At 43.2% G+C, this 142,106-nt stretch overlaps 4 protein-coding genes across 4 annotated transcripts; 2 read left to right on the plus strand and 2 right to left on the minus strand.

Moving 5' to 3' along the window:
• Positions 1-734: 734 nt before the first annotated feature.
• On the minus strand, positions 735-9,348 carry haus3 (HAUS augmin-like complex, subunit 3). Its single transcript, XM_083993533.1, has 6 exons — positions 9,287-9,348; positions 7,334-8,368; positions 7,019-7,228; positions 4,850-5,082; positions 2,288-2,573; positions 735-1,267 (listed from the first exon to the last, which is right to left on the minus strand). The coding sequence occupies exons 2-6, from the start codon at positions 8,330-8,332 to the stop codon at positions 1,043-1,045; spliced, it is 1,953 nt and encodes a 650-aa protein (XP_083849659.1). The 5' UTR covers positions 8,333-8,368; positions 9,287-9,348; the 3' UTR covers positions 735-1,042.
• A 289-nt stretch (positions 9,349-9,637) lies between these two features.
• LOC311002038 (prostaglandin reductase 1-like) lies at positions 9,638-14,768 on the plus strand. The gene is made up of 9 exons (XM_083993239.1): positions 9,638-9,656; positions 10,273-10,423; positions 10,510-10,555; positions 10,676-10,735; positions 11,178-11,345; positions 13,362-13,635; positions 13,716-13,818; positions 14,338-14,456; positions 14,596-14,768. The coding sequence occupies exons 2-9, from the start codon at positions 10,318-10,320 to the stop codon at positions 14,704-14,706; spliced, it is 987 nt and encodes a 328-aa protein (XP_083849365.1). The 5' UTR covers positions 9,638-9,656; positions 10,273-10,317; the 3' UTR covers positions 14,707-14,768.
• A 3,377-nt stretch (positions 14,769-18,145) lies between these two features.
• Positions 18,146-23,000, plus strand: txnb (thioredoxin b). Its single transcript, XM_083993235.1, has 5 exons — positions 18,146-18,294; positions 19,799-19,903; positions 20,387-20,452; positions 21,722-21,787; positions 22,535-23,000. Exons 1-5 carry the CDS (start codon positions 18,271-18,273, stop codon positions 22,595-22,597), a joined length of 324 nt encoding a protein of 107 aa, XP_083849361.1. The 5' UTR covers positions 18,146-18,270; the 3' UTR covers positions 22,598-23,000.
• An 80-nt stretch (positions 23,001-23,080) lies between these two features.
• On the minus strand, positions 23,081-121,436 carry svep1 (sushi, von Willebrand factor type A, EGF and pentraxin domain containing 1; the record flags this gene model as incomplete). The annotated part of the gene is made up of 49 exons (XM_083993222.1): positions 23,081-23,356; positions 24,799-24,892; positions 25,850-25,945; positions 27,463-27,558; positions 29,511-29,681; positions 31,568-31,738; positions 32,967-33,143; positions 33,228-33,401; positions 33,934-33,997; positions 34,877-35,032; positions 35,295-35,529; positions 37,015-39,716; positions 40,098-40,770; positions 41,346-41,513; positions 42,020-42,211; positions 42,381-42,465; positions 44,190-44,366; positions 44,502-44,621; positions 44,728-44,901; positions 45,539-45,709; positions 46,805-46,934; positions 47,038-47,162; positions 47,295-47,470; positions 47,646-47,844; positions 48,177-48,334; positions 48,671-48,872; positions 49,086-49,199; positions 49,852-49,965; positions 50,649-50,745; positions 51,169-51,257; positions 52,753-52,914; positions 53,352-53,513; positions 54,052-54,213; positions 54,409-54,642; positions 56,393-56,605; positions 56,710-56,815; positions 56,904-57,025; positions 57,101-57,292; positions 57,424-57,555; positions 60,122-60,229; positions 62,276-62,405; positions 62,570-62,688; positions 65,669-65,863; positions 67,856-68,035; positions 71,376-71,555; positions 72,400-72,558; positions 93,118-93,294; positions 95,826-96,081; positions 120,879-121,436. 49 exons carry the CDS (start codon positions 121,434-121,436, stop codon positions 23,326-23,328), a joined length of 10,878 nt encoding a protein of 3,625 aa, XP_083849348.1. The 3' UTR covers positions 23,081-23,325.
• Positions 121,437-142,106: the final 20,670 nt, after the last annotated feature.

Here is a 142,106-nt window from a genome sequence, read left to right on the forward strand (position 1 = left end):
CAGTATCCAGGAGCAACAATTGTTATGCATATTTTATAATCATCCTAAAAGTTACTTAGCCAAAACAATATTTCTAACTACTTTCAAAAATACTAAACTGAATGAAGCTAGAAATATGAATTTAGAAATGTTTGATGACGGGGGATTGCAGAAATACAATAACAAGAATATGACAAATACCATGAACATCAGTTAAAAGATAAACCAGTTTGCTCGAGGCTTTATATAATTTCTTTGGCCATGATACGCTGCTGCTACAAGCTTAAGTAAGAGTTGCTCTGCTTGTTCCCTGACTGACTTTGCCTGCGAGTGTGGGAGTCGTTCCTCTGGGACTGAAGAACAGCCAGGATCTTCTGGGCCGCTTGAGACAGAGGTCCTGAGTACAACCTGCTGCTGCTGGAGCGCTCCATCTCTCCCTAGCAGAGCTGCTCTTACTCTCCCTACCTGTGGAATCTCAATGGACAAAGGGACAAACCGAGAGTCAGGTCAGTAACACAAAGACCTGGTTTAAAATGGTGATTTACTTAGTTATGGCAAGTTTGCCTCTTAGCTTTCAGGAATATCAAATAAATTCACAAATAAACTTACATAACTGTTTACTTTATTTGTTAGGTGACTTTAAGAGGAAACAGGAAATATTAGAACATCATAAGACACTAAGTTCAAAACTTTTTCTGTTATTACTTTGTTAAATTCATAGTTTAAAATAGGTACTCAGATTAATCAGTCACAAAACAGGCAGCACTGTTGTTACACAACAAAATATTCTCCCATGTTGAGTGTTGTCCCAAAGATGAGTCAATGAGGACTCAGGGGGATGATCTCCATCTCCCACACAAACCAAGTGAAGGTTCAAACTCTGAGTAAATTCCACACTTTGTAGCAGAGCAGGGCTTCATCAGTAAACCGTCCTCAGTGCACTTCTGAGATCAGCATCTCTTGGAGCTTTAATCACACAAGTTGTCTCCCTCAGCTCAGAAATTAGACATCGAGTTTGAGCCGGCTGGAAAAAGCTCCCCATCGACTCTGGTAGCTTTGACTGTCATTGCCCTCTCCTCGCTGCCATTTTGCTCTCCAGATCTTCCACGATTTTCTGCAATAGGCGGGCATCCAAGTGAAAATAGATGTATAATTGTCTCTCTCGCCTGAGGAGGGCATTACGCTCCAGCTGAGAACGTTTGGTTTTAACCTCCCCCATGATTTCTTGCATCACATGCTGCAAACTCTGCAGCTGAGTCTCTGCTTCCACAAGCTTTGCTGTCAGCTCCTGGAAAGACAAAGTGAAGAATGAGAAATGAACAAAGAAGTGGAACAAGAAGAGTCTTAGTGAGCAAAAACCAACCTATTAGCCAGCTTTTAACGACAAATAAGGAATATGCAGATACGATTAGGGCTGCAACTAACCATTATTTTCATTATCGATTAACCTGTCAATTATGTAAACGATTAGTTGTTCGGTCAATAAAATGTTAAAAAATGTCAGTGTTTCCCAAACCACAAGATGACGTCCTCAAATGTCTTGTTTTGTCCACAAACCAAAGAGATACTTAGTTTATTGTCATAAAGGAACAAAGAAACCAGAAATATTCACATTTAAGAAGCTGAAATCAGAGAATTTGGACTTTTTTTTCCTTAAAAAACTGTTGTTAAAAACTAATTGTTGCAGCTATAGATATGATCAATTCTGCCATTATGTAAGTAAGTTACTGGTAAATATTTCTATTAAATGAGATGTGATGTTTGATTAAAGAAAATCTCAACTAATCCAGAGGGAATATGATGCAAGTATACAGTTTCTAATGTGTTGTTGTTGTTGTGTAACTTCATTGACACAAACAGATTGATAGACACTGGTGTATGATGTCATGTTGGCTATGAACTGAGGTGGTGGGACAATGAGCAAAATTCAACATACATGTCTATGAGCTGCTTTAGAGAAGTAGGGACAGAACAGATAGAGATGAGAATGTGGCAATAACAAACAACACAATAACATTAAAACAGCATCAAATCAAAATTCCTTGTGTCAGAGAGCAAAGCAAAGCATTTTTTCACACAGTGCTTTTACACTAAAAACACCCGTGTCTCTCTACATTAAGTACTTGACAGTATGATTTGTTATCAGTGTGAAAAGGAAACACATTGTGCCACCAGCTTCCCTCACCATTAGTGATGAGTAATTTAAAACTCGACTGACTCACATCAAGGATTGCCTCTGAAACGCACTCTGAATGGATTGATGGACTGAAGTGACGTGTGCCATGAAATAAAAAGGAAACCAACCCACCTGTGCATTGGGGCAGAGCAGCTCCTGGTCAGTTACGGCCGTTGGACGTACCTGCGGCCCCATGACCAGCTGCTGGAGCTCTGTGTACATGGCCCTGTGGAGCGCCTCGCAGTCGCCATTGAGACGAGCAGCGATGTAGTACTGTTCGCGACCGGCGCCGGCCAGAGCGTCTCGGGTTACCTGGAGATTGCCTCCCAGGTCACACGCAGCCTGGTCCAATGCTTCATATGTCCGGAAAGGTTCAGCTCGACCACGGTCTGAACTGTGGTCGAGGATCTGGAGCAGCCTGAAGAAAACAATGCATTAATACGGAGCTACAGTCCAAAGTGAGACACCTGGCACATAAACAATACAGGCCTTGAAGCGGTGGTGACAAGTACTTCTGAAATGCTGACACTAGAGAAACATAACTACAACAAATATGAACAGGCAATTTTAGACCTCAGCCTGCTTAAAGGGATAGTTCAATGTTTTGGCAAATTGGCCCATTGCCATAATCCCTATAGTTTTAGGAGTAGGTTCGTTACCTTTAATTGTCGGTGCAAGCTGTTTTTAGAACTGCAAGCTGCTCAGAGCTACGCTACTTATTATCATCTTTTTTCTTTTCTATTTTTTCTCTCAAATACCCGTAATTTTTCATTATATCATTTAATAAGACTCCACTATGTGCAGGGCTGTACGCTTAGCTTTTTCACTAGGAGCACAGGTGCTCCTAAATGAAAAAATTTAGGAGCACAGAAAAAATTTAGGAGCACTATCAAATTTCATAAATAACACAATTTTATTATTAACACTACACGTGCACTCATTATACACACACAGTGCCATCATAAGGCCAACTGCTCTGTCATTTAAACACAGAACATCTTTGTCACACAGTGTAGGGATGAAAATTATCGATTAATTAATTAATTGTTAGTTGATAGACTTTATTGATTGATTAACGATTAATTGAGGAATTTAAGCTGAAGAGTCCTTATACATGGCTCTATTTGTTAGTTAGCACAATGAAAAATGTTTAAGTAACACGTTATTTAACCTTTAAATAATGTTGAAGGTCAAATGTGACCCATTTTTACATTTGAGAACAGTAAAAACACCCTAAACATTTTTCCTCTGCCTTTAAGTTGACTTCTAATGTGACCAAGCATGGGGTCATACATGGAAGTATTTCAACTTTTTTTTTTTTTTTTTACTTGTTCTATGACCAACACCATATTTGATACCGGTGAAATGGTCTTTCCTGCCACTACACTTGATATTAACTCTATTTAACTACTTAAATCACAATAGCATAAACTGATTTGTTGAACTCAGCCTGATGTAAACATTAATAAAACTCACACAGGCAGCTCCAATTTGTCCCTGTGTGATGTCCAGGGACAGGTCAGGACAGTCTGAAGACAGAGAGCTCTGAGGTTGAAGTTTATAATAATTAAATTAAACGTGAGACTGTGATCACATGTCAGCTGTTCAGCTGCAGCAGAGGAAACGCCTCCAGGAGCGCTTTTTTTTTTATTTTTTAATGAAGCTCCGGTAGCGACCCGGCTGAAATACGGCGGGATACTGTAAACCAGTGGTCCCCAACCACCGGGCCGCGGACCGGTACCGGTCCGTGGATCATTTGGTACCGGGCCGCAGAAAGATGAAATGAAAATGAAAAAAAAAAAAATCGTTTGTTTCATCTATTTCACACTTCCGGTCGTTTTATTTTGAAAATGTTGCCACTTCCGTTTGTGCATCTTCCCAGTGCTGCGCAATTGACAGGCAAATGACAGGCAATTGACAGGCAGGCACAAACGTAAAAGAGTGAAAAACACACGTCGCCGGGCCGGGAAAAACTCAATAATGAGACGACAGAAGACCCGACGCCTTCCAACAAGAAGAAAGCTGTTCTAAAAGAAAAAGCACGAGTCCTGTTTAAATTACGGGTTCATTGCAACAGGTGATTCACATGCTCCAACGCAATGTGTGTGCGGGACCCGGCCGGCTCTCTGCCGCTTCATCACTTCACAGAAAACTTCTCTCCCTGCGTTCTGGATTTAAGCAGAATATCCTGAGATCGCCACAAAAGCACGGAAAACCTGCTTCCATTACAAACATATTATGTTTGTGAAACGGAGTTTTCTGCAGTTTCAGCAGCAAAACGAAATGACAGAGTAGACAGGACCCGAGATGACAGACGGAGCATCACCCCCGGATGACGGACATTATAATTGTGATACTATATTATGGTGAGTTGTAACAAAGAACGTAAACGTAAGAGAAAACTAGGCTATGTGAACGTGTAGTCCTGTTTATACAGTAGGCCTACATGTAATGTAAACAGGAGAACGTACGCTACCCCCCGCCCCCGCCCCCGAAGAGAACGGCCGCCATGTTATAATTTTATCATAATAAGGCAGCTAACCTATGTTGTATGACATGTTGCAGGAATGTCAAAGACTATTTCTTTTTTGCTGCTTAAAACTCAAATAAAGATATTGTAGGAAAAAAATGCTGACACTGAGGAAAAAGTATAAAGCTTTGGCTCTAACACAGGAGAGTTTGAGTGTTTTTCACCTGCTGAAGGCTGCGTCCTTGCAGCTGATAATGGGGTTGGGCCTGGGGTTAATAGCCAGATCAGGGTGTGACAGGGAGTCAATCCTGAGGGTTGCTGCTTCACCTTCCTTCACCATTCTGCTGTTTACTTCGTCCAGCTGCTTCAGACACGTCTTCCACCGCCTCAGCTCCATCTCCTGAGCCAGAAGGACCAGGTCAAAGGACGCCTTCTGACGGAGCAGGTAGTCTCGAACCTGGGTGGAGAGGTTTACATTTCATTTTCAACTGTGGTTGTTTTTTTGTTTCCATGCTTCTTCTCTTACAATGAGATGTAGTTTCATATCATCAGTTCACATGGTTTTTATGTTGTTTTTATTTTTATTTTTCTCTCTCTCTTTTTTAGTGTTTCCAATTTTTACTATTTTGGGTCTGATTTTAATTTTCTAAAATTTTTATGTTTTTTTCCCCCCGTTTCCAATTCTTACTGTTAAATGTTTTGTTTTTATGTAAAGCACATTGAGTTCCCCCTAGGTATGAAATGCGCTATATCTGCCTTGCCTTGCCTTATGGACACATAGCTTAAAATCATGCCTTTTTTTTTTTAATCTCAGATGAATTCTTGATTATTTATACATTAGTATGATCTAAAAGCAAAGCATAACATCTCCATCACTGTGGTGTTTACAGGATATCTGCAGGTTTCAGCAAGTCAAATTTAAGACTTTTTAAGACCTTTTTAATGCCACCTTGAATGAAATTTAAGACCGAAAAAAAGAATAAAAAAATCCTATAAATATAAGCGATGGTTGGGGATCCCACTGTACTACAACCTCAATGACAATCAGTCAAGTTTACTTATTGTCTGTTATTAATAAACAAACTGATAATCAATACAAAACTAGAAAAAGCACCAAGGAAGAAAGGAAGGATTCTGCGCGCGACTGACACTGAAATCACTCACACAACTTTTACTCAAGGACAATGGTAAAATTAGCTGTTCTAAGTATTGAAATGAGTAGGAGGGCATACAGGTGCATCTCAATGAATTAGAATAAATGTAGACAAAATGTAAGGAAAAAATACCAATTTAAAAAAGCATTTTTAATATGGAAATGTTTGCTTTCTGATAAGTTTGTCCATATATATATATATATATATATATATATATATATATATATATATATATATATATATATATATATATATATATATGTATATTTTATTTATTGAGATGCACCTGTATACCTGTCTGAAGATGCATACTGTATACCTGCAAACTCAGAAGGGGTGAAAAAGTCACCAAAAATGTGTGATTTTAACACATAAATGAAGCATTCTGGTGTACTCTGAGAAGAACATTAAGGGAACATTTGTTTCAGATAAAAAAAAAAGCACATTGACTGAGGTTCCTATCATTGTAAGGCAACCAGGCAAGAGTGGCTGAAGTGAATGAAACTTAAACTGAACTCAGTGGACAGCAAAAACAAATCTCATATTTTAAATCTAGGGGTCTGGACCAGCCATTCAAGGACCCGTTTCTTCTGCTATGGGTGGGGGTGGGGGGGGCATGTCCGTGCAGTGGTGCACCGCGGACATGCACGAAAAAAAAAAAACGAATGCGCGCCGCCATATGCGCTCAGACCGCGCCGCGGCCACTCGGACCAACAGGTCCGCTCGGCCCAACGTCAACAACGGCTAGAGACAGAACGCGACTTGGCGTATCACTGCCTCCATTGAGTGACTGAGTGAGTCCTGTCACCGGGTTCATACGCGCAGGCAGGCCAGGGTTGCCAGATAGAGCGAAAAATATCCCCCACAATATTACTTTTTTTCCTTCACTGATTAGCGGGAGAAATTACTGATCTGGTTGAGAGCAGCATTAGTAAACCACAACAAAAACACGTGTAGCCTTTCCCCCCCCTCATTTTTCCCACTGACGGAAATCCGTCGTGGCAAGGAGAACTTTAATCCATGAATTTAAGACCATTGAGTACTGTATTTAAGACCATCTTAGAAATTTCTGATAGATTTAATACTTTTTAAGGCCTTAATTTTAGATACATGAATTTAAGACTTTTTAAGACTTTTTAAGGATCCGCGGATACCCTGGTTTACTAGCTGGCCCTGAACTGTTTGACTGCACAAAATAGTAATACATTTGAGGTGAGATGTGAGACATCATCTACTAACCTGGTCCTGCCTGGAGGTGTAGTAGTCCTGCCTGGCCACTTGCAGAGCCAGGTCCCCTCTCACTACTGGCACATTTAGCAGCCTGGCCGACTCCCTAAGTGCAGTGGGCACCGGTCCGTGAAGCAGAGCCTCCAGCTCGGCCTCCACTGCTTGCAGCTCCTTCTTGGACACAACTTCACGCACTTGCAGGAGAGAGGAGGTGGAAATGCTCTGACAAAGCAAAGATGATGAGAGAGTGCATGAGTGAGCGGTAATGCCATTTACAAAAGACAAGAATACAGACCACACTGACGAACTAAGATGTGTTTGCCTCACCTTGGTATGAGACGAGCTCTGAGAGAGAAAATCCAGCCCGGCCTTGACGCTCCTCTCCTCTGCCATGGCCTGCATCAGTTGGTGTTGGGTCACAATGTGAGACCACTGCAGTCTGGCCATCTCCGTCCTCCTCCGCTCCACCACTCGACGCTCACTCTCTCTCCCCTTTTGCTCCATCTCTTTCTCCTCTTCGGCCTCACAACAGCTGAGGTCCAGGACCTGGAAGCGCTCGGAGCAAGACGTCTCCACGATGTCTGAGATGCCCTGGAAGAAATGCTTCTGAGTGAAGGTGGTGAGTGTTTTGGTGTTGAGCTCCTCCTGATGCAGGAAGGGATCCAGGGGCATTTGAGAGAGGAGGGCAGCGGAGCCTTTGGAGACTGAGGGGGTTGGTGGCACCACAGGTTCTCCATTTATATTTTGCTTTGGGAAATATGAAGCGAGCTTGCTCACCTCATCTGTGAGGTTTTGCAACAGAGCGTTGGTGTCAGCGTTCTCGGCCCCAATAAAACTACTGGTCTCCTTCAGCTTACACGCAGCAGTTTCCAGCCTCGCATTGAGTCGCAGGTCAACATCTGCACGGGATGTGGCCAGAAGCTGCAGCCTGTTATGGCGTCGCTGCTTCAGCTCTTTCTCTTTACGCAGCGCCTGGAGCTCTGCCTCCAACTCCTCTATGGTCACGTGCCCCTCTGCGGCAAACGCAGAGGATGAAGATGAAGAAGAAGAAGAATGCCCATCTGGTGGGCCAATGGTTTTTAGGACCTCGCCCAAGGCTGCTTCATCCAGAATTGGTTTGCCGGATTTCCGTATCTCCTGAAAAGCGCGTACCTCCTCCGCGGTGAGAACATTGTTCTGGGTGAGCGTCCGACAGACAAAACGCAAGAAGTGGAGGTTCTCCGGAGCGCAGTCGAACAGCCAGTCGAACTCTGACCCCTTCAGAGATGATGCATTGGGATAACCCAGGCGGCCCAGCGCCTCCACAAAGTGGCCACCGTTCAACATGGTGGTTCAGCGACCCTTTTCCCCTTTGTTACTGTGCTAGACAGTCACACAGCAGCACCATGTGGATTACAGAGAATTAGGTGAAAACAAATACAAAACAAGGTAACAGGAAAAAGTTATATTAGCTGTATGAAACGCTATTAATGAATACTACTAACATTATGAACTTAGAATCAACTGAGAGGTGTTTCAAATGGTTGAGACTAAAGATTAACACTTCTCAAAACAATACATAATAAAGTAATATGATCACAAACAAACGGCAATAATCCTGAAAAAAAACCCTCTTTAATACAGCTTTAATCAAATCTGAACATTATAATCAAAGTCCTGTCCAAACCTTTCTACCACAACTGGTCCAGACCATAGAGGTCCAGACAGGCATACCTCCTTCTTTTAGACATGAAACAAAACACCACACGAGACAGTTCATGAAACCATTTAAAAACAAAAGCAAAAAAAAAGCAAACCTATATGGCTCTTAATCACATTATAACTGTATTACTGACACAGTGAAGTGTATGAAAAACAGTATCAAAAAGTTAGTCAAATAATTCATATTTAATCTCAACTGTACGACATGACTGCTAGTTAACTTACACTATGGTGGTTGTGAATGGACCTGTGTCTGAGCTGCGGTCCGACCAACATTATGTTACGATATTACGTTACGAGAAAAAAAAGGAAAACTCAATTGATATATTTTCTCCCTGGTATCAAAGCGTCTTTAGCTCCAACTTTTAAACTCGGGTTGAAGCAACAATGAACTGGAATCAAACAAACAGCCGTTGACTTCTTCAGCTAAAGTTAACCGTTGCTATGAAACGTCAGCTAGAACAAAGCTAGAAGAATGTAAACGTTAGCTAGCACGGTGCTAACTACGACGGTATCGAAAATAATTACTTTAATGTGTTACTGTATCAATATAAGTTAACTTGGTACTGCATTACTTACTTGTTTTTGCTCTGTGTCGTTAACCCTCCTTCCTGGCTGGTTAGCTGCTGTCCGCGCCAAACATCCAAACGGTCTTCTTCTTCTTTGCTCCAAAATGGCGGAGGAGGTGAATCAGCGCCACCAATGGCCGAGGAGGAGCTCTGACCAGAGACGCTGCACGCAGGGACAAACTAGAACGTCCTCCGTCATTACGTCGGAGGTAGCGCTGAACGTCCAGCCAATCAGACGTCCGGCTGAAGCCTGTTTCCCGCCCTCTCTCCTCCCCATGCTTTCAACCAGCAGCAGCCACAGCAGCAGCAGCATTGGGAGCCTATCCGCACTGAGCGCTCTCAACTTCTGCCATTTCATTGTGGGCAGCTGCGACTGGTAAGTCATATGAATGAAGCTGGGAGCTGTTTGTGATACAACCTGTTTAAATGACCTAGATTAACCTGCTATTTTAGGAAAGAGAAGGCATCACAGTGAATGCACGGACTTTCACTGCAGGAGAGCAGAGAGTTCACTTCCCACTTCTACTCTTTGCTCTATCGAATCAACAATCAGAGTTATGTAACTGATAAAAGTCATATTGATATTATAACATAAACGTGTTAACTTGTTATTTTTGATCTACATTGTAAACTGATATTGCAGGACCTGCTGGTTCCTGTTTGTAGGTGTATAGGCGTTGTTGTTGGTGTGTAGGCTTAGTGTGCTTGTGTTAAAGGTGAATACATTCCTTTTGAATTACTGTTTTGTTTTCCAGACTCTGGATTCACAATAAAACTGCATGAACATATAATTATAAACCAGGGAATATGCCACAACCTGAGGCCTGAGGGGATAGGCTACTCATTCATTTATTTATCACCTACTGTATACAGTGCCACTGCTGCTCATGCTGCTTTTAACAGGACACTAATGTACTACTGATGTAGTTTTAATGCACTGGATAACCAAAAGTTGATTTCACAGAGTCTTTTGTGTCACTTTCTTGGATGAAATAGGTTGTTTTTTTTGTGAGGAAGCCATCACACCCCAGATACCCAGTCATGGTCCAGGCAAAGACGTGGATCCTAACCAAGCACTTTGAAGGCTTCCCCAAGGACAGCAACTTTGAGCTCAAGGTGGAGGAGCTCCCCGAGCCCAAAGATGGAGGTAAGGTCATTCTTTTCTTAACTGAGTTACATACAGCTTATTTACACACTTAAACCTTGTTTTTTTTTCACTCTTTCTTGTTGCAGAAGTGCTTTTGGAGGCTGTGTTTCTCAGCGTGGACCCGTACATGAGGTGAGCAGAGTCTGAGAAATGTTCAGGATGATCACTGGGGCTCCTCTAACATTACAAACTAATTTCTTAATGGAAAAAATGTGCATAAAGTGTAACGTAATGCTGCGTTTGTCTCATCAGGCCGTTCAGCAGAGTCCGCATGCAAGAAGGCGAAGTGATGATCGGAACTCAAGTGGCCAAGTAATGAAAACACACACACACAGAGGAAGTAGTCTTTAATCTGCCATGATGCACTGCATGCCTGATGTTTCCTCTAAACAGAGCAGGATCTACACCTGCTGTTCATTACTGCAGCCTTTGATTCCCAGTGACTGGAGAGTGAAATTGGACCATTGAAATGTTCTTGGCAGCGTGATCAGACGCTCCATCTGTGTCAGTGGGAATGTTTTTGTGTTGATAAACATGACGAATGAACGACTCGGTGGCCAAACTTTTTCCAAACCACGTCAAAATAACCAGTTCATTCAACCCAATGTGGTGGGGTTTTTCTTTACTGTGTTGTGCAGAATGAACTTGAACTGAGTTTTATTTGTTGTGTCTATGCCGTACATATGATACAATGGATTTAATTGGCTAAAAAGTGAGACAGGTTGTAACTGTTTGTTTGTTTTTTACTCCGTAGAGTGATCCAGAGTAAAAATCCAGCATTTCCCGTGGGAAGCCATGTCGTCGGTCGTGGCGGCTGGAGAAGCCACACAGTCTGCGATGGGACAGACCTCATTCCCATCATGCCTGACTGGCCTCAAGACGTCTCGTTGTCGCTGGCTCTGGGCACCATCGGCATGCCAGGGTAGGACAGATGCTGAGGCATTAAAGGGATAGTTCACCCTAGAATGATATTTCGCTCATTATCTACTCACCCTCATGTTGACTAAGGGCTGGAAGAATTTTCAGAGTCCACCGTCCCTTCTCTGAGTTACAGGGGGTCTTGGCGTAGCAGTGCATTTCAATGCAACGGTTGCAAAGGGACACCAGAGCTCTTCGTAAAAAAACACACACACAAAAAAACATCCAAATACCTCCATGATGCTCGTATGTAATGTCCGTCTTGTGCTGAAGCCCCAAATTGCGTAATTGTCCCGAAAAAAATTAAATAAGTCTATATTTTAAGCTTGTTTGTAGCGGAAGCTTCTCGAAGCTCCTCTTCCTGGTCCGTCCAAATCTCGCTTGATTTGCACCGGCGTCAGTGCGGTTACTGCGAATCACGCGAGATTTGGACGGACCAGGAAGAGGAGCTTCGAGAAGCTTCCGCTACAAACAAGCTTAAAATATAGACTTATTTAATTTTTTTCGGGACAATTACGCAATTTGGGGCTTCAGCACAAGACGGACATTACATACGAGCATCATGGAGGTATTTGGATGTTTTTTTGTGTGTGTGTTTTTTTACGAAGAGCTCTGGTGTCCCTTTGCAACCGTTGCATTGAAATGCACTGCTACGCCAAGACCCCCTGTAACTCAGAGAAGGGACGGTGGACTCTGAAAATTCTTCCAGCCCTTAGTCAACATGAGGGTGAGTAGATAATGAGCGAAATATCATTCTAGGGTGAACTATCCCTTTAAGCTATGATTTCTACCCAGTGTGTTGCTGCCGAGTCAAAGATACAGTTCAAATAGCACATACACTAACAGCTTTCATAAATAGCCTACAGGAAGCTGCAAGCGCTAAAAAGCAGAAAGCTGCTTTTGTTTGAAACCAGAAATAGATAACTGGTGAGCTTGGGCAGCTCCCATGTGTAAAAGTGTGTATTAAAGGGATACTTCACCCAAAATCGATAGTTCACCAGTTTTCTACTCACCGTCATGCCAAGGAAGGGTTTGGAGAACTTTTGGAGTCATCAAAACGCTTTTGGAGTTCCAGGGGGGTCCGGCTGGCAATGGATTTTCATATAATGGTGGCGGATTGAGTTCACTTTTTAATCGTCCAAAACACACACTATGAAACATCCAGATACCTCCATACTGCTCGTCTGTACTGACCCAAGTGTCCTGAAGCCGCCACATGAAAAAGTTGTTTGGAAAAAATTTATTTGATCTCTGTTTTTATCCTTGTTGTAGTAGTAGCTCCCAGTGGCTGCGAGATATTCTTCTGTGTTTACATCATACATCCAATGGTTTACAACGACGAACGAACATCTCGCAGCAAATCTCGTGCATGCGCACAAACATCAACAGAGCCACTGGGAGCTGCTGCTACAACAAAGCTAAAAACAGAGATCAAATAAATTTTTTCCGAACAACTTTTTCATGTGGCGGCTTCAGGACACTTGGGTCAGTACAGATGAGCAGTATGGAGGTATCTGGATGTTTCATAGTGTGTGTTTTGGACGATTCAAAAGTGAACTCTATCCGCCGCCATTATATGAAAATCCGTTGCCAATCCAAAAGCGTTTTGATGACTCCAAAAGTTCTCCAAACCCTTCCTTGGCGTGACGGCGAGTAGAAAATTGGTGAATTGTCGATTTTTGGGTGAGATTACTCATCTGAAAAATCTGTTTCCTGCTTAACTCTGGAGAAGGGAGAGTGTGGTTCCTCAGCTGTCTTAGACACTCTCATCTCAGGAGAACAGCTGGACTTTGTCTTCCTTCGAGAAAATAAACAGGTCAGGCTCCAGATGTTTTGTTCGCTGGCGAGCTGAAGTCACCTTAAACACACTGATAGCCTCTCGCCATGGAAGTGATTACAGAGAGTTTATTTCTACAAAAGGTCACGGAGGCTCCAGCGGAGAACTTAAAGAAAAACAACACACCCTCTCTTGCTTTTCAGCTATTTAGAGGTTGAGTTTCCCCTCTTTCTCCGTCTCCAGACTCACAGCGCTGTACGGGATCGAGGAGGTCTTGGGACTCCAGAAAGGCGAGACCCTGCTGGTGAACGCCGCGGCGGGGGCGGTGGGCTCCGTGGTGGGACAGATCGCCAAGCTCAAGGGCTGCAAGGTGGTGGGTTCAGCCGGGTCTGACGCCAAGGTGGCCTTCCTGAAGGAGCTGGGCTTCGACGAGGCCTTCAACTACAAGACCGTCGGATCGCTGGAGGAGGCGCTGAAGAAGGCTTCTCCAGACGGATACGACTGCTTATTCGAAAATGTAAGAAACGGAAATGTTCAATTACTTACTTCCTAATTTGTTTTCAGCTCGTTTTGTGCTCACGTCTGTCTTGGTTTCAGGTGGGAGGCGCTTTTTCAACTGTGGCCTTGCAACAAATGAAGAACTTTGGAAGAATAGCTGTGTGCGGGAGCATCTCCGTGTACGACACCACGCCGCAGACAGGTGTGAACTTCACTTCCTTTTTTTAAATATAGTTTTTATTCCACCTGATTTGCTGATTTACTTTAAAGGGGACATATTATGCAAAATTCACTTTTTCATTGAATTTACTTGAATAAACTGTATTCAAGTCCCCCCCCCCCACACACACACACTGTTTTCCTTACAGGCATATAAGTTCAAAGTAAATACATATGAGTGAGGAAAGAAATAATAATTAAAGAAGATAATAATAATAATAATAATAATAATAATAATAATAATAATATTGAAAATTTTCCATGTAGCTGTATGATGATTATTCATACACATTATCACACATCGCACATCCCTGCTTTAATTTTCTGTAAGTTAGTCTTACTTTACCACACTAGATGCCAGATTGATGCCAAACACAGTGAAGTGCAGCCACGGATGTGTAAACTGCCCATGTAGTAACACCTTTGTTCACTAGAGGGCGCTACAGCGATACAGAAAAAGTTTCCTCAACGTCTTTCTTCAACATCTTTCTCTCTTTCTCAGGCCCGTATCCTCATCTGACCATGATTTTCAAGCAGCTGAAGATGGAGGGCTTCATGCAAAGCAGGTGGGAGCACAAGCATCCCGAGTCCCTGAAGAGGCTGATGGGATGGCTGAAGGAGGTTAGTGACTGAAAACGACCCATCACAACGCCTGATATGATACAGGAACGTCATCGTGGTCGATAAATATTAATGATTTGCCCACGTTTCTGATGAATCGTTTGTGAGTTTCTGTTCTAATCTGCTGTGCTTCTTGCAGGGCAAGCTGCAGACCCGGGAGCACGTCACAAAAGGATTTGAAAACATGCCAGCTGCTTTTATGGGCTTGCTGCAGGGAGACAACATCGGCAAGGCGATCGTCGCAGTCTGATGTGAACCGTAGGATCAGTAGAGACGGAGCAGTATTACCTACAATTTACTACAATTTACTATTACAGAAATCATACATGAAGGACTAAGCAATATAGCTTCATACAACCAAACATATATTTTCATACTAACATGTCAATGTATCACATTTAAATGATTTTGTAGCCACAATAATAAAACATTACACATGAGAGCACTCCTGTAATTAAGTCATAAGGAAATTGTGATTTACAATGTTTACTTTTAGTTGATGATTCACTATTAAAGCATTAAAACTGTTTACCTGCTAACATTCAGAAATTGGATTGACTTGATTGAGCTTGATTCATTCTGCTACATTTGGGTTTTCATTCATAAATCCAATACTAGTTGCACTCACTGTTAGTTTTCTTTTTTTTAATTAATGTTTTGACAGCAGCAGCAGCACATGCTAGCTGCTGAAACATTCATTTTCTGTAACGCAATTAACCAAGCGCTTTGTATTAGGTGAGCATTTTTATATAAATAATACAATTTGTTTATCTTTTTTCAAGTCACGTCTTTCATTTATGTTGTTGGGCTTCATTATTATTGTAGACTTTAATTTTACTAACGTCCTCCTACATTTAAATCCAGTGGAGAAGAGGGGAAATAAACTCCATTCAAAATGTGTGATCCTTTCATTTGTTAAAGGGAGCGGAGTCTGGATAAAAGAGCAGGCAGGCGCTGTTTGCCTCCTGCTGCCAAGTGGATCTTTTTGTTTCATCAGGAAACAGATTGTATTTTTAGCAGCTAATCTGAATTTCATAAGGTTGTGGAAGGCCTCAGCTCCATGGTTACATGGGATAGGCCAGTTTTAGTCCAACCAGATCTACCCACTGTGCCATAGAAGGGTTGGTCTTTATTATTATTATGATCAGTATGATATATGATGATTATAATAATGTTATTAACCAGCATTATACTGTTCAAAGTGGAGCTGGTTTTAATGACTTTGAATTATATTGGGTTAAGTTTGAGCTCAAACTGCAGAAACAACGCCGCTTTGAATAATTTAAAAATAGTCAACCCGAGGAGTTAAAACTTCTTAGACATGATGTAATGACCTGAGTCACTTGCGGTACTTTACGTCAGAGGGCGGTACGGTAGCCCAGAGGAATCGAGCTGCGCACGCTGAGGTCGTTTACGGTAAAACCAAGAAAGTGTCATGTCATTGTGACTGGAATCACTGCTCACCGCGTTTCCTGTTTTTACAAATACTTACGAGATGGGAATAAAATAAAATAACGTTCACCATAACAAATCATTATTCAACCTATCATAATAAGATATATTTATGTATAATAGATTGATCCGATTGGTCCAGTTGGTCAGATAATAACTAAGTAATCGTGTGTTTTGCGACTGTTTCACAGATAATTTAGAAACTGGAGGATTTTCACTCGGCTTTTTCCACAACATGCAACATCTTAATCTGCAGGTGGTTTTAAAAAATGGTCCGTCCGACGTGGAAACATTGAGGAGTCAAGCTACGAACAAACAAAACAAAACAAAAGTCTGACGTAGTTGTTACCTTTCAAAATAAACGTCTACGTCTAGTAAACTCACAGGTTCAATAATCCTACAAACAAGTAAAAGTCTTTCATTTAACACCCTGTCTGAGTAAAAATGGAAAAGTCATATCTACAAAGTGATGAAAGTAAACGGAAACTGTCATTTGTGACTGATAATATCTGACATTGCTAAATGTGACTGATAATATCTGACATTGCTTGTTGATGCAACATCACATAGAGAGGTTGCTTTTCAAAATGAGCCCATTTTCAATTGCTTTATTTAAGGTGAACTACTTAAAGCAGAAGTAAGCGATCCGGTCGTTTTGGCTAATGCTGCGTTCCAGGCAGGCTTTTGAAACCGTAAATTACATAGATATATAAAAACGTTTATATATCTATGGTAAATTACAGCTTCAAGTCACAACTTACGACTTTGTAGCGTTCCAGGCAACCCACTCGTGTTTTTCCGACCTGTTTTACCGGTGAAACTGCACTATAACGGCCACTCACGTCTGACCCGTGAACTCGTACCAGATCGAACTGGTATGACTTCACAGGTCGGAAAAACACGAGTTACGAGTTGCCTTGAACGCACCATAACAGTCCTCGTCCCTACGTCACCACATTCACACAGCCCTGCATGCTGTTCTCTCTCCTCATTGGATAAAAACTGTAGGATACGAGAAAAGTTTTCTCCCCGGCTCAGAGCAGAGCAGAGTGACTGAGAGACCCGTGTTTCAGTCCAAACACTCTATGTAAGTGATTGCTGTCGGAAGATATAACTATTTAAGACTTATATTAACACAAATATATCACTTACTTCTGCTTTAAGGAGACCTCTGGGTCTTAGCCAAAAGTCCTGACCTTTAATAGTATGTTCTCTAAAACTCCACCTCTCTAAACAGAAGGAATGATTATTTAATCAATAAGAGTCAGCTGCCACACCGAGTGGTAGCTGATGCCATCAGTTACTTTGGACCTCCTTTTCAGACAATGGTATTTATGTACCTTGAACTGTTTGTTTATCTGCAACTGTCATGCACTCAAGGCTCAGTCATTCTGACAGTAGGTGTCCAGCATGTGTGATAACGTCCGCCCTCACAATTAACCCTCAGGGAGGGTAAATTACTTAACATATTAGGAGGTAGAAAATACACTACAATTGCTTAATGTGACTGATAATATCTGACATTGCTTAATGTTGATGCAACATCACATAGAGAGGATTTTACTGTTGCTTGTCAAAATGAGCCCATTTTCAATTTCTTTATTTAAGGTGAACTACTTTAGTTTAGTTTAGACTGAGAGATAAGTCTCCCCAAAGGATAACAGAATAAACCTGACAGGCCGTGATATGAAAATAAAAACAATATAAAGTTCTAACATGAAAAACTTATTGCCATCAATGTTAATGTTGTCTTTTTAGTAAGAAATTGGATCCCTTTACCTCGTTGTAAATGGAACAATTATTACAATTACATTATCATACTTTATTAGGGTTGTGTGTCTGTAATATATCATAGTTAATAGATTGTACATTGTCAATATTGGGTAAACAAAAGTAAAAGCTGTCTCTTTGATGGAACTATGAGACATGACAATGAATCATTATGTAACAGACTTAAATAGTGATATTATTTTGTATCTACAGCTATCAAATAAATGGAGTAAAACAAAACAAACAAAAAAATAGCGGTACAAAATAGCAGGAAGTGAAGTGAAATACTGAACTTCTGCTTTATAATATTGTTGCGAAATTGTGGATAATGAAGTTAATCAATGTAACCATCTGATTCTGACAGGTTTAGAGCAGAAACCATTCTTCAAAGTGAAACTGCTCACTATGGCCAACAATGTGCTGTCTAACAACGACGGGCTTTTATTTTGGAGGCAGCGCAGAGTGACTTCCGGTAGACCACGCGGCAACAGAATAAAACCCGCGGCGCGTCTTCTTGTATAAGGGCATTGCCAAAACCCACCCGCCTGCTTGTCTGTCGTCCGGCCGCACTCACACTCACCCAACAGCCATCATGGTCCGAGAAGTGGAAAGTCTGGTGAGCTGATATTTGTTTATTTAATTGTTTCTCGGTTTGTTTTAATCGTGTAGGATTGTGAAGAGCTGATGTTTCCCACGGTCGGTGCTGCTGCTCCTCCAGCGCGAGGCGGCGGCCCGCTCCTTTCTCCCGTTTACCCGGTTTCCGCTCACTGTAGGGATGTGTTTGTTTTCTACACTTTTCTGTCTCCTTCGGGCTTATAATCAAATCAACAAAAAATAATCTTCTCTCGGTCCTGTTATCGTGGCGTGACTTCGTGGTTCAGGCGGGTTTTGTCAGTCGACGCTGAAGTTGGTTTCGCATTCATATGTTGTATGTGCTTTAAACGGACAGATTCACATGGTTTGGTTCAGACTCGGTCGTTTCTGGTCTGGTTTAACACGGATAAAACTGATAAATCGCTGCTGTTTTGAGTTTTTCCACATGTGCAAGACAGCAGCTTTGCAATTGTGAAATAATGAAAACATCTGCAGGGGCTTTGTGCTTTTCACACGCAGTTCTGACTTGACAAGTGTAAAAAGTTGTTATAAAACGTTCCTGGTCGATGAATGATGTCTGGATGGATGTGAAGATTTTCTTGCATTAAGTTAAATGAAGATTTACGTTTTTAAACAGCCTGGCTACGTTTGATTAGTCTGCGTTTCATTATGCAACAATAGATTATGTTTTTTAGAAAAAATACGAGGAATCAGCCGCGTGATAAGTTTCTTCTTTTTTTGATGTTGAATCAGAAGCCGACTTCGCCCCATCCATCCTGCACCATGTGTAGCTCAGTGGACTTTGTGATCTTGTCCCAGGGCGGGACAGCAACACACACTTTTATAAAACATGCTGGGGCGTCAGTGTGCACGCTGCTGCTGCTGTTTGTGTCTTTTACTGATTTTTATTATTTTTATTTTATATTGAATAACGTAACGTTGGTCGCGAGGTCTGCTAACAGCTAACCGCCAGGCTAACGTGGGGGCTGCTACGCGGGGCTCGGGGCTCGGGGTTGTGGGCAGAGACCAGGCCGGTCGGTCCGCAGGGTGGGACTGTGGGAGTGAGGACGGGCGTGTCCTCTCCTGTCAAAGAGCATGTTATAATAAACCAAACGTCATTTTCGCATTACCCACAACTTCAAAAAAACAAAGTATTCAGCACCACGTCGAGGCTTTTATTTTGTAAATATTTTACAGTCCAAAATCGTATTCTGAATGAGAGACTGTCTCTCCAAATAAACTTCACTCCTGAGTTTTTAGAAAGAAAAGTAAAACCAACTCAGGAAGCCACCGAAAATTAGTTTAAAAGTTACACACAAGTACCCTTTGTTCAATATCTTTGTATTAGGCATTGTAGGATTTTAAAGCCACTGACTAATTTAAATGCCTGGTCAAATGACAACAACACTACTTTCTCTCTGCATAGTAAGGTACAGGTACAGGTTCAGGTTGGTGCAATCCTGGTGCAGTGTGGTTTTAAAATTAAAAAAAAAAAAATGCTGATGTTGTTGTTTTTTTTCCTACAGGATGACTTCAACTCTATCCTGCAGGAAGCTGGAGGCAAGCTGGTGGTGGTGGACTTCACAGCCACCTGGTGTGGCCCCTGTCAACAAATCGGCCCCAAGTTTGTAGTAAGTGTCTGTTTGACTGCCTTGTAAAAACAATGTTAAATGTGTTTGAAATCGTTTCATAAAAGAAAGCTTGTATTTAAAACCCAAATTAAGATCATACTCATGTTTTGATATCATATTATTTTCATTAAGGCAGTTTTTTTTTAATGTATATATGTGCATGGGAGAATCTACGTATGATTGGTTTAAAGAAAGATGTTAATTGTTGTGTAAATTATGTTTGGGCACAAAGCAGCTGCAGCCTTTGTGATACATTTTGTGTCTGTAGTTGTGAGGGTTGTTTAAATGAACCCTTTCCTGGGGGATACGTGCCGCTTCAAGAGCGTCTCTTTGGAGAGAGGGAGACTGTTGCTCAGGCAACCCCAATTGTCAAGCCATTGCCACTTCAAACAGGAACAGCCTTCACCACACAACACCACCGAGACGTCGGTAAAGGGCTCATCAGGATCTGTGCTCACCACCTCCTTCTTCTTCTTTTCACAGGGGTTCTCAAAACAGCCCGAGTACAAGGACGTCGTCTTCCTGAAGGTCGACGTGGACGAAGCTCAGGTGAGTCTGTTAGGTTTTTGCCGTCACAAGGAGAGTCCATAATAATAACGTGTGTATATGTGTGTGTAACTCAAATTAAAGCTGCTCTTTCTGTACTAATTCATTGTGAACCGTGTGGAAGAGAAGATCAGCTTACTGAAACTCACGTCTGACACCACAAGAAAACATGCTCTATTTCACAAGAAAAGTGTGTCAGTGTGGGTCAGAGGACATAAATGTGGTTTTTGGTTTTGTTTTTGTTTTGTCAACACCACCGAGACTTCAGTACTTTTTCTTTCTTTTTTTATCTCTTTATCTCTGTTGAAGTCCATGCTATATAAAAATTGTTTATGCTATTGATATTGATCAATAACGGCACAAATGTTGGATTAATTAGCATCTTTGCATCTATCTGTACATCTGAAGATGCAAGAAACAGTTTAAGATTTGATTGTCAGTATTTCCCGTGGACTTTTTGAATGAATGCTGACGCACCATTTCCTCACATTGATTCAGGTGCTCTGATTGGATGACAGTGCTAAAATGTCACATGTCCATTATTGCCAACAGGCTCTTAATGATTTCACTTGTGCCATTAATATCTTGGAAACGTTTTCAGTCATTGACTAAAGTGATGAAATCCTCCCATTGGTCCGTCTCTAACTCCAACTCCTCCTCCTGAAAGTGGGAAAAGGGCACAAACTTCTGACAGCTCTGCAAACGGAAACGAGTCCTTGTAGTTTCAGCTTATGCCGTTTTAATACTCGGAGCAATGTGGACTATGCGTGAAATCCCTTTGTAGAAACCCACAGCTGGATCATGTGATCAAGTCTTTTTGTCCGTCATGCAGATGAGCGTGGCGATCAAACCAATGATTGATGATTAGTTTCAATGGGAAATAAACCATAAGCAGAGGGTTGAGGCGTTATTGGCAGATTGACATATCTGTGTTGTGGCTTATTGTGACCACATGTGGCGGTTAACCCACACGGGGGCTTTTTATCTTCCAACCTGTGATGCATTTAACATAAACGTCTACCACAGTGTTGCCAGGGCGGCAGATTGACATGAACTGATTGATTTCATGTCACACGCCTAATCAATATCACACAGAAGCATTTTTGGTTACTCACTGACTTTGGAGACATTAGGCATTTATTGAGTTTAAGAAGGAAAAAAAAGAAAGGAGGAGGGGGGGAAAAATCTAAATACAAATCCCCCGTATTGACAACATGTTACGTAGCAGTGGTTCTGACTTGGTTATGACTTTATTTTTTTTCTGGTTTGCAGGATGTGGCCCAACATTGCGGCATCAACTGCATGCCCACGTTCCATTTTTACAAGAATGGAAAAAAGGTACGTTTAAACTGACTTTAACTCTTTTTTTTAAAAGCGTGTTTTGTTTGTGATTTGTGTTGATGATGATTATTATTATTATTATTATTAGTCTGATCGGCTTGATGCAGCAGCAGCAACTTAGTTGTTCTATTTACTGTAAATGTGGGTTTATGTTAAGATAATGTGACTTTCATTTCATTTCATTTGACCTCAAAAAAAGAAAAAATCTGATCGCACAGGAATCTCCATCCTCATTTTTCAAAATTGATTCACAAATCCTGAAGTAAAAATTTAGAAATCAATTGAATTAATAATCGGAGTTGTTACAAGTTAAATTCATGCAAAACCACCGATGCGCATTCTTGTCGGGGGCAGTTTTTCAGCAAGCAGTCTCTGCATTTACCTCTAAAACAACTCTGTCTCTTAACGTTCTGTTATTATCTCATAGCGTGGTGAATGTGCAGGTCACAACTTGTCCACCAGAGCGTTTTAGAGTTGTTGGATTGTGTATTTGATGAGTTTGATGAGGGAAACCAAGAAATCCCATTAGCCTCCGTAGCGCTGAGCAGCTCGCGGCTTTGCTCCACCGTTCTAAAAATAGCTTGCACCAACAATTAAAGGTAACAAACCTACTGCTAAAACTATAGGGATTATGGCAATACATTTGCTAAAATGTCGAGCTATCCCTTTTAAATTGAGGTTTAGAGCTAGAGAGTGAAAATGTAGCGTTGCATACCGGTACTTAATTTATGTGTGTGTTTTCAGGTGCATGAATTCTCTGGTGCCAACGCCACAACCCTGGAAGACAAACTGAAAGAGCTGAAGTGACCAATCCACAGACACACATGCATACACACCCACCAACCCACACAAACACAAACACACACATCTCATTGTAAAAAATGCAGAAGCTGCTGTTGTCCTTCTCCGTCTCAGATATTCCAGTTAATGTACAAACATCAGGTCTTCTCTTCCACACAGGTACTAATTCCTCCCACTCATCATGTCTTGGTTAAAGTCCCTGTTAGCTCGAGGTGTGTGTGTGTCCACCGTCTCAACAACAACAGGTTGAGGTTTGACTAGACCCTGATGTGTGACCACTTTTTAAAAATTGTTTTATATATATATATACGATGGATTGGCTTTTTTTCCTCCGGACCGGCTCAACTTTTTCTTTGTATCTTGTGTTCAAAGTGGATTTAATAAATAAATAAAAGACGACTTAACGGAACACGTTGTGACGTTTGTGTGATTCACATTTCAGCGCGTCGAGGCTGCTGGATCCAAAGTCGAGCGTCTCATGGTATTTTATGCTTTAATAAAAATGTGAGAATAGTTTACACATATACACTGAACAATTGCATCAATAGTTTTTACACATCGTACAAGTATATAGCAGCATACGTTTAATACTGTTGAGTCTCTATATGAAAAAATACAGCTTTATTTTACAAACTGGTTCTTGCTTTGCCTTTTTGCAGAGAGATGAGAATGAACGGTTTAACTATACAAGAGTTCCCTTCATAAGACGATTCACATGGAGCTGAGTGGAAACTTTAGAAGTGATAATATCCTGATCTTCTTTTCCTGCAGTGAGAAAGAAACGGTTATAAGTTTTAACAAGAGGTGTTGAAAAGAGAGTGACTGTTTTTTCAGTGCTTTCATTTTCCCTTTTTGTGTCATGGACGTTGTTCATCACACCAAAGTGTCCTGCAACCTGCACTTTTCAGTGTCCAGAGCTTTATCCCAGTTTTAAAGGGGACACTAGTGAGAAAGTCTTAACTGGTTTACTTTATTGTTTTATTCTTAAACAGGGAGGGATGGGAAGATCAACGAACTACAGGAGTGTTTCTCAACAGTGATGCTCAAACTCCTTGGAAAATTCTCCTGAACTCTGCCGTCGATGACTCTGGATTCATATGAAACAACGGGACTTTCCTGTGTCTTCATGTAGCTCAGTTTCACTTTCTGTACAGGAGCGCAGTGCACACATGAACCTTTTTCTATTAAATACAGGCGCATCTCTACAGGAGTGTATTGCATTCACTTGGAGAAAAAAAAAAAACTGGTTTTTCTGAGTAATTTATTTTTTGGTTTGTTTTTTTCTGACTTAAAACTCCCACCTGCAAGTAATGTTTAACCGCTGCAGTCAAGCCTCCACTTCCCTTTTTCACTGTGTTCCCAGTAAATTCAGACTTATATTGAAAGGAAACTACCTGTTATTACAGAACGCCACCTCAGAGAGTGTCACTCAGAAAATAGAGCAGTCCGATCAAAGATGGTTTATAGAGTATCTTTGGTCTGATGTAGCACCTTTATTTTGAAATCAGGCCTTACGTTATACTTGCAGGTGGGAGCTTCTCGCAGCATTTTGAAATCTCAATAGCTAAGTCAGAAAAAAATTACCCCGAAAAACAGAAAAAAGATTAGTCAGAAAAACGGAAAAAATTACCCTGAAAAACAAACCAAAAAATAAATTACTCAGAAAAAAAAATGTATTCAAGTGAATGCAATATGCTTCCGTACATCTCATTACAGGAGAACATCATGGAAAAGTCCATTTCAGTAGTTCAAGTCAAACAGCTCCAACCAAGTACTGAGCGCAAAGACTTGAGTGAAATGGATCTATATAATGTATTTGTTTCACTTTGAATTGAATTACTGACATAAATAAACTTTTCCATGATATTCTCTCTAGCTTATTGAGATGCACCTGTACAGAACAGTGTGCTACTGTTTAGCTTTAAGCATCATGTGGGTGCAGCTGCTGTGGAGAGCTTAACGTTGGCATGTCGGCCTGCTGAGGTTTGCATTTACAGTCACGGCCACAGAGAGCAGCGTCTGACTACACAGCTGCAGCTTCGTGTTGCCTTCACTGACCTGTTACCTGCTGCCCCTGGATTCACAGTTGAAGAAAATGTGTGTGTGGTTTTGTTACGGTAATAACAACTATCATATTTATGTTTTAAAAGGTCGAGTCTCTATGTAAATGTTTGAAGAACCATCCGTGTGTGTGTGTGTGTGATCACCTGGAGCAGTCGTGCCCGCTCCACCCTGACGTGCAGTGACATCTGTTCGGCCGGATGCATCGGCCTCCATTCTGACAGGGCGATGAACACACAGCTGTGGACGCACAACACACACACACACACACACAGAGAAACAAACACGTCATCAATACTATAGATGCAAACACATCGTCATGAGGTCACCGCCCCCATGAGACGGCATCGTCAGGGTGATGATAATGATGATGACGTGAGGGGAATCCTCCCCGTCTACACACAAACACGCGCTCCCGTCACAACGTCTCTGTGCTGTGAGTGCACCCAGGGCCGTTGTATAGGGGAGAAAGGTGGTGATAACTCTAGGGGCCCAGCGCCCAGTGGGGCCCATAAAAAACCCAGTAGTCTAATCTTTGTATGACTGATTTATTCTGCGTAAGACCCTGACTAGTACTCATAGTACACTGTAAAAACTCAACATCTTTCCAAGAATATTTGTCTTATTTCTTGTCCAAATGTCTCATTTCTAGCCAAATCTAATCTCTTTCCACTTAAAATAAGACTCATTACCTAAAAATTAACTTGTTTTTAGATAATTTTCACTTAAATTCACAATAAATAGAAAAATCTGCCAGTGAAAGTAAGTTTTTTGTGCTTGTAATAAGGAAGAAAAACTTGCTCCACTATCAGATTTTTTCTACTTATTCCAAGTGAAAATATGCTTGAAAGAAGTCAAAAGTGTCTAAAAACAAGCTACTTTTAATATGATGTGTCTTATTTTAATTATAATGAGATTTGTTTTGACTAGAAATTACATTTTGACTAGAAATAAGATAAATATTCTTGCTAAGATACTTGAGTTTTTGCAGTGTAATGCTGCATTAGCATCAAAACAAAGAAGGCTAAATAAAAAACGATAATACATACGTAGTCTAAGAAAAAAAAAGGAAAAGTTAGGGGGAGGGGCCCACTTTAGTATTCTTTAAGGGGGCCCAGAATTCCTAGCAATGGCCCTGGTGCACACACACACACACACACACAGCAGGTGAACATGGTGAACACATCGGGGACTCACCGCTGTGACAGCGCGTGCCCGTCCACCCGCTGGGACACTCGCACTGGTAGGGCGCCACGCAGCGGCCCCCGTTCAGGCAGGGCAGGATACAGATCGCTGTCGGTGAGCAGAGACAGAGAGAGAGAGACAACGTCACATTACCGTCCCAACGAAGAGCGGGTCTGTTTTCTGTTTTAGATTTACATCGTTAATAGAACAGATGGAATCATGTCATTGTGTTGTTTTTCTACAATACAACGACACTTATTCTGCAACTTCCTCTGAGGATACAGCACACAGACACACACTTCTCCTTGAAAAACATCCTCACATCCTTGAATTGCTCATCTTGCTAACCTTTATTTGTCTCTGATCCAGTAATATCCATTAATCTATTTACATTAATGTCACATTGACCTGTTCATTAATCTATTTAAAGGGCTGTTACGTCCTATCAGGTTCAATAAATTCATCTAAAACTGCTTTTCCTGTGTCGTGTCCATTGTATCGTTTGAATGGTGTTTGAGCCACTCATGGCATCATAATGTGGACTTGTCTGGGTGCATCACCAAGGATGAACAGGTGAAATAACCCAGAGTTAAGTTGTAGTGTAGCTGGTGACAGAGAAGCGTGTGGCTGCTCATGACGACCTGTGTGATGCCTGCTTTGTGTGTGTGTGTGAATGAGGTTTAGTGTGTGGAGCCTTTATTTTTGAAGCCGTCTCATTTGTTTTCACTTGTCTGTGTCGTTGTTGTGTGAGGCCCGGCGGCTTTTGTGCTCAACCTTTGCTTGTGTGAGCTTTAGTTTGTGCAGCTCTGCTTCTGTTGTCTGCGCCCTGTGTGGAGCTGAGGAAACTTCAGCTCAATTTTTGTGTTTGTGCTTGTTTACTCGTGAGCTCTTACAGCTCCTACGCTGACAGTTTGGCCTGTTCTTCCGACCTGGGGAGGCACGACTTTATCTTGTTAGCAGGTTAGAAAGAGTAGCTTCAGTGTGTGTGTGTTTTGTAACGCCCCTGACTCTGACTCTCAGCAACTCTTAGGTCATATAAACACAGACCAGGAAGAAAGTACGGTGGCTGATAGGGGTGTGTCACTAAATATGATGTGGGTAAAAACAAACATTCAGTCCGTCCTTATGAAAAAGATGTTGCACCTTGAGAAAAAGAAAAAGGAGATCCTGCAACACTGCTCTCGCAAACCATCAGTTTTCACTATTAAAAGGTGATGGTTTACAAAGAGCAGTGTTGCGAGATCTTGTTTTTCTTTTTTCTTTTCCTAACTTTTTGGATGTACAAATACTTTTCTGTTGAAAGAAAAAGACGCTGAAAATAATTTGTGACATTTTGAGCGTGTGGCAAGAACCTTTAACTCCTTTTAATCGATGTGAGAGCAGGACAACAGGCTCGTCTTGTCTTGTGATTTTCAGCCATGATTCAATTATTGCTTTTTTAAACTTGTGCTGACTGAGCTTAAAGAAAACAAAAACTCAACGTTGCTTTCTCAGCTGAAAACGACATGTGACACCTTTATCTCTCTCTATCGCTACACCATTGTCTGCTGAAACCAGTCCAGTGAGCTACCTGCACGGCAGCGTTACTGTTGTTCATCAAGGTTATACTTTGACGTTATACTTACGCTCCTCACACAGTCGTCCCATCCAGCCCTCGGGACAGGAGCAGGTGTTGGGCCGCTGACACACACCTCCGTTCTGACACTGCAGCCAACACACAGCTGAGGGAGACGCACACAGACACACACACACAGAAAGAAACAAAAATATCAGATTGTGTTAAGAGGGAATCACACCCACACACCCTCTGATGCGACTCTTGGCCGTTGACCCTCATGCACTGAAACAAAGGAGGCATTCACACACTGCAGATTGAATTCCTGTCATCAACACACCCTGAGTGTTTGTGTGTGTGTGTGTGTGTGTGTGTGTGTGCGCGCGTGCATATTTCTGTATGTAGCTCAGCAGCTGTTAAGGAAAGGCCAATCTGGACCCAGCCCCGATTTTCAAAATGGAAACCATGTAAGCGGCCCTGAGTGGTGTTTTTCTCCGTCTCTATACATTTGTAGTGAGGCCACAGGTGCAGGTTTACGAAGGTCGAACTCTGATTGGTCGATCAGTTCACCTGGGTGATATTTTGTCTATGAGGACGATGCAACCTGATTTGTTTTAGCTGGTAACACGATTGAAAAATTTAATTTTATTTCTGTCATATTGGATAATATCAATCTACTGATGTTCGGTGCTTTACAGATATATTTAATGCATTTCTTCTATGATGAACTCTGACTCTTTTTTTCTCCAATTTCCCTTCAACCGTCCACATATCTCATGACTCATCGTGAACAATTATGTTTTCCAGAGAAGGAGGCAGCTTCATGTTCAAACGTTGAGTCAGGTGGAGAGCCAGACTGTGGATGTTGACACTTGTTTCCTGTGTAATGGCTGGTGATTACACAGCTTCCAGCTCCTCGTTGCGTGTGTGTGTGTGTGTGTGTGTGTTTTGGCTTGTACTGATTGTGAATTTCCTCTTTCGGGAGCAGACGCTGCGTCTCCACCAAAAACCAGCTTCCAGTTGTATTATATCATAGCTGCACTAGAACAATCTTGATATGATGCCAGAAAGTGTTGTTTTTATCCAACTGTTCACAAAAAAAGGAAAACACACCACTCAGCAGCTCAACTGTGCCTGAAATGTAACTATACAGTGTCATGCAAAAGTTTAGGCTCCTCTGGTCAAAATTTCTGTTAATGTGAACACTTAAAGCAAGTGAAAGATGAAATGATCTCTGACACTCTTTAAGTAGTATCAGTGTATTGTTTTTGTTTTCTACAAGTTTAGAGTGAGAAGGGAAACGAAGCAGCAGCCTGTAAAAGAATGGGAAACCCAGGAGACTTGAGCTCTCAGATAACTTTGACCAAGGTATCAGACAAGATATTTACTATTAACACACTGTTTTCCAAAGGGGGGGCGACTAGGTACTAACTAGGCTGTCGGCCCTTTTCCTTTTCTTTCATTTTGAAAATGTAAAAGATGAAAATAAATATGATATTGTTTAAAATGTAAAGTGAATGTGTCATCTGTAACTTTATGCCTTTTGGAGGTCAAAGTTATCTGAGAGGGTTTCCCATTCTTTTGCCGGCTGCTGCTTTGTTTCCCCTTTTCACTCTAAACTTGTACAAAACAAGAATAACACACTGATATTACTTAAAATATTGTAAAAGAGTGTTTCATGTTATACTTTTATGCCTTTTGGAGATCATTTCATTTCATCTTCCACTTGCTTTAACTGTTCACATTAACAGAAATGTTGACCGTGCTTAAACTTTTGTGTGCTCCTGTACACGACTAAATGCTTTTAAATTGTCTGAGGGTCGGGACTGGATCCAGGCTGCAGAACGAACTCATATATGAGTTGTGAGTCACAGTGGTAGTGGTAGGAGCGAGTATCAGCCACAGAGCAGCAGGGAAGAGGGAAGAGCGTCTGTGGTGAAGCTGCCTGGGGAGTTTCTACCCTCCACAGAGCAGCAGCAGCAGCAGCAGCAGTTGTTGTTACAGTAGAGAAGCAGCACAGCGTCACGAGCGACAGGCAGAGTCAGCTGAAGCAAAGTATCCTGGGAAACAAAACAAAAAAAGGGCAGAGAGAGGCGGGGACCTCTGCGATCTCTCTACCTCTGCATGTTGGAGGCGGCGTCCAGGTGCCGTTCTCCAGACACCTGCTCCGTCCGACGCCCTCCATCGTGTATCCGCCAAAACACGAGTACGCCGCCACGTCCCCGAACTGGAACACCGCCCCCCGCACCACCCCATTGGCCACGTGGAGAGGGGGGCCACAGGACACCCCTGCACAACAGCCCAGATGGAACGACCCACGAGTTATTCACTACGCTACTTAGTATACGTATAAGTGCTGCTGCTGCCTGAGCCTTCTTTGTCTTTGTGTGTCGGCTGAAAGACGTTTAAACCTCGTCCTGTAGAAGTAAAGTTGAAAAGTAACTGCGGCTACAGGGAGTGGACAAAATAAAAGACACCTCACAATATTTTACTATAGCAGCTAATGAATTAGAATATCATGGAAAAGTTTATTTATGTCTGTAATTCAATCCAAAAAGTGAAACTAATTCAGTACATTATATAGATCCATTACACACAGAATGAAACATCTGATGTCTTCATTTATTTTATTTCTAATGATTATGACTTACATTTAACGAAGACCTAAAATTCAGTTTCTCAAAAGAAAATTGAATATTACAAAAAAGACCAATTAAAAAAGGCATTTTTAATACAGATATGTTGGCCTTCTGATAAGTGTGTCCATTTATATGCACTTAATACTTGGTTGGGGGCTTTTTGACTTGAACTACTGGAAATAAACTTTTCCATGATATTCTAATTTATTGAGATGCACCTGTGTATCTGTTCCCTTTTGTTCTTTCCTTCTTGTCACATTACAAAAGGCACAATACTAACAACCTCTGTTATATTGTATTGCAGGTTTCTGCTATTTTGTCAGCCTCCTGTATTTCCTTATAAGATAAAACTATGTGACTGTGCCCAGCAGAGAGAGAAATCTGTGTAGATTAAATTAAACCCAGTGTGTTTCCTGTGTCCCTCTTCACCCCGGCAGACAGAGAGTTTCATGCAAAATATCCAGATGTGTCACACAGCTCAGTCACGTGTCTTCTCTTTAACATCGTCTGTGACAAAAAGAGGACGAACAGGATTGTGGTACTCATGCGATATAGGAGGACAGACCATGCAAATACACAAAAAAAACAACAACCATCATTGTGTAGCATATTCAGGACAACTGTGCCTAAGAAAGATCAGAGGATTGTCTGACAAAGGTTGCCATAGAAGCGGCAGAGGTGCCCATAAATTAGCCCTGCGTACAGGACGCCACCGCCACAGTGTTTGATGCTGATGCAGTCCGTGATGAAAGAGTAGCCAGAGAGACGACAAGAGAGGGAGGTGAGACTCGAGCCGACAGGTAAACGTGAGCCAACAGCCGTGTCAGTGTGGAGCAGCTCATGCAAAAGAGGAGGGAGGGAGCATGCAGAGGTGTGAAAGAGCACATTCAGCTGGTTTACGTGATTATTTCATATTTCATATGTACAGGACTGGAATTAGACCGGGTGATATATCTGATTGGGTTTCACACAAACAGTAATCATGGAATATTATTATAGAAATTATATAGAGAGACCATTAACAAGTATCATTACATCAATGAGGAGTGAAGGATAATTGGAATTGAAAAGAATGGAGGTCAACATGAAGATACAATAAAAACAAAAGTACAATCTTTAACATCAGAAATCAGTGATTTTCATTCTACTTGACAGAAATTATATACAATTATTCATATGGCTATAAAATCAATAATTATTGTGAATCTCCCACTTTGATTGGGTGAAACATTTTGATTATTAGCATCAGAGAGGGAAAATCTTACTGATTTTATTTTGAAAATCACACAGAATCCTTCTCCAATTATCTCTCTCTCTCTCTCTCTTTTTTTTTTTTAAAGATGCAGTTCTTCAATTTTATGAAAATATTTGAAATTCTGAGCACAGATTTGATCCACCTAAAAACTTTTGACACATTACTCTGATGTAAGCTGATGGCTCATACGTTGGAGGATTGTCCCCACACTGGATAAACAATAATGAGAAACGAAAGACTTTTGTTTCACAGAACGAGTGACTTGAACAAACTGTACCTACTTTCACACGCAGAGATGAGGGGGCTCCAGGTCTGGTCCGGCCTGCAGGTGATGGTGCCGCTGCCTTTCACCTGCTGACCTTTGGGGCAGTTGGCGCGCACCGACTGACCCACGTGGAACTCCTGTCGGGCTCCGTCGTCCCTCCAGCCAGGAGGAGCCGGGCAGGATTTAGCTGTGAGGGACAGAGACGATGGTAATAAGTATGGTTCTGTGTATGTACCGTATATGTATGTTTTCAGATTTTACTTTTTACTTAAAGAGGAAGTCTGGTCGCTTTTCCTCTGTTTTGCTAACCCTCCTCCTGGCCATGTGCATTTGTTTACAATGAAGCCGGCGAGTAATCAATCAATAGAGCGGTAGATAACGTTATATATCATATATGATGTTACAACGTGTATATTTATGTAGTTTAATCTGCCATAAACAAGAAATTATGGGTTACAGGGCGCGTTTGCGTCACGGTGTGCAGAGACGAGAGCTGGGACACCTGATCTTGCGAAGTTGTTTTTCAGCCAAGAGACGCAATAAGTGAAACGCACGTGAATGGAGAGAGCCTCCATTGTCCCTGTAACAAGATAAGCCGTTTATTCACCCATTACAATTACTCCAAAGCTGTTTAATTAAGGTAAAAATGTAGCATAGTTACACTACAAATACTGCATAGCTCCTCTTTAAGTTTATGTTACTATAATACACAGCAGAGGTAAGTAGATAAATACTGAGAACATGTTTCAGTGTGTAATAATGTAATCCAATATGACACCATCACAGCCAAGACTGGATTCACTGCTGGGATCATTATCACACAGAGTGACAGTAAACAGCGTGTTTCCACTTGCTCTGCATCGCTTACAGAGCCGTTCACCACATGCTGCCAATGCATATTTGCATAGGCTTCCAACTGCTGACTACTGATTAATCTGCAGATTATTTTCTCACATAATTTGTTGGTTGTCGAAGTAATTATCTATATTTGTTTTTAACTTATCTTTGTTTACTTCTTCTTCTTTCTCTACTTGTTAACTTTTCTGCATGTTTTGTCTGATCACGTCCTGATGCTCTGACTCCAAAATATCAAGTAGCAGGAACTCTGACTCACTGACCTCATGCTTTGGATGCCACGCTGTGAAACTCATTGTGAAACTAAAGGATGTTACAAAGAATTTTGAGTGGGTGTTGGCTTCTGTTGTTTTGATCTGTGTGTTGTAAATGCACGGGCCTGAGTTGTATGAGATTGTAACTGTGGTTACGTCATTAGGACAACAGGAATAACAGGAAGAGACACAAAGTGAGATGCACTGGTGTCTTGTAATTGAAGCGTTTCTCTCTGTGTCTTTTCCTGCATGTTTCCGTGTGTGTGTGTGTCTGTGTGTGTGTCTGAGTGAGGCAGCATTTCTCACGTTGGCAGGTGGGGAACGTAGAGCTCCAGGCGTGGCCGCCCATGCACACCACCAGAGACTCTCCCACCAGGGTGAATCCTTTGTCACACTGGAACGCCACAGCGCGCCCAGTGTTCAGGTTGTGCTCCTGCACTTTGCCGTGCAGCATCTGTCTGGGGGCGTCGCAGCCTCTCACCCCTGACATGAAGATCGAGAATTATTTTGTGTGACTACTGACTCATTTCTTTATTTACCCAAAAAAGCTGACTGACCCACCCATACCTTCACAGGTAGGAGCTGGGAGGCTCCAGGTGCCGTTGGCCTGACAGATGAGAGTCTTAGAGCCGACGAGCTGCAGCCCAGTATTACATACATAACTTGCATTGTGTAGATAAGTGTCTCCTGTTGTCTGGACCAGTGCGTTTTTCACAGTGGGAGGAGGCCCACAGGAGTGTGCTGAAGAGGGAACAAAGAAGTGAGATCAAAGTTTCAACGGTTTGGTTGAAAAGGTATCAATACCTGATGGTGACATCGTGAGAATGTCACTTCTACCTGTCTGTCAAGTCTCAGTCCACTGTTTGAGATTATTGACTTGAACTAAGATCAGATGATGTTTTTAACTAAAACTTAACTTACTAACTAACTTCACTAAAATGCTCAAAAAGTGTGAATATTATTATTTTTTTTACAATCCATAGTTACAGCTCCATTTAAGTGCAGCTCTCTCTCTCTCACAGCTGCAGCGTTCACTGGCAGGACAAATAGTTTCTGTCTGCTTTTGTTAATGGACAGGATCACATGATGATTTGATGTATATGTATTGTATTGTATTGTACTGTCCTCTTTATTTACTTTGTCATTCAGTGTGTTGCGTGCTTGTTAGTGGTCATGATTAAACATGTTAATATAATCTTAAGGTGGAGTTTTAAAAACTATTTGATGTTGTTCCAGGCGACTCCTGCTCTGTCTCACGTGAACACAAACCTACCAACACACACTGGCTGGGTGCCGCTCCATGTTCTGTCTCCCTGGCAGGTCTGGATCGAGTCTCCCTGCAACAAAGGGAACAGTGTTAAAGTACACTGAGCCACCAGACAACCAACCGTAACGCAGCAAAGCGTGACTTTATAAACATGAGGCGATCGCAACACAACACACTCTCACTGTGTTTTAAAAAAGGCTCTGTCTCGGCAGCAGGCATTCAAATGAAGGCAGCTAGTATTTCTGTGGGTATCAGTGTATCAGGGGTGGAGTGACTCAGCTCTTTCTGTTTGCTCTGTGACAACACACTATTGATGGCTGAGGGGAAATCATGTGACTTTATGTAATCAGACTCTCAGCCCATTAGCTCAGTGCAGACGGCCCGTTGTTTGAAAGCACAGAGCAGGAGGAGAGAGGAAGCTCTCTCTCTCTGTTACAGAAAACAAAAAGCACTCTCAGATACCAGTTACTTCTTATAAACATCAATAATCATTACCGTATTATCATAATATTAGGTTACACACTAAAACTGGCCTGATGATAACTGAATCAATGATATTTTAAGAGTTGCACATCTGCACTTTGTATGTTACATTGCACAATTGTTCATCTTGCACTGACTGATTTACTGTAAATATGTTATGGCTATAATATATAATTTGCTATGTTTTCTTTCTTTTATTGTTGCTTCATATCTTTTCTTTTCTTATCATGTTTTATTTTTAAATGTTCTTTCTGTATGTTCTTTTAATGTTCCTTCTTTTATTGTGAAGCAATTTGAGCTACAATAACTGTATGAAATGAGCTATACAAATGAATGTATTATTATTTCTTCTAAAGTTATCTCATCTTTTTTTTTTTCTATTCTATTGGAGCTGCTGTGACACCATCATTTCCTGCAAAAGATGGATAAAGAACTATTTTAATCTATCCTATTCTATGAGCCGTACCTTCATGTTAAAGCCGGGGAGGCAGGAGTACATGACAAAGTCCCCGTAGTTGTAGCTGTCCCCCTCGGTGACACCGTGAAGAAGAGGAGGGGGTTTCTCACACACCGCCAGCTTGCAGGAAACTGTCAAGATGCTCGGGGTCCAGCTTCCACCCCGCTTATCACACACCACAAAAGACAGGAGCAGAAAGTACCAACATTATTCATGGTTTCTAACCGACACATTCAAAGGAAAAGAGAGAGATAACGAAAGTGTTGCCACAACCATAAAATATTTGTATTCACTGTGAAATGTCCTTCTTCTTTTCATAAAGTGAGCAAAGGCATCCAGAATGGAGGTTAATCATTAAACCAGACAGTCTCATAAAGATTAAAAATGTAAGACACTTGGACAAATCATTCACCAACACGGTCCCTACCTGACATTCAGACAGCGCTGACCCCTGCAGGTAGAAGCCAGGAGGGCAGGACAGGGTGATGGTGCCACCCACAGGTGTCAGCTCCTTCCCAGTGATCACCAGATGTGGGATGGAGAAGTTGGCGGGCAGCGGGCAGGGGGTGGGCCGGCACCGGACGCTGTGTTTGGACCACGTGCCGTCACTCTGGCAGGAGAGTGAGTCCGTCTGTGTGGCGAGTTCATAACCATCCTCACACCTGGAAGAAAGCAGAATGACAGGACAAGCATGAGAAAAAATGTTTCAAGGTAAAAGTTTATTGTCCACAACAAAATTATTTAGTCTTTTAAAAACAACAAGGAGAGGAAACAAACATGATGGCTTATTAGTGTTGGGAAAGTTCACTTTCTACATTAACTACTTCGAGGTTCAGTTCACAAATTTTAAAATGAACTAGTTCAGTTCATAGGTCATGACTCAAAATTTTGAACTAAGTTCACGGTTCCAAAAAAAAAACTAGTTCATAGTCCTTTTTTTTTCTCCAATACGTTGCTGCGAGCTATTATTTTTCAAAATTATTGCCACAGCTCATATAGAACCATAGACAGCAATTATTTTATCAGTTTTAAAATTGAAACTATGTGTCAGATTTCATCTTAACATCCAATTTTGGATACTTATCCATGCATGCGGCAGTGCGACACTGTGGTGGCTGGTGTTGCCAGATTGGGTGTTTTTTCTCTACATATTAAAGCAGATATCAGCTTCACGGCCGTTTCGGCTAATGCTGCGTTCAAGGCAGGCTTTTGAAACCGTAAGTTACAGCTTCAAGTCACAACTACGACTTGGTAGCGTTCCAGGTAACCCGTAGCTCGTGTTTTTACCATCCTGTTGTCTGTGAAAGTTCCCTATAACGGCCACTCGTAACTTCCGACCCGTGAACTCGTACCAGATCGAACTGGTATGACTTCACAGGAAGGAAAAACACAAAGTACGAGTTTCTTTGAACGCACCATGAGTTAGCAGCCCCCGCCCTTGTCAGGCATCAATTGGTCCTCGTGCTACGTCACCACATTCACGCGCATCCCTTGGCTGCACACACAGCCCTTCATGCCGTTCTCTCTCCTCATTGGATAACACTTGTATCCCACAAGGAAAATTTTCTCCTCGGGTTACAGCAGAGCAGAGTGACGGAGAGACTCGTGTTTAGGCTGAAATACTTCATGTAAGTGATTGCTGACGGAAAATAGGACTATTTAGGACTTATATTAACAAAAACATTCCACTGATATCTGCTTTAAGACCTGTTTACGATGTGTTTCGCCTGGAAGGCTCTATGGAAATCTAGCTCTTTCTTACACTAAGTTATACTGTGAGAGAGCACCGTTCACAAACACCAGAATCAATGTTTACAATAAAGTTCATCAAGCAGTAATTCAGTACGTTCAGTTCACAATCGCCCAAAAATATGACGAGTTCATGTTCATTGAACGTGTTCAGGCACTAAACACTGCTGCTTATGCTATAAATGTTTAAACACAGAAACAATGGCCGACAGACACAGTGGTCTATATACTGTATCAGATTACTAGCAAACAAACATGTCTGTGTAATTAAAGGGGCATTGTGTAGGTCCCTTTAAATCAGCTTGGAGTTGGAGACAAAGTGGCAGCTAAAGACCATCAGAAAAAGACAGAAATATAAAGTTTCAACACAAATCAAAAGGCGTCGTTTCAGTATTTACCTGTATTTGATTTGGTTTGGGAAAGTGAATGCGTCTCCGAGCACCTGAGCGTTGGCGACAGCCGGAGGTTTCCCACAACTCACGGGCTCACAGTTGGTCCTGGGCTCCCCCCATCTGCCGTCTCTTCCGCACGAGAGGTATGGGTACCCCCTGAGCTGGTAGCCAGGGCGACACCTGTATATAACTGCGTCTGGGAAGGTGGCACTGCCGCCCTGCAGAACAGCGTTGGGAACTGTAGGCGGAGCGACACTGCACCTCCCCCGGCCACACACAGGTACCCCGGGGCTCCACACGCGGCCCTTCTCGCACGTGGCCGTGGACGGACCCAGCAGCTTGTAGCCGTCGTCGCACTGGAAGTGCACCCGGTCCCCGCACGCGCGGTCGCGGCCCAGGACCACGCCGTATTTGAGCACGGGCGGCGGGCAGAGGCAGGGCCGGCACTGAGGCACGGCGCCCACCCAGAGGCCGCGGGCCGAGCACCGCAGGACGGGGTCGCCGACGACCTCGTAGCCGTCGAAGCAGACGTACTCCACCACGTCGTCGTAGTTGAAGCTGGAGCCGTTGAGGAAGCCGTGGCTGATGTCCTCCGGCGGATCGCAGCTGATGACGTCACAGTGAGGCGCCGGTTTGTCCCAAAGTCCGTCAGACCGACAAACGCGCGTGGAGTCTCCGTTAAGCGTGAATCCCTCGTCACATTCATACTTTACCTCGCTGTTGAAGCCAAACTCTGATCCCAGCACGCGCCCGTGGGCGATCGGCGAGGGTTTCCCACAGCGGGCGGGGACGCAGGCGGGAGAGTCGTGGCTCCAGGCGCCGTCAGCCTGGCAAACGCTGACGGATTTACCTCGCAGGAGGAACCCGGGCCGACAGCTGAGCTCTATCTCGCTGTTATAGGTGAAGTCGTCTCCTTTAACGGTGACGTCACCGGGGACGATCGGAGAACCGCAGGACAGCGGCTCGCAGCGCGGCGTCTGTCCGTTCCACATCCCGTCTATCCGGCAGGCGATGGTGTCGCTGCCTCTGAGGACGAACCCGGGGCTGCACTCGTAGTGGACGACCTCGGGATACAGGAAAGCGCCTCCGTGAGCGGTGCCGTTGGCGATGGCCCCCGGGTCGCCGCAGGAGACGGGCTGGCAGGTGGGGGCGTCGTTAGTCCACAGTCGACCCGAGACGCACTGCCGCACGGCGTCGCCCTCCAGCTGGAATCCCTCCTCGCAGGTGTATCGGACCATGCTGCCCAGGGCGCTGTCCGTCACGTTCACCCAGCCGTGCTCCGGGTTGGGCGGCGTTTCGCACTCCGCCGGGACGCAGGACGGCGCCGTCCCGTTCCAGCCTCCGTCCTCCTGACACACCAACCTGGTCGGGGTCGTGAGGTCGTAACCTTTGTGGCAGCGGTATTCGATCAGCGTCCCGTGAAGGAAGCTCAAGTCTCTGGTGGAGGTCAACATCCCGCTCTGCTCCGTCAACCTGACGAACTCCCCAAAGTCTATGTGCGGAGGGAGGCCGCAGTCCGACGGCACGCAGACGGGGACGGCGCTCGACCAGCCGAACTCCTCGCAGGTCAGGTGGTCCTGACCCACCAGCTGGTAACCAGGGAAACAACTGTAGAAGATGGTGACGCCGAAACTGTGATCCTGACCCTCCACGAAGCCGCTCTCGATGGGCTGAGGCGGCGTGCAGGAAATCTGCACGCAAGCAGGCGGCTCGGCGTCCCAGTCGCCGCTCGCCTGGCACTTCAGAGTCTCTGGGCCTTGGAGGCGGTAGCCACGGCGACAGGAGTAGGTGACGCTGTGGCCGAACTGGAGTTTCGTATAAATGACTTTTCCGTTGACGATCTGTTTAGGGAGAGAGCATTCGATCGGGCGGCAGGAGGGGACGCCACCGATCCACAGCCCCTTCTCGCCACAGAGGACGGTGGAGTTACCGACTAAGTTGTACCCGGTCCGACAGCTGTACAGCGCCTTGCTGAGGTACATCAGACCCTGGACGTCGACGATGCCGTTGGAGACCTCCACAGGCTGCGGACATTCGACTGGGATGCACTCGGGGTGAGGACGGCTCCACCGTCCGCTGGACAGGCAGGTCACGGAGTCCTCTTTCCTCAAAGTGAAGCCGTCTATACACGTGTACGCCACCTCTGCGCCGAAAGGGAACCGGGGAGAGGGCGAGGAATTAGGGCCGCCGAACGTCACCGAAGGAGGCGGGTCGCAGAACACCTGCTTACACATCGGGAAGGTGTCGTTCCACTCCTGGGACAGCGTGCAGCGGAGGAACCGAGCGCCCTCGAGGGCGTAGCCGTCCTCGCAGGACAACTCCACCGTCCCAGACTCGGAGTCCAGGCCCTTCAGGACCAGGTGGTTCTCCTCCAGCGGCGGCTCCGGACACTGCACCGGCGAACAGCGCGGGCGCCGCGTCTTGTCCCAGCGTCCGTACTTGAGACAGGTCCAGACGGCGTCCCCGACGAGCTCGTAGCCCTCGTCGCAGACGTACTCCACCTTCTGGCCGACCTGGAACTCGGAGCCCCGGTACTGTCCGTGGGCGATGTTGGGAGGGGGGTCGCAGGTCAGGAGGACGCAGGTCGGAGGGTCGACGTTGGACCACTGGCGGTTGGCCTGGCAAAACCGCTCCGCACGGCCGACCAGCCTGTAGCCCGCCTGACAGACGTACGTCACCTTGCTGTTGTAGGTGTAGCGAAGTCTGGCCTGGGAGGGGACAAACAGACGGATTCATCATTTTAACGTATCGAATCATTCTTCGCCACTGGAAGAGTCAGACACCACCAGAAGTTACCTACTGGGTTCAGCTGATGACGGATAATGAATCATATAAGAGGGGAATAGGCACCTGGAATCTAGACGCATGACTCGTGTACATATATATATTATAAAGTGTTGCCGTCTTTTGTATGATGTTTGACATGTAAGAAATTGAAATTACAAAAACATAAAACTTATCAAACTGTTTTTGCAATCATAGTTTGTTGTGGAAATAGAAACTCAGAGTGGTTCTGTGGTAACTTTTAAAGAGCAAGCACATTTTCCCCCTTTTGTTTTATTGATTTTCTGTGAATATTTCTGACTAACCTGGTAGAGTCCATTCTTGAGTAAAGGGGGGGAGGGGCAGGACACAGGTACACATGTAGGCAGGACTCCTCCCCATTCTCCATTGGCCTTGCAGGTCCTCCTCTTCTCCCCTCGGATCATGAAGCCTTTATCGCAGCCGTACGCCACCACCGCTCCGAAACTGTAGTTCGTCGCGCTCACGTATCCCCGATCGATGCTCTCGGGCTTGGAGCACCTCACCGGCACGCAGCCAATGTCGTACGGCGAAGGCTCCCACTCTCCTCCCATCAGACATCTCAGTGTGGCGGTGGTGTTGAGCATGAAGCCCTCTTCACATTTGTAGCTCACTTCAGTGTTGCTGGCGTATTTGGGTTTGTTGACCGAATCCAGAATTGCGTGGGGCACTTCAGGCGGGCGGAGGCAGAAGTTTGCGATGCAGCGAGGGGCCTCTGCGCCGTTGGGAGGGGCCCACAGCCCCTGAGCGTTACACACCATCTTGGAGTTGTTGCCGGCGGTGTATCCATCAGTGCAGTAGTAGTTGGCGGTGTCTCCGAACAGCTGGTGGCTCTCGTAGGGCTCGGCGTGGTCGATGTCGGGCGGAGGGCCGCAGGAGCGAGGGACGCACTGGGCTGAGCTTTCACTCCATTGGCCACTCGGCAGACACTCTCTGGTCTCTGGACCAATCAGAGTGTAGCTGCAGAGGGAGGTCAAACAAAGGTCAAGGGAAGTTCAAACAAAACATAAAGAGGAAATCAGACACTCATCAAATCCACCTGTGTTTTTTAATCTTTATTATTGTCCTCTAACAAACAGCAGTGGCCAGACCGGTAACCCTTTAATTTACAGGCCGCTGATTACGTAGTAATGTCAAGAAATGGCCTAGAAATAACGGTCAATTTCATAGTAATGTCATATTTTTTTTTATAAAGGCACATTATTTTCATGCTTTGAATTTTTTAAGGCCAGAATTTTTCTCCACCAAGTCCTTGCAATTGTCAATTACAATTATTTCTGGGCTATTTCTACGCAATCAATCGTTATTTATTGGCTATATTTCTTGACATTACTATGAAACTGACCAGTATTTCTAGTCTATTTCTAGACATTATGAGGCAATTAGTTGTTATTTCTTCGCTATTTCTTGACATTATCAGGTAATTAGCGGCCTGTAAATTAAAGGGCTGAACCTTTGTCACATCCATGATGGCACAGTGAAGACATCACATCTCCATAGGTGTTAGAAACTGAATATACTTCAACCACATTTACCCTTCTTTGCAGACATAGTGCACCTTGTTTCCCAGTTCAAAGTTCTCTCCTACGGTCACAGCGTCTCTCAGGGCCGGGGGCTCGCTGCACAGAACGCTCACACAGCGGGGAACGGGCCGGCTCCACTCCCCCGTTGCCTCGCAAACCACCTCCATGGAGCCCTGTGGTCTTCACACCAATACACTACTTAGTTTACACACTCACACCAGATCAATTATACAGTCACAGAGATTTATAGAGAATGACTTGTGAAAACAAACAGATGAAGAACTGATGACAGCAGACAAGGTTATATAGAGTTCAGCATGTCACTTCAGGTTCATGCTGCTGAAAGACATTAACTGTGTAGATGAAATGAACATGCATTCATTTAAAGGTCCAGTGTGTAATATTTGTCAAGGTTTACTGGCAAATTCTGAATATACTACTAATGAATATATTTGTATAAGTGTATAATCGCTATAAAATTAAATTTGTTTGGTTTTCATAGCCTTATAATACATATAGCAAATGTCTTGCTTTAGAGAGAGTCACCATCTTGTGCCGCCATGTTTGTACGGCAGTGAGCGAGCAGTGAGCGCTGCAAACTAGATATCATGGTTTTCCCCACATTTTACACACTGGACCTTTAACTTATCGTCTGAACAGTGCAGCTGATGGTAGTTTATCCATACCTGTATCCCTCAGCACAGGTGTATGTGACGGTGGACTGGTAGGTGTTTGCGTTGAGGATGTAGTTGGCGTTCTCAATGCTTGGAGGCCCCCCGCAGGTCACTGGGTGACAGACAGGCGGCGTCCCGCTCCACCGCAGACTGGTGAGACACTGGAACTCATACGGGATCTGAGGCAGGAAGCCGTTCATACAGCTGAGGTGGAAAAAAAAAACAGGGTTAGATGCTGATTTTAATAAACAAAAATGAAGCTGCTAGTTTGTAATGCTTTTAATTTGGTTATTTTTAGTAGCTTTAACATCCAATCTTTGTGTTTCCTACAGCCGACATGACAACAAAGTGTTAAAGGGGATGCAAATGATACCTGAAAGTCACCTTGCTTCCATAGGTGAAGTTGTCGCCCTTCATTACCGAGTTCTCTGGGACAGTCGGCGTCGGGCAGGAGAGGGCTGGAAGCAACACAAATAATGTGATTAGTAATTGCTGAAAACTATTAACAGGCAAATGCAAGATGGCTCTTTATATTTAGATGGAAATAAAAACCTCATCAATACACATTTCTACAGGGTGAAACACAAGTTCACAGACGCCCGTGAGTGTTATATTGATGAAACGTAAATTAGATTTTAGCACAAGCTTCCTCTGGGATCAATACGGACAGGATGAAAGAGGCAACCAGGGGAAGTATATAAATGGACAGAAGCTACAGAGACTTGACTGAAACCATTAGTGATGAAGGAGGAATCAATTCATTCTTCATTCATTTAGTGTTGCTTTTCCATGAGGACAGATTATTGAAAGACCAAGACTGAGGCAGCAGAGGCCGACACATCCTGACTTGTATGACATCATCTAATGTCTTTGTTTTTGTCTTTAAAGAGAGAGATATGAAAGGACACAAACAAAACCCCTCTCAGGCTCTGCTCCGTCCTCACTGGGGATTAACTCTGCTCTTCTCTTTTTTCTGTCATTTCCTCTTTCGCCTTAATCCATCGATTCATTGTCACTTTATTTGATCTGTGGTTGTTCTTCTTTTTCACTATCACTGTCTGACCCACTATTGTGCAACGCATCCCCTTCTTCATCACCTCCATGACCTCCATGACCTCCAGGATATAGACAACAGAAAGTTTTCATCATCCACCTGTTGGCTCTGTCTCCCCAGTGTGTAGACTATGAGGGTTTGCTCCCAAAACAAATACTGTCAGAATGAGTTTTCACCCTGATTCCTCATCACTTGCTGTTAGACCACAAAACATATCTGCCTCCTATTGCTACTTCTGCTTTTTCAGGACCTCAACCTTCAGCTTTGTCATTCATTTGTCTCTGATGTGTAACACAAACAGTAAACACACACAGAAAAACTGTAAAAATATAAATATTGTCAAAACATCCTGCAGTTTCTTTATGTTTTTCAGATGACGTACAGAGTTCGACAACCACTGTGTCTGAATGCAACAGACTGGCACAGTCTGCAGGTGCTGAGTAAGTCAGTTCCCCCTGTTCTCTATGATGAAGAATGTGGCTTAGAGCCAAGATGGAGATGCTGCGGTGGTCAGACTTTTCAACCCGCTGCACAGTGGAGGACAAAACGACAGCTGCAGATATAATCAGCTCTTCACAGCACTGGGCTGAAACTGGGACTGTAGCTGTGTTACTGTGACTGCATGACAGGAAATATCAAACAGTTTTATTACAGAGGCTCAGGTTTTAAGAAGATGCTCTCCGGTATTCACTGGGGACTGCAGCAGCCGTCAGACGCTGAGGAACTTAAAGCGTCCAAAAAGTTCAAGCGTCCATGATCAGTTTACCGCCTTTATTGTAACAAAAATTAAAAAAGAGCCAACAAGCAGTTATAGCAAAAAGGAAAAATAACTCAGTAAATAATGATGATGATAATAACAGTAACGGTGACGGTCATCAAAAAATATTAGAGCTACTAGTTCTTCTGTGTTCGAACTCCAGCCACCACACACAATAAGTAAAAGAAAATAACCACACCCCTTCAATGTGTCGACGCAATGACATCATCACAATGCAGAGATGTAAGCCCATACATAAAGAAACAATGCTAAACATATTTCAGCTCCTACAGGGACTGTTTCACTTGAAGCAAACAAAATCCTTCTGAATATGAGACACTTGTCACATGTGGTATCACTCATCCTCTCACCTCTGCAGTACGGGGCGGGATCATCCCAGTTTCCTGTCTCCCGGCAGTAGAGTCGAGATGAACCGATCAGCTCGTATCCGTCATCGCAGCCAAACACGACGGCGCTGCCCATCAGAAAGTTGCTTCCGCTTCTGTGACCGAACTCTGGAGACCCGGGGTTCTCGCACTTCACTGGCTCTGGTGGGAACACACGTAGAAAAGAAACACCCACACATTAGAGCTTTGTTTTAATCAGTAAAATGTTTAATAAAAATCTAGCTTTATTATAAGGATGGCAAAAAAAAAATGGCTGTGTGGTCTCCCTAACCCTACCTGTGCAGTTTTTTCCATCTCCACTGTACGGGTGAATGCAGGTGCAGGTGTAGGAGCCGTCTGTGTTCTGACAGGTGGCGTGATCATCGCAGTCAGATCCCAGAGCGCACTCATCCACGTCTAACAACAGTGAGAAATGCAATTTGTCACTTGTCAAGAGATTAATTTTCCATATTTATACAGCTGAAATGAAAATAGAGACACAGAGCGTGAAGTTGTGAAGTACCGAGGCAGGCCGGCGAGTTTCCTCCCCACTTGCCGCTGTTGGCGCAGTGAACCTTCTCGTCTCCCAGCAGGTAGAAACCAGCGTCGCACTGATAGACCACTGAGCTGCCAGCGTGAAAGTCTGTTCCCTGAAACAGGCCGTTCTCCAGGGGGTGAGGGGCTCCACAGGACACACCTGTAACACACACGCACGCACACACACACACAAACGAACAGGGATGTTTCCAGGATCTCCACATTGCTTTCTACCTAAAGCTGTATTATTCATTCAGTTTATAAAATTGAAAAAATAACACACACTGATCTATCTGGAGGGGAAAATACTGTTTTATTCATTTTACATTATTATTCATAAGGCCAGCAGAGCATAGTTAACTGAATTTTGTCTTTGTTTGCCAGTTTGTGTGTCACTTTTGAGAAATAGCTGAAGTAATGAATGATGCTGTCACAAACTAAACTGATCACTTTTTGATTTGTGTATGGAAGCCTGTTTGAGTTAACACTTCACAAAGCAACAATGTAAGAATGGGCCAAACTTTGAAATAGTTTCCATAACTTTTCACACGCAAACTGACAAACAATGTCTTTATACATGATTATAATAAGATCAAGACCATTTTGATGGGAAATTTACAAACATATTTGAGAATGATTTGCGATAAAAGCCAAAATGTGTTGATTCATTCCAATAAAAACACAATAAACACTGAAGCTCATTAATATTTACATTCCTTTGAAAATCTTTTTACAATTGTCGCGATGACAGATCAAGTTATTGGCGATTTATCATGCAGCTCAGATCTGGGCCTTACGTTCACAGCTGGGCAGGGGATGGCTCCACTCTCCTTTATTCTGACACTGCAGCACCGGCTCCCCCACCAGGTAGAAACCAGGATCGCAGGACAGCTGCACCTGAGCCCCGGGGCTCACCTCCACAGTGGAGGCGTGCAGGTGGGTCACGGCGTTCTCCAGTTTGGGGCAGTCTGGATGGAAACAGATTTTTTTTGATGTCACACTGGCTCTGACTCCATCACATCTATCATTAAAGGATGATTCCTCGCAAATTCAACCTGTAGTCTACTTGCCAACAATGAGTACCCGGAAATGTTGAGTACCCCAAAGTTTTATGTTGGAAATATATAGTATGGGTCCCCAGTATTCAGAAACCGCCGGATGCTAACTTATATATATTGGGCAATTAGCACAATTGACATAATTAGCATAAATTAGCATAATTGCCTATATGGGCAATATTTCAACAAAATTGACTTGGCTGATCCGGGCAATATTGGAGTGGTTTTAGGGGTTATTGATGATGCTGAATCCATTTCTGACATTTTCAAAATTCAAAATGGCTGTCTAAACCGGAAGGGACCAGATTGAAATCCATCAAAATCGGCCCACTGGCAGTTTAAATCTGGTCACTTTGACTTTGTTATGCTAATTGCCCAATATATATAAGTTAGCATCCGGCAGTTTCTGAATACTGGGGACCCATACTATATATTTCTAACATAAAACTTTGGGGTACTCAACATTTCCGGGTTCACAATGGGGCCCTATGGGCTGGCAAGTAGACTACTGGGGCTCTAGTCTCCTAATATTTTAGGTCTAAAGATCATGGCATGTTAGAACACAGTCTAGCGTCAGATCAAACTACATAATCATGCCATGGTTCGGGTTTTTCGTAGTGTTAAACAGTTTCGGATCAAACAACATGTTTTTTTGCTGTGTAAAAGCATTTTTGGATAGAGCCTTGAACTTTCAAACCTTTTACAAGAATCTGTGGTGGTTCCCTTGGGGTAAGCCGTAGGGAGGGAGACGATAGGTCTCATCAAGTCTGTGCCTATGAAAATAGGCCTTTAGCCTAACAAACACTCTGAAACCGCGAGGCAGAGAGGAGCGTAGTTTTCCCCTCCGAGGCAGCCTTAAAGAAAGCGGATATTTGTAAATGTTTGTAACATACTGAGCGCATCAAATTGACTCTTGCGTGATACTTGAGTAAACTATAGCCCCAGGTTGAATTTGCCTGGAATTGTCCTTTAATATCATGACTGACTTTTGTAGAGATTTCTTACCAGCACAGAAAATACTGTTGTGATTTACTTTGACTCGGCCCACCACCCCGCTGAGGAAGTCTGGCCAGGCGAGGACGTTCCCTCTGTGTGTGACATGAGAAGCTGGACAGCTGCTGGACAGGACCTTGATCTACAGAATAGAATCAGGTACAAGAGGTAAAAACTAAATTCAAATTCACATCATCAAAACATTAAAGGTAACAATAAAACATGAGTGGGTATTTTCTGTTCACCTGCTGCTGAGTGAGGACACGATCCCAGATATTGAGTTGACTGATGGATCCGACAAAGGATTCGACAGGGTTGAAGCCCTCGCCCCTCTGGTCCTGGTCCTGACCCAACACCAGGGCCCCGCCAGCTACAAGACACAGGGGAAAGCACCAAGATTAACTACAGTGTATCCCTTGTTTTAAGAAACATAAAACATCATTACTGGATGTTGAAAATGTTTGTCATGGCAGAGAGAGGCAGGTCGAGGATAGCACTACACCTGGGATAGTGGTGCCGACTGACAGGCCTTTGCCTCCGTCTGAGGGCCTCCCGTTGATGTAGATCCTCCAGTCGCCGTCCCAGCTCCTCCACGACACCCCGATGTGGTACCACTGACCCGTGTTCACCGCAGGACAGTCGGTGATCCGCTCCTTACCGTTCACATACAGCACCCACCTGAAGCGAGGGAGAAGGAGGAGAAACAGTGAAAAGGATTTAACGAGGGACTAGGAAAATGGAACGTAAAAAAAAAGGTTTTAGATATAATAGTTTAAAATCCTGCAGCATGAATAAGAAATACCACCAGTTATGTGCATAGATGTTTTATAAATATTAATGGTAAACCACTGACCCGTTGTAGTCTATGAGCAGGAAGGCGTTGTCGCTGCCCTCCACAGCGTAGGAGACAGGTGTGCCATAGTTGGTGGTGTCTGACGACCTCATCCAGAAGGTGCAGGTGATCTCTGTCAGTGCCGGCATCACCGCGTCCATCATCACGTAACCGTGGATACCAGACACCTCGAAGTCCAGGTTGAAGGCAGAGGACATCTCTGACAGAAAAAGAAGAACAGTGTCATTGATCATTTTTTGTCATTGTCAATGATCAAATTATTTCAAATCTATTTATCAAACTTAACTTTCTGTCTTAAAGGTTTTTGGGGTTTTTTTTGTCCTCAACTCTGCCTGACGAAGGTCACATCGACTGAAACGTTGCTTTGTCCAGTAGTAAAAGACCTATTGCAAGTCAACAGTGTGCGGGAAGTTCTTTTGTTCTTGATCCGTCCTAAAATGTTTTTTTTTTTTACATAATATCAGGTAACCAATTATCATGCTTTTGCGTCCCCAGAGTTTCCATGGTGATGTGTCATCTGTCCTATAGTACCTGTCTCACACCTGGTTCCGTTGAACCCAGGGAGGCAGCGGCAGGTGTAGGACCCCAGACCGTCCAGGCAGCTGGCGCCGTTCACACAGGGGTTGGGATCACACTCGTCCACGTCCACCTCACACAGCCGACCCCGGTATCCCTCCACACACTGACACCTGGGAGAGAGAGGCGGGACATTCACACTGTAAGACACTGTCATGGTCTCTAAGACGTACTGTATGGATTGTGATAGGAATTGAGATTGATACTGCTGTTTTCTTAATGTCATTACAATTATTGCATTATTACAATTAAAGAGATAGTTCAACATTTTGGCAAACTGGCTCATTGCCATAATCGTACTATAGTTTTAGGAGTAGGTTTGTTACCTTTAATTGTCGGTGCAAGCTATTTTTAGTTGTTTTCAAGGTAAATGCAGAGACGAAAAACTGCCCTTGCATCAGCGGTTTTGCATGAATTTACCTCTAAAACAATGGGGATATTTTTGTTACCTGAAATTGTTAACAGCGTCCAGACACGAAGCTCCATTCAGACAGGGGGCGCTGTAACATTCATCAGTGTCGATCTCACAGCTTTCCCCTGAGAAGCCGGCAGCACAGTTACAGGCGTAGCCTCCCGTGAGGTCCTCACACACACCTCCGTTCAGACAGGGCTCGGAAAGACACTCGTCTATTTCCAGCTCACAACGAGATCCTGCAGAAGTGTGACAAAGACCAGATCATTTATATTGTTTACACAGTATTCTGTTGGAGAAGAAATATGCTGTTATGACATGTAATAAAGCATTTGAAGGATGATCTCCAAACAATAGTCCAATCCAATCCTCAAAATGAATCATTATCTATGTTATGCAACAGGCCTCAGCTGCCTCACTGGCTCATAAGTAAGACAGTCTTATTATCTGACCTGTGAAGCCGTCGGCACAGCTGCAGGTGAACCTGTTGACCTCGTCCACGCACACACCTTCGTTCAGACAGGGGGAGGAAATACACTCGTTCACCTCCGCCTCACACAGGGACCCTGAGACGAACGGCAGCGAAACACAGAAAATAAGCCACGTTACTGTATGTGGTTAATGTTATAAATGTCTGCGGGGTATCATGAGGCAGGTATTTATATCTTGGCTCAGAGGCAACACAATCATAACTGTAATCAACATATTTCTCCCATAATGATATTTTGACATTGCAGAGAGATCATTAAGTTCTCAAAACAGCATTTCTTTCTCCTACCCTTTATGTCATGGTTTAATGTTTTTTGGTTGTTGTTATCAGGGGAGAACTCTGTCCAGTCAAACTACCACATGATATTTTATGGATTGACATTTATTAGCGAGACTAAAACCATTTCAAAACCACAACTCTGAAAAAAATCACATTTATCAAGCTGAAGCCACAGCTGTTTACAGTTTGGTTTTCACCTGAGAGCGACGGTGGAAAGGAAACATGTCTGCTGTGAAATAACCCTGACTTTTTAAACCTGTATAATAATAGGTGTAGTCTGTACAATATTTCTTTCCATTCTTTTTTTTTTAAACAATTCCCAGGCTTTTCCAAGACCTGGAAATTTTCATGCTGGTTTTCCATGATTTTGTACTGTACAGCCTCTCATACTCTCTAAACCTTTAGACGTGTATAACAAGTGTGGGTTTGGTTGCCAAAAGCTCTCATACCTAAAAATCCTGGCTTGCACTGACACTGGAAGTCCCCGACGGCGTCTTTACACAGGCCTCCGTTCTGGCACGGAGCAGAGTCACACTCATCTATGTCGATCTCACACTTGGCACCTGGGAGAGAAGAATATCAGAGCGTGCATCAAACACTGATTACAGCAAAGTGACACACAACCACAGCAGCAAACATGATGGTGCGGACCTCACTGTGGGGAATAGCGGGTTTTTACTGTGGGACAGTGAAAACCCACACTAATCCCATGGTGTCAGGAATAAAATGTGATGCCTGTAGGAATAAATGTTCTTTGTTTTATTCTAACACATAGTTAAGACTTGATGGTTAAACAATACAATCTGTTTCATCTCGACCAGCTGATGCAGCTGAGTCACTGTAAACCACATGGTGTGTGTGTGTGAAGCACAAAGAGGCTTTGAACTGTTTATTCCAACATCATTTGGCTTTAATTTAAATGAGGTTTGATTATATTTCCTGCTTGATGAAAACACAGAGAGGAGAGAGTGAGGTGTATTTTTTTTACTTTAAAGCATTTTCCTACAAAGAGTCAATAGGTGATTTACTCGTCAACAAAACAGCAACAAAAGATCACAAAGAAATCACTGACAGGTTTGTGTGTGCAGACAGTTGCTGCCAGCATCAGATAAAGCCACAGAGAACACGCTGTTCAGGGCTGATCAACAGTTCCTCAGGAGGCTGAGGCTCAGCTGTGCCTGCGACTGAACCGAGGGAACTAAACACCAGAAACCTGAACGGGTTCAAACTTCGACCGGTGGTTTACCTGTGAACCCTGGCATGCAGGTGCAGACGTATCCCGCCCCGACTTCCTCACAAGTCCCTTTATTCTGACAGGGCTTCAGGAAGCACTCATGGAAAACCTATAGCAGATAAGACAACACTGTTACACACACACACACACACACAGCAAAACCTACTGACGCACAACAACCTTTGTTTCTGTCTATAATTGCTGCACAAATCTTGTAAAAACACTTTTTTTCTTGCCAAGTTGTGTCTGTATCTGTGTATGTTGACTGCTTTTATGAGCTCAATTAAGTTTTGTTAACAATGAGTGCGTTTACATAGAGGTTAGGATGATGATGATGAACCTATGTTGATTTTGAGCATATTCAGGATATTAAATGTGGGGAATCTGGTCATTAATGTCACTGTCTAAAATCATCTGTGGACAGATGTGTCTCCATTTCTGGATCAACTGAATACTTAGTGCCCGTTGTTGAATATTAAAAGGCCATAAATGAAGGTAAAATAATGAAATATTAGTGCAGATTAATACTGACCTGACTGCTTGCTTGGTAGTCTTCAATGACCTCCACCTCTGGAGCTGCAGTCACACTCTCCTCCTTTGGAAGAAAACTGGAGCCAAAACCTGACAATGACACCCACAGAAAACACAGACAATGTAAGCAAAGACAAATCGGAAAAAACGCAGCAAGGATCTTTCCCCTCGCTACCAGACTGGCAGCCAGTTGTGATCCGACTGAACAAAAGCCTGTATTCTTACTGAGAGCTGGCAACATCTCCTAACCACTGTTCATTCCCACACTTCAGCAGTGTTATTCATTTCCATTCTGCTGCAGAGAAATAAAAGTCATATTATTTCCTTTCCCCTCCTGATCCCAGCGCAGTAATCCCTTTTTCCAATTGGATCGAGCTGTCACAACACAGATCAGACACCACACAACTGGAGAGATGGCAACGGATTTTTTCGCTCAGACACGGGAGCGGCTGACACAGAGCAGTCCCATATATTTCACTCTCTGGTGACTTCACTTGGCACGTCCTGCACAAATCCAACATAAGTCACTTTAAATGCCAATTCAACACAGCAGTGGTTACAATAGCACTCTGCTGTGTGAAACTCTGCACTTTGCCATAATCTGCTCATATCAGAGTTTATTGAAAACTGGAGCTGGGGGGTTGACCAAACTGTTTTAACAAATATCATTTTCTCCTTCGCTAAAAAAACAATCTAATTACCTTAGTTTCACTATTGTAACGCAACAAAACATTAAAACCTCTATAAGCATCATATCTTGATCTGTATTCGGCAGTTTGCTCCAAGTAATTACATTTCAGATTGTTGACTTTAAAGTCCCCCTCCCGCGACCATTTTTGGCCAAAATCACAAAACCTGTGCCATTTCCCAGGGCTCTCCTTCTGCACAGCACCAGCAGCTCATTAGCAATGCACCTCTGGAGGGTGGGCGGAGGCTGCACTGCTCTGCTCTGCACCCGCCCAGCCACCCCACCCCCCCGCTAGCTGACAGCTGGACATTGTACAATTACCGATTCAGCGCATTTAGCATAAAACTGCACACTGGAATTCGATCCCAGACTGGAATATAGTCCTTGCTCAAGGTGCAAGCTGCTCTACCAGGTGAGCTATACCCGTTATACCTTGACAACTACACCGAGCTGCCAAGCCTTTCACCTCTGAGCCAGATGCAGAGCGGGGCAGGAGCTTGTAGCACTAGTGCCCTCCCCTGGAGCTGTGATACGTCAGCTCCAGTCTCCCTGAAACTGCCAGTTTGCGTCTGCCATTATCATGACACACAGACAATAGCAAACAAGCCTCAAAAACAGGATTCTGACACCACTAGGGAAACCCAGAGAATGAGGCAGCCTCAAACATTAAAACTATTACTATTATCTTTGGCTGAACTTTCTGCAGGACGTTCAGATTCAGATTGTTGTACAAACAGCAGCAGTGATCAGAGGTTTTTATTTCTACACTAATTCAAATATGAAAAAACAAAGATCTTCTTGATTCACCACAGGAACAAAATGTGATTGCGCAGTGTGTTGTTTGTGTTGGTTTACCATGGAAATAAAAGTGTGTTTTGTCTGAGCTGTCACACTTACTGGAGCAGTGCTGGATGGTGGTTGCACCGGTGACAGTGGTGGTCCCGTAGAAGGGGCAGGAGAGGCAGTAGGAGCGGCCATGCTCAGGCTGGTAGTAATCTCTGGGACAGGGGTAACAGGGAACCAGACCGGTGCGGGAGAAGTGACCTGCTGAACAGGGGACTGCAGCAGGAGAGGAGCAACCATGAAAAAAGAAAAAAGAAATTAGTGAATACGAAGCAGCAGGTGAAGCTCCAGCATCACCCAAAAAATGGAAAAAAAGGGGAAAGCCAATATCTAGTATGTCCAAGTCAACAATTGGAAAGGTTATAGGTTATTTTTGTCTTTTTAACTCGGAAACTGAGGTAGCAAAAATTTCTCTGCTTCCAGATTTATCATCCAACTTTCCATGAACTTTCCAAAAAGGAGTTTGCCTTTCTGATATATCTGCAGATGTGGGCCAAATACTAACTGACACATTGTTGCTTACAGACAGGAACTGTGTTTGTTTTTGTTACCTAGCAGCGTTTAGTATAATGATTAAAGTGTTTCACAGTCAAAAGTAAGCAAGTTGATAGGACACCGAGGGGTGTGTGCTCCGCGCTGTCAGACTGTATCACCTCCGCACTCCGTCTCGTCCACGGCTCCTCTGGTGACGGTGGAAGTCTCGTCGGGACAGAGCAGACACTCCCTGGCGCCGTAACCGGGCTGGAAGTGTCCCAGTGGACATGACTCGCAGATCTCCAGCCCGTTCAGAGAGTGACTTCCAGGTTTGCACTGACCTGCAAACACATGACCATGACCACATCGAGAGGAGGAATCGGATACAGAGAGTTATTCATCTACACCTGAGGACATGGATGAAAATCAAGATGACTGAATGTTTTATCCTGTTTGTTGTATCAGAGGAGAAGGAGAAGGAGTGGATTCTTTTATACAGTGTGCAGACATCACCCTTTTTTCTTCTAAGACTGACTGCCTTGCTCTTCATTCATCGAGATGCACAGTATTATAAATAACTAATAAATAAATAACTCGGGTCGGGTCAGACCACTTGGCGTTCGGGCAAAGAATTAACGCTCGTGAGTCCGGCCACGTCTGGTCTGAGCTTCAACACCCACGGGTCGGATCGGGTCTTAATTATCAGAACTCTAGCACGAATGAAGCAGCTTAGAAACTGATCGAATTGGCGATTGTTGGCTTTGAGAGGTTGTGTACATTCACAAGAACTTGCAGAAAATAGAAACAGACCTGGCGTCTATCTGAGACTCGACTTTTATTTGAGTATCTGCAGTGTTATTATTGGAGCATGCATCGTACCTTTGCATTCAGCCACGCTGCGGGAGTGAAGGTAGGCCGTGGAGGTTCCCTCGGGACAGGACTTACACTCCAGCTGACCCTCCTGGTCCTGGTAGGAGCCCAACCAGCAGCTCTCACACTCATTATATTCCAGAGAGAAGTACGTTCCCACCGGACATTGGACTGCAAAAGCACTTACAATTAGCCATTTAATGGGAAACATAAAAAGTTTATAGCAGTGTGAGATTTTTCCTGAGAATCCCATAAATTTTCACGTATTTAAATTGTCATAAATATAAGCACAAATAAAAGAAAAAGGTGGTTCAGTGAGTTTAGGTGGGAGTTTCTTTCACTCGTGTCCCCTCCCCTCCTACTCACCACACATCCTGCCCTTGAGCACCGAGCCCGGCCTGCAGAACAGAGACGCCCTCCGGCCCTCCAGCGACTTGGGGTCGGCCACGATCATCTCCGAGGACACGTGGAAACTGGACAGCGGCTGCTTGGCCAGCGTTCGCTTCAGCCGGTTGGTCAGCTGCTCCAAGGTTCGCAGGAGCCTCTTCTGATTGGCCACTTCTATTGAGTCGTTCCTCGACAGGGGCAGAGGGATGCTTGCTGGGAGAACGGACAAAGTTTAAAGGACTGATAACTAACAACTGATGGCAATGTACACACATGTATCGGTGGCACAGGAAAGGTCCAAATCCACAAAGAAGGCTGCACTTATTTTAGGGCTGCAGTTATCGATTATTTTTGTAATCCATTATTCTATCTATATCATCGATTAATCGAGTAATCGAATATGGTATTTTGTTTGTTGTTATATTAAAAGGACGTGCTTGCAAATGAGTGTGAGTGTGTGTGTGAGAAAGAGAGCGAGAGAGAAAGAGTAAGAGGGGTGCCTGTGTAAAAAGAGGAGTGTATATTCTTGTGTGTTTTTAGGCCAAATCACTCCAACAAAAGACGAATTAAACGAATGCAGCAGCGTCAATATCGATAACTCACTGTACGGTCTCATAAGCGTTCATGTCGATTAGTGAACACATAAAATACACATGTTTACATTACGTTGCACTGCATTTTGTCAGATCCGCTTATCTCGACTTCACTGGATGCTTTCAGACTCCCTGTTGCATCACTGAGGACAAGCTGTTACGGTTACTCTGTCTCGTAACGTTCTGTTATTATCTCATAGCGTGGTGAATGTGCAGGTCACAACTTGTCCACCAGAGCGTTTTGGAGTTTGATGAGGGAAACCAAGAAATCCCATGAGCCTCCGTAGCGTAGCTCTGAGCAGCTCACGGCTCTGCTCCGCCGTTCTAAAAATAGCTTGCACCGACAATTAAAGGTAACAAACCTACTGCTATGACTATAGAGTAGAGGTCTTCGGAAAAAACCGACAACCCGAAAACCCGAGGTTCCGACCCGACCCGGCTCGGGTTTTGGGTCCACTCACAAGAAGTGACTCCGGGGCCGGGTCGGAACCGGTGGAGTTTGTCTCGGGTCTCGGGTCTCTTATTGTGAAAGGCCGGGTCCTACAGTACCCGAGAGGACCCGGCGATTGGCTGTCACAGCTGTCAATCACCCCCGCCCTCCCCCTTCCGTCCAATGCGAGCCTGCGAGCTGCCTGTGTGACTTATGTCACGTGATCAAAACAACTACACAACTCTTATGATGACGTCAAAGGTGACAGTTCAAGCTAAAGTTAGAGCCTAGGTCAGGACTCGGGGCAGTTAAAAAGTTTGTTTATTAACGTAACGTTATGGTTAATTCAAAATAGTTAAACAATCGAGTTGCCGTAGCGTGTTGTTACCGCGGTATGCTCCGCAAAGCACATGGAAACTCCAAAATTATAACGTTAATTAAACAAGAGGAAATGACTGGTGGATTGGCGTTAGCAATGGCTAAGAAGAAGGATTACAGTACATGACCATCTAAACAAGAAAATGACAACGTGGATTTATTTCTGTTTACATCAGGTTATGGCCAGGGGGGGCTGGCAGCGGCCGCAGCCGGAACCAGGTAGAAGAAGACTAAGTTTAGGTAAGAAACAGAAAGTAAAAACAAGTCTTATTTAACGCTAGACAACTTGTATTAAATCATAAAGCAACTCGGGCATTTCGGGTCCACGGGTTTTTAAGGGTTCGGTTCGAGTTCGGAACTCATATTTACAATAATAGCTCGGGGCCAGTCGGCTCCGGGTCCAATTTTCACGGGTCCATTTGGGTTCGGGTCCATCAAATTGGACCCGTGAAGACCTCTACTATAGAGATTATGGCAATGGGCCAATTTGCCAAAATGTTGAACTATCCCTTTAAATGGAGCTTCGATTCAGAAAAAATCGTTTCAGGCCTACTTATTTTACCTGTGATGTTGAAAAAGATCTGGATCTTCTGGTCTCTGGTGGGGCCTCTGAGCTTCCTGTGCCTCTTGGTGCGATGCTGTGGCTGCAGGCTGCCGTCTTGCTGCCTGCCGCTGCTGCTGCTGAGCTGCCGGCTGCCTGTGGCGAAGCCCGACTCAAAGTAAGCGTAATCCTGGGTGCCCTGAGGACTCCAGCTGTTGCCCCAACCTCCTGGTGCTGATAAATGTTTTGACAGAGAGAGAGAGAGGGAGGAACGATGAGCTCATAGGATGCTTCGTTTAAAAAATGAGTGAGGGTGAATTTGTGTGTTTGGATCTTACTGATAGAAAAGCCGTTCTCGTAGTCGTAGTTGTACTCCAGACAGTGACCCTGTGACATCACCTCAAGTTTGCAGGTGACGTCGTCGCTGCTACAGATGTTGGGGAGCTGAAAAGAAGCAACATGTGCGTGAGAGTTGATCTACTGTATCACGAATGAGTGTGTTTGTTTTTGTGTGTGTGTGTGTGGTTCTCACCATGCCTCTCAGTTTGTTGTTGAACTCCCCGGCGAATGATTTGACCAGATCCACATCATCACAGCGAGACGCTTTAAACAGCATCTCGAAGGGCTTGAACCCGTTGTTTGCGATACGGTTTACTGAAGAAGAGGAGGAGGATTTTTGATAATTTGATCATTTAACCGGCAGCAACACCACATCTGTGCTGCGTTTACCTGAGCAGTCGGGCCTGTCCGGAGAGTAGGGCGGCTCCCACACGCCGTTGTAGGCGCAGAAGTAGCTGTGCACTGCATCCTGAGTGAAGCTGTAGCCCTCCTTACACTGGAGAGTGCAGTTGACGCCCTCCTCTTCCTCAGAGCAGATGAACTCTCCGTTCACCGGGACGTACGGCTGATCGCAGCTCGTCCCTGGAAAGAGACGACATTCCCAATAAAACTTCAAATAATTACTGCCACCACTAACATTTTCTTTAATCAATAGGATCTAGTTTGTGCCAGCTAAGAAAAGCCAGGTAAGGTTACATCTGTCGGCTCTGCACCTTGTACAGTGACGGTGAGGTTGCAGGTGCGGCTGTTTCCTGCAGCGTCAGTGGCGGTGTACTGGACCAGAGTCTCTCCCACTGGGAACAGAGCGCCTGGAGTGTGGCTACTGGTTACTGCGAGGCGGCCACCTGAGAGGATGAGACACAAGTGTAACAGACCCACATCTAACACATAATACTCTTTATATATCAATTTTATTCTTCATTTTCATGCTGAAACTGACTGATGGTTTCCAGTGGTGTTTGTACATTTAATCATATAATCTGTGCCCTGAGTACATTCTCAAAATAAAAAGCAAAAGTTAAATTAATTATAATATTCAAAGCTTTGTTTTTAGTCACATTTGCTTTTGCAAGAGCAAGTGGGGGATCTCAGTTTGAGTCAAATATGTTACTCCAGTTAACCTACAGAGGGCAGCGTTGGCCTGCATCCACTGTCCAGGACTAAATGAGTCACTCTCAGTAAACCATAGATGTTAAACCAGGATAAGAAGTGTGTCTGGGCATCACACGGCAGCTGAACAATCCACGTCTGCTGGATGAAGAGCAAAACTGAGAAAAAGTCTGATTGGTTTAAAAAAAAAAAAACTGAACGTGCAGAAAATGATGGATTGTGCTTTTGGAGAGGCAGCGGTGATGAGGAGTGTGTGTGTGTCAGTGTGTGTGTGACACTATGGATATTTCCTGCACAATCAGACACAGGTTGTGAACCAGAAGCTGTGAAAACATCTGCACCAAGTGTGAGACACAGACAGGATTACCGACAAAGGGAGAAGGTGGGAAAAGTGAGTGATTGACCTTTTTGCTTCACTCGGATCCACCTCCTCCGTTCATGGCAGCGACGCCGTTCCAGCGGCGCTGACACACGTCTGGACTGTTGGAGTCTGGTGTCTCCCCTTATATATAGCCTGTGTGTGTATGCGTGTGTGTGTGTTTGCACGTGTGTTAATGTGTGCGTCTACCGACTCGTGACTATATATAGCTCGGGCATCAGGGTGTGGGCCTGGAAAAACAAAACACTGACGTCGAAGCAGCGCGGTGTTGACGTCGTGCGGCCCAAAGCAGCCGCAGCAGCCTGTTATTACAGTGTATGAGAGTGTGTGTGTGTGTGTGAGTGAGTGTGTGTGAGTGAGTGAGTGTGTGTGTTTGATAGGGGGGCACCTCCACTTACAGGTGGGGGGAGGCTCTCATTGGTTTCTCTGTGATGTGAGAAACACTCACACTCATTCTGCAACACTGTGAGTGTTATTTATGTGTGTGTGTGTGTGTGTGTGTGTGTGTGTGTGTGTGTGTGTGTGTGTGTGTGTATGTGTGTGGAGCTAGGGCCAGTGAATTACATGGGCCTGGTTGTGGGCTGCAGCCCTGGAGAAGTCTGGTTTGCCGTCTGTCACCACCACAGCTGTTTGGGTACAGCTGGAGCGCCAGGACAGAGCCAGACAGCTCCATGCTATTTAGTCTATTTGGCAGAGAGAGGCCTTGATGCTCTTCTTTATCGGCCCTGGATTACGAAACATCGATGCGGCGAGTGGCCTTAGTTAACTAGAGGACACAGCAGGGTGCACACGGAGTCATAACAACTGCTATTATGTCCCCATCACAGCCTCACCGCTTGTCAAATTGCGCCTGAAGAAGATGATTATACCATTAACTTCAAAAGTGCAGTGGATGGAACTGATCGCGCTGTGGCTCAAATCTTATTTTTGACGTGTTTATTTAGGAATTCTTTGGGGTGATTCGATTGTTGTCGACACGCCTGCAGCGCTAGGGCCGTTTCTATCCCACAAAATCCTCAGATTACATGATTGATTAGCAAAAAAAAGAAAGAAAGAAAGAAAGAACTGTTCAATCTGCACTGCAGTGAAAAGCCTTTTGTGTAAAAGTAACAGTTCAAGCTGGATCACAGCGAAGCAGAGGACTGTTCAGCCTCAACGTTTCCCCCTGAGGACGTTTGCACTTTTCACTCAATTAAATTAATCTTACAGCTGTTACCAGTTCCTTAAGAGATAAACATTTTACATATAAAACCTGGTTAATGAGACCAATTGCCTTAACACTTTAAAAGACACTTATATAAAAAAAAGGGTCATTGTTCATATTGGATACTTAAACTGTTTGTACACGTGGAGAGTCGACTTTTACCGAGACAGTGATTAATACTCGGCTCTATTGTGTATGGCAGCCACTCTGATAAAGAAAAAACATACTTATTTGACGAGCAACTCCCTTTACAGTGCAGTATTATGTGTGCTTGTGTAATTATACAAATGACTGTGTGAAAAAATGGATGGAATGAGCGCACTTTCCCACAAAAGAACATTTTTCATGGCTAAAACACCTGCTTTTCTCTCCGTCGACTGTTTCAACATTAATGACGTTAACAGGCTTCGGGAACGACTTCATCTGTCCTCGGTCTTGTTTCTATCTCTATCCCTCCCAAACGCAGACACACAAATGAAGCGTTTGTGTACACAATTACAGCCCATAACAACACACACATGTGCACACAAAAGACACAGAGCCCTCTCCTGAATACCCCCCCCCCCCCCCCCCCTCTCCTCTAGTCACCCAATGGAAAAGATCCTGTTTAACCATCATCAGTGGAAGAGGAGGGTGGAGTGGAGTGGAACAGAGGAGCCAAAGGAATAAACCATCTTTTCTCGACGCAGTCGTCTGAGAACGGGGCGACCAGACATACCTGAGTTGTCGGAAAACTGTGGCACCTCCCAAACGACCGCCGTCTCCGTGTCTGTGGCCTGGACCGTGGGCGGCGACCTGCACCTGTCAATCACGGGAGGCTCCGTATCTTAGAAAAGGGGGGGAAATAAAGGTTGTTAACAGGAAACGGATCGATTACAGTCAATTTACATCAGAGCAGTCAGAGCAGCGATCTCAGCCACGTGCAGCTTCAACGGCTCGACTGCTCCAGAGACGAGAATACCATTAGAACAATATTATAGAAAAACACAGTTAGGAGAAGTTTGCCTCGCTGTGATCTGACTTTTTTCGACGCGGCAGCACAGTGTGTCAGAGGGCACTGGTTAAACACATGTCTCTAATAAAAAACCACAACGTTCCACCACCATAATAACATATGGAAATGTTCACGGCTACCATGCTTGAGGTTTTTCCCCCTGACTGCTGTGATTATTGAGCGGTTGACACAGGACACCCCTGTTTTTTGCTCTCTACAGAAACACTATTTGGCACCTGCTGGGGCGGACGCATGCCCCCTCGCTGGTGAGTGCATCAATTAAATCACAGCTTTTATACTGAATGACAGAAATAAACTGCAGCGTGGAGTTAAGGGTCCTCGCTGAGGGGAAGAGACGTGTTCCTGTAGCCGAGAGCTGCTGGTTTGAGTTCAAAACTAGGTCACTTTAGGTCACTTTCATCACCCAAGTGTATCAACTAATAAAAACTAAAATACAGATTCTTTAGTGACATTCATCTGGGTCTCAAATGCTCTCGACTTTTACAGGTGGCACTAATTTGCCGTATTCTACAAAGCATAAAACAGCATGTAAAAGTCACATTTTCCAACTCATTTATGACTCCACACATTGTTATAGTGCGTGTGTGTTGTAACTTACGTTTTGTGTAGGAAGTCTGATCAGTCTAAAGGTTTCCATCGGAGCGTTACAGCTCTCAGATGTTGCCAGTGACTTTTAACACTGAACGTATGTTGCTCGTTATCATGGTGACGTCTGGATTTAACGAATTACAGAAGCAAAACTGTGTGTTGATTCTAGTTTTTTTGTGCCTTTCTCTAATCAGGTTTTGAGGGAAACCCACAAAGTAGATACTGTGGTACAAGATCCCAGGGCGCGCCACATGAATTAAATGGGAATTTGTCAGCACTGCCACACAACACAGGAACTGTTAATAAATATCATGTCATCTCAAACATTTGTCACGTACAAAGCGGCTCAGCTGTGTGCACTTGAGCCAGTGGATCAGATGATGTCTGGGGATCGTTTATGAGCTCTTTAAAGGAGCTACTTGTTGAGTGCAGCCATTGTTAGCAGCATTTACAGCTGCTGCTCTTATTCATTGTTGTGTTTTCAAGACAAGAGGTTATTGTGCGTCCTCTGAGCGGCAACACTTCTTCAGGGCATCCAGAGCGGATGCAACAGTGACTCAGTATTGGAAAGTGATAAGATGTTCTGACTTGTGGGGGCTAGCTGGTTAGCATGTTAAAGGGATAGTTCAACATTTTGGAAAATTCTCCTATTGCCATAATCCCTATAGTCATAGCAGTACTGTAGGTTCATTACCTTTAATTATCGGTGCATGTTGTTTTGAGATCAGCGGGGCAGAGACGTGAGCTGCTCAGTGAACACAATGGAAGTGAATGGTACAGGTCCCCTGTCCCTCATCAAACTCATCAAATACACAATCCAACAACTCCAAAATGCTCTGGTGGACAAGTTGTGACCTGCACATTGAGGGGCAGGGGACCTGTACCATTCACCTCCATTGTGTTCACTGAGCAGCTCACGTCTCTGCCCCGCTTATCTCAAAACAAACTATCTATCTATCAAATGATCAAACGAACTATCCCTTAAACTTCAAAGGAATGAATGAACAATGAATGTTTCCCATCACTGCTGAACAGCTGATAGAGCTGATGAGGGCTATGTAGTGATCTTAAAACAACGCTGTGTGGGCAAACTATGCATTTTTCAAATTATTCTGAAAGCATTCGTTTTTGTTTCGTGAGAGAGAATGAGACGATCAAAGTGAAAATCTGTGAACAAATTCTTTCCCCTCTCTCTTTGGACCGGGCCATGCCGGCCATATGTAGCATCCATAGTTTACTTTGATGCAGTCTCCAGAAGGATGAGCTCACCAATGACTGTGACTGTGAAGGAGCAGTTGGCCTGGTTCCCGGAGCGGTCGCTCACGATGTAGGTGATGGTCTCTTTTCCGATGGGGAACAGCTGGGGAGGGGTGTAGACCGGCTTCACCTGCACCACCACCTGGACCAGGCAGAGAGACAGAGAGAGAGAAAATATAAAGAGAAGAGACTGGGAGTGAGAGTAATGATGATGAGAGATGCTGTTGTTCTGTCCGGGCATCTGCAAAGTAATTGTCCTGACATCTCTGACAGTTTAAAAAGAGATCAGCTGCTAAATGATCCGACCTCCTCCTTAGAGTTGTCGGTGGCGTTCGGGACATTCCAGCTGATGTTGGCAGTCCCATGCCGACCATCTGTCTCTGCAACGATGTCCGCGGGACACTGGATCCATGGCGGTTCAGCATCTGAGGAAGACACGGAGAAGAAAACTGAAGTGAACTGAACACACAAGCGAACAGCTTTAACAGACTCCAGAGAGTGTAATTAGGATTTACATTAGAGACAAATATCGCAGATGTTCAATCCTCCACCGCAAACACTGTCCGCTGAACTCAGCCTGCTCCTTGTTATCAACCGGGGAGTTGATGCATGATGTCATGGGACCCCTGGACCTCTTTAATCACAGCACGTCACACCCTCATTATTGGTCATTACCGAATCAAAGAGACAGTGTTGCCGTTCCAACACAAGGCCAGATCCCAGCGATGTTACATTTACACTTGTATGTGGCTCTGACTTCCTTATCTCTGTCCATCCATTACCTCAACATCTGACCACAATGGTGGAGCAGAGGTTAGAGGAGATAGAGGTGAGATGACGTGTGAAACGCGCTCTGGGTCATTGTGAGAAACCAGCTGGGCTCATGGAAAAGGAAGCATCATCTTGGACATTTTATATTTTCTGGACTTCATGATTATAAATCTGTCTTGTGAGGGATTTGCTCATGTTAACAGCTACTGGACGACAATGACATGAGCTAACTCTGACATTAAGCTGTGTGGATGAATCCAAGGGAAAAATGACCAACAAGTGGATTTCTTTTTTTTCCTTACAATACACTTAAACAGATGTGAGAAAAGTGGACGCTTGTCGTTGGATTTATTACACATGTATGAGGCTGAGGTTACCGCACTGATGTTGTCAGCTTCGCTTAACCACCTCACATTTCATTCATCAGTTCTCTGATCAGCTTTTGTAACATAATTCAAGTTCTGAATGTGATAATTCACATCTCATATTTTACTTTTCTTTGTTTTCCAAACACAGTGGTTGTGCTGAAAAAGAAAATGTGCAACACATACATATTTGAAGCTACTCAGAGATTTTAAGAGGTGAATAAAATGAAGTATTAAATGCTGATCTACTGAATTGACTGCCAGATATGGTAAAAAAAAGAAAGAAAGTGGGGCTACCAGCAGGATAAAGATTTGAGTAACTGTGTCTGCACAGTCTCAGACAAACAGATAAAGACTGGCAGTAAAAAAAAAGAAGAATATTTAATCCTCTCGCTTGAATTATAATCAACTTCCAGGAGTCTTATTTGTTCCAGTAGGAAACATTAGGTCATGTGTGGTGGCCCTCTTAATATGAAGCATGTTGTCATTAGAAATCAATGTTATAATAATGTCAACCTGTTTGGCCGGTGGGCTGCTCACTTAGCCACCGTGACCCTTGGATGGAACAGTTTCTCCCTGGGTCTCGTTCTCCGTGCGGCGATGTTGTAATGATGTGAACCCGGCGCAGTTCAGTTCAACCCAGTTCAAGCCTGCTTTAAATGAGGGAACCCTCCAAGAGCCGAATCTCTCATCGATCGGCGGCGGTCATGCCTGTTGCGTTGTGTAAAGAGAGAGCCAGCTCAGCTCCCATCTGGACCTGATGACCCGTCTACTTAGGCATCCGTCTTTGCTAAACACTAACACACACACACACACTCTGCTGCAATCGGCCTCATTCATCTTCATAACAAATGGAGAGATATTTCACTCTGGGTGTCAACGGCGAGACAGAAGAGCACTTCTGACTTTGCAGCAACTTTCACTTTTTTTGATCTGCTCATCATTCTGCTCTCTCTCTCTCCTTCTCGTCATTCTCTCCATCCCACCCACATTTTTATTTCTATTTCCCTCCCCCTCTCTTTTCTTCCATCAGCCCATTTGTGCCATCTCTCTGCCGTACCATTATAAAACACCTACAGTACAGATGACTCATCCTCCCCCCTCCTCGCCGCTCCGTTCATTTTATCTTTATTGCACCTCTTCCTCTGCTTAATGACAGCGGCTCCTTCATTAGGGAACTTTCTCTCCGTGAAGGAAATGAGGGGATTGAGGACATCTGAGGGGGGAGTGGAGGGGGGGGGGGGGGGGAGGCGAGGCTGCTCTGCACCACCTGTTTCACCTGCAAGGCATCTGGAGAGCTGAAGTTCATTATAACGCTCTCCAGAGCCCAGTCAGGGCGGAGGAGCAGGAGGAGGAGGAGGAGGAGGAGGACAGGAGGAGGAGGACAGGAGGAGGGAGGGGGCATGAGGGCTCGGACATGGTATGGTTTGAGTTAGTGACCCGAAGTCTGCTTCAAAATGGGGTTAGCACCATTCTCACCATTCACAAAGCAGAGAAATATGCAGAGAGAGAAGAGGAGGGGGGGCAGAGAGTGGAAAAAAAACTCTCCCTCCAACTTTCCTGCTGCTTGGTTTTTTATATCCTCATCTTTCCTCTCTTTCTCCACATATTCGGCATCTTTCTCTTCAGCTCTTTTAACAATGCCTCTTTTTTTCTGCCTTGCACATGAACTCAACACATTAAAAAAAAAAAAAAGAAAAGAAAAAAGTGTCGTTCCGTCTAGCGCTGGAATATTAATTGAATCTTCCGCGCAGACATGTTGAACTTACAAACAACTTAATGGTGGAAAACCGTCTGGCACATCCAAGTACAGGAAATAAAAACCAGTGAGGACAATGAGTCTGGTCCTGTTGTACTGTAACGTACAGGCTTTCATTCATTCATATAGAAATAGCATCATATCTTTTCAAGAAAAACCCTCATCAGTGTCGTTCTCATGTCTTCTGTGCCAAGCGTGGAAGTCACCGTGCACCACATCGTGCTGTTTCTGCATTTCTGCCTTCTGTGTATATGAAACAAACGAGATACAAAATGTTAACTACCGGCTTCAGATGTTTACGCTGAGGTAATTGCTGCCCGGCACTATTTCCATACTTGCTCTTGGCGAGACAGAGAATAACTATTTACTCCCAAAAATGTCAAACTATTGCTTCAAATAAACTCAACCAAAGGTAATTAGTGAGAAAACACGCACTGACATAAACTCCTGACCTCAACATACTTTCTTTCACAAACACACACACACACACATACACACACTGTTCATCACCTGTGCAGACTGCTTTGTGCACATTCGCCGTCCAGTTTCCTGAGCCCATGCACACGGCCTTCCTGTTTCCTTGGAGACGGTAGCCTTGACGACAGGTGAGCAGGCAGCTGGAGCCCGGCGACGCTGGCCTCCTCCCGCAGACGGGGGGCGACAGCAGGACGTTCTTCAGCGGCACGGCGGGGGGACAACGCACCTCTGGGGAGAGATGGAGAGATGAATCTGATACAGAGGCAAACTGCTTCCCACTTTCATTAGTCGATATTAAAAGTTGTGCTGCATCGGGCTTGATCAGGCTTGCGGCAGGAAAATGTGAGTATTTGAAGATAAGGTCAGTTAGAGCAATAATAGACAAAAAGAAAATAAAAAAAGACTCTTTCAGCCAGCATCATGAGCATGTTTCCTGTGTTTTTACCCCAGAGTGATAAAATCTTACTTTGAGCAGGCTCCACTATAAAGGCCAGAAATGAAACTATTTTCAGTCTGTGTGTGTGTGTGTGTGTGTGTGTGTGTGTGTGTGTGTGTGTGTGTGTGTGTGTGTGTGTGTGTGTGTGTGTGTGTGTGTGTGTGTGTGTGTGTGTGTGTGTGTGTAACAGAGACTGGCACAAACACAACAAACATTTGGTCGGAAATGGACCTAAGAAAACACCGACCACAGGACTCGTACACTGGAGGCTTTTTATGCTTTTTTTCTTTTTGAGGGATGCAGGCTCATTGTGGGTTTGACTTGATGATGGATGGATCATTCTCATTCTCTCTATCTCCTGTTTCACCCGGCGTTTGGTTGGCTGTGAGAGCTATCGAGGGAAATACTCTCAGAGAGGGAGATTTCAATCGGATGAAAAAAAAAATAGCCCTACATCCTCTCAGGGCAGTGGAGGTGATCCTGTTCCACCACAGCGCAAACAAACACTAAAACAAACCGCCCAGCTGCAGCAGCAGTCTGTCGAGCACTCCTCGTTGTGTTAAAGAGGTAATGACAGTCTGTGGGCAAAACACTGAGATGGTCAAACAAACAATCTGTAACTTGGCCAGAAAGAGATGATAGTTATCGATAAACCGAGAGTTTTCCAGAAGCAAAACCGGGCTTTTTTTTTTTTTAAATAGCACAGCTCGCTGGTTGGCTGGAAGTGAGTCAGAGCAGGCCGGAGGTTTGTGGGTTACACACTCTCACACTGTCCCTTTTTTGTGTGTTGGTGTGCCTGACCTGGGTGCTCTCTGTGGCGGGCATGAGTGTGTGCAACTATTTTAACTTAACTATCAGTTGTGAAGTGTGTGGGTAACTCTGTGTGCATATTGTGCATATGTGGTGACTGACTCCAGCTTGGCGATGAGAAAGCAGATGTATCTCTCTTGTATATGATGTAGCTCTGTGCAAAACACACACCATATGTTTAACCGCAGCGTATATGCCAGTTACCTCATGTGTGTGTGTAAAACCCACATGTTTTTTACGTAGAAATATCCAGATTATTTTAGAGTCAGTCATTTGATAAATGATCTTTCTGCTTTTTCAGTTACCTAAACAGATAATATGATCTTAGAGTTAAACACATTCAGGCTGCAAAATAAAGATGTACTGTGAAAGAGAGACTCTCATTGTGTGTGTGTGTGTGTGTGTGTGTGTGTGTGTGTGTGTGTGTGTGTGTGTGTGTGTGTGTGTGTGTGTGTGTGTGTGTGTGTGTAAGGGCTGGCCTGATCTATCATGGAAAATAATGCAAATTGAATAATCAAATAGAGAAATCTAATTTACCTCGACAGATGAGGGAACCGCAAGAGTTTGGATGAGGATGTGACACATGAAAACAGAAAGTAGTGGTTGAGATAGATGAATTCCCTCGGGGAGGACGTGAGTAGAGAGAGGAAATTGTGATGCACCAGTCTCTTCTAGCAGATTTCTATTAGGATGTTTGTCAAAATGCCCAAATGTACAGTTTGAAAAAAGAAAAAAAAGTTTATTGGCAAATCAAATCAGATCTGCTATTTTCTTTTTTCCATTTTTCCAGTTTGATTTTATTCTTGGGATAAGTCATGGGGCCTCTTGTGCTCTGGAATCAGAAATGTAATCAAGAATACAAATAAGAAGAAAAAGGAAGAAGGTGTTATAGCAGTGACGGGTCGTAGAGACTGAAGCGGTGTTAGTGGTAACAGACAGTTTAAGGTAGGAGGTCTGGGCTGATGAAGGCTTACCCACACACCGAGGTTGGGGTCCACTCCACTGGGAGTCGGCCTGGCAGGTGAGTCTGGGGTCTCCCTCCAGCCGGTGGCCCCGCTCGCAGCCCACCTGACACTCGGCCCTGTAGGAGGCGCCGCCGTTGCTGCACCTCAGGAAGCCGTGCTGCGGCCGAGCGAGCGGCGGGCAGGATCGCACTGCAGCGTCCAGGGGGTAAAAAAAAAAAAAAAAAGGAGAAAAACACATTGTTATGATCTGATTGGTAGCTTGTGCTGCCTTTGTTTTTGTTTTTGCTCTTGTGTTTAATTTGCTGCGGGCACTTCTGAATATTTTTGAAAGCTTAAGACCATAAAATGACAGAAAAAGGAAAACCTGGAAGAAAGCACGAGCAAGTGATTCAAAAGTACATTTTGTGGTTTGTTACAGTCAATTTAGAGGCTTATGACAATTTGACAATCTGAAAATACATATTATTACTGGCGACCAACCTTTGCTTAATAGAGTTGTGTTTACTTTTTAGCCAAAGCACATCAAGAAAGAAACCAGTCCATTGGAAAAGCAGAAATGTTTGACTAATTAAACTCTAATGAAAGGTTCTTTTTTAAAAACCCAGCTGCAGCAGAAGTCAGAGCAAACTTCATTACTGAGATTCCTTGGATGATATCAAACTTGCCATCCGTGTGGAGAGATGTTTTGCTGTTATTCCCATGATCCTTTTCAGATGCTCTTCGCCGGGGGATTTTTGTTTGCTCTACCTTCTGCTTAAAATACACCAGAGACGTTTTACTGGACTCCAGCTCAGGGACAGACTTGGCCAGGTTGTAGTCTTCACTTTTTTATTCTTTGCAAAACTCCTGTCTGATTTTTTCATTGTGTTTGGAAAGTTCTTCTTCTGCCAAGCCTCTTGAGACCGGGAGTGATCGGTTTGTTCGATATTTGGGTACAAACTTGCATTCATTATGTCGTCTATGAATGTCATCTCCCTCTCGCACCTTTCACGCATATCAGCTCAATCCCTCCTCTGTGTTGTTGGACGCGCTGAGCTGAGGTAGTCCTGGCCCAGTCCGCGCCAGACGCGCTGGACTCGATCTGATCCAAACTCATTTATTCTGGTTTCATCTGACCAAAGAATGTGCTGCCAATATTCATCAGGCTTCGTTTCATGTTCTTTGGCAAAGTTTAATCCTCCTCATTCTGTGAGAAATGATTTTCTTCTTGGACGCCGTCTGCGGAGGTCGACTTCATGCAGCGTCCGTCGCACCGTCTGATCAGTCAGGAAACACAACAGATGATACTGGTGCCAAGTCAGAAGCACAAACCTGGCACATACACACACACACAACACAACACAGTCTGCTTTTTAGATTGAGTTGCTGTGACGTCATTTTTCAACGAAGGACCGCTGCATCTTCTGTGACTGGTGGTACTGTATGGCTCCTCCTGTCCCTCCTGCTGCAACTGGGTTTGGCTTCAGTAGCACAACTTTTCCTCTACCTTCTCCCGTCTTCAAGAAGTCTCACAGTCTGCTTTTTTTTACTTCTTTAGAGGATTTCTTCCAAACCTTGTCCATGTTCGAGCCCGACTTGAAAATCACAGGTATGCTCACAAACACATACGGTATAAGATGAAATACCTACAGATGCTGCATGTCATTCCCCCTCTCTGTCTTCCAATTCCCTGTCTCTCTACAGCTATCCTATCAATTAAAGGCATGAAAGCCCCCCAAAAATACTTAAAAAGTCACATTACGCTTCATTTCAGTCATATTGCAAAGGGATTTCCTCCTTCTGCACGACTCCACCTTGTGTGTGCTTATCTAAGTTTAACTCAAACATTAGTTATTACCAATTTATGGATCGCAAATGCCTTTTCATCCTTTTTGTTTTTTGAGGCATACTTGTTAAAAAACAAGTGCTGCGTATAAATCACAGGAGGAGAGAAAGCAGTAAATCAGCTGCAGGAATGTACAGCTCTATATCATCTGTAGCTATAAATTGGGACCTATCATTTAACCCAAAGCGTGAAATCCCCTATGAAATAAAAGAAGAAGAAAAAAAAAAAGTCCGGAGTGTGTCTGTTCTTTATTATGCTGAGGTCTAGAAAAGGGCGTGTAGCGTGTTATTTCTCATCACCACCCATAGACAGACAGGCGGTTTTCGGAGGGGACCCCCTCCCCTCCCCTCCCCTCCCCCTCCCTCAGGGCTTAACTAGCTGGGAGGTCTTACAGTATGTGGCAAAGACTAAACTTAGTGTAACACATACAAGCAGACATATGCACACACACTCAGAAATATATACCCAAAGCCACATACTATAAATCTCCCACACACACAGTCACACACCCTTGAATATTCAGTGTCTTGGTATTTTCTATGAGTCACTCTGTTGCTGTCTTTCTGTAAAAAACTGGCATCATTAATATCCTGACCCCTCCGACACCCTCTTCCTCTCATTCTGTCCCGTCTGCTCGCTTGAACCCGTTTCCCCTCTTTCCTAATATCCTATCTTCCTCCCAGCCTCGCCCTCTCTTTAATTGAATCAGCGCTCTCTCTACCTTTCTTCCTGGCAGAAAAGCAGTAGCCGCCCTGTAAATGTTGACATGTTGATTCCTTGTTTAAGCTTAACACATGTGATATCAATATTACTGCAAGACATATTCACAGGCCGACACACACGCACTCACACAGACTGTCTGCACTGTTCTTGGCTGGTGGACAGTTGTGGCGAATCAGCGCAACACATCTACTCCCATTCTTCATCTCAATAAGTTGATTTAGTGTTGCATAAATGTTTATTAAAGTCTGCAAAGATCAGAGGAGAAGCGTCAGGCTTTTGAGTGCTTTGATGAAGGTCCCATTGTTTAATGAGGAATTATATGAGACATGTGGTGGAGGACCTGCTGGAATCAATCAGACGAGCTTGTATATTTGTCTCTAATCGCAATATAACCGGGAGCGTTGTGAGATATTGTATGCACCGTACACGATCATACAAAGTGTCAGTCAACATTGACGGGAGTTTTACATTTTGAAAAAAACCTGATTTTAATTGTTTAAGTGTTTTCAGTTGGCTTACATTTGTTCTACAAGTTTGATCGACAACACAACAAAACAATAAAGCCCCATTTCATTTCCTAACGTCCTTTCCTCAAAACATAGCTCCATTTTTTTTTTGCAGTTTTGACTTGTTTTTTAGTGATGTTGGCTGGACAGAGCCTTAAAATATGAATTTAAAGACCCTTTATCAAAGCAAAAACACCATTAACTCTCTAGCTCCGTCCTCTAAAATATGTATCTAAACTGCTGTGCTGTTTTATGTAACTGTCAGATGAATGACTTTGGGTTTTGGACTGGTTGTGATGCACATTTTTTCACATGTCTCTACTATTCTATGGAGCAAATTATCTGCTAGTAACCTGACAATAATGATCAGCTGCAGCTCTGCTTCTACATCGTTATTGTTACTGAGCTGCATGAAGAGAAAGCTGCTGCAATCAATGCAAAAGTGTTATGTGCGTCCTTCCCGCCCCCTCCTCACCTCTACAGCTGGCGGGTGTCCCCGTCCAGGTGCCGTCGGCCTGGCACAGTCTGATGCTGGTCCCCTGGAGGTCAAAACCTGCCTGGCACCGCACACCGCAGGCTGCATCGAAGTGGTTGTTGCAAACATTTTGGATAAAAAAGCCATTTTCTGGAGGAGACAGCTCTGGACAGTAAACCACTGGAGGAGAGGAGAGGAGAGGAGAGAAGAGAAGAGAAGAGAAGAGAAGAGAAGAGAAGAGAAGAGAAGAGAAGAGAAGAGAAGAGAAGAGAAGAGAAGAGAAGAGAAGAGAAGAGAAGAGAAGAGGTGGAAAAGGAGAGAAGAGAAGAGAAGAGAAGAGAAGAGAAGAGAAGAGAAGAGAAGAGAAGAGAAGAGAAGAGAAGAGAAGAGAAGAGAGGAGAAGAGAAGAGGAGAGGAAAGGAGGAGGAGAAGAAGAAAAGAGGAGAAGAGAAGAGAGGGAGAGGAGAAGAGAAGAGAAGAGAAGAGAAGAGAAGAGAAGAGAAGAGAAGAGAAGAGAAGAGAAGAGAAGTTAAAAACAGCCTGCAGTGATGGTGTTGTAGTGGAGGCTGCTGTGGGGCCGACCAGAAACTTAATGTTCCTGTCAAAAACAATAACAAATCTTGGAAGCAGAAAATTGCAGGTTGTCAACCATCACCTCCCCAATCTGCACAGAGGGAATAAGATAAAGCACGATGCAGTCTGGTGATTGATGAGCATCCTTGTGTACAGATGAACTGCTGTGAGGAAATCACTGGCTCATTCTTTGAGAAATGGGAGGGTCAGTGAAATTACTGGAAGTAGAGTCATGATACAGGATGGAGCAGATTGTTTTGTGTTCCAGTTGATTCATCAATATATCACTTCGTTCACCAGCCCTCATGGTTTTCCTGGAAGCAGCTGACTTTCACTGCCCTCTACTAACTCTGTGTCTCATTATTACAACCACATGAGACCCGAGAGTTACAATAGCCGCAGTTTCCAGTTGGATGCCTACACAACAGCTACTGCTCTTGCTCCGTCTTACCCTGGCAGGTCATGCCTATCGGCTGGTAGCCAGGCTTGCAGGCGCAGTCATCGAGGGTGGTGCTGCCTGGCTGGGAGGTGTGCTGCAGGTCGGGGCACGACTGGCAGGTGCTCAGACCTCCTGGAGCCCCCTCTGGTTTGTAAGTGCCAGGTGGACAAGCTGGACGGATGAGAGAAGAGGATGTACAGTTATAAACCAGTCCCAAAACTGTGCGTTTTATATATATTTCTATATGTAATGTCATGCAAACTGCTACTAAACTACAATCAACACTGCCGATTTGTTGTATATACATTTTTATTACATTTTATATTGTTATCTATCTATCTATCTATCTATCTATCTATCTATCTATCTATCTATCTATCTATCTATCTATCTATCTATCTATCTATCTATCTATGCACAAGAACGAAAGTTATAACATTCACAAAGCAAGGAATTGAAAAGCTGTACAATCATTTCACTTCACTTTAATTCTCTGAAATAACGTATGGTATTGGTGTTAATGCTTGGTATCTAAGATAATGTAATTATAACTATAGAAAGGGGCAGGTATCATAAGTTTTTCTTCCTGCTCCTTTCCATTTACATTATGGTGTCATACAGATAAAGGAGAAAAAGAGAGAAAAGTTAACATATGTAATCATGTAATGTATGCATGTAATCCATGGATGGAATAAATATGAAATGTAATGAACAGACACAGAAGGATGGAAAGACTGGATGATGGATGTATAAAAGGAAATTAAGCTGAAATGAAAAACAATTTTCGTGACTAAAAAAAACAGCTTTACAAAATCATTTATGGCTTTGATCATGTTCATGTCTGGACATGTACTGTAGTGGAGGAAAATGTGGCAAAAAATGACACAATGATCTCACTGGCTAGGTAAAAAAGGACGAGCTCCGAGTTCAGCGTCTTAATTATTCCAAGCAGGGGTAAAAAAAAAAAACAGCTCTGTGGCAGCGAACACCATGGACCATTTTCATTAGGGAGAAATGCAACAATCAAAGAAAAGGTTTACGAGCATCTAAAACCGGTTATGGTTGGCGTGTAAGCACAGATGGGCCGCATTAGAGGAACGCTTTTGATCACCTGCACACGCACGCACGCACACGCTCACGGATGCACGCAGACGTGATGCGGTGTGTTTTCTATTAGCATCACCTGAGTCGCATCAGTGGACATGCTGTAAAGATGAAGAGGCGGAGGTCATACGGAGTTCCTCCAGCATTCTTTCATTCGCCCATCAATCAACTTCCAAAAAGCCAGCAAGTGCATCGCCAACGCTGCACGGCGAGAATCAAAGACTGGATCCATCACGCTGCTCTTATCAGGGGGTCATAGGTTACTTTCACACAGGCTTTTCCCTGATTAAAAGTGCGAACACTGACGTAATCCGCCGTGACGTGATATTATTCCATCATATCTAGTGATCTCACAAGCCTGTGGTGTTTTTTTTTTTTTAATTAGCTACTTTAAACGATCTCCTAAATTCAGTTCACGATTATTTAAGTTATGTTATTACCGGGAACAACAACCCTTATCAGCCATCGTATGGGTAGTTTCACACAAGCAATTTGGTGTGCTGACAGTTCCCATAATTCACAGCGATTACTGGTGCACTCAGAAGGGTAAAAACCTTTTATCAGTTGTTAACCAAACTCCAAGTCATTTTCCTCTGTGTTGGTTTTGTTCCTGTGTATCCAAACTGCTTTAAAAGGAAGCAACAAAAACACCACAACATCCTTGATGACTGCCATTTTTTGTTTGCATGTTTGTATACATGACTCACACTGTTTTTTAACCATCACCTTCTTAGTCATAGCTGAAACGACTTTCTCAGGATTGACTGCAGAGTTGTTTGGTCAACTAATGCCTGGAAATTAGCGTGAAGTATTTGTGAGCATGAGTGCACGGTCAAACACATTTGAGAACAATCAAGTGCGTAGTAATCGGTGACATCTGAGCACAGTCCTCTTTTACTTTAACAGGAGGGTGTGGGTTAAACCAGAGACGTTCTATATTGAAGGACTTTGGTTAAACTGACTGTGTGTGGGGATGACCCATAAGTAGCCCTCTGCAGTTCATTTGGAGAAAATGTTTACTGCTTGTGAGTACAGTATGGACAGGGTACAATTGGTTTTGCGTAGACTTATTCCCCCCTTTTTACGTATGTATTATTATTTTATTGTCTATGTATTTAAAGGGATAGTTCAACATTTTGGCAAATTGGCCCACTACCATAATCCCTATAGTTTTAGGAGTAGGCTTGTTACCTTTACTTGTCGGTGCAAGTTATTTTTAGATCGGCGGAGCAGAGTCGTGAGCTGCTCAGAGCTACGCTACAGAGACTCATGGGAGTTCTTGGTTTCCCTCATCAAACTCATCAAATACACAATCCAACAACTCCAAAACGCTCTGGTGGACAAGTTGTGACCTGCACATTCACCACGCTATGAGATAATAACAGAACGTTACGAGACAGAGTTGCTTTCGAGGCAAATGCAGAGACTGCTTGCCGAAAAACTGCCCCCGACAGGAACACGCATCAGTGGTTTGGCATGAATTTGCCTCGAAAACAACTCTCTCGTAACATTCAGTTATTATCTCTTAGCGTGATGAATGTGCAGGTCACAACTTGTCCACCAGAGCGTTTTGGAGTTGTTGGATTGTGTATTTCATGAGTTTGATGAGGAAAACCAAAGAATCCCATTAGCCTCCGTAGCATAGCTCTGAGCAGCTCGCAGCTCTGCTCCGCCGTTCTAAAAATAGCTTGCACCGACAATTAAAGGTAACAAACCTACTGCTATGACTATAGGGATTATGGCAATGGGCCGATTTGCCAAAATGTTGAACTATCCCTTTAAGTTTTTTCCCTTTTTCTTTTTTCTTTAGTTATTTATATTTACTTACTCCTGTAGTTGTTTTGTTCTTGTGTCTTGATCGTGGTTTGGGTGGACATGTGTTCTGCATAGTTTGGGGCAGGAGTATTGAGTCCCAGTGGTTGTATATATGTGTTAATATGTTTGGAAATAAATAAAGATATTGTTGGGGAAAAAAACTGACTGTGTGTTTACAGAAAGTGTGTTTAAATCACACACTGCTCTGGTTGCCGACTGTGGCTGCAGGTGTCACGTCTTTCCTGGGCGCTCCTGAGCCGTTACTGACATCATAGGTCGAGTCAAGTCGAGTCGATCCAAATGTTGTTTGCATTAATGTTTTAAAAACAAACCCCTATAATATTGAGCCGGGGCAGTTTCCGAATCAAAAGTGTCTCCAAAGAAAAAGGTTTCCGACAGCTTCTTGGACGGTCTAATTTGGTGCCGTGCCCTTCAAATGAGAAAATCATAAACTCTCTTGACCCACACCCACACACATAATTTAAACACTTAAAATAAATAAATAAATTAATTAACTTGCGTCCAATTGGGATATGTTATACAGTATGAATGGATTCAAGGCTCTTAAGTGTTAAACCAACCAAAATAATGAGCTTTACTTATATTTCTGAACATAAACAATAACAATCTGACTTTCTGTGACTGTCTCAGTTAGTTGGAGACAGTTCAGGAGTATCCAGTTCAAACAGAAACATTCGACCAGCAGGTTCAATTAGAAGCTGTAGTGTAGGTGCCACAGAGAATCCACAGTCCTAAGTATTCGTCACAACTCATCGAGTCGCTGCTCAGAAAGAGACCAGGTGTGAGTTTCCACTGCTGAGCCAGAGCCAGCCCCCCCTTCAGGTCAGGTCAGCCAGTAGATGTTAACCAACAGTAAAGCAAGCACTGGCTTCTGGCACTAAAACGCACCCAGTAACCCACATCAAACACACACACACATGAAAAAAAAAGCATGTACCTGTTCTTGTGTGTGCAGACTGCAGACAGACAGTGTGTTTGTGTCCGTCAACCTGTCTGCAGTTCTCGTTTGACAACAAAAGCAGTAAACTCTGTGTCTTTTAAACTCAGCGGAGGCGTCTCTTACATAAGACGGGACGCCAGCTAAAAGTGTCCCCTGTTCAAGTCCTCGGGAATCTGTTTTACAGCTCCATTTAAGGTTTACAGGAAATCTAGTTACTTTTAATGTGAATAATAATTCACCCGCAGCACTAATGTGGAAATACTGTAACTATAAAAAAGAAGAAGAAGAAGAAGAAGAAAAAAAAAAAGACATTTCAATTCCTGGCAGGTAGAGTGTACACAAACAGACGTATCATCACACACAACACAAACACACAGGGTGTAGAAAAAACCAAACACGGCTTCTAGCTCCGGGAATGGGGACTGAGGAGGGAGGGATGAACAGGAAGGGATAAATGATGAAAGAACAAGTGAACCCATGAATCTAAAATTAAAACGGAAAAGCTGGACGGCGAACATGGAGAAAATTGTGCAAATTTCCTTTAAAAATATATCCATGACTTCAGCCAGAAGACAGACCCCATACTGAAACTGAGTGTGTTTGGACCCTGTTGCCGGTCTGAATTACGCAGCAGCCCAAACGGTCTCATTCTGGGTCCATCCTACTACGGCTCTGCTGCGCTCTACCCTTCATTTAGAGAGGAAGTGGAGCGACAGCGGCCAGATGACCATAAAACAGAAAGAGCCTGCTGTGTCTGAACTGGCTGTAACCGTATGTAGAGACAGCGGCTGGTCAAAGAGAACTACTGTACGCCACTAATGATCTTAGGAAAGGAAAGCGCCGGCCTCAAAGATCAGGAGATGTTTACTAAGAGTTACAACAATATTTGAGCGATCCTAATGAGGAATAATTAAGTGACAAAACACCACCAGCGTTAATACTTGTAATTCTAAATGTCTTTTTTGTTTTTTTCAAATTATTTCTTTAAAAGAAATTCAAAAGAGAGAAATATTGCTTTAATAAAGGGAGCTGTAAGCAGGCCAAACTGCCCTCACAGAGTATAAATGGGAGTATAAATTAAAAATAGATAACGAAATGGATGTCTGATTTTCCAGCACGACGTGCCTCCTTCATCACTTCTGCGAACTGGCGGGCCACTTTGACTCCCTTAACCACTGAACGCACTGAGGTCCGCTTTACCTCCTTCTAAAGCAAAAGTCTGGCAATATTCTGTATTTTATTGTAAACAAACCTCATAAAAAGACCAAAATCAAAAAAAGATTTATCCTTTTAGCTCTTATTGCCTGTGCACAGGAGCCAAATGTTGACATGTATCTTATGTCTCTCTGCCACGGAGCGTCATGGTTTGCCAAAAACACATCAGTGAGCCACACTTTGTGAAGGGTGCAGGGTGACATGTTCATTCAGTACCATGGACGACCGTTTATTCCCGGTCACAGTGTCACACAGGCAGCCCTGTTACTGTAAATACTTAGCACAGAAAGTTTTCTATTAATCTGCAGCTAAAAAATCTGCCAATAAATTCATTAGCTACTCCCCCAGTTGTTTGGAGAAATGAACCTCGCTGCAAAATTAAATGATAACAATGAAATGATTTAAAATGGAAACACAATAGGAGTCAATTCTCTTTGGAATAAATAGGAAGTCAAAAAGAAAAAGTGAAGGACAAAAACAAGCACAGACTTGTTCATCTGTTAAACTCCTTTCTCCTAATATGAAGCAAGTCATTTAAACTGGCAGACAACGTCTGGTCCGGGAGCCAAAGATACTATCACACGAGAATCTCTCGTGTCTCTGGGGGACGCTGTGTTTGATTAGCCAGGCCTAAAAACAGACTGGGACTCAAACGATGAAAGGAGATCCAGAGGGAGAGCAAGAACATCTGCCTCCTCCGCCACAATGACAAACAGAGCAAGAGTTAGTGAGAGAGTGGTTTTCATCTTAGAGGGACATATTCTCCTTAGTCCAACAAAATCCACAATCACACGCTTGCAAACACACATACCAATCTGTATACTACTCGTACACACACACTGCTTCCCAAATGTTATTTTGAACATAAACCGTTTATGTTTTTTGGGTTGTTGTTTTTTTTCTTTTCAGGGAGAATGAACTAAAAAAAAACCTGAAATCTTCTGTTCAATCCAGCTGGAACCAACTTTAAACTGTAAAATAATCTTGGACGTTGGTGTGTAGAAGAGCTGGGAATCAAACCAAAGCATGTTTGGTACCAGCCTAAGTGTATCTGCAGCGCAGAGTAATGAAAACTGTCAAGAACAGTCAGGATGCAGCGAACGTTTGCTCAGATTTGTCATTTTGTTTATTCTTTGATCATACCTTGTGCCTGACTTCAATCACATTTGTGCCAATTTTAGACCATTTTATTTGGGCAAAGTTCTTGCATGGCTGCTTGTGTTGCAACATTGAGCCAACACCAATACTTCGGTATCAGAGCAGAAATCTGGGTATTTCATTGCCACTGCAAGTCAAAAACTTAAACGTACAAACATCTAGCATGATGAGTCATGATGGATGATGAGCAAGAAGGTAGTCACTTAGTGAAATGGTCTGAGTTATGTCTGTCTTTGCCTTTTTTGGATTCACTTTTTGACATATGGAACCATTTTCTTTCGTTTTCTGCTCTTTGCACATTATTATTAACTTTTGATAACGGCATCTTAAACCACTGAAATGCTATCCAGCTAAAGATACTAATGAAAGAGTTTCCCTCAGTAACTAGTAGCAACCAGGGAGAAAAAAAAAACACTGATGACTGGGTATCATTTAAAATGCTCTATAAATATTCTATATCTGCGCCAATGTTGTTTCTATATCATTTCCAAAAACTAGAAAGGCGCTCAAGGGACCGCAGATCTCCTCCAAGGCCAGTGTGAAACAACTTACACCAGACTTCAGTGATAAAAATTCAGATTCACAGTGAATGATCCAGACACGTGTTACAACAAACTGTGCCAAAATGCTTAAAATATGGTTTAAAGTTGTAAGTGTCCCATATTGATATATAATCAAAGAATCATGTCACAAGCTTAAGTATATGCCTGATGCCAACTCTTGATGCTTGACAATTTGATAATAAATTATGCATTTTTATATCTAGATATTATAATGTAATTATAATATATTCACTTTTTCAGTAACCTCCATGTCTTTGGCATTTTGTGACTGACTCTTGATCCCACATCAGTCAGATTCAGTAAACAGAACTGTCGCCATCACAATGAATAGGTAACATAATTGGCCATTATGTGCAAAGCAGACAATAAAAGTAACAGATATTTTTGCGACCCTATAATATTCACGATTCCGTGACCCAGATCTGTCGGCTTGTCCTCTTCAAAGCCAAACAATGGAGACAGAGGAAGTCCAGCAATACGGCAAATAGGCTCTAAATTTGGACAGAGGCCTGTGGTTGACGGCCCTCTCACACGAGACATGTTGTGAAGTCGGACCTTAAATTCCAGGGTGTTTCACTGAGAAAACAATGTTCACATGCGAAGAAAACTTTCCACTCCTCACTGAGGCTCCCCATGCACACTTGAGGTGCATAAATAGACAATGGAAATGGACAATTAAAATGTGTAGTCTAGCCTACAAAAACAGATGTATATCATGGAGAAGCCATTGCTCATGAATGAATGATTCATTTCAGGTAAACACAGTCTGCATATACATTTACTTTACAGAGCCAGCAGACTGTTTGCATCTTACATTGAATTCATCTGGACCACCAGGGGAGCTTAAATATGGTGGGATGTGAAGAATGTAAATGATACTTCTGTCCAGCCATGATGGACATTTTAATCCTTTAAGTGTCAGAAAGGAAAACACGTTCATCCCTAATGGCTCTGATTGAATACCACACTGCCATATTCAGCCACAGACGCTCACATCATGGCACTCATGGTTTCCCAAGTGACTGGTCCACCATGGAAAGAACGAGGACGAGCACCTGCTATTGGCTTTGCCTTGAGTTTCCAAAGCTTGAGGATGATGAAGAGTGACGACCAAGAAGCAATGTGAAAGCAGCATCACCAAGCACCAACGACACAATGGCCAATTCCGCGAGAAAGGCTGCCCCAAAATAGTCAACCTATCCTAAGTCGATCAAGAAGTCATTAGTCAACCTAAATTTCATTGGTTGATTGGTCACAGAAAAAAAACAAAAAAACATTTGGAGCCCAAAATTAAGTCAAAATCTATATGACTGAAGTCGTGATCACTCACTGTTAGTTTTTTCTTTTATTTTTACAAGGCAGGTCCCTGCGATATCGTGGTTGTTAGACGGTTAACCATTAATATCATGTCGGGCAAGAAATATAAAATCTGGGATCATTTTGAGATATTATTTCAGCTTTGTATTTCTGCGATGATTAGTTGACTAATGGCCCTAAATGACGACTACTGGTCAACCATGAAAATCTTTGGGGGCAGCCCTAACTGCAAGGGACATTGTGAACAAGTGGCAAACACAAGTCATTGGAAAGTCCCTGCCTGTTGAAGTGTCCCCAAGCAGGAAGCTGGGAACTTTCCAGGGACGATAAAACTTCCAACTTCAGGTAATTATCATAACCCAGGAAGTGTCCAGCAGCTGGTTTCAGACTCAGAATCCACCGAGAAAAATCATCGACAGCTGTCACCTGGTTCAGTTGCTGCTCCACTTGGGGATAAACTCTGTGCCCTCATCAACCCAAAGGCAGAAAAAAACGTGATGTGCGGATGAGAACGTGTTTGCAACAATAAGGGTCACAGGAATTTTCCAACCTCGACGCATGGGTCACCTGAAGCTGAAAAAAAGTTTGGGAATCCTATCTTCAAGGAATGTCAGGATGCTCTAAATCACATCGCCAGAGTCTCATTGAAGTCTGGTCTGCTCTCCAGCTGGACTGCGGAGTTTTAAAAAAAAAAGGGTGGGGGCGAGATGTGGCTGCCGCACAGCTGTCCACCTACACAGCCTCCATCTGGGGCGAGGAGGGAGCGGGGGGGGACCTCCGCGGACCCCCCTTATCCAAGGAATGTGAAACTTCTGCAGTGTGATGCAAGGCGGTCATTGGAGAGGAAACTGAGGAAGTTCAGTGCCTGCTCCATCGCGGTTTTTCCTGCTTATTATTCAATCCTATTCCCAAAGGAGGATGATTTCATCGTAAATTGCTGGACACATTTTACAGATTCCCAAGGACGGGGAGACTCTGTCCTCCTGCTTATTACAGACTCCGGGGAACATTGGGAATGATCGGGGGAGAGCGAGGCAGACCGCTACACAACTGTACAAACACAGGTTGGTCTCCAGTCTGGTGTGCCTGATTACAGATGTACGTGTGTTGAGAAATGTTGTGATATAAAGGCCCGCGGCATGATCTCAGTACACTAGAGGCAACGCGGCACAACACTCTGAATGTTAACACTAACTACAGAAAAAAAGCCAGTCTTCATATCCTCTTCTTTGGTCGTTGTGTCACCATTTTGCCGGATTCCTGGATGTTTGTCACACTTCCTGATGTGATTTGAGGGCTGATGTATCATCAGATCATCCTCCCTGCACACAGTCATAAACATGCCATGAAGCATCCCACCAGATGTGCACACATGCTCCTACAGTACACACACACAGAAAGCCACCGCACACAGTTATCTGTTCCCACAGTAGCCTCAGAGTTGGTGTTTCCCAGTGGGAGTTCAGGGAGTGATCCTGCTAAACGGATCCACTGACAGGACACAGATCCACCCAATTGTGTGTGTGTGTGTCTTTCTGTATGCATCTTTGTTTCACACTATCACGCACAGGAACATGTGCAAGAATCTAGTCGTTGTTGTTGTGTTTTCACTCAACACCTCCTCTCGGCTGAAGAGGCCCTTGTGGACGGATCAGGAGTGAAATTAAAGAAAGAAAGATGCTGCTTCTCCAGAAAACTGGCAGCTGCTGATTTCCTCTAAGCTCAGCCCTGTGACCTTCGACACTGTGTGAATCCCTCTTCATCGCCTCCCTCCAACTGGAGAGGTTTCAGTCGGCTGTCAGTCGGCTCGCTCGCTCGCTGCAGACAGCGAGGAGATCAGAAAGTGAAAGGAAGTGGGAGGAGGGGGGCTGAGAAATAGCGCTGAGGAGGGTCGGTGAAAGAATCCAGAGGCAGACGTGGGTCATGGAGAGGGACAAACATGTTAGATTTGAAGAAGGGCAAAGGCCGTGAAAGAGATACTGGAGAAAAGCACTTAAGATGCTTAAGCTGAAATTCAGCCCACCTTAAAGTCTCATGGGGACATTTATCACTTTAAATAATGTGTGAGCGGGAAACGGAGGTACAGAGGAGTTCAAATATGTGAAGAGCACAAAGTCAAGTTGGAGAAGAAACTGATCGATGATTGAATTCATGCCTCAAAAGAAAACAGTGTGCGCTATTATAAGCAGACCTACAGAGGAAGAAGAAAAGCAATGCTATATCACTCCTGGCCACACTGTGAGTTAATAAGGAATTCATTACTGATGATTGTGTTTAGGAATTGTTTTGTTTTGTCAGCTGTAGCAGAGGTCAGAGTCTATTATGTGAGCTGAACCACAATGAAATAATGATTAACAAATATCTATTGTTACTTAAGATACAGTAAGTGTACACCTGCAGGATGGAGGGTGGCGTATGACTCAAAATATAAAAAATGGACTTGACTGGAAATTAATAGTCGTCGAGCAAAAACATTCCCTATTTTCAGATAAGAGCAGACTTTAAAAGGTGTTTCTAATGTGTTTGAAATAACCCTCTGTAAATGGCTAATTCACGCCTGGCACACTCTGAAAAGACAGCGAGAGGAGGAGGGGGGAGGGCAGAGGCTGTGAGGGCGGGGCGCAGGGAGGAGATCTACGCAGGCAGAAAATGAAAGAGAAATTGGCGGAGCGATGGAAAGGGGAGACGGAGGGGACGGATGGACAGAGGTGGAGTGTTAATGACACAGTGAGGTTCTGCTTCGCACCGCTGGCTGTTTCACGGCTCCTTGTTCCTCATGGTCTCCCGCAGAGGAGGGTCCTTATTAGGGGCCCGGTTTATAGCCACCGCTGCCTCCTCGCTCCTTCATCTCTGTCTCCTTTTTACACACACAAACGCACCCGCAGAGTGGCCTCAGTTTATAACACAAGTCGTGTCTGCTTTACAGCATCCCTGACCTACAAACACGGCAGCAGTAGTCATCAATTAAGGCCTTTTACAGACCTATATGTGTCATATAATGAGGGAGGAGAGGGTGCGGAGGGGCTGAAACATGTGGTGCTGAGGGAGGGACTAATATGGATTTCAGCATTGGTCTATATACTGTGCTGATGTATACAATCCGCTCTTCAGAAAAAATGTACATTACATTAGAGACTGCAGTCCGAAAGCACCTGAGGGAAGATTAAACACTGGGACCTTTCTTAAAAGCCAGAGAAAAACATATTTCTAGGCTCTGGTTAGTATGGCCTGTAAAAAAAATATATAAAAAACACCCCCCCAAAAAACTGTTGTGTAAAATTAGAAGTGCAGCTGGTCTTGTGGAGTTAGGGTTAAAGGGATAGCTCAACATTTTGGCAAATTGGCCCATTGCCATAATCCCTATAGTCATAGCAGTAGGTTCGTTACCTTTATTTGTCGGTGCAAGGTATTTTTAGATCAGCGGAGCAGAGCCGCAAGCTGCTCAGAGCTACGCTACGGAGGCTCATGGGATTTCTTGGTTTCCCTCATCAAATACACAATCCAACAACTCCAAAACGCTCTCATGGACAAATTGTGACCTGCACATTCACCACGCTATGAGATAATAACTGAATGTTGTGAGACAGAGTTGTTTTTCATGCAAAACCGCTGATGCACGTTTCCGTCGGGGGCAGTTTTTCTGCAAGCAGTCTCTGCATTTGCCTCGAAAACAAGCTCGTCTCGTAACGTTCTGTTATCTCATAGCGTGGTGAATGTGCAGGTCACAACTTGTCCATGAGAGCGTTTTAGAGTTGTTAGATTGTGTATTTGATGAGTTTGATGAGGGAAATCAAGAAATCCCATGAGCCTCCGTAGCGTAGCTCTAAGCAGCTCGCGGCTCTGCTCCGCCATTCTAAAAATAACTTGCACCGACAATTAAAGGTAACGAACCTACTCCTAAGATTATAGGGATTATGGCAATGAACTAATTTGCCAAAATGTTGAACTATCCCTTTAAAGTCTAAAGTCTAAAAGTATTTTTATTCACTCAAATACAATTACACAGGTAGGTTTTACACAGGATGTACAGTTCACTTTATAAACAGTTTGAACCAAGCCTATGACCGTTTCATTTCTCATGTAATCATCATCATTTAGATGTTTTTATTTGTCTGGCTTTTATTGACATAACATCAAATAATATGTTACAAGTTGTAAATCACTTTGCAATTATGTTCCATATAAATAATGTTTATTACTGAGCTTATTAGTGGTAGTACCCCCCCACCCCCTACCCCCATCCACCACACTGCTCTCTCTGTCTGGCTCAGAGCCAGTCTGATCTTTGCCCAGTCACTGAAAGCTCTCCATCCATCCACCACAGAAGACGCATGGCTCCGGGGTAAGGAATCGCCCTCCCTCTCTCTCTTTCCACTCTCTGCTCACCAAAGGAAAACACAAACCTCAAGTTCCATCCAATCAGCTTAAGCAATTAATGAGGGTTAGGGGAGTTTGGGGGAGTGGTGGTACTTGACCCACCCCCACTCTCCATTAAAAAAAAAAAAAAAAAACCTCCTCCACTTGTCCTCAGGAAATCCAAAGCATTTGCCCCCCCACTCGCAAAACTGAGCCAGAATCAGAAGTGTTGAGCAACTGAAGCTTTTGCTTTCCCCACAAAAACAGTGAGAAATGAGGACTTTCGACAGTCGCAGACGTCCTGTACAGAAGCAGACAGTCTGCTGTGGTTATTGATGCTGAGGGGATTAGGATTTATGCAGTTGGAGGAAATAGAGAGTCTTTATGAGAGCGTTTATGTAACATGTTGGATGCGCTGACTAAGCACACTCCTCTGGTCGAAATATATTTACTTTAGAAAACATTTAAGTGCAAATTACAACGATTGAGCAAACAGAAAGGGCCAGTGTCACATATTAGGCCACTTTCATCCATCTGCTGGCAGCGGCCGACCCGACGCAGCAGATGGTTTGTTACACAGAACCATCTGGGAAGGCAAAACACATTGGAAAAAAAAAGGCAGACGCTTTAAAAATTAAAAAAATAAATAAAAAATTTGGCAGGTGATTGGATAAAACCATCTGTCCATCATAATGATAATGTGCGGAGGTGGAAACACAACAAGAAGCCGCAGTCTGAGGAGATTTGAAAGCCGGATAGCATGTCAGGAGATGGCGCTCGTTGCAAAATCCCAAAACAATCGTCTCCTCCGAAAGCCGTTGCTATAGTTCCTCCTTCGTTGGTCCAAACCACTGTGGTTCAGAGGCAACACAATAACTCACAGTGGGACGAGATGTGATTCTTGCTCATGATAAATCCAGCTGCTCTGGAGAGTCAGGCAGTGGCACTAACGGATGTCAGTTGGCTGTCCGTCCGACGCACTGGTCCAGAACAATCTGAGATTTTAGTAACCCCGTGACCTCTCGTCTTGCGCCACTGTGGGGTCGACCTTCAACACGGAGAAACAACCTTCTGGTCGATGACAAGGTATCTTACAAATCGCTGCCCGTTGACATATGTGGTAAATATCAAAGTTGAACCTCAATGTTATTCACTTCCTGACTCTTCTTTATGCATTTTTAACCTTGCGTAGCAGAGTGGCTCTAAATATGGCAATGATATTTAGTTGGGTCGGTCGACCACTTTGTTCCAGACAATTACTTGAAAAATACTGCACGAGTTGCCAAGAAAACTTAGTCCAGGATTTCATGGTCCCTCGGGGCTGAATTTTAACGTTTTAGTCGTCCCCCCCCGCCAGCCTTCATCTACTATCATAACAAACCATAATTTTTCTTTCCATAAGATATCAAAATGTAATGTGCAGATTGTGATGAGATTTGTTGAGCACACTCATGCTCGGTGAAGTTGTCTTTAGTTTTTATCCTCTTTGGACTTCACATGTTCTCAGACTCTGGGGTCTAGACTCTAGTTGAAGCTGTGTTTGCATGTTTTTCTATCAGAAATGTTTGTTTTCCTTTTAGTACACATTAAAAAAAAAGATAGTTACATTTTGTTGAGCTACAACAAACTTATCGACAGTGTATTCTTTGCGTGGATACATACGGTACTATATTATCTAATTTGTGGAAGGATTTCTTGTAAAAAAGGGGTAGACAACATAAGTTTGCATCATTCAGGAGTTGCATTATTGTTCTTTTTTGAGTTGTTTTACTTTTTTTGATGAATGAAACAAATAAACTAAACTAAACATATAAGATTTAGAGGCTGGCCAGTGTAATGTGTTAGGCCAATGTAGTGTGTGTGGTATAAACAAACTCTATTGCCTCTTCCAGCAAGCATCTGGTATGTGTCAGATCCTTGACTGTGGTATATTTTAATGGGTCAGAGGTGTGGGCACGCAAAGCACGCCAAAACACACAGCTGTGTATGTGTGTGTGTGTGTTGATTCCTGAGCAATATACAACTGTGTGTAAGCCAGTGTCAGTGTAGAACAGGATGAGCTGCAGAATAGATGGTGATAACCAGTGTGGTGTTGAGTTCAGCAGCATTCCTGAGAGTTCACAAAACACAAAAATCCTTTGTAGCTTTTTCTATTTTTATTTTGACTGCGCTTCATTTGCACTGGCGACATCTGCACCGGGATGAAGCCCAAAAAAAAAAAAGTGAAAGCACAGAGGAAAAGGAATAATGATTGCAACATTCCTCCCGTTTCAACACTTCTCATTGTCCTCCTTAGCACTGTACAAACTCCACCTCTCCCCTTGTCATTTTGATTCCTGTGTTCAATTTATGTCCACCTCGAGGCTTCCTCTCCTGAAATCTCTCGGTCGTTCACATCGAAACTGTAAATATTTACATGCAGATGCAGTCGAGTCCGGGTCCGTCCACAGAGGGAGATGGATGCGTAACGTTCAGGGTCGAGTCGGAGCTCACACCGCAGCCACGCGACTCCTCTAGGGATCAAAGGGCTTTTATAAGATGAATATGGTAAACATTGTGCAATTCTACCACCATCATTTCCGAGGAAATGTTTTTGTACACTCAAAGCCTTCCAGTCAGCGGCTCATAGCCTGGTAACAAAGGGTTATATTTCCTCATACTACAATCACAAATATCCATCAATGAACAAAAACTGATGGATGTTAAAAGAGCAAAGGAACAAAATAGTAGTAAACATGAGAGTCTGACAAAAAAAACTCCCGAGCTTCATTTGGGGCTTTCAATCACCTCTCGCTCCTCGTTGGAGTTTACCTGGTCGGTTGTCACAAAGATGTGATTATACTGTAGGTGATGAGAACAGGGCCACCGTCATGTCAACGAAGCAAAGCCCACCCAGTGAGGAAGAGAGCTGAAAGGTCTATAATAGATGAGTAAGGGGGACTATGAGTGGTTTTTAAGTTTTTTATCGCACAACAAACTTCTGTTGGTCCATTCATTCCCTGTGAGTCACTGCCTCTTCTGTGTAACAATGACTGTGCAATAACACAGCTGCTTTTTTACAGAGAACATTTAACATTTAAGTAGGGCTGACCCAAAAAAATCGAAGCTTCGAAGCTTCGTTTGTTGCCATGGTAATCAATCATGAAGTCCGTGATCGATTGTTTTTTTTCTTCTTCCTTTTTTCCTTTTTGACACCGGTTTTGACATCGGCAATTGTTACATTAAAATGAGTAGGCGACTTTGGAGATATGCAGTGTTTGTTTGCCATTACTTTCATTATTTCCGCCACGACCCCCCCCCCCCTCCCCCTCCCGGGTCAGCCCTACATTTAACAATTGAATTTAACATTTAAAGATTGAATAATTATTTTTTCTACAAGTACCCTGAATGATAACATATAAACAACATATTATATTATGTTAATTGTTTTGATATAATATTTCAAAGCTCCTATCAGATGCATGAAAGTCTGATGTGAATAAAATTCACATGCACACTGACAGTTACAGAGTTTTACACTACAATCCTAACACTACACCATCTATCTCCTGTGTGTTCCTTCTTGCTCTCAAGCTGTTTGTTCCTCTTTCTTTCTCTCTCTCTCTCCCCCATTCATTCCGAGCAGAGCCATCCCGAGCAGAACAAAGCCTCTGCTGACACCACATTAACACAGTCCAGAGCTCCTGTCATTCTCTCGGGCTACAGAAGAGCCTGATAAGCTTGAATGTGTGACAGGAAGAAAACATGCAGCCCTCTTACAGCCCCCCCCCCCCCCCCCCCCCCACATCTCTCAGCCTCTCACTTCATCTATCCACTTCCCCATACCTCCGTTGATCCTCCGTGATACGGATATCGAGAGCTCAGGATTGGTATTAGGAGAGAGACAAGAGTGTCCTGCTTCGCATGTCAGAGTAACTGAGTGGGATCTGGGTTCATCATCATCCATTTCTATCTGCTGGGATTCCTGGCGTGTTTTGTGGAAGAGGCTGTTTCACTTGGCTGTCGACAGATTCATAAACAACACCGCTGTGCACTGTGGGGATTTGGATAGTGTTTCCAACGGAGCCTTTCCGCCAACGATAACAATAATCCACTGACAGGGCCTAAGGTTTGGTCGTATTCTCTTCAGATGTGTCAAAGTCTGTTAAATGTGAGAAAACAAAGTCAGGAAAAACAGGAAACTGTCCAAACTCACCTGAAGCCACACTGCGGCCGTCGGAGCTCACACAAACCGGAGAGGCTGTATAACTCTGGCAGCGTACGGCTGCGTCTGTCTGCCACTCAACGGCTCTGGCATCGCCCGAGCACACGGCGTACCCATAATTCACACAACACCTACGGCTCGGCCAAGCCCCAGTGAGGTTAAAGCAACAGAATATTACAGAGGTTTTTCTTGAAAACAGCGGGGAGCTTGTCGGGGTTTGCTTGTATGTTCCTTGGTTACGTACTCCCCTTCTTGCTGCAAACCTAATTGGTTTTGGAGCCACCACTACTTCAAAAGAGCCTCTCAAGTTATTAGAGGATAAAACCTTCAATAAATGTGGTGCTCAGAAACATATACGAGGGAATTTCGCACCATTTAACAAAACCAAAACTGAGCTGAACAGAGCAAATAGAGCCTTAGCTTGCCAACGTATCCAACAACAGCGCCTGCAGTGACACATATTCCAGCATCAGGCCGGCGCGCTGCGGGCACATGTCGCCTCTGTAGCACGAGCACAACGACTTATTAAAGACAATTAAGTGTCCACAACTAAACGGCCCGGCGCTCTCCCACGAGACCTTGTTATGTGAGAGGGGAAGAGACAGACTGACAAACAGACGGAGGAAGCAATCCTCGGTTGCGGTTGCAGCTCCTCACTGTGTCCTTCCTTCCTTTCGCTGACTGAGCCAACTCTGCAGTCTGCTCTCTGCTATTAATTAAACCATTAAAACAGATTAATAAGCCGAGCAGGGGCTCCAGTCTCGACAAACATCTGATGAGAATTAAAGAGGCGTGCTTTCTGGCACCGTGACCCCGATGCCCTTTACTTATATTAGGGCTCTCCCCCCTGCAGTGCTTGCTTGTCTCCGTGTGAATTTTAAAACACTGATCAGAAACGTTCAAGTCCGTCACCCTGCACGTTATCGGAGATGCAGATTGAAAACACGTGCAGCTCTTCTGGTGGGATGTTCACTCAGATCTCTGCAAAGTATTGGGACATATGATTCCTGAATCCTGTCTTGTTCTGTACCTTGGACATTTGGATGGATCAGTGCATGTAGGAGACCAATCACTGATCCAGATTCTCCTGGTGACGGGAAGAAGGCTGTTACTATGAACTGGCTCAAGACCCAGTTACAAACAATTTTTTATCCCAACTGCTGTCTCCCTCCTCAACTCTAAGAGGAGGAAGTAGCTTATTGCACAGCGCACTTTAATTTTATAGAGCACTTTGGCCATCTTGGTCTAGCAACAGCACAGTGTGATTAATTTGATCAATTATTTATTGCTTTTTGACTGTTAACATCTGCGTTATGTCCATTTACATCCAGTGTTTGTTTTTTTTATCTGTATTACTGTCATCTGTGTTATTTATCTGTATGTTGTTTTATGCTCCCCACTCCTGCAAATGAATTGCCCCATTGGGGACAAATAAAGTTGCTGAAGTTGAAGTTACAAACAATGGATGTCAATAATAGATTATATACTGGTGAGCATCTTACATACAGTAGTTGAAAATGAAAGAAGACCTCTTGGGGGAAATGGTTGTCATATAAGGAAAGACATGATTAATAAGGATGCCTGAACACATAATGATTGGTTATTATTGCTTTTTTGTTTGTTTCCTTTTTTTTCCCTTTTTTTCCTTTGTGTGTTGGTTTTCTCTTTTCTACTCCTTAACCCTGAGGAGATTGTATTGCAATGTATTGTCAACATTGACAACTAAATAAATAAATATAAATTGTAAAAAACAAACAAAAAAAAACAAAACATGTAGGGACACAAAATGAAGATTGTGTCCTGGTTGTGTTTGCCCTCCTCTAGTTGAGTGTTACACTGACTGCAGCACGCTCTGTACTGATTTTCCTCTTCGTCTCTCCTGAGCTGTCTCGATGACTGAGGTCTAACACAGACACACAGCAGCCAGTGCATCTGTAAGTCGTTCTGCTCTCAAACAATCACAGTTTGCTAGATTCCTCTGTGACCATGCATATTGCGAAAATAATGTATCGGCCTTTATCTTGCACTAAAATGTCAGCGACCACCTGCATCAAATTGAAACAGTACGCCGTGCAACGCAGAGATTTAACAGACGGACGATTAAAAGGCCAATTAATTTGTCATTACGCAGGCGGCTGGCAAGTGTTTCGGCTTGATTGTCTGCAGTACTGGCTCGGTTTTAGGCAACACACTCAAACAAAACATAATTAAAGCACTGCCACAAAGATCATCTATCAATTCTGCGGTGGGACCCTTCAAAAGAATTAAAGTCTGAGTTTGAGGATTTCCCCACGGAAAGAGGAGCCACTGCCTCACCACTTCCACTCAGCAGAGACATGTCCAACATTTCTGTCTAGGGAGGAATAAAGATTAATTATTATTATTGAGAGGGTTTCAATTATTTCTGATCTCCATCAAGTGATGACGTGGAAGTTATAGAGATGTTTGGCATGTTGGCACAAGTGTGATTGAAACCGAAAGGGGCCATTGTTCTCATATCAGTTCAAACAGTCCTGTTCAAATGATATTGGCTAAAGATATTTACAGATTTAAAAGAGATTAGGAGGAGACCCAGAGATTACAACACAGGAGAGAGGAGAGGTCGGTGTTTTTATGCACAAGAGAGAGAGAAGAGAAGACAAAGAGACACAGCTCTCTACATCCCGTTTTTCCACTCTTCGTTCCTGCACTTAAACCTGTGTATTTGATGTTATATTATTACAATTCAGTTTGTTACAGCTCATGAATATGTAGATTTTTCCAAAGCCAGCAACATTAACAGTTGTATGTATGTATGTTTACATGGACACGCCTGCCTTTGCATCTCCATGATACTATTTATGGTCATAAACAAACATACACCAGTGCAACTTGTGCTGACGCACTTATCTGAAATCTAATGAGTGTACAGTCATGAAATAATAACTCCTAGAGTCCCCGACATTATAAATAACCAGTAGTAAAGAACACAAGGGTAAAAAGGCAAAACGCTCTGGCAGTAGATGAAACAGATGTTTAAGTTCCTCAGATGGATATGCAGGGAGCAGAAGTGGGAGGCAGTGCAGGAAGAAAAGGGAAAAAAAGGCAGTTAGTTTTAAGATGACGGCAGCGTTTTCTTGTCTCTGAATGTAGAGCAGAGAGAAGTGGATGCAGGAGATGTGATTTATAGGAGGAAATTGAAGGTGGAGAGCAGGATGTGGTGCGTCCAGCTGGGAGTCTGTCTCAGTCCTCCGCCCCCCTGAACATTATTGGGTTTGTTGATAGTGATCTGCTCTGTTGACAGCTAAAACTCCATGAAGTGGAAAAGCTGCTTATTTAACTTTCACCCACTGTGAGCTCGGAGGCAACCCGAGGCCAAGTGGTCTTGATTTGGAGGAGACTCTGACAGGTGAAGGAGACGAGAGACAAGAGAAACTAAAAAAAAAAAAGGAATCCCAGAGGTCAGCCTCCGAGGCACCAGCATGTTTCAGTGCAACACAGCTCCTGGGCAGACACAATGTCGGTCAGCTTGTGGAAAGTGGTAGGAAAGGAAAACAACGCAGCGAAGCTAAACATGCCACAGACGCAGCTTTTTACTGGGTTTGTTGTCTGTAGACGCTGGCTGCTGCTGCTCAACCTAAAGAGCCGCCTCAGGGTCGACAGTTCGTCCAGAGAAGTGACATATGCCGTCGGTGAGGAGGACGAGACCAGCCGCACGCTGCTGTGTTTAAATTTTATGTCGTTTTACACAAGATCTTCACTCATACGTCTGCCAAGAAACATGGCTGCTGCTCACGCTATGGGTACTGGGTTGATTTATCTCTGACTCGCAACATCTGACAGTTGTAAGAGGATTCCATCAGCATCAGCGCTTGGCACAGACGAAATGGCAATATGAGTGATTTGCAGTTAAGTCTCAAACACAGGCTAACTTTCCAGATCATTTCCAACCTGCTAGACTGCGACTCCCATCGTGAGATGAGTTGACAAGTTGGTGAGGAGAGGGGAGGACTTTTTGGAAGATGAGTTCGATACGACATATTCTCCACGTGTCCTACCTGTGCACTCGTGATGGAGACCCTTCCCGTAGTAGCCCTTCTCGCAGATGCAGTCGTACTGCCCGGTGTGTGTGCCGCACATGCAGCTGGCCATCACGTCGCAGCAGTCGCCGTCTGATTCGCACAGAGAGGAGCAGCGGGACCGATCCTCCTGGATGTAGCTGCCTGTGGGGAGGTCTGTGGGTGGGAGACAAACACAGAGAAGTGCAGGTTGCAGCGGGGTCAAAGTATCAGACAATTCACTCTGAGAGTTCACTTCATTGCAGACTGTTGAAGCTGTATTTCAGAGGTCAAACAGGGTTGACGGTGCAGGAGGAAAAACTGCCCAGGGAGTAAAAAATGCCAGTAACTGTTTTCTGTACAGCAAGCCAAAACACATCTGTCGGGCAGTGAAGTTGTGTACAAGTCTAACTGGAGTTTATTTTTCTTCATATCATGATGATATAATAAAAACACTCATTTGCAAAATGTCAGTCAAGAACTTCTGTTTATAGTTGTGTACGGTGCATAATTGAGACTGACTGCAGGCTGAAGTAAACATCGGCTTTCCACACATCTGACGTCTCACGGAATCAGGGAGCAAAGTGAGCAAAACACCTAAACCACAGGACAAATAAACAAATACGAGTCGGCATCTGCCACAGGAACACATGTACAAGAGGCTAAAAACAAACGGCCACATCCTCTGTTCCTTTGATACAATCACTAAAAAATCAGTAGTTACTGATAAAAGCCCATAAATCTGAGCTGAGACGGTTTTCTTTGATGCTGCCAGAGCCAATGAGGACAAAGTCGGCAAAGTGAAAAAAGAGGATCAGGAAGAAGATGAAGAAGTTATAAGTTTTATGTATGTGTACAGTATGTATATATATATGTCTATACTGTATATGTATGTATACAGTATGTATATATTTGTCGTGTTATTCCTGGTATGTTTGCCTCATGCACCATTTTATTGTAAAATGTTTTGAGACCATGTTGCATGGTGATTCTACACTTTAAATAAAGATTGATTGATTGAAGAAGAGTAAAATGAGGATGAGGCAGGTGAAGACGAACAATAAGAAACAAGAAAAACAAGATGAGGAATAGGAAGAAAGAGGATGATGAAGAAGGAGGAAAATGAAGAAGATAAAGAGGATAAAGACAGCGAACACAAAGACTTAAGACAAAAGACAAATACGATGAAAAAGATTAGGAAAAAGAAGTAAACCAAAAAGAAGAAGGGAGTCGGTAGGTAGAGTAGGTAGGTGAAGGTGAGGATGAATATTAGGAAGAAGAGAGGTTCTGGTGTCATCTCAGTGATTTGCTCCATGCGCAGCTAGAGTGGTTTTTGAAATGTGGCTCCGTTGCTAGAAAACAAAAAAGCGTCTCCTTTGTGAGGCTTGTGTTGGCAGAGCGGCCGGGCACACTTCAGGACAGAGCGTGAGAGTCGGCGGAGGCTGAGCTGATAGTACGCTCTGTGTTTGGTTTTCACTCCCGCAGCCTTATCCTCGCGCCGTCTCGCTGATCTCTGCTGCTGCACCTACTGTCTGGAATTCCAGCGGCGGCGGTGGCGTGAATGTGAACATGCACGCAACAGCCTGCGAGAGTGCATGTGCGTGATTTACAGCTTTCTACACGGCCGCTGCTGTACTTAGCTGTGATGTTTTATGGCTGTATTTTACGTCTTAAAGCCGCGAATGAATCCCTCTTTTCACCAAATTGTGGGAAGTCCCCCTGAAGTGTGGGAAAAAGCGCTCTGCTCTGTCCAATCTGCGCAGACACGAGGCCTAATCGTTGTTGGCAGCACACTGCAGAAAAAGACCATGTGAAATGTACGTTGTCAGATTCCACTGAAAATATTATCTGCTCGTTTATAAGTCAACACTGAGTTTTAACAGGGTCAAAACCTTCATCTGAGAAATATTGCTACAGGTCAAATGGAGCATTGAGGCTTCAAAGAGAAAAAGCGCAGTCACGGTAACTCAGACGTTAATTTACCAAAACATAGGGCTTCATGTAGCGCTACTGTAAGCAGCTGTAGTGAAGGTGGGAAGGGGGATCTGATGTTTCTCTGCAGTGTGAAGTAAGAACACAGATGTGTCTTTGAACGGGGGTTCCCAAAGTGGGGGTCGGGACCCCCCGGGGGGTCGCAAGGCGCCGAGAGTGGGGTCGCCAGATGATTTCCAGGAATCAAATAACATTTGAAAATTATTAGAGATGTAATTGTTAAAAAGATAAAAAATAATAGTTAAAATTAAAAAACCATGCAAATAAATTTTCCTCCCTTTTCTTTAGATGCCTACAGATCGTGTCTATTGGGAAGATGATGTCCAAGTGGCTGTCTCCAAAAAACTCATTAGGAGAGATTAACATAAATGTAAATGTGCACAGCAACAATGTTCACATGTGCACTCAGCACTATAGTTCATGATTTGCACATGACAGCAACAATGTTCACTCATAAGTTTCATGGATATTACTTTGATTGAGGTATTCTGCTTTTATCTTTATCTAGCTACAGTATATATAAAATCGCTCCCTTGTTGTGAGGCTGTTCTGTTCTTCTGTGTCGTGTTTGGATACGTCAATTGGTGCGTGGGCTTTGTGTGCATGTCACCTCCAGGGATAGTGTGGGTCGTCAGTCAACGGCACCGTAATTTTGGGGTGAAAAGTTTGGGAACCCCCTGTCTTTGAATATAGTGACCTGACCTCATTCTTCTTACCTTCATGCAGTGCGCGACGAGCGAGCGCCTCAAACTCTGCAAAGTTATGCACGAAGTAGCAGTGCTGATCTTTGGGCTGCGACGCCATGTCGTGCAGCTCCCTGATGTTTCCCTGCCAGATGCCCAGAGTGAAGATCTCCACGTTGCGTTCCCTCAGAGCGGCCGCCACGGGCCGGGGGTCCCCGCCGTTGGAGTAGCCGTCTGTGATGAGGAAAATGACCTTGGTGGCGTTGGCACGGGAATGACGCAGGATTTGCTGCGAGAGTGGGGAAAAATGTACGCTCATTAAGTTGAGAAGTAAAAATGAATCAAATCTTTGTAATACTTGGTTGGTTGAACTTCGAGAGGAACTTTCAATTTAGTTGCATCATGAAACCCAAGAAACCAAAGTATAAAAGCGACAATTTGTGGTTTTACAGGGAATTACATACTGGACTATTTCCTGGCCAGGCACAGTGACTTCCTGAGGTCTTGTCATCACTGTGATGAACTCCCATAAAACACAGATTGTCATTTTTTTTTTACATTTTGGTTTTTGTTCAAACTGAACAACCATAACATGACATACAGTATAGGTGGACTTTGTTATGTCACGACAAAGTGCTGCATCTTGTCTTTATGCTTAACTCAGCTAGACATTGGCTCCACCTTCATGTTGAATGGGCGGATATGACAGTGTAAAGCCCATTATTGTGTATTCCCAAAAAAGTCCAACTATTCCTTTAAAGTAAAAAAAAAAAAAGATTAAAAAAAGTTGAATAATAGTAGACATTGCAAAAAACACAAAAATGAAGCTGACAAGCGAGACAAAGTTGTGTTGTTCCTGCATTTATTATAAAGTTTTGTCCATTCAAATACACACATCCATCCCACGCATGGCTCTGCCTGCCAGCTGCCACCAGCACAGCTCCAGCTTTAGTGACATGACTAAATTGAATAACGAAGAACGTCACACACAACCACTAAAAACAGTCCTCAATTCTTGGGTTCCTCAAAACCCTACATCAGCAGGAGAGGCAACAAGGGCAGGACGGGGAGGAGGGGCAGGAGAAAAAAAAAAGGTGGGGGGGAGAAAGCTCTACAATTGTAGTTATTTCTCTTACAGACTACAGACTGCCTGCCAGTGGTCTGAAACCACGAGAGAACACTGGGCAACGCAGACCGGGCTGCTGTGTCCGCCCCAGACACCGGCTATAGTTCCCAAACTAACTTTAGCCACCGTTTACAATCCACCACATACAATTAGACAGGACATTAAAGTCAGAGAAACATATCTTTATTTTCTCTGGAGTAAAGAGAAAAAATAAAAAATAACAGGACCATCTGCTAAGCTTCGCTGAAGGAGGCCAAGCTGAGAGTGTCTGGGTTTGTTGTAAGCGTGCTTTAAACAAGGTTAAAGGAGTCAGTGGATGAAAACCAGCGAACAATGGATGAAAAGAAAAAGATGTTGGAGCAATAAGGTGGAGGAAAAATGAGCCAAGATGAAGTCAGTAGGACAGATATCCACTTACTGACTTACTGAAAGCCCAGAGAGGTCATGGGTATACTATAAAGAATTTAAGACTGGAGCGAAACAAAGGATGTGTGTGAGTCCAAACAGGACGTAATAGCTGCACATGACAGAATGTGAAATACAGGAGGCGCAGAGAGGAGACATGCGAAGGGTGTGACCACCGGGGGAGGCCAAACGGAGCAGGAGAGAGAGCAAGAGAGAGAGCTCTGGTCTTTATTGTCTAATTGGCTAAACTTCAAGCGGCTCTGGCAGGAGCGACGTAATTACAGAGCCCGTGGAGCGAGGGAGTGAAGGAGGGCAAAAAGGAGGATAGAGAGAGAATAGAGGAAGAGGGAGAGCTATGGTGCCTCTGATCCTCAAAGCTCTCGGTGCTCAGGGGAGGTTCGCCTTGCGCGCGCTCCCAGCTGTCAGTGGCTGCCACCCTCCCTGGTCCTGCTTGGCTCCTACATCCGTGATGTTTGTGCCTATAAGCGCTAAACATTTATAGCCTTTTCATGCCAGGGCACGACGACAATGAGTGGATGTGTGTTGGTGTGATCGACCGTGTCCGCTTTAAGTGTTTTTCGGGGTGTTTTTAGGTCTTTTATTAGGCGTCTGCTCAAAGTGCTGCTGGGTCACAGCGGTTTCTGCGCTGAGCCATGAGTCAGTGGCTGGTGTTAGCGAGTGTGGAGATGCCACCAAACGGAGCATACGCATGCATACCCACTAATAACACCCTTCTGAATAGTCTCTGCATACTTTAGGTCAGAGTATTAACATAAAGGCCACCGCAGGAGCCAGCGTGTGGGAAGGGGATGCCCTTTACAGTAACTCTCTGCATGTACCTTATCATTCAAGGCATTTTCACTGCAGATAATGATGCGGCCGCAGCATCCGACAAACAAAAACATTCACACTCACATCGACAGGAGGTGATTCACAAAACAGGGAAGAAAACAAGTGTATAAAAACTAATGAATATTATCTACATTTTAGCAGATTTCGCTCCTAAAAACGTTTTGTTCTGATCATTATTGCTAAAGAATAAAGAAACGAGTGGTTCTGTCAGAGCTTAGGGATGAAAGAAAGGTTAAACCACAAAAGGTTAACAGACATGTGTGAGAGACAGCCAACAACATGCTATAAAAGCTCTGGCAACTGCAAGTCATTTATTCTCTTGTATCAATACCAAAAAAAAAGGTAATCTTTTCGTAAACTAAACAGATCCACTTCACAGTCAGGAGTCTGAATGCAAGAGAAGACTTAAGGATTTAAGTGTTACTTTCTTAAGTTTCCCAGCTCGTAGCAGTCAAACACCTTGAACAGCTGCGTGTGTCAGCTCCAGGCCTCTCTGCGTCGTACATTGCATGTATTTTTTCAATTACGCACTTGGCAGGCCCTTCAATGCAGGCATTAGTCCAAAAGAAGAGATAATAAGCCAGCAGCAACGGGGCAGTTTAAGTGTGTCTGGTGTGGAGCCGATGATATCTGTCAGAGCAGCAGCGATAGCACAGGGACGAGCGGGCCCGGAGGGATTAGCGGTAAGAGCAGTGAATCTGTCCCCGCTCCAACACGCCTCAGACTCTGGCAAGAAGCAAAAGAGAACAGGGAGAGATGATGCTCCATATGTGGAGCTGGTGGCTGCTTCTACAGAACAAATGTAGTCGAAACTGTACATACAGTTTAATGCAGGGGTGTCAAACGTGCGGCCCGGCAGAGGGTCCAATCCAGCCCTCAGGATGAATTTGCCAAGTGTGAGAATTTGAAATTTCACATATTTTTATCAAGAAATTTCAGGTTGTTCATCATATATTTTGTAAAAGGATAGTTCATTAACTGTAAACATCTTAAAGAGACCCCGAGGAGTTTGCTTTTGGTTATAAAAGAGTCTCATATTAGTGTGGATGAATCTACGTTACCCATATCGTTTTGTTTTTATAGTTATTTTGATATTATTATTTAGTGGTCGACTCGCCCAGCATTTTCTGGTTTCCTGGTTTCCCGGACGCTGCCCGGCGGGTCATGGGAATAACGCCGTTGGATCGCTAGTTGGCATCATTTATGGTTGGGACGATGGTACGAATAGTACGAAGACGATGGTATCTGATCGTCTTTGAACCTCTGACTTTCGTTCTTGATTAATGAAAACATTCTTAGCAAATGCTTTCGCTTTTGTCCGTCTTGTGCCGGTCCAAGAATTTCACAGTGTGCGCGGGAAATATAGTGTTTTTCGCTTTCCAAAACTCCTTGTAGTCACTTTAATAATGTACTAAAACAAAGGTAAAAATTCAATGTTCTTTTTATTGATGGGTTATTATGCTATTATTTTACTGGTCCTGTCCCACTTGAGCTCAAACTGTGCTGTTTGTGGCCCCTGAACTAAAACGAGTTTGACACCCCCCTGGTATAATGTCATAATACTGCTGCACAAATACAGTTGGAGGGGAAAAAAGTGTACAAATGCACTCTTTTATTAGAGTGGCTATAATGTTTGTGGTTTGATAGACTGCCATTCAAAGCACGAAAACCCAACTTCTGTTGTTCATTCAGTATGAATAACTACTTGAAGTCTCTGACGAACAATAAATGTATGAAGTGATGAGTTCAATAAGAAATGCATCACAACTCGAAATCACATATTACCATATGCGCCATAGTCCTGTGGTTTGCCAAACCACCGGTGAACTGCCAGTGTTAATAAATGATATAGATAAAAGGTGAAAATATGAATCCTTAATCTGACGGTTTCAACATCTCCAAACAGATGCTTGTATGAATCCAACTTCAAAAGCAAGGCACCTCGCTGCAGCTGGCAAGAGGGACTAGGAAACCTTTCCACACCTTGAGGGGCTAACGACGGTGCCAAGGTACCCCAGCTGTTAATCAAAGGCTTATATATGCATGGCAGCTATTCTGAATGCTAAATGAGGACCCCCTCCGACCCCCCTCCACCACCACACTGCTGGCCTCCAATCAGCCCCCCCTGTGACTTTGATCAGAGCCTGAACCCACCTGGCTTTGAGCAAAGCTGCTTAATGATTTGTTTCTCTCTGTGTGTTTGCAGCAGTGGGAAACCACAGTGAAAAAAAAAGAAAAAAGCCAATGAAAAAGTGAGAGATGGAAAGACTCTCATAGTCAACTTTAATACATGAGTCAAATGTTTAATATTTTTATTAATTTTTGCATTTTTTTCACGGACTGCCAAAGTATTCCTCTTTGATTTGGTTCGCTATTAAAACGCATTCATAGAAACGTACAGGTCAGTCAAATTAAGTGTTGGCTCAGTTGCCCCGCTGTGCAGCGCGTGTGAATGAAGATGAAGTAACGCCAACACCTCACAGTACGATGGATTTAATCATGCAGGTGTTACCGTTTCCGTGTGGTGTTCTTTTTATTTGCAAACACCGACGCCGAGCAGTGAATCCTTGCTGGACCCTTACATCACTTTATTACGCAATGTGACTCCCTGCTTCTCTGCAAGCTCCTTCAGCATTAGCTTTGGTTTTTATATGAATTTTAAATGTCTTTAAGCTCTTGTTAATGAAACGTTAGATCTGAAGCTTGCTTACACTTCTTTCCAGGCATTACATGGGCAATATTATTGTTCCAATAAAAGGAAACCGGTTCTTGGATCCCTGCATTTCTGGCTTCATTCATACTCATCTCTTCAAGTGTGTATTATAAAACTATTTTGTTTACATTTAGCCACATGCGTGCATCTCCGCTGGCCAGATCTCAAGTCTGACTGGAATCTGTGCTGGTTTTCCGAGGCTCCGTCCAGAGGGTGGACCACAGCAACAGCCGAGCAAACTAAGTAATAAATATCCACAAATTAAACACAGGCAAATCACTGTTTGCACAACCACACAGATCACTCAGCGGCCAAACTTATCAGGCATCAGATAAAGACTACAGTTGAATACAAACACTAACGTTGAATGTTTTCAGTCGTCACCTTGACTCCAGAACGTTTCTTCTTCTGCCAGCACCGGAGAATGAAGACCACACCAGAGTCAATCAATTATTGTCTTATGCAATTTCTTGTTTCCCTGGGATCCACCTTTCAGAAGTAAAAACAAAAATCTTATTTGCAGCATTCCACAGGGGATATAAAAACGAAAAGAAAAACGCAACCCAACTGCATCCGTTCGGGAAGCTTTCTCTCCATCAGTCGGAAGTGAGAGCGCTTGTTTTTACAGGCTATCTGCTCTTGGCTTGGGTGGTAAGAATAACAACAACAACACTGCAGGATCCCAACAATTACAGACACTAGACTCAACTCTAGTGTTGTTGAGCAACATCTCAGGGACACATAGTTTGGATATTTGAGATAAACTGGGTCACTTGCAAAGACACTTCCTGGTTTCCTGGTCAAATCGGTGAAAAGCCGTGATCTTTTGTGCCACAAACAAGTTGTTTTTGTTCCTCACAAATTGCATGCCTCAAAGAACTTCAAATTAATCCTGAAATGTTTTGACTGGACAACACATGTAAAGCACATGTATCTCCTTCTCTGTTTGCATCACTGAATATTTGCCATCAAGCTTCTCGCACATTGTTTCATGCCACATAATCTCTGTCTTGCAAAACTTTATTTCACAAAACTTTCCATGCACAGAAGGGAGTGGGTGAGACTTACACCATGAGGGTAAGAAGCTTGGTTTCCACATGGGCCACCCAGAATGCCAAAGGCCTTACAGGTGGCCTTGTATTTCTTTTAAGTATATATACTGTAAAACATGTATCAATAAACATTTCTTAAGATTTTAGATTGGTTTCCTTTCAGCCTGTCTGTTTCTGTTAAAGACAGTCTGTTATGTTAATCAACTTGCAGAGACTTGAAGCTTGTCTCAGATACAGCAGGCAAGCCATCTCATAAATGTCATATCATGTTTTTGGCAATGTTGGGTTATAATTGCAGGAGCTCTTTCATGCTGCTGCATTTGAGGAAGGCTCCAACACCCATGATTTAGAACTGGCTGCCAGAGAGCAATGCCTGGAGAGGTGCTACTACTGTATGAAAACCAAACCTATGGTGTTTTGTTTTAAAAAGGTTTATGTTTGCATGCAAGGTAATATAACTGGTCAAAAATAATTTAATTCAAAAGCTGAAGAATTGTTCCTTAAAAAAACATGGCATGCTTTGGGGAAATGTTACGTAATGAATCAGGCACAGATTGACTAATTTTCTATTTTTAGGTTTTTATGGTGAATAACTTCTCCGCCGTGGCAGGACAGGCAGCTGAACCCGTCCTGCTCTCCAGCTGTTTCTTGACAATCATTCAGGACAGGCTAGAGTCAGGAACATACAAACCGGAACGACACCGCGCTCTGTCTGTGGCTCATGACAACTGACACCACAACAGATATTTCTGAGTATTGCTTCCCAGTTGGAACAATAAAATTTGTCTCTGATTTATGAGCAATTCAATACAGTAGGAAGTGAGCGCTACAAGTTGTTGGAATGTCAGAGCATATGTTAATGACATGTGCTGAAGGGTTTCTGGCCCAAGAAATAATACAATGCTCCTAAAAATGTACAATTTGATAGTATTCATATTGTCAAACCTAGGACACCATGATTATACTAGGATTTGGGGGGGGGAGCACCTTCGGAGGAAAATAATGTCCTGATCAATTTGATTTAGATTAATATTATAAATATCAATGTATAAATCATAGAAATATGCTGCAACACTGTATGATTATGAATCAACCTCCTATTAAATTACATTACATTAATTGCTTGATTGATTACATACTGTATTTGTACTGTAACTGTGCTTGAAGAAAAGTGGATGCAGTGGATTTTTTTGTCTGTGTGTGTGAAAGATCTCTCATCAATCATTGTTGTTATAAGTAGAGGTTTTGAAAACCACAGAAGATATTTTTGAAGTTAGGCAGAGACACCGTGGATAATTGTTAACCTGTCTGGGCTACGGCCGGCAAAATGTTAGGGATGGAAAACTATTCCTAGAACAACAGAGTCATTACAGGAAAATACTCCCAATTTGGCAACCGCTGACTTTGCTCACCACGAGCTAATGATTTTGAAATCGTCACTAAGGTCTGCCTGTGTAATGTGGATTTGTAAACAGGCCCGAAGTGAACCCGTTTTCACTGAGAAGTGTGTGACGGCATCCAGAGTGATGGGGGAAGAGAGTGCGGACAGTCAGTTAATTGCCAGACACGGTAGACTGGACGGCTGTGTGTGTTAGCTTGACTGTTTCTGTCACAACACCATTCATCAAACTCAACAACTCAACCAGGAACGACGAGCGAGGGCGAGACGCAGAGAGAAAGACACAGAGAGAGAGAGAGAGAGAGAGAACCAGAGAGAGAGGTTAATTCCACAATGTGATGCCAAGGGGAAAGGCTATCTTGGCTGGCAAATGAGAAACTTGTTCAATTATCCAGCCTCTGGCCTCTGTCTTGTTCCTGGTGAAATGAAGCACCGAGAGACGCATTTTAGGCACTGACCATGCTGCAATCGGACACGGCATTCTGGGTAATTGGACGAGGAAATCCCGTTTGATTGAGTGGGAGGAAGAAAAACAAAAGCAGTTACGGACTGAGTGCCACTTGGACGATGTCGGGCTGAGCCTGGTTTGGCTCCTGTCATGTGTTTTTTTTTTTGGTATTCATAATATCTGCCATGTTCATGGCAGGTGTTTGATATTCTTAAAACTTAAATGTATTGTGTCTTTCAATATGTCCATGTATGGTATGTTTTCTTATTGGATTTCATACTATAGAACATGTGAACTCATTTGTTTTATTTTTGTGGGCACTTGCATTTTGAATATTGTCCAGTCAAAATGTGCAGTCACATAGTCTGCACAATATGAAACATAAAACCGTGCATGTTACTGGCCAGTTTCATTCATTGTATATTTTGGAGGCCTGCATCGTTTACACTTTTAATCTGACGAAGACCAGTGTGCTGCAATAGCAACTATCTTGATAATCAATTAATCGTTTATGTATATTTTTATGGTTTCTGTTTGTCCAGTGTGAGGGTTTGTTTGTTTTTCCATTCTAATATTGTCGTCCCTGCGTTTTACAGAAAATCTCAAATTAAAGAAGAATTGGCTGATTAATGAAAGGTGGAAATAATCGTTAGTTAGAGCTCTACTTATATTAGACTGTTATGACTACGTTATAAGAGCACATACATCAAATTCAGCTTTTTGTAAGTGGTGTCTAGGAGTTACTTTGTGATTTCAAGTAGGAAGTGAGAGTGATAGTGTAGCAAGAGTTTTCTTCATTGAATGTTGTTCTGTTTAGGCTGCCGTTTACAGAGAAACTGTACTGCTGCGAGAGAGAAAAACTGATTGATTTATATGTGTACATCCTAATACTTAATTCTGGTATTTCAGGTGATCTTCTGCCACTGAGCTGTGTGGTTTTGGTGAAAAATCATCTACGTATGACAGAAAAAGCGATTTTTCCACAGAATTACGCTGAAGAGTGGAGGAGATCCCATGAGTTATGTAATATTGGTGACACTCATGAGATCATCGCCTCGCTGGCCGAGCACAGCGCAGCCACGGCATCATCTCCGAGGCTCGGCTTCAATTTTTTGAAGTAAACAAAGGCAACAGTGTGGTGAGGCTCTTCTTGACTACAGACTGGTGCGTTGAGAGAAATGCTTATACGTAGGGAACGATCTGGGGACTGTCGCCTGCTCAAGGCATCCGTGAAAATGTATCCCGTCTTGTCCCAGACTTAGCTCAGACCGCACTGCACAGACATACGCTGCATTTTCCTTTGTTGTGTTGACTGTTGTTGCTGTAGTTGCATTTCTTCTTCGTGTTCCTCTAGCTCTCTCTCTCTCTTTTTGCTTGTCCTTCCATTCTTTTCTTCTCCTGAGGGGTTTGTTTGTCTTGGCCCCAGCTGGAGGGGGAGATTTCCTCTAATAGAGCGGGGAATTGGAGAGACGTCAGTGTTTGTAGTACAGATTAATGGAGAGGTTTCAACTTATTGATTCTCCTGTTTATTCTGGACTCGCCCCTCGTTGGTAGGATAAATTATATTAGACCTCATAACATCAAGAGGAAGCTCATGCTGGGAGGTCATATGAGGGAGGGGGGGACACATTTTGGGTGGTAATGCTTGGGGATCATATGGAGCTGGCGTAGGTTGTTTCGGTTTCTAAAAGGGCTTTAAACCTCATCATAAATCAAGAGAAATTTGGAGCAAAGACGATGTTGCACATAGTTGCTCTGCTAAAAAGCTCACTGAAATACCAATACAAATATGCTGTTGCTGGGAAACACCTGTGTTTGGTGTTTGGATACCCTGAATTGAAACTGATCATATTTCTATGCTTTTGTGCTCTCCTCTGAAAATTGGTCGGGGGTTCTGGGTGATCGGTATCGTGTCTTGTGGGACGAGTTTCTTGCCAGGGTTCCAGACATGAACTGATTAAAGTTGAGGCGATTGCGTGTTTTGTTTCTATATTTGGGCAACTACTTGAAACAGGGTTTCTTGCCGATGCTGACAACACAACTAATAGTTCCAGGAGACTGAGATCTTGCACAATCAGACCTTAGGACATGTTTTTAGGGAAGATCACATAAAAAGCAAACAATAGAGAAGGCAGGATGTAGGCTTTATTTGTGGATTCACTTTCGTGTACCAATTACCTACTTAGTCATTCACACAAAGAGACATACAGACAGTCAGACAAACACGTACACACACACACACACTCAGCAAAGAAAACAAGCCAATGGAATCTGGCACTCTCAAACTCTAACCTCAACATAGCAAGTGGTTTACTAATAGACCTACACGCTTTAGCCCATAAAAACATGTTATTTAGTTTGCCACTACTGGCTCTTTCAAATAGTTCTGGTTTCTTTAGGTGCCAACATATGACGCTTTTGGTAATTCCTAATCTTAAAATGCCAAGATAAATCCATACACTTTAAGAACTTGTTTGATTTGTGTCTTTAATTACAAAGCTGTGGACTTTATGAGGGTTTTTTTTGTGAGCACGGAGCAGCAGAGGTGCAGTGTCTGAGTGAGTTATCGCTACAAGATGAACAGTTGCTTCTGTGCCAGTTGATGCGTGGGCATGGCATGTGTTTGACTGATTTTAGCTTTGTAATGAGAAGATGAGTTGAGTTTTAGTTTTAGTCGTGATTAGTGCACATATGGTTGGAAATCTTTGAAATTAATATTAAGTTTCCATAATCATTAACCCTAATATCAGGCTTTTCTTGGTAGAAGTTTGATCCAAAAGAGTACGCACCATGGTTAAAAGAATCATGGTTTCAACAGCATGGCAGCTCAGTGGAACTGCTTTTTTTCCCACTACGAGCAAGAAACCACCGGTTTCTAATCATATACCGTACGTACATGGTTGATCATGGAAGTTGAACCCAGGCCACCAAAGCTGCTGACAGTCAGTTCCTGTCCTTGCTGACGCCTCCCCGACCTTTGACCTTGCCAACAGGGTATTATTCTTCAAAGCCTCCTCACCACTCAGTTTCTGAATCGCACATTTCACTTACAGTACACACACACACACACACACGCTTGCACACAGGCTGGTGTCGGCAGCACCTATCAATCGCTGAGCAGTATTTTAAGAGAGAGGGAATCTGTGTGTGTGCGTGTACATGTGTGCATGCACGCTCAGTGGAAAGAACAGAGTGTGAGTTTAAGTGAGTGAGCGTGATGTGTGTAGGAAAGCGTGTGTTCCCGACCACATGTGTGAAGTTACCCAAACGGTGTAAAGCTGTAGACACGTCCAACGGTGAACTAATTTTAATGTTGTTTACACTTAACTACTAACTACATTCGTTTTCATCAATAAAACATACAGTATGACAGAACGTGTGATACTGATAATCAGCTAATGATAAAGAAGAAGTGTGGGGGCGGCGTTTAGCTCACTGGGTAGAGCTGCTGCCCCATGTTGAGGCTCAGTCCTCGGTGCAGGCGGCCCCGGTTCGAGTCCCACGTCGGACGGCCCTTTCCTGCGTGTCATTCCCCCACTCTCTGCCTCCCAATTTCCTGTCTCTCTCTCGACTGCACTATCAATTAAAGGCAATAAAAGCCCAAAAAGATATACTTTAAAAAAAAAGAAGTGTGACATGTGATAACAAGAAGAACACAGGTGTAATTAAAAAACTTAACTTAATTAAGGCTACATTCCTGTTATTGGGTTATTGTGTGCATGGTTTACCCCGAGGGTGCGCAGTCATCATCAACGTTATCATTTACATCTGTGATTTTCCTGCTATGACAAGTCAATATGCCTGCTGTGAAAAAAATGTCTGCTGGAGAAACATAAGTAGAGGTCTTCAGTTCTAGCCTGGTCCCAGATGTCTGATTCACCACCCACATCTTCTGTTTTTTTTTTTAGTAGAGGGGGGAATTGAAATAAGTCTGGCGTTGTGATCACTGACAGCTTTTTCCACACTCAGAGAATGAACCGAGCCAATCTGAGTGTCGTAGATGGTGTTTACGAACTGGAACTTAATGGTCTTGTACCAGCGCCAGGAGCCATTGCAAACAAAAACGGTGACACGCAGCGACAAAAAATCGATGCAGCTCTCCCTGGGAAGCTCTTCAGGCGCCAGTGTTTTGTCAGTTGGTCAAATAGTTTCACGCAAAGTTACACTTAATATCTTAATTTATTGAAGAGCTGAGTGTGTAAATCAACGACAGAAAAGAGCACTGACAAAGTATTAAACTGTTTTGTGACAATAACCAAGTCTACTTTATGTGCGTGTGTGTGTGTTATACATGTTTACACACTGGGAGCTGAAGTGGTGAAATCTGACCTTATAAGCTATGACCAGCTTCTGTAGACTCCCCACATTCTGCTGTACATGAGATTTTTTATGACAAGCTTACACTCCTCCTTTCTGCAGTCATTAAATTAAAAACCTCTTCACTGGGGAACAATTAACTGTATGTAGGTTATGCGCAAAAAACGACACAGTGATGGATGCGTAGTGGGCCGACGTGGAGAGGTCTGGAATTACATTTGTTTCCGTCGAGGGGGGGGGGGGGGGGGGGGGGGGGGGTTACGGACATCTGCGTTTAACAGAGCCGGGAAATGTAAAGATTGTCCTCTCCAGTCTCCTCTACTCAGCTATTTCCAGTGTTCCGAGTGACATTCGAAAGGGTAATTTCGACTTAAGAAAAGTGAATAATTTCTGCTGAGCCTTGGTTGAAAGACAAAGTGATTCGTGGTAATTTCCACTCTGGCAAAGTGACTGACTGCTGATGCATGTAACAGGGGAGCAGGGGCGAGCGAGAATCAGGAATACCTCTAGACAAGGTAACCCAACACTTGTGTGACACATGTTCATGAAATCAAATCAGCCAATGGCATGTCTTTATTATCCTGTGCTTTGCCTGGCTCTTCATATTCTCTCGACCTCTCTGTTCAAATTTCATACATTTGGTCATGATGATGAAGATCCCTCTTTCATAAGTATGGTGACGATATGAAAAGATGTAAGAGACTAACACAGATAAGTATCCGCAACCGCAGAGCCGCAGTTATTTCCTCCTAAGACTGAGGCTGAGTGATTGTCCTGGTGATGGGCTGTAGTGCGGTTCGAGCGGTGGTTTGGGGTGTGTTTTCCATCTGCCATCATACAAATAAACTGTTGTTTAGCATGGAAAAAAAAAAACATGCACACTGAGGACAGAGAAAAATGAGTTATGTTTTTTTTTAAATATTCTGCAAGCATGTGCACAAATACTATAAATACATCTATCTGATACATTGGACTGATTATAGGAACCAATGCCAACCTGTCTGAACACATTATACTGTATATACTTACAGTTGCTCCTGAAATCTTAAATAATGTACACATTTGTGTTATTTTCATTAGAAGCTGGCCATATTCATTCACATTGTGTGACAAGTGATGAGTACACACAACACAATTACCACAGTTTCATTGTATAATTTAGTTATCAGTTTCTTATGGAGCACTTTTTGGTTCCCACCTGCCGTTGTTTGCAGGGGGACAGGTGTGAATGTGACGGTCTGTGTCTGCTGTGATTATAGAGGACAGTAAAAGAGAATCGCACCTGGAGAACATTTGCACATACCATTCAAATCATATGATTAAAAATGGCTTAAAATGTTGTACTATATGGACGAATGATTAATACCTACCAGTTAAGACTGATCTGATCAGAACAAAATAAAAAAGCTTTAGATTAGAGTTAGGTATGGACAAAATAAATACTCATAAACTTGCTTAAGCACACATATGTATTTCATATAGACATAAACAGACAACACACGCGCTCCCTGTTGTTTCCACTGGCCTCAATCACCTCATTTTCATTCTCTAATTCCTTTTTCTAACTGGAGTCGCTGGTTTTGGCCAAGAGCAAAGCCCAGTTATTTGACCGCAGCAGCTTTAGCCCGAGGCCAAGTGGGACACACTCCACAGCATCCAAACCCGCCCGTACTGTATACACTGAAGTCTACCGAAGAATGTTGGGCCAGACCCTCGGGGCAGGAAAACTGGGCGTGATGCAGAGAGAGAGAGAACTAGAAACTTAATAAATTAATAACGAGACAGATGGACAGATCACCTTTGGAAGACTGAGACAGTGAAATACAGTCAGCATAATTCAAACCAAACAGTGGAGGAGACAGTGACTACAAAACTCAAGCAGCTTTTGCAGAAGCCAAATACTTTATCAGCAATAACTGCGAGTAATTTACAACCTCTCAACTATAAGTCTAGAGCGACCAAACAAAGCCTCGCCGTCGGTTTTTCACTTCACAACTCCTAACAGACGGCAAAACTTTTCAACCTGTCGAAAAGTGAAACACACATTCCACATAATTATTGATGTACGGCAAAGATCGATTCAGATCCTCTCTATCCGTCTCGTCTCAAGCGCTTTCAGAGCCTCCAGAATCTGCCTGCTCCTCTTGGATCCGTCCAACACGCATCAGTTAACTTAACGAGGGTTTTTCAACACTTCGTTACACAAGCCACCACCCAAAGCAGACAGGCTGAACTGGCAAAAAAAGAAAAGAAGTGGTATTGCGGCAAATCTAATCAGACTATGCTGCCTTCTGTGGAGCTGAATCTGTCTCCTTAACAATTCAACACCAGGAGGACTGTTGGTGAAACCCGAGCTTGGGCTTTTCTGAGTTTGTTTAACGTCTCATATTGGTGTTTCTAGACAGGGAAGCCCCGCTGATCTCCCAAAGAAAGACGTAAAGAAGATGAAGAGGGATAAAGCAGATCTGTTGAGGTCTTACATCGCCAAGTCTGTGGCTGCTGTAGCGAATACAGATGGGAACAGGATGCTTGGAGACTTGTTAGAGGAAACCAATGACCTTGGATTGGGCTTAAAAAAACTGTTGAACTGAAGTTTTTCGTTCCAAATGAGATATCCAGCATTTGGAAAATCTATTAGAAAATGCTTCAGAGCAAAAACGTTTGAAACAAATTGTGCTGGTATTTTTCGAGATTGTAAATCAGCAATTGCTAGACTTGAGCTCTCACACGTTCACAGTCAAAATAATTTGCATATTGAAGCGATTCTACCAAAAGGCAGCGACCAACTTCAAAGATAAGAGCTTGTGGCATCTCTAGCAACTGGGACCATTTCAAAGAGATCTCTGTGAGGATCCACTGCCCAGTTTTTTCCAGGTTGCACATGTTCGATTCAGGTTGGGTTTCTTATGAGCCTTTCTGCACCGTAGTGAGCTGCAGATGCACTCGCCGCCATGACCGCTGAACTCGGCTGAACTCGGCTGAACTCTCCAGTGTGCATATTTCTGCTCTAACTGGCTACCTGTCAACACTTCCCCAGATATGTGATAATCAGAGAGTTTTAAAGGGCCCTCGGACATGGACACATGGTGACAGAGAACGAAGTGAATCACACTTGTTAGAGTGAAATTATTAAAGAGTAGTGTATAAAACATTAAAATAATGTAAGGGAAGTCAAGAATGTATTACAGTTTTGATCTATGACACTAATCTGTAACTGATCCTGGGAATAAAATCATTTTATAAATCACAGCTTTGGCTTGGATTCGCTTTGAGGGATGGTTTCACATTAATAAATGACTCATAAGGGTGCTTGTTATTTTACTGTCATGCTCACTTTTAATCTCAACTCCTCCTTTGCCGATGCCTTATTTCATCCTTTCTCCTGCAGCAGCCACGTCTCGCTTTCTTTCTTTCTTTTTTTTTCTAAACTTCTAATTCCAGTTCTGTTAAGGTCACTTGCATTAGACCAGTCTGCATGTTACACTTGTGTGTCTGTCTGAGTGTGAGTGAGATAATGGTGAATGAGGAGCCCTCGGGGTCTTCTAGGCGTCTTCCAGAGTTCGGAAAATAGTTCCCCTGTTTCTGGAAAATATTCAGTATCCATTTCAGAGAGGAGGGCAGGGGTGAACGCAGTGTGATGAGAGATGGAACAGGAGTGATCCGGCTGCTGTTAAGTAACAAAGGGAAACACCGTCTGTACAATTAGACATTAAGAAGAACAGGAGCGCAGTTTAACCAGTGTAAAAGGAAAATTGTAGTCAATTGTGATTTGGTAAGCGTAATGTTTTGTTGATTCATCAGAAATTAACACAACGGCAATAAATTAGGCGACATAAATAACTTTTTATGCAGAATATTCTTTGGTTCCAGCCTCTCAGATGTGCTGCTGTTTTACATCATTTTCAGCTGATGCTCAAACAAAACAACCCAGGAAATTGTCTGGCCCTACACATCAGCAGTACCTCCAAAAATACTAAAAGAGAGCAATGGAGACAGTGATAAAAAAAAGAAGGTGGGGCCAGTAAAGACAAAGAGTCCCATCGAGAGGCACCGCTGATGTTAAATGATGGGGATAGTTTTGATTAGTGACATAGACGTATCCACAGACCAAAATTAAATTAGATTTTTTTTTTAAGCTAAGGAGATGTTGAAATATCACTTCAAAGCTCACAGTTTCCGAACAGACGTATTGTTGATGACAACACTGACAAAGAGCAGCTTCAGTCGAAGCTGCGTGTGAGAAAAAATGCTCCAAAGCATATTTGAGGTTGACGGACAAAGCTATAAAATCAGAGAATGGAGAATTTTCCTGTCAGAGTGATTCAGTATGAAGAGGCCCAGAGGAGCAGAACCTGAGACTAATGCATTTCTTCCTCCTAAACCCAAAACATACAACTCACACACACACACACACACACAGTCATGTTGAGTCTATTGTGTCGATCACCATGACAGTGTCTGAATAACTTTCCAAATACGCCTTGAGCATTAGTGCCAGGTAAGCACCCAGTAAATTATGTGTGTGTATGTGTGTGTGAGTGTGTGTGTCAGGAGTGGACTTGCAGATGCACATTTCCAAATGATCTAATCTTGTTACAATTAAATTTCAGGGCCATCAAAGCAAAGGATGTTGCGTTGAAGCCAAGATTTAAGTTAAGATACTTGCCTTACAACAAAAATGACATCAGAAATGAAAACATCATCAGAAATGTTTGTGGAATAAACAAGATTCAGCTTTGCATTAAAGAGACTTGAGTCAAAGAGGCTGCGAGACACTGATCTGACTGATCTTCAACATGTGCTACAGAAAAGTTTCAAGCTACACTTTGCAGTTTATATCCATCTGCATTCACTCTGATCACAGACACTCTGAGGGAAACGGTTTATCAGCTGCCTAACTTGACTGAGAATAAATAATGTGGAGGTTGTCTGGGACATTTTCACTGCATACCAACTACGAGCTTCAGAAACAAGACTCTGTATTATCCCTGCAGTAGTTTGAACCGACTTCGCGTTACAAATGCGAGGTAGAAATAAATTCTCCTTCACTAAGGCTCGATCTCTACGCCGCTGAGTTTGTTTTATGACAAAAAGCAATCTGTGCTGTGTTAAAGCTGTACTTTACCGTCCTGATTAGACGTCCCACAGATTCATGAGGTGCTATGTACAGTAATGGTAGTGACCCACATCCCACGACAGACTACAGAAAATGTAAGACTGCTGCTGAGTGTCTGTGGATGTTCCTGTCTGGCTTTGGTCTTATCAGGGTTTTTTTTTTTTTTTTCTGGCTGGAGGGTGAGGCGGCCTGTCTGCTGCGTCTCTCTGTCTCACCCATCCCTGCCGCAGCAGGCCCTCTTGATACTGCGGAGGAGGAGGAAGAAGAGGAAGAGGAGGAGGAGAGGCAGACGCACTGTGCGGGAGGAAATGATTAAGGGTGAGATGGCGGGAAGTGGCAGTTGCACAGACAGGAAACAGAGCCTTTTCTTATCATCTTATCATGACTGGGTCCAGCCCTGGGGACCAGATCAAAGAGATGCACCTTGCTTTCATTTGTTTTTTGCGGAGGGAACCTCGTTTGCATCGGCTCTTTTGCTGAAACTGTAGCCATTTGTTTTATCCTTCTTCTCTTCCCTGCGAATTTGGCCTCGAAACGCTTCTGTGAGCAAATTATGTTTACTAGAAATGAAAAAAAGTCACTCCGCCATGGACAGACTTTTTCCAGCATCCAGGTGATGGATGGTGTTCATTTCCCCACTTTCATTTGCTGTGCTCATTACTGGTTATTCAGAAATGAAAAAGACTCCTAATCATTAACTTCAAGCGTGTGCATGTGTGTGTGAGCAAAGAATGTACAGGGACCTCTACAGCTCATCTCCACTGGCCAAATATAAGCAACTTACACAAGCCTCATTTAATCTAATAGACAATGTTTTGAAAGACAATACCGCATATTTCTGCTGTAATGCGTCAAAGCTGACGACGAGGACATTCCCCTGCCTGGGACGCTGCTGGGGAGGTCTGTGGCTCTGTGGAGGAGGAGGAGCGCGTGATGGAAAAGTCCAAGAAATGGGGGAGAGACGGAAAAATAACGCTGACCCACTGGAATGAGGCCTCACAGACCCGACCCACATTATTTGTTTCACTTATTGCGGCCTGGCGAAGCTCGGTGAAGAAAGGTGTAATATGAAGTGTGATTGACAAGTGATGTTCTTCGATGAAACGTCAACACTGGAGAGATGTTGGCTCCTCTGACTTAAGATTTTTAAACTGGAAAAACCTAACCACCTCAACTATCCCGCAAAAAAAAGTGTTTTTGAATAATTCAAGGAAAGAAACAGATCTTCATGCAATTGCATTACACTTTCACGTTTTACTCTCTATATGACAGTATTAGTTTACAAGGTTTTGGTAGCTGCAAATTCATAATGAAAAACACATCTTGATCGGTTCAATCCACAGTATTGGGCTGAAACATGGCAGAATTTACAGGCTGTAGGTCGACTTCACACATTTATAGACATGCTGCACAGGTCTATAAATGCATGCACACGGTTTCCCAAGCACACGCTCTATAATATGACCTCTCTGACTTATGTATGATGACAACCATGTAAAGACATGCAGCTGCTACATAAACTCTGTGTGTGAGGGAATTGTATGTGAATAATGACCGTGAATATACGTATGTGTGTGTGTTTTCCCATCGAGCTGGGCACATAGGAGTCACTGGAACTTTGAGAGAGGAAGCGGAGGAAAAATAACCCACCTGCTGGTCCAACTTATACAGATTTCAGTCCCAGAAGCACACTGGTTGGCTGGCACAGCAGAAAGCTCCTTTTTAATAAGTGGCTCCTTTTAAACGCTGGTAAACTACTCTAATATCTGTTTTGACCCAGATTCAGGCAAAGCAGCGCACCACTAACCAACAGTCAGGTAAAAACATTATAGCCACATTCTTTCTCCCAATTCCTCGACCCAGGGCTTTTTCCCCCCTTCTTTCTTTCTTAGGCTTTTTTTTCCTGTCATTCTTCCATTTCTCTCCCACTCTTTTTCTTTCATCATCTCTCTTCACACGCTGCCCATCTGTCTGTGTCTTATGCAACTGTGAAGGCAGACTGACACAGTGCGGCCGCCAACTCCAGTTTAGTGCTCAGTGTTTCTCTGCCAAAGCCGGGGCCTGCCTGCAGAGAGCAGGAGGGGGTTTTATCTGGCAACGCATGGCAACCCCAGAGGCAAATCTTCAGGATGGAGACAAGCGATGAGACAAATAAAAAGGAAAAAAACTAAACAAAAAAAACAAAACAAGTGGTGGCATGGATTTTTAAACTGGCTATTACAGATACAGTCATTTCTCTCCTTGTATTTTTATTGCTGACACTCGTATCCAAAGCAAGCTCTAATAAAAGCAACAATGGAAAAAAACGTAATTCCTGGATCAACAAGATTGTTAGCAAACCAACAGAATAAAATGAAAGGCTTTAAGCCATACTGCCTTGAAGAAGAAAAAAAGCCAAATGCATGGAAAATAAATAAAACGAGAGCTGAAAAGAACAGGAAAACAGATTGAGTTTTTTCAGAGCAATTACAGTAAACAGAGGGGAGATGATTGAACTACGTCTGTCTCAGGTACAGTACCACACTTATTCTCACGAGCCTACCACAAAAAAAAGAGAGAAACATATACTAAACTCATCAATCAACTACTTTGTAGGAGGGTCAGGGAAAGCACTGGAAACCTACTGTACATGGTGAGTGATGTCATCAGTTAGCAGGTTATCATGTCTGACGCGACGTTGAGGAGAGACAGACCCCGCAATGAGGCGCTGTGAATCATCACTGTAAAGAGCTGCACTCTACATCAACTCGTGTATAAATGTATGACGTTCACCGACCTACATTATTTCACACAGACACAGAGTGATGGATTCTGTGTGCTGCGATATCTGTTTGTTGAATCATATTTGTTAGACTTTCACAAACTACTGCAACCATTTTTGTTGAACAGAGTAAAGTTTACCATCGATTTGCTATTGTCATGGTAAAACGGTTTCATAGTAGCGCTGATGTCAAAACAGCGTCCAACCTGAAAGGCCTCATTTAAAGATTTTGTCAAATTGTCTGACAGCATTTGAGCTGGTGCCACGTACCATGTGGGCAACAGAAAAACCATCAATCATGTCCACTTCACACAGCGACTGGCCAGGTGTGCAGAGATGTGAAAATGGGCTGGATGATCTAAACGACTCTTTTACGTTCCTCTTTGTTTCTTTCATTCTTTACATGACGAACTGTCACTGCTGCTGTGTGTAAAAGATTCAATGTGAAAGTCTTTGAGGATTGAAGGAAAGACTGTCTGAACACTTGTCCCCCTTTTTTTAATATATATATATATATTTTTTACAGATAATTACTGTACATCTCAGCCGTGACAGTGATTGTTGAAATGTGATGTCATTTCTAAACAGAGATACTGGCGGATGTTTTTAAGGCTACAATTGTTCATCTTACTACTGTTATTTAAACCTTTTTTTAAATGGTGCTAAACATGGATACTCTCTATTGTGCACTTTAAGAAGTTTTGTATTCTCATCAACGTTTTTAGGGCAAATGTTTTGCACTTGTATCTCTTTATAGATGATTGTGGGCCTATATCTGAGGGCAGTGTCCTTCTTATCTTATTCTATGTTTTATGTACCTAACTGTCTTATCATTATCTGTTTGTTTCACAGTCCTACAGTGTATGTCCTAAGTGCGAAATGCAATTGCTTTCCAATGTGGATTTTACCGCAGATGGCAAATAAATGACTCTGACTCTGTCTCTGTATAACATGACACATACTCTTGCAGCAAATGAAAATCTATGAACTTGAGAGATAATCTTAATCGTCGATTCCCGTCTCACCTCCACATAGCCGAACCACTTACGTTGTGTCAAATCGTCAGACGGTCAGTCACAGACAGCATTGTGTGAGGGGTTGCCTGACCAACCGTCTGGCAGTTTCGGACGGAGCAAAGAGCTGAGACCGTTACGAACAGCTAAAAAACGCTTTTGTCTTTAGATGTGGTCAGATGACACATCACGCAACCTGGTTTCCTGAAGCCTACGACACCATTAGAGCGAGCTGGGGGAAGGTGGGGAGACTGATTGTTTAAAACACAGTAAGTGTACAAATATTAGACAAACACTTATTGTAATATTCACTTCAAACTAAGTGAAAAGCTCCTGAATAAGGAGTCGTTTTGGAAGCTGCAAACACTGATGCTTTAAACCTACTGTATGATGTATTAGGTGAAAAGAGAGACAGCAGAGAGACAGGGAGAGACAGAGATGAAGAGTGCTGGAGGAGAGCCCTGTCTCTACATGCACGGCTGGTGGAAAAATGTCTCTCTTAATGGATTCCAGCTTTCTACAGCACTTAGAACAGCCAAGACCAGCCAAGGGAATAAAATATGGCATCATTATTATTATACTGCAATTCTCAATTATCCTCTCGCTCTCTTACTTTCACTGTCTCTCTCTTTTCGCTCTAACGCACGTGCGCTAATATCGCATAGACTTTTTTTATACGCACACGCATTATTTTCCCCTTGAAACCTAAGATGGATACGTGGGGAGCTGAAACACACGAGGGCACGTGTAGGGGCAAAAGTACAGAATCGGTAATTACATGCACTCGCACACATCGCAAAAAAAAAAACTCACTCACACACCCAGACAGTTGCTCTGCAGTTCGGTCTGTGCACGATGACAGGCGGATATGCGCCTTGTAGATTAGTGTTAGCAGAACTATCCTTTATATGGCTAATGGAAAGAGACGACAAACAGCTCTTAGTTTCTCCTTCCAGTCACATTCAGACAGATGAGTAAAAAAAAAAACAGAGATCAGGCTATAAATCACAGACGGCCTGTTTCTGTTGTGTTTTTTTTTTTCTTCCCCTCTTTGACATCATTTCCTTGATCATGCAAAGACGTGGTGAACGTCAGACTGAATCTATCAGGTGTGGCTTGGTTTCTGGAGTACCGGTCGGTTGGTCGGTATCTGCTAGGCTCATCTATCTTTCCAAAAAAAAAAAAAAACCCTCGGCTCTGCGTGTAGGCTGCACGTAGCTTTCCCATTACTCATACGTCGCTCGTGTCGGCCTACAGATGCAGTACTGGAAAGAAATACAGGAGTGTTTGTTGGCTGTGTGGATATCAGAGAGAGATATCAGAAACTCGATCTTTTACTTTAATCACACTTTCAATCAATGACAGCCAACTTTAGAGCCTGAGTGGCGGTGCGGCCTGCCATCTCTGGGTGATTCAGACGACTACATCACTTGATAAATCACCCCAAACATTCTGAGTGTTTGTGAATAACGATAAGGCACTGAAGTTCCCCCAGAAAGCCTTTTCTTGGTATTGTTGTGGTCTCTAGCAGCTGGGAAACGGCCAGCAAGCCCCTTATCAGCACTTAACTAAGGAGGGCGAGCTGAAAATCTGTCCTGAGGGCGAAGCTTTCAGCGCTAAGCCGAGGAGAATACGGTCCAAGGCTATTAGCTTTATACAGGGATGAAGTGAAGGGTAAACCTGCCAAAAGTCAGCTGGACTGATGTGAGGCATTTATTAAATGTTGCAACACATCAAAGGGATTTATACTCGCAGACTTCTTTATCAGGAACACCTGTGCACCTGTTTGCTCATGCAATTATCCAATCGGCCTATCGTGTGGCAGCGGTACAAAGCATAACATTCTACAGATGCAGGTGGTGAGCAGCAGAGAAGCATCTCAGGACATGATGCACACTGATCCCTCAGAGCAGAGAGGATCACTCACTGTCAGCCAAGAACAGAAATCTGAGACTGCACTGGGCACAGGTTCATCAAACTGAACAGTTAAAGACTGAAGAAATGTAGCCAGGCCTGATGAATCTGGATTTCTGCTGAGGCTGCAGATGATTAGGAGTCAATATCATGTATTCATTGGATCCAACCTGCTCTGTGTCGAAAGTCTAGGTTGTTGGTGGCGGTGTAATGAGGATGGGAAATTATTTCTTCACAAACCAAAAGTTGTCTCAAACTGGTTCCATGAACATGACAATGAGTTTGGGCCATAAAGAACTGGAGCTAAATGCTGAAGGAGGTGTTGTCCATTATAGGGCTGGGTATAAAAAAATAAATTTTCCAACTCATATCCATCTGCATTTGAAAGATCCGATATCCATTCATAAAATCCTTACATCGATCTTTTCGTGTATGCCATTGCACTGTTTACTTCTGGAGTGGGTCATGTTAAATAAATGTGTATAAATGTAACTGCTTTTCAGTCGATTTAATGTAAACATGAATAATTTTAATAAAACACCAGGTTAGAGAGTTTCATCTTTGTACAATTTGCAACATTAGTTTTTTAAAACTGGAATATCTCCAAATGAATCAATATCGAATCGAATCGGAACCTTGTAAATCGGAATCAGATCAATTCAGTAGATCAGTAGCGATACCCAACCCCCCTAATCCATTATCAGTAAGGTGTAGCTGATGGTTATTCACCTTTACACTGAGTACTGTCTGGGTGTAGTCACTGCTACTCTTCTTTGTTTAACACCACATCACTGACTTTAAGCAGATGATGCATCAACATGTCTATCTATCTGTATGTGGACAGCTGTTAGCTCTGTTTTCATGTGGGACTGCATTTAAGTGAGTGAGACTGTTTACTGACTTCAGTGAGTGCACCCATTTAAAAACACTTAGTTTGCATATTTGTCCTTGTGCCATGATTTTTTAGCCTTTTTTTTCTTTCATCTGACTTCAAAATAACAGAAATAACTTTAAAAACTGGCTGCTGCTGCATTTCGTAACAGATTTGCAGACCCCAACAGCACCGGAGTGTTGTCCCGTGTGTTCTTAAAAAAACGTTCGAGCTCCGAGGCTGAAGGCAGATCTGAAGCATGGGGCTGAGGTGTGTGTGTGTGTGTTTATACAGGACCGGCCCGTATACCACCAACACAGCTTTTACAGCTGGGCTGTTTGGACTTGACGGATGAACTGTGCCATATGTCCTGGGAGTCATGCGGTTCAAATCAACAAACCATAAACAAGGTAACATTTTGACCCTGTGTAACCCCAACGTAGTAATCCCTGCCTCCTTTACAAACAAGCCATTCAACCTGTGTTGCTTCTGTTCAGGAGCCAAAACTGTCCAGAGTTATGAAAATAGGCAAAGGAAGTATCGGACAAAATCTTATCAGTAACCCTCGAGGAAGCCAGACTCACACATAAAACGTCACAGAAGACACACTGCAGACGCTTAAGATACACCAACGAAGAAAAGAAAAAAACCCTGGGCTTGATTAATGTGTCTCGCTCTCTGTTCCACTTTTCCAAACCTGTGGGTTCCTACGTGTGTGTGTGCGTGTGTGTGCTTGCTCTTAATGGTATTTTTATCACTGGAAACTCTTGAACAATTAGCTGGCAAGCGGCTTCCCCCTCACTATCTGCTGGCGTGTAACGTGGAGGAAGCAGGGAGCAGCGGCGGCAGCAAAAGCCATGCTGAGCCTCATTAACATCAGCCTTTACTGAGCCACAATCGCTCCCTGGCGGACACACACACACGCACACATACACATACCGAGACTGTGTGGTCACAAAGGTTCCTGCTGAAGCGAAAGGGGGCCAAATTCATAGAAAATGAGAGAGTGAGCAAAATCTAAGAATGTGCAACTGACGCACGTTGCTTAACTGGGATCAGCTTTCGAGCCACTTTCACTTGATCATCAGGTCTGACTCACCGCTGCCCTCTGGAACGCTCCTTTGGTGTAGGTGCCTCCTCCCCGGTAGTTGATGGCCGGGATCTCCTGATTGAGCAGGGAACACTTGTGCTGGTGCGACTTGGGCGCCGTGATGTGGTCCACCCTCGTCACCACGTGGGTCTTGGACGAGAAGGTGACCAGCGCCACCCGGGTGTCCTCCGGCGCCACAGGGAAGTCGGACAGCATCTTGCGTACGAACCTCAGCTCGCTCTGGAAGTTGTTGGCGCCGACGCTGGAGGACTCGTCCACCAGGAAGACCAGGTCCAGGCAGGAGCTCTTCTCGCGCAGCTCGCGGACGTTGCGCTTGAACGCCTGGCCGAGCCGCTCCACTTTGCTCTCTACGCTTTCCGACAGGTTGCCGGCCGAAGACGAGGAGGATGAGGATGCGGTGGTGGTGGTCAGGGGCGACATTTGCCTGGACCGGCGGGACTTGAGCTGGGGTTGGGATTGCTGGGCAGCTGTGGTCCATGCATCCAGCATGCACAGGACCAGAAGACAACAAGTCCATGTCGGTGATAAAGACCTTTGAGAAAACATAATGACAGTCAGCACAACACCTGCAGCGAATAAGAAGAAAGAAAAAAAACAAACAAAAAAAACAACGTGGATCCTCTCAGGAGAGATTCAGTGAAAATATCTGTCTTATGCCTGCAGTGTGCAGGAACATCTCAGACAGCAACAGTCCAGTGCAAAGTTCCTCAAAAGCATTGCTGGATGAAGAGGAGGCTTCTTCTTCTTCTTCTTCTTCTTCTTCTTCTTCTTCTGTCATTCAAATCGTGCCTCTGCTCATCTGCTTCTTTGCTTCTTTCCAGTGGAAGAAAAAACTACAGTCCCCGTCTGGAAAAATGTTCAGGCTCGCAAGGTCTTTTCTACAAAAAATAAATCTGTACAGTAAATCAACCTCTTTTTTTCCTCCCCTCTTTGCTTTTTTGTGCAGTTTATATTGGTAAATTTATTTTTTTAAAAGCTTGTTGAGAGTCTGTAAAGAAAATCCACATGTCCTCGCTGTCAGTTTGTGCATCAGATCCAAAAAAAAAAACCCCACGAGCCTCCTCGGTCCTCTTCAGTCCCTGCGTGCGTGCTGCCCCCTCAGGCTCCTGTTCGCCTGTTGTGACGCTCCTGCCTGCACCGTCGGCCAAGCTCCGAATGCTTGTTCCCCTCTTCTCCCCAAATCATTTCAAAAAACACACAGAGGAGGAGGAGGGAGGAAAGAAAAGTTGAGAGACAGAGAGAGGCTGAGGGGAAAAAAGGGGGCAGTCCAGCCGTGGCCGTGAAGTCATTTTTTTTCCCCCTTCATCTCTCCTCCTCCTTCCCTCCCTCTCTCACCTCCCCCTCTCTCCCTATCTCTTTCTCTGTCTCTCACCCTCCCCCCCCTTTGCACCCTCCTCCTCTTCTTCTCTCTCTCTCTCTGTGTCTGTCTATCTCTCTCGCCCTGACAGTGGAGTGAGGTTCGATGTCAGTGCAGCGCCTCGCCTGTCAACTTGTCAACATTCCCAAAGAAAACATCAGCAACAGGCGCCGTGATCAACACCATATGTGCGCAGAGCACGCACGCTCGGCCGGCGTGCACGCGAGATAACATCAGAATGAGATCAAACAAAGTGAGAAGGAAAGGGTGGGATGGAGGGAGGGAGAGGACAAAGAGATAAATCAGATTAACAACTCAGACGAGAATTAAGGAAAAAAAAAGATCAGATCAGAGGCAAAGTTTGGCAGAGTTTAGAGGCGAGACTGAAATCTCAATCTATACCGAAGTTCGTTGTGGGTACGCACTTTGTCAAATCATCACTCTTTTAGCATCTATCATCTCCTCACCCTCCTTCCTTGTCTTTCTCCCTGTGTGTCTTGTCAAGAAATAAAAAAGAGGAGGGAGCAACTGCCCCTCTCTCGCTCTCTGGATTTGTCTATTTCCTCCTGCACCACGGGGATTCGCACACAGTCTTTCGCTGCAATGTTTTTCTACATCTCTTATAGCCTCACCCTCATTCTCCTTCCCTCTCTCTCTCTTTCTCTGCTGCTGCTGCTGCTGCCGTGTTTTCCTTCAGTGATTTTATCTGTAACCAAAACAAAGGCAGCCGGTGTTACAGAGGCACAGTGCGCCTATTAAACCAAAGGCCTGAGATTTACAGCAAAGAGCTGGCTGCACCAGGAGCTGCAGAGGCTAATGGAGATGAAAAAAGGAGAGAGAGCGAAAAGGAGATGGCACGAGGAGGAGGAAGATGAAGGAAGTGAAGTGAGTAAAGCAGGAAAAAGATAAGGAGTAAAGGACAGAGACGTGCATTACATGGCCAAAAGTATGTGGACATCCTAATGCCGACACCTTTTCGGGTTGCAGTCGCCTCGTACCAAAACAAAGGGTTTAAATCTGTTGCTATAACAGCCTCTGCTCTTGTGGGGAAGGCTCTCCTCAAGATTTTTGGGACCTGGTTGCAGGAATTCACTCTCCTTTCAGCTGCAAGAGCTGAATGGATGTGAGGTCAGGGCTGTGAACGGGCAGGTCCAGTCCTTCAGCGGCAGAGTGGAGAACCCAGGTCTTTATGGACCTTGTTTTGTGGTGGGAGGAACTGTCATGCTGGAGCAGACCAGTCGCCACAAAGTTGGAAGCACACTAACTTACTTAGGAGTAGTGCAAAAACCTGTTTAGTTTCTTTATTGATTAGTCTGTAAATTATTGTGATATTTTCATGGACAATATTCATAATTTTCTGATATTTTCAGACCAAAGTCCAAGATAGCGTCTATGGATTTTGTCTTATTTTGTCCAACCAGCTATCCAAAGTTCAAAAAAACTCAATTCACTCTGATGTAACATAGAGAAATGTGGGCAATTGTCACATTAGTGGCTGGAAAACCAATAAATATTTGTTGTTTTTGCCCCAAAAGTGACATAAACAATGAATCCATTATCAAATTAGCTATCAATTATTCGACTAAGTGTAAAAAAAAAAAAAAAAAAAAAAGCACCAATCAGTCTAGTTTCAACCACAGAAACCAAGCCTCATAAATGTGTCAGGGGTGTCTTCATACTTTTGGCCATACAGTGCACAGACAGAGAGACAAGTAGAGGGGGAGCAAGACGAAAGAGAGAGTGAAGAAATAATGAAGTAAAGAGCAAGAGAAGGAGACAGAAACAATAAAAAAAGCAGAGCTGACAGTTTTTGTGAGTGTATGTGTGTGTTTCCACCAGAGCAGTCCAGTGCAGTCATTCTTATACTATTAGCCACAATGACACACAGCTCAGGCACACAGAGTGTTTATTAGTCTGTATGAGCCAGGGTTCCTCTCTCTCTCTCTCTCTCTCTCTCTCTCTCTCTCTCTCTCTCTCTCTCTCTCTCTCTCTCTCTCTCTCTCTCTCTCTCTCTCTCTCTCTCTCTCTCTCTCTCTCTCTCTCTCTCTCTCTCTCTCTCTCTCTCTCTCTCTCTCTCTCTCATTTAACGGCACTGGAAACTTCTGCACCAAAGAAGTGGGAATAGAAAGTAGCGTCATCCTGGCCAGATAAACTGGATGGGAGAGCAGCTGAGACACAAACACAGACATATAGAGACTAAAACACTCACACACCCTGACCCAGATCTACACACAGATGCAGATCAAGACAAGAAAACACACACACACACACACACACACACACACACACACACACACATGCTGAAAGGGGGGATGAGCACAGCTGTGACTTCCTGCTTTTTGGCACTGGAGACCCCTCAGCAGACTTTGGTGGGGGACCCCTGGGACACGGGGGGGCTGGTGACACTGAAGTCTCTCTAATCTTTCCTTGAGGTTTTTTTACGCCAAAAATTGTGCGGCAAGGCAACACCAAGCGTGTATCCACCTAGACCATTTAAAATCCACATAAAGCAGTCGAAATTGTTATTCTTTTGTAAGATATAAAATGAAACAATACAAGAAGACAGAACAAATGAGCAGACGTGCTCATTCTGTCTGCCACAGATCAAATTTAATGTGTGCCTTTCTTAAATCCCAGACAATTTAAGGCCCTGTGTTTTAAGACCTACAGTTTCAAAAAACAAAAATTACGACTTTTTCTGGATCTGTGGGAAACATGAAACTCAAGATGATGGATGTGTGCGAATGCTTGACACACACAAAGAAATACTGGACAAAAGACAAAGCAGAAAGTAGCAGATCATGTACATGCAGAGACACAGCTTGAAGCTTGATTCACTTTTTGCTTTTTCACTATGCATTTTCTGCTAAAACCTCAAAGGAAAGATTATAAAACCTTCAATGTTTTTATTTTGACTTTTTTTTTTAAATTAAGATTGATTTGTATCTGTATATTGCATTGAAAAGTTAATGTAAGAGAGTGTACATGTTTTTGGAGCTGAAACAACAGGCCACTTGAGTGCGTCTACAAAAAAACAACAACTCTGCAAATATTCTGATATTTTATTAATTAGGCTACTTGTTTAATAATCTCAGTAAAGATGTGGGATTGCAATGGCTGTCAAATCATAAGAGATTCACCTCGTATCTATTTCCTATCTGACACACATCCACACACACCTGTTCTCTCACCTGTCGGTAATCTCCTGGCAGCAGGCTGGAGGAGGAGATAACAGCAGCTACAGCTGACGGTGTATTCCTCATATTTCTTCCTGCATTTTTTTTGGCCTGAAGGACAAAGCACACATGTCAGCAGGAGGATCAGTTTTCCCAAAAAACATTCCTTCACCTCTCTTCAGAGACTGATTTAAATCCAGGTTAAATATTTTTCTCTTTGAGTTCAGACAGAAAATGTTGAACTTAAGTTAGCATTTGTGCCATGCGTTTTGTTGATACAGTAGGATTAGTGTTACCCAAATTAGTTGGTAAATCAAAATAAAGGTAATGCCAAATGCCAACCATTTTTGATAATTGAGTCATTATTCAAGATACCTCACATGCAAAAACAACAAGCATTGTCTGTTTTCAGCCTTCTAAGTGAAAGTATTCGTTTACTTTCTGTTTTACAACACTGTGAGTTGAAAACAATGACAAAACTAGACATTTGAGAGAAACATTTAGGTTTCTTGAAAAAAATCTGACTAAAACTGAAAAATCATTTGTCCCAGTCCTAACGTAATTAAAATGTATTCTAGTGTACGCATTTGTGTATTTGGATCATGGTACTAAGGTATTTGAGAACTAGCCTAACTACATTTCCCACGTGCACTTGCATGACAAAGCACAGCACAGGTGTTGCGTGTTAGACTTCATTACAAAATGTCAAACGTTTCCCTCTGGACCAAATGTCTTGAAGTAATAATGATGCAACAAGGAAACAAACTTTGAAACAACTTTGTTTTAACCTCTGAGGGCCAGAATGAAACGTATGGCAACTCACGTCACTCGGCGTCAACGTCAACCGTAAGTTAACTTTTCCTCTAACTGCTCCTGGTTTGAATTTGAATTTCTCGTTTAGTTGACATTGTCCGTTAAAACTAACGTATGAAATTTTAAATAGAGAGAAGCAGCAGGCCTTAGCTTTTGTTGGCTGTTAGCTAGCTGATAAAACTAGTCTTGCCTTTGAGGGGCAATTTAGACTGAAAGGAAACTCCTTGTAATTGCATTTGAGGCTAATGTCATCATTTAGAAACGTTACAGACATTTAAAAGAGAAAAAAGAAAAAACCCAACGGTTAAAAAGACCCAAAATGAGCGCCGGGCTAACTTAATGTTAAAACCCAACAAAGACCGTTTAACTTTAAATGGTGAAGCCCCAAAATTAGCCTCGAATGAGAAAACCACACCCTTTTAGGTCATTTTTATCCATGTCAATTAAATGTATTAAAATTAAATTAAAAAGCCCACTAACCGGTTCTGTGCCAACTGTCTTCCCCAAGCCCAGTCAGTGCCGGTGTCGTCTGTGTTGTGTTACAGCGCCTCCTGCAGGCGGCTCGCCGTCAGTACGCTGTGAATGGCGTCAGACGCTGCAGTGACGCAGCCTGGCCGCTGGGTGACGCACTAACGTAAGCCAGGTGAGATGGAGAGGACAAGTGAACCCATTTCAATCAACTAATGAGAAATTGAATTAATTCACGCCCCATTAAAACTAAATTTGGGATGGATTTAAAGATAGTATAGTATCAGCTTCACAACCTTGTATGAACTGTGTATGAGTGTTTATAGTAATAAAATGGCAGTGCTGCAATGATCAAAATACAGAATTACAACAGCACAGTATCAGGATGGAACCCATGTATTAATACTAAGAATCGTCCTCCTAATGCATAATATTTCCTGTTTTTATTATTATATACAGTCATTACAGACTTTTTGGTACCTGGTCAAACTGGAGCTGTATGTAGAGTAATTTCTATGATATTTCAGCTGTTAAATTCAACTGGATCTGATAAATGATTATTTGGACTGAAAAAAAATATATAGGCTACTGTATATAGAAATGCTGAAATAAAAAATGTACATGTAACTTTTCAGTAAATACTTTATGATAAATAGCACATATAAATGAAACAACAGCTCTCGTTTGTTAGTCAGAGCAACCGTTTGAGTAGTTTGAACAGTTTTATATCTGTCTGTTGTGTAGCACAACCTGATGTCCTTGTAACCAAATTGAATGACTTCCAGTGAGGTGGATGTGAATATGTTTCCATGTGGCTGTACGTGCTGTTGTTACGGTGAGCACTTGCAGAACAGGGAGTGTTCACCAAAGAGGGAAGGAAGACTTAGTGCACATGACTGCATCACTTCTGCTGAGCGCCAGACGTCACGTTTCACTCTGGTTGGTAGTTTTATAAGTCAACTCAGCAGCTGTCAAAGCTGAAAGAGTTGAGGCTCTGCATGTCTGTGGCCGTGGCCTCCTCCATTTCCTGCGGTATCACTCTCCCCTGCAGAGTCACATATCTAGAGGAGGTATGGAAGTTCATTAAATAGAAAAATGTTACGTAAACACAGTGTACAGGGTCAGAGCAGACTTCCAGTGCACGCAAGGTAAAGGTATTTCTAGGGTCTGACGCCCTAACAAGGGTTGTTGAAGATATTAATTTGGATAGAAGCTGGACTGGAGCCAAATACCATTCAGTCTAATCATGTGTGAGCTGTGAAGTGCAGGGTAAAAATGACCACATCAGTGATCGTCTAATTATCTTTGCGCTATTCGGATCAGGTCAGGAAAATGTGATTAGTTTACACACTTTGGGGGCAGAAGAGCAGCTTGTAAATGTAACACTGGAATATAATCGCCTCATAAAGATGTCTTCTCACACATCCAGCTGAAATGGACAGACATCAGAATTTAATTTTGAACTGTGTTACTGAGAAATCTGATGAGATATATCTGATCGGATTACACAAAATAATACCTCTCACTGTTTTTCTGTTGCATTTTCCCCGTCCAGCTGTGGTTTGGATCACTGGGGACAGAAACAACCTGGTCACCGCAATGGAGGACGTGTCACACGAAGATCATCTTCTGTTGGAGTCGCCCAGAGATGCAGGTGGAAGCTGGTCGACCTGCAAGACGCACAGGTTTGTGAATAGTGTCATGGCCTTGTGTGTTCATCGTTTAAGTTTCAGCTTCTTTTTTTTCCATCAGTCCCTCCCTATCTAGTTGAATTCTGCACAAGACAATTCAGCAGTATGAGTCACATTTACACAACAGCGTGTGTCCTTCATCCCTTCTCTATACACGTTAATACAATTTACTCATACAATATCAAGCCAGCAATGCAGTTTAGCTACAGCTTCAAGCTTCAAAACCAGAAATTCCACCTCAGTTTCTTAAGAATTTGTATTTTGTAGTTTTTAAATAGTTTGGTGTCTTTTATTTAAGAAGCACATTATTCAACTGCAGATTAACGGAAGTTGCACCTTTTTAATAATGTGCTTTTATATTTAATCCCATGTTTCTGATTCACTACTGGTCCTCTGGAGAAAACTGGTGAACACTGATTGATTGATACTAAAACCGAAAATACCATAATGATATAACATAATCAATGTGTCCCTGTAGGCTCTTTGGTTGCATGCTACTTGAATTCATTTCAAATGCTTTGTAAGTTTTTCTCATTAATAAGCCAGTGGATGGATGCTGACAGTCACGCTTGGCACAGATTCAGACTGCAGCTTGTGCAGGGTGTGTTCGCTCCTGCACAGTCATCCAGAATATCAATATGTCTGCATAATCAGACTACAGCCTCCCTGTGGTTTCTCATTGATGCTGTGTATCAATTTCTCTGTGTGTGTGTGTGTGTAAATGGGTGAGAAGCAAAGCTGTGTGTCGATGGCGGTGGTAAAAGTAATGGTTTTACGTTTAGCTCAGACTATTTATATCCCAGGCTGCACTCGCACGCTGCATAAATATTTTATAAGTCCGACCAGCCTGCAGGAATGTGACATCGCTGGGGTAGAAAAATCGACCACACGCCCTCTCTCAGATTTATCGTTTTCTCCTCGGCAACCTCGCACATCACAATTCATCGTGGACCATCACCTGATCAGGCGATCCTCCAGAATAACTCAAAGCACGGAAAATCTCGACCAGTTTTTATGGCCACCAAGGTCATAATCAATCACTTCTATAGAAAGGCTATCTTGGACTCAAATGGAAGCTTTCCATATACATGTTAGGCATAGATATTCTCCATAAAGTGCTAAAAAAACATGAGAATTTGTCAGGCGAACAGTCATTTTTTTGTCTTTTTTGGGATGTTGAGGGTGATATCTTAAAATAGAGTTGCAGCAAGCCCCAGAATTGCCTTCCCCTACTGTATGTGTCAAGATACTCTCTGCCAAATTATATAGTTGTATGACTATTTATGCCATTGTAGTACCTACATATTTGCATTCCACCAGGAAAATGTGCCCAAAAGGGTTTTTTTGCCCCCCTGTAGCTTTCCAGTAGCTACTTGACCGGGTTGTCCAACCAGGTTGTGATCCTTGAAGTTCCTACTGTAGATATCATTTCTAGTGTCAAACCTTTTACAACGCTTCATCCAAAAGACTGGGGTTTTGCCCCCTGGGTTTCCAGATTTTTATCAATGACAAATCCAGTCTTCCCATCAAGATACAATAAATCACTTTCTACATCACCCCCATATGTTGTCATTTAAAATTGTGCCACATTTAGAAAACATCCAATCAAGTCTCATTATTTAAGATTGCCCCTAGTAAGCCATCAATCATTCACAGCCGTCAAACAAAACAAAACCAGAAATTCAATTAAAATATGCAAATGTGACTTTATTTGCCGATATAGCAGCAGCAGGCGCTCAGGCATACAAACATGATGTTTAACCTTTTTAATTTCCATCCGGGAGCTGATCGGTACCAACCAGCTGAAGGAATTGAGTGGATTACAGTTCAATGCTTTGCTCAGCGGCACTTCAGCAGCAGCCATGTCCTGAACTGTTGGGCGACTGTGTGATCACATAATGTACACATTTCACAAACACACACCAAGAGGGCAGAGTATGTTAGAGATTTGAAGGGAAGCGTCGTCGTGGGAAAGGTCCACATGAAACAGAGGCGTTAGATTCCACACCCTGGCTAGAAAAATAGATCATATAGGACACAAACATATACACACACTCAACGCCAACACTCGGCTCCTCTCAACCTCTCTCTCTGCCTGCACACAGACTGAAGTGCATGCACACACACACACACACACACACAAACACACCAAAAATCTTCACTCACAGTCCACTGATGAGCATTTCCTGCAGCTTTTACTGGCCTTCATCAGTAAATAGTTTGATCACTGAACTAAATAAACTGAAGATGGAGTCATTTTGACGTGTCACAGTGGGAAACGCACAGGTGGAATGAAAGAACAAACACCACAAGGACACTGACACAGCTACGTGGTATTGAGCGATCGTTAGTTTTATGATTTACACCTGTGCTTCTCCTGCTGTAACACGTCCAATACCCTGTGTAGAAAAAAAGCCTTTTGTTGATCGACTGACATATCTATGAGTTCACACCTGCTCCGAAGGCTCCAGCGTTGAGGTTTGTCAGTCTGTGATCTGTAAATACAAATCTGACCCTACTTCTATAGATAGATAGATAGATAGATAGATAGATGAGATATAGTATATATCTAAAACTCATAAAAGTGTGTATATATATATATATATATATATATATATATATATCACACAAAGAACATGAGGTTATCATAGGTGTTGCAGTTAAAATCATAATATATTTTCCCACATACGTCATGGTATAGCGTCATACTCTTCAAAGTGCATACAAAATCAATTTTTCGCAGCGTTCAGTGCATTGCTCCAACTCAAGTCTTAAAACAAAGCTAAGTCTCTCCATACAATAGATTTCTCTCACGTTCCCACGCCACTGCTCCACTGTTGGAGGATCAACTTGCTAGCATTGTCAGGTACTGTAGTAGCGGTCCTGCTACTTGCCAAAAGTATCTCCAATAAGTATTTATCCTCTGACTTTTATCATCACCCAAAATAAACACCATGTCGTCATATCAGCGGAAAAGTGAAACATTTTGAATAGTTGTTTTGTCCTAGGGCCCCTCCAGGAGCAGTTAGTCACAGTGGGATGTTTCATTTCTGTTTTTTATTGTGTTGTTTTGATGCAACTAACAAATTCACAATAAATCAAATTTCTACAGACTAATTGCACACAGGCAATGTTTGAAGTCCCTGGGGCATCGGGGAAGTTTCCTGCTTTGGCCCGACTGGTAATCTTGTGTTTTTATCTGTACACACACATCTGGACAATCAGCACAACAGCAATTCAAATCCATAAAATGAAAGATTTACACTATCCGAACCAGCTGTAGTTTCCTCCCTCTGTTTTTCTTGTTCTCTCTCTATCTGTGTGTCTCTTTATACATTTCCTCATGGAAGTGCAAAAAAGTTGATGACAAAAAAACAAAAAGACTCAACAAAAGAGAGAAAGGTGGGAGAGAAGAACAAAACATTGAGGTCTAAGACAAGAAAAGGAAAGAGGAGAAATGAAGGAATGAAGATAAGTTCATAAAGGAAGAAAGAGACAAAATAAACAGTATTAGAAAGGGGAGAGATTCTGCAGGAGAGAGGGAGGAGTGGGAGAGAGTAAGATGAGGAGGTCGTGTCTTGAGGCAGTGTGAACTGGATTCAGCCAGACTTCCATAAAAACAGCAGCGCTGACAGTCGGGGAGGGGCTGGACCAAGCTGGGAAGAGGGAAATAATATGACACATACACACACATAGGCAAATATGCACACTTCGCGAAAAAAAGGAAACTTGATGTGAAAACAGCTCGATCTGAATATTTATCTGAGCACGTCGCCCACCCACCCCCCTCGCTCTGAAAGAGGAAGCTGTGGTTGTGGGGTTGTTGAGAGTACTGTATCTCCGAGAGCAAAAACACACCGTGTCCTGTGATAAACTGAAGCTGCTGGCTCAGCTGATCAGGATTACTACACATATCAAATCCCTTGTTATTGTCCCAGACTGCCTGTTTTTAGATTTGGATACTGGAGGAAGAATAAAGTTTAAAGTTCAGAGTTGAGGTTGAAATCGGCTCTTTTTAGACTTGAAATCTCCCTAACGGTCGAGAAGACTTCTCTTAAATAAACTGATGATGTAGATGATGTGTCACGGACTTGCAGAGGAACTGTTTACACTACAGTTTGATCTCTTTTTGCTGCTGCCATGATGGCAATATTGATTGTAAAAGTCAACAGCGATAGCGGGGATGTGGGTAAACAGAAGAGCTGGATGAAAGACTTGTCAGCTGTGGTGCAGCTTGGAGGCGTAACTGGTTGATGGGTGATAAGACGAGACACAGACGAGTTCAGACAGGCTCAAGTTGTGAGACATGATGAACATGGATGGTGATGTTTATTAATTCACAGACAGTGGAGCTGACCTACTGTTCTATTTACAGCAGCACGCTGTCCAAAACAACTTAGTAACAACTTCACTTCACCAGTATTTATAGGCGTGCTGCCAAAGCTGTTGAATACAGCAACAATGGCATGAACAACAACAAGATAAGATGTATGTAGAAAAGTAAACAGTGGCTCATTGACTTTAAACAGCTAGAAAACATGACAATTTTAATGATATTCATAATAAAATAAGTTACTATAAGAGCGGGCAACACTGGCGGCTGGCGTCATTAGATTCTGTGACCTTTGTAATTAGAGGGTGATTAGCGTTAACGGTATTCCCTGTATATAAGAACACAACAAAACTGGTTCTGTGAACCAGCCTGTCATTTCTAGGTTAATGTCCTTATCATAGACGCGTTATAATTTCAAATACACACTTCACAGTTTTTGTTTTTATTTGCTTGTGTTGACTTATGTCAGTTTTCTTATTGTGGTAAAACTGTTAAAGGGATACAGTAGTTCAACATTTTGGCAGATTGGCCCATTGCCATAATCCTTATAGTCATAGCAGTAGGTTCGTTACCTTTAATTGTCGGTGCAAGTTATTTTTAGAACAGCGGAGCAGAGCCACAAGCTGCTCAGAGCTACACTACGGAGGCTCATGGGATTTCTTGGTTTCCCTCATCAAACTCATCAAATACACAATCCAACAACTCCAAAACTCTCTGGTGGACAAGTTGTGACCTGCACATTCACCACGCTATGAGATAATAACGGAACGTTACGAGACAGAGTTGTTTTAGAGGCAAATACAGAGACTGCTTGCCGAAAAACTGCCCCCGACGGGAACGCGCAACAGCGGTTTTGCATTAATTTGCCTCTAAAACAACTTTAGTTCTGTTATTATCTCATAGCGTGGTGAATGTGCAGGTCACAACTTGTCCACCAGAGCGTTGGAGTTGTTGGATTGTGTAAATTTGCTTAGTTTGATGAGGGAAACCAAGAAATCCCATGAGCCTCCGTAGCGTAGCTCTGAGCAGCTTGCGGCTCTGCTCCGCCGTTTTAAAAATAGCTGCACCGAAAATGAAAGGTAACGAACCTACTCCTAAAACTATAGGGATTATGGCAATGGGTCAATTTGCCAAAATGTTGAACTATCCCTTTAAAGCATACACAAATGCATTATGCACATTATGCAAAATATATCAAACACAAAATGTGTGAAATTTTATTGAAGTTATTTTTAAAGACAGGTTTTTAAAATGTAATGGATGCCATCTGTAAAGCAGATGATCGATGAGCCGAGCTTGATTTCAAGATAACGCACATTTTTTAAATGAATCAGTACGTAACAAAGAAGAATAATGGCCTTTACAAACCATCCTCGTCTTCTTTACGTCTCTTTGATAATGAGTGATGAATGTATTTTTCTCAGCTCAGGGATCAGGTACCAGAGTGAATGAGCTTGTTTGGGTTGTGATCTCAGCATGTGCTTTTGAACATATTGTCCCAGGAACTCATATGTTTCTGGGGACATGGTAAACACATGGCTCGTATTACCATCTCCCCGCCCATGCTCACACGCCCCCTTCACCACTCCTCCTCCTCTTCCTCCTCCTCTTCCTCCTCCATGTCTCCCAATCCTTCAATCCTGTCTTTCTGTTCCCCCTTTTTCTCTCCTCTTGTCTCCAACTCTTGCTGTAAATTTGCACATTCCTTTCCTCCTCGCAGAGGTCGCAAACTTTGAAAATGCTTTCCAAACATCCCCCCACCCCTTCAACCACACTTCTCCTCCTATACCTCAATGTTTCTCTCTTTTTCCTTCCATGCCGTCCCCTCATCTTCCCCCACCACCACCACCAAGGAGTTGTGCAACCCCATCTAATGTGTCTGTAAATAGGTGTTTAGATGTACAGGTATAAATAAGCTGAACGTCACTGACCCACATGCAGCTGAGGAGAACATGTGCTCCTCTGATTGGAAGACATGGTCATTTCTAGGAAAACAATGGGCGGCGACTTATCCACACGGGATCTGTGCAGACTAGAGACACACTCTGCTCCTTATATAGAGCTGATATACAGAGTAAATCAACTAGTGCTGATGTGTCCAAAAAGAAGCTGAGCAAAACATTGGTGCAACTCATGTGCACTCATTTATATTTATATTAGTATGAGCAAACAACACATAGAAGTTGCAGTATTTCATGTTGACGAAGGCAGAAATACATGCTGTTCCCTGTGCTATTCAAAGAGCTGGGAATGTTTACGTTTTTGGGCCTGTGCCGCCAAAACCACAGAGTTGTTTGCATGTTTTGTTACACTATGTTCCCTATGGTAGACAGGAACTTTTTTTTGTGTGATGACGTAACAGCAATGCCTCCTCTTCCTCCTCCTTTCTCCTCCTCCTCCTCTTCTCCTGATATTATCCTGCAGCTACCAGTGAAGTTGTGGTTTTAACACCTTAATTCTCCTGCCGACTGTCAATCAGCCATAACAAGGTCACCGATGCGATCGTTTTTCCACCGTGCAACTCTGCAACCAGTTTTTCAAGAACCTGGTTTATAATTGATCTTCAAACGGGTGTGGAAGGACATTTTACCGTAACCCAGATTAAACTGCAGCCAATCAACCTTGTAGAGAGGTGAACAAAAACAGAGAGAAGAAAAGTGGAGGTGACTGTTGATCTCATCACATTAAAACCATCACAGACCAACACGTCTCACCTTTTCATCAAAGTTTAATGATGAATGAGCAACACCACCCTGATTAAATATGCAGGGAATTAACAAGCTGTTGTTCTGACGGATCCTGTGACTTTCCAAATCAAGCAGAGTTAATAATTTAGAAAAAGGGATATCATTTGAGATTCATTGGCCTATTTATGCTACTTTCTGATGCAAAAACACCTATAATCATTATCATATCATTTATAAAGGTTATGAATGCCCGGTATGTGGAGGTAAAAGGGGAAACCGAACCAGCTGACATGTGGAAAAAGAAACGGGCCAGTGTGAGAGTAAGCAGAGCAGCAGACCTCGGCTCGGCTCGGTGTATTAGTGAGATGAACCATCACGGCTCTGGCCCGCTGCCAGGCTCTGTGCTCACAGGTTAACAAGGCATATCAGTGTGACTCCTCTCCCAGGTTTTCTCCCAAAAAGAACCTGGAAGAACGCGTGTGTCATCTGGTATTTTATTTTAACTTGCAGTAATCTTTCCCTTTTCATCTGTCTCTCTTTTTTATAATTGGCTTCTGCTGCATCTGACTCGGTAAAACTCAGGGCATGAGTAATAGTTAGTGACTTAATCTTAGATTTCATCACATGATCACGATACAGACACGCCTCAAAGAAGTGAGAAAAACGCTTTTATTTATAAAACATTTCCTGTTTATGTGTGTCAGTGGGAGATGTCTGCACTCTACTTATACAGTATGAATCCAAGACATTTATTGAATCAGTTTATCAAACTGGTATGAAGGACACCATGAATTTTAAAGCAGAAGTAAGTGATATATTTGTGTTAATATAAGTCTTAAATAGTTATATCTTCCGACAGCAATCACTTACATAGAGTGTTTGGTCTGAAACACGGGTCTCCCAGTCCCTCTGCTCTGCTCTGAGTCAAGGAGAAAACATTTATCGTATTCTACAGTTTTTATCCAATGAGGAGAGAGAACGGCATGCAGGGCTGTGTGTGCAGCCAAGGAACGCCGTAAATGTGGCGACGTCGGGACGAGGACTGTTATGGTGCGTTCAAGGAAACTCGTATTTTTCCGACCGTGAAGTGGTACCAGTTCGATCTGGTACGAGTTCACCGGTCGGAAGTTACGAGTGGCCGTTATAGTGACTTTCACCGGTAAAACAGGTCGGAAAAACACGAGTGGGTTGCCTGAAACGCTACAAAGTCGTAAGTTGTGACTTGAAGCTGTAATTTACGATTTCAAAAGCCTGCCTGGAACACAGCATTAGCGAAAACGACCGGAGCACTTACTTCTGCTTTAATGAAAAGAGGATTTAAAGTGATATAAAGACTCATTCTTGTCAATTTTTTGTCACAGCTGCAGAGACTGTAACATTGTTTTGATTTACTGATTCAATAAATATCTTGAATATTCAACCTTTTCTACAAGATGTTGAACATTTCGAGTTAAAAACGTACTTCTTGCTCATTGAATAATTATGTTTGATGAAAGAATTGATACCACTGGCTACTAGCAACTAGCGTATAGACTGGAAACATTGATAAAGCGCTAGTCTGGCTCTGGCCAAGGGTAACAAACTCCACATACCAGCATATCTAAAGTTCAATAATTAACATGTCATATCTTGTTTAATTTCCATAGAACCTGTAATAAAAGTGTAAAAGCATTACTACAATGTGTTGCATGCCAAGTGATTCACCCTTAGATTTTTGAATGAGTGCTATGATTTGTTAGTAACGAAAAAACAACATTTTTTGTGTAGGACACAACCATAACACCACCAGCAATTAGTGTTGGTCCTTGTTGCAGACCTGCATCTCCCTGCAGACGGCCCTTCCTGGCACCACGGCCATTACCTCCATGTTTGCATGTTATTGTTCCAATTTTCCAGCCACTGAGCAGCAAACAACCTGAAACAGCAGGGTTACTCATTAACGGCCTTATCTGGAGAATCTCCATGCCTTTCACTACCCGATCTGTCACCTGCCAGGCAGTTTTTAATGTATGTGTGCGTGTGTGTTTGTGTATGTGCGGGCATGGACATATGTGATCTGTGTGTGTGCATATGTTGCAGATGATTACGTCAGTCTCCATGTGATGGAAAGGTGGAATTTGTGTGTGAGAGGTGGGAAGGCTGAGGGAAGGATGTCATCCTGTTTGTGTTTACTAAAACTGCCTTAATTAAACATTTAACCCACTACTGGGAGATTGTATTGTTCACCTGCAATGCTAAGAAGACCACACCACCACACCTTTTATAGCACAAGAGTCCATCTTATCATTAAGCAGTTTTCTATACGACTACGTGTCTATCTACATTTTCTCATAGTAACGTATACTGTGTGTGTGTGTGTGTGTGTGTGTGTGTCAAGGTATTGTTTGAGTCCCGTGTGCACGTCCCCCACACACAGCTATGCCAAAGTGTGAGCCATTATCAGAGTAAAGGCCCAGGGTCAGCTTTACTACGGTGATAAACTCCCTGTTACAGCTGACTCAGGACAAGCTGCTGAAGTTCAAACCACACTGACACTCCTCCACGTCTCCTTGGAAAAGAAATCTTGTCGTCCTCTCTCCCACCATTGCTCATATTTCTACCAATGCAGCTCCTCCTGCTCTCCCCCTTTTTGCACTATTTGCATACATTTGCACGTAATCCGATTGAAATTATACAGTCCTTACTGTATATGTATACATCATTTTACCACAAATTTGGGTGTTATTCATGTGTATTTATGATTTTGAACCTACAGTCGGTTGGTGCATCTTAATTTCACTGTAGTGTCTGATGCATGTGACACTCACTGATGATTTAGCAGGCACAGTTTTCTTAAAAGGATAGTTTAACATTTTGGCAAATTCTCCTATCACCATAATCCCTATAGTCATAGCAGTATTCAAGATTCAAGATTCAAGATTCAAGATTCTTTATTTGTCACATGCAGTAGGTTCATTACCTTTAATTATTGGTGCATGTTGTTTTGAGATCAGCGGGGCAGAGATGTGAGCTGCTCAGTGAACACAATGGAGGTGAACGGTACAGGTCCCTTGTCCCTCATCAAACTCATCAAATACACAATCCAACAACTCCAAAATGCTCTGGTGGACAAGTTGTGACCTGCACATTCACCACGCTATGAGATAATAATGTAACATTACGAGACAGAGTTGTTTTCAAGGCAAATGCAGCCGGAACTACATTCCAGACACGGCTGCTGGGCAGAGGGATTTCAAAAGCACAAGTAGTTCAGAGTATTTGCTTCATGTGTTGTAATGTCACATAATTATACATGATTATTTCATAGCGTGGCGAATGTGCAGGTCACAACTTGTCCACCAGAGTGTTTTGGAGTTGTTGGATTGTGTATTTGATGAGTTTGATGAGGGACAGGGGACCTGTACCATTCACCTCCAGAGTGTTCACTGAGCAGCTCACGTCTCTGCCCCGCTGATCTCAAAACAACATGCACCGATAATTAAAGGTAATGAACCTACTGCTATGACTGTAGGGATTATGGTGATTATGATGGGGAATTTGCCAAAATGTTGAACTATCCCTTTACCATCTACTATGTTAGCATACTAACATCTGCAGACTAGCACTAAACACGGTGCAAAGTACGGCTCATGGGACGATGGGAATGCCATTAGCTTTGCAGGTACTTACAGCAAAAACAGAGTGGACACGCACATCACACCAGTGAGGGCAGGTGCAGAGTGCAAACAATAAGCAAAATAGAAAAAACAATGTGACACCATGTACATTTATTTATATGCACCGAGAATATCAAGGTCAGGGTATTGAGGTTGCCTGTTGTCTTATGTTTTTTCTGTTCATTCTGACACCTGCAACAGCTGTATACTATCTTCTCCTGATCAAGTCATGTGACTAGTAGTATTTAAGATGGCCTCTGATAGCTATCCTACTGTCTGACGAAGAGCTACATTGCTCGAAACGTACGTCACTACAATAAATTGACACTGAGTCCTGCAGAGTTGCGAGTGCTCTTGTTTTTTCTACTTTGCAGGTACTTAGCCATTAACCAAAGCACAGGATAAATTTAGATCTGATGTTGGCACCAGTAGCTTGACAGTCAGGGGGATCGCTGAGCGGAGGATGTAAACACCCACACATTAAAGCAGGAAGTGAGCACTTTAACCTTCTTTTTAAATCTGATATACTACAGTGCTGAGACACACAACATTAAACTGTGTCACCACCACTTTCCGACCGTCTGGTATATACAGTGTATAAGGATGATTCATGTCTCTGCTGTCGTCCGCTCTCTCTCTCGGGTTTTTCACACACAGCCTTGATCCTTATCTTTTTGCTCAAATGGTCCACTAAGCTGATCAAACACACACACAGATCCATCGAAACACGCACCATTTATTGATTGAAATACCTGTGAACTCTGCAAATACTGACCTATCACTTTAGCTGTTTGGAGCTCCCAGGCCACATGATGCGTAAAGTAAAGTCAGTGGAATATCTGACTGTGACCCGAGGGGCTGGAGGTGCATGTAATGTCTAATTACAGCTCTGTGAGTTAATGTTGCTTCAGCTTGCATGTGCATCAAATTAAGCAGCGTTTCACAGCCTGTGTAAAAGGAAGGAGCCATGTTCAAGAACTGAAGATGGCTGAGATCAAACTGGGCCTCAGAGAAATGATGTCAAAGCATTGGGCTTCAACTGTAGATCATTTCCTGGTAGGAGAGTTTCAGCGACCGAAGAGAAGTTGTAATCCGACTGAGTAAATGAAATGTTTTGGAGGAGTTTGCATTCATCATCTCAGTATTTCTGTAAAACCTTTACTTTGTCTTACACCTAATCACACATTTCCTCCTCTAATCCTGCTTTTCCGATCTCAAACAAAAGCGACGCGGTCCATTTCCCCCGATCTTATTTTATCAAAAGCTCTTTATCCTGCTGTAATTGGAAATGATGTGATTGCAAAGAATCTAATCTAATCAAGCAAACAAAACCAAATGAGGGGTGAATGGACTCAAGTCAATGAGTCTTCTACATCTGCAACCCAAACTATCAGAACCAAAACAATAAGGGTTGTTGTGTTTGATCACATCAAACTCCACCTGTAAGGATATTGATCAACAGAGAATGGTGGCATTTCCTGATGCTTAATCAAAGGAGAACAATAACCGCTTCTATCCCTTTGTTGTAATTCAAGTGAAATTAAACTGGTTGGATCTCCTTCTTAAGAGACATGTTGTGGTTTAAGACTGATACAGTAGCATATTTTATGGTGACGATTACTAAATGAATTTATGAAATATAAATATTTCAATGCCAAACATACAGTATGAATACACAGTGTTTTGTAGTGACTCTAATCTAAACTAAAGCCAGATGTTTAGATCAGTATGTTTGAAGCTGATCTTTATTGTTCAATATAGCAGAATTAATACAAATTCAAAATGAAATGGGGAAATTCATTTTTATTACTGGTTTTATGAGCAAGGAGGAACTGTCATCATATCAGTTCTCCTTTGAAATACTGGTCCAACCCTGAATCATTAACTCTGCTCTGATTCAGTGGTTCAAGGCTTTTTTTTTTTTTTTTTTTTTTTTGCTTGCAACATTTCACCATACATTAATGTCATCATCTTTGAAAATGAGTTTCGCCCCCTCAGTGTAAAGCTTGATGATGATGATGATGATGACATCTCTCTAAGATATTGGCAGCTCAATCAAGGAGCCACGTCCCACTCTCGGACCCTTTTGATGTGAACAATTTTAGAGTCCTGAAATGCTATTTCTTTATTTTTCCACCAGAAATAATCAAATTCCAGAGAGAAGTCTCTACAGTGAACATCATTTCCCTTTTTTACTTCTTATATCTCTCAACCCTTTAGATCCATCACCGCTAGGTTGGGACTCACTAACATCCCTGTTCATCTCCATCAAGATCAAATCATGACATAAATGAGACGTCCACCATGATGGTTATAGTGACATGTATCCGTCATACCTGCTGACCTAGTCAAAATGTTCTGGATAGATGCTCCACACCAGGAATAAGTCAACAAACTGGTCCACTGACCTATTTCCTAATGGTCAAGCATGTGTGCCGTGAGTGAGCAGAGTCTCCACAGTGTGTGCCCTCTCCTGCTTCACTGAGTAGGTACATTTAGAGTATTTTTACACACCCCTATAAGCCGAACCTTTCAGATGAGCTACTCTGCATCGAGCCAGAGCCAGAAATCTGGGTCAGAGGCGTTAAAAAGGTTCAGCTCAGACCAAAGCTGCATTTCTTTTCTTTTCTTTTCTTTCTTTTTTTGTAAAGTCAGAGCGTGCCGAGGTGATTCAGGTGACCTTGTTGTTCTGTCCACTCAGCACAGAAACACTGGCTCGCTCAGTTTTTTACCTCGGAGATTAGTAGCAGTGTGTGTTATGTAACTCCTGCCTTTTGTCCTGCGCTGACAATCATGAGTCAACAGTTGTTCAGGAAGCGCGGGGGTCTCTCAGGTGAATCTGAGGTTTCCTGTAAAATCAAAGGACATGTCAATAAAGGTGAATATGTTAGACATTAACTGAAAGACTCGGGCTCAAAGCCTCTCGCCTCTTCTTCTTCTTCTTAACAGTGTCCTTGAGCAAAGAAAAATCTGGATCCCAAACAGCTCCAGGGACACTGCAGTCCTTGCTTTCCCTAAAAATGAACAAACAGTTA

Source organism: Trachurus trachurus (genome assembly GCF_905171665.1).
Source record: "Trachurus trachurus genome assembly, chromosome: 18".
Taxonomy (NCBI): domain Eukaryota; kingdom Metazoa; phylum Chordata; class Actinopteri; order Carangiformes; family Carangidae; genus Trachurus; species Trachurus trachurus.

Excerpts from the sequence above, each read along its gene's own strand:
- haus3 (XM_083993533.1), bottom strand. The coding sequence starts at position 8,332 with ATGTTGAACGGTGGCCACTTTGTGGAGGCGCTGGGCCGCCTGGGTTAT. Across the intron at positions 7,229-7,333 it reads AGAGCTCGTCTCATACCAAG|AGCATTTCCACCTCCTCTCT; the intron begins GTGAGGCAAACA and ends TTGCTTTGTCAG. Across the intron at positions 1,268-2,287 it reads TGCTCTGCCCCAATGCACAG|GAGCTGACAGCAAAGCTTGT; the intron begins GTGGGTTGGTTT and ends TTGTCTTTCCAG.
- LOC311002038 (XM_083993239.1), top strand. The coding sequence starts at position 10,318 with ATGGTCCAGGCAAAGACGTGGATCCTAACCAAGCACTTTGAAGGCTTC. Across the intron at positions 11,346-13,361 it reads GGCACCATCGGCATGCCAGG|ACTCACAGCGCTGTACGGGA; the intron begins GTAGGACAGATG and ends CTCCGTCTCCAG. Across the intron at positions 13,636-13,715 it reads ACGACTGCTTATTCGAAAAT|GTGGGAGGCGCTTTTTCAAC; the intron begins GTAAGAAACGGA and ends TCTTGGTTTCAG.
- txnb (XM_083993235.1), top strand. The coding sequence starts at position 18,271 with ATGGTCCGAGAAGTGGAAAGTCTG. Across the intron at positions 19,904-20,386 it reads AAATCGGCCCCAAGTTTGTA|GGGTTCTCAAAACAGCCCGA; the intron begins GTAAGTGTCTGT and ends TTCTTTTCACAG. Across the intron at positions 20,453-21,721 it reads TCGACGTGGACGAAGCTCAG|GATGTGGCCCAACATTGCGG; the intron begins GTGAGTCTGTTA and ends TCTGGTTTGCAG.